Source organism: Heteronotia binoei, chromosome 9 (assembly GCF_032191835.1).
Source record: "Heteronotia binoei isolate CCM8104 ecotype False Entrance Well chromosome 9, APGP_CSIRO_Hbin_v1, whole genome shotgun sequence".
Lineage (NCBI taxonomy): Eukaryota > Metazoa > Chordata > Lepidosauria > Squamata > Gekkonidae > Heteronotia > Heteronotia binoei.
This window is the reverse complement of record NC_083231.1, coordinates 92,448,094-92,592,272: the sequence shown is the minus strand read 5'-3', so window position 1 is coordinate 92,592,272 and position 144,179 is coordinate 92,448,094. Positions and strand designations below refer to the sequence as shown.

Below are 144,179 nucleotides of genomic sequence, written 5' to 3'. Positions count from 1 at the left end.
GATCTGAATTGGGCCCTCTAGAATACAGCCATGATCAGAATCAGGGCCCTGCATACCAGCTATTTATAAGGAGAGGGAAAATCCCACTGGGAGCTGTGTATATGAGGATCCAAGGTACCTGTCTGCTTTGGTTCAGAGTAGGCTGGCAAATACTGCCAGGTATCTTGTGCAGGGATGCTTGTGCTATGCAGGTCAGGCATACTTCCTCATCACAATCATGTATCTTTTGTTACTCACAATTCCTATATGTATCTTTTGCTATTCAGTTATGTTACTGCTTAAACAGGGTATGTAATAGAAAATGTGGTATATTTTGCAGCACGGTATAAAATTATCCTGATTGAACTGCACAAGTTTTGGACCAGCTGTCTAAATCTTTTGGGAATTAGGACTGAAATCTTTGAATATGCTTTGATCAATGTAAGTTTCAAGCAATTAAGATAACAGAGAAATGCTTGAAATTATGCCTTGAATGAAGACCTTGGAACAGAAAGGTACAGAATGCTCCACATTTCTCCTCCCCCCCTTTTAATTTCATTTGCTTAATAATTCTGTTGTAATAACAGCTTCTGCTCATTTATGTGGAACTGATGCAGTGAAGGCAAACACCACAGAACTTTATCAGTTTTGTACATCTAGGATTAATAATCTAGATTTTTAAAAGAGATTGGATTTCAGGTGGCAGCTGAACTGTATCTAGCCCCACCCACCTCACAGGGTGTCTGTTGTGGGGGAGGAAGATAAAGGAGATTGTGAGCCGCTCTGAGACTCTTCGGAGTGGAGGGCGGGATATAAATCCAATATCTTCATCTTCATCTTCTTCTATACCCTGGTTTCACTGAATTAATGGAAATATTGGGGAGGCTTATGAATAGTCACCTAGAACATAATTAGGTATGTGTGCCTGAGAAGCTCATATACCAGAATATCAATGCTAGTGATGCTTCTGAAATTGAAGGGGAGGATGAGTTGTACCGTCTACCTTTACATGAACAAAGCTCAGTCCAATAGTGCCTTTCTTTATGATGTGTTCTGCACAAACTTTGAAGAGCTAGGGAGGTAAAATACATCCTTTTCTGACACCTTTGCCAACTGGAAACCATTCTGTTTCTCTATAGCAAGGTTGGTCAAACTGTGGCTCAGGAGCCACATGTGGCTCTTTCACACATATTGTATGGCTCTTGAAGCCTTCACCGCCCCATCAGCCAGCTTAGAGAAGACATTTTTCTCTTTAAATCACCTCTCCAAGTCAAGTCAGGTGGCAGCTTGGAGAATGCATTTAAAGCTAAAGTTGCTTTCTTTCCACCTCTCTCCCCCCATCTATTTGCCTTCCTTCCTTCCCTCCAACATCTGACATTCCTCTCTTGCAGCTCTCAAATATGCGACCTTCATGTCTTGTGGCTCTCAAGCATTCTGACATTCATGTCTTGTGGCTCTTCGGTTAAGCAAGTTTGGCCACCCCTGCTCTATAGTGTGTCTTAACAGTAGCCTCTTATCTGTGTAAGTAGTACTTCATACAATGAATAGTTTACTTGCAGAAGTTATGACTGTGAGATGTGGTGATGTCCACTTGCTAAAATGGATTTATAATAGGGTTGGAGGACAGACTGATGGAGGACAGCTCTTGCCTTTGAGAACTAGAAGGCAAAGCAGCTTCTAAAAGCTGAGGCACATAATCAGGGTATAAGCCTTTGTAGTGGTTTAGTATATTTTTTATTTGGGATGTGGAAGTGTTCTTTTTTTACTATAGGAAAAAATCCCATACAATATATAGCTTATCCACATGTACAAGAAATTTAGAAATCTCATTAAATAAGAAGTATGAAACAAGTAGTAACATTCAACCTAGCTGTCTTATACTTCCACTGGCAACAATTTCATTCATCTCATTGTCATATTTCGCCCTTGACACAGCTCCTTCATACTGGCGAGTCGGTTTCATTATATAGCTCAAGAGCTTTTTGCGTCCTGTCAAGGCTTTCGTAGGCTTTTAATGGCGTGCAGTGGATTAGGGTCTGTGTCAGCTTTTCTGCACGTAGCCATTTCTGAGCCCTCTGCCTGACACTAGCCATTACATAATCCATGTTTGCTTTAATCAGCCTTTCTCAAGATTACATAACCAGATTTACACACCTTTTGATAACTGGAGGCCAACGGAGCTAAAGATACAAGTTCCTCTTTGCCCAACCAGGCCCTCAAGATTGTTTGCACTTCAAACATAGCCCTGTCTTTAGATTCCAATGTACATTTGTGTTGCAAACTTCTGTTCTGCAAGCCGAGTGACCTCTTTGTCCTCGAGACAGATGTGCTGGAGTTTCAGTCCTTATTAAAGTCTGGGATCTAGAGAGGCTTGGCAGCTCTGTGCTTTTATAGCAGGCTTCCCCCCCACCCTTCTCTTCTTTTCTCCCTGAATACTTAGGCAAGTTTCAAAAACAGCTTGTGATTTGGTAGATAGAAGCTTGGTTTAGGGAGATGCAAAATTTCTGATGCAGATGCTCATATCAAGTTACAGAACTTCCTTATGAGAGTCAGACGCCCCATCTCAGCATTCTTTACTTTGAGTGGCAGCAGCCCTCCAGAATCTCAGGCACAATACCCTACTAGTGCTTTTTTTTGTAGAAAGAGCCCATTAGGAACTCGTTTGCATATTAGGCCACACCCCTGACATCAAGCCAGCTGGAACTGCGTTCCTGTGCATTCCTGCTCAAAAAAAGCCCTTCCTACTCCCCTGGAACCTTTCGTGAGAGATGCATACAAAGCATGTCCTACCCCAAGTCCCCCTGTATTAAGAGCTCCTCAGCTGGCAGAAGCTGCACAGGATTCAGTCCAGCAGTCACAAATCACAGGGAAACTGACATCAAACCTACTATTTATAGTGCAGTCCTATGTGGAACTACTCCAGTCAAAGTCTGTTGAAACCAGTGAGCTTAGACTGGAGTAACTCTACCTGGCTTTGCACTGTCAGCCTCTTACACATGCATAAGGGAGGATTGCTGCTTGTACTGCTCCCTTTTATCCTGGCAGGATACTTAGTGATGGTTCAGCCGTTCGTCTCACCAGAAAAGCAAACTGAGTATGACCCCAAAGAGCAGCCTTTTGGGAAGATCAATGGGCTGCAATTGAAGGGGGAAATCAGGGGAAGCGCCTTTCTGCAGATGGAATCGCCTTCCATTAGTGGATAGGCACAAAATCCAAATACTTTCCTCCACTGTTTATCCCACCGTCATCTGCCACCTTGCTTTTTGTTGTCTATCCTTTGTATTAGGTTACCCACCTCCATGTGGGGCCTGGAGATCTCCTGGCATTACAACTGATCTCCAGTTGGCAGAGATAAGTTCCTCTGCTGAAAATGGCAACTTTGGAGGGTGAACTATATAGTATTCTACCCTGCCGAGGACCCTCCCCTTCCAGACCTCCCACTCAAAAAAAAAAAAAAATTGCCAAGATTTCCCAACCAAGAGCTGGCAACTATCCATTGTAAGCTCCAAAAGGCAGGGACTGGTTTTCTTGTATTCTGATGGCTCAATATGGAAAATAAAGAAGAGGGGAGCCTAAAACCCTTTCTCCCAATGCCTGCAGTCCATGCCTCTACCAACGGAGGTGAGGCAGGTGGTAACCAGAGGCTTTTTCAGTAGTGGCCCCTGATCTTTGCTGTTGACCCTCATGTAAAACTCTCTGGTTTGTCTACTATACTTACAGTGTAGAGTTACAGCCTTGTACATTGGTTGAAGTGAATGAACTTACAAGGGTGCAAATTTGCTTTGGATTGCATTGTGGCTGACCCATTATACTATTCTTTAGGTGCCGGGTCAGGAGACCAGCTATAGCAGGAGACCTCCTGGGAACTGAGCTCATTGCCCACTGGTGCCTGGCTCTGGCAGGAGAAATGGAGGGGCGGGGGAGGAAGAGAGAAACATGTGCCGGCAGTGCATTGGCCCACTTTACATCACTTTCTGTGAAAACAGGAAGTGACATGATAGATGCTCTGGTAGAGGTGGAAAGTGCCATCCAGGCATAGTTGATTTATGGTGACCGTGTAGGGCAGGGGTGTCAGACATACAACCCAGGGATCAAAAAGCCCCTGGAGGGCTCCAATCAGGTCCCTGAGCAACTGGCTGTCATCTGCTTCCTTCTCCCTCTCTCTTGCTTCCTTCTGCATTACATCTTGCTTTATCAGGCTTGCTCAATCATACAGGAGCTACAGAGCAAAGCCTCTATTTTCTCCATTGGCTGAGGCTCCTCCCTTGGGGAGGAAGTGGGGGGAGGCAGAGCTTGCTTTGCCAGACTTTCTCAATCACACAGCAGAGCTAGTGAACCAAGCCTCTCTTCCTTCTGTTGGCTGAGGCTCCTCCCCTCCTGGTCCCCTGGGGAAGGAAAGAAAGAGCCAGAGCTTCCTTTGCTCAGTTTCTTGGATTGCACGGGAGAGATACAAAGAAAATACCTTCTTTGCTATCTGGCATTACATTTTATGACACACAAGGCCCAGCCCAACAAAGTCTCATTTATGTTAGATCTGGCCCTCATAACAAATGAGTTCAACGTCCCTAGATTTTCAAGGGAAGAGACAGACAGTTGTGGTTTGCCGTTGCCTGCTTCTGCGTAGCAACCTTGGACTTCCTTGGTGGTCTCCCATCCAAGTGCTAATCAGGGCTGACTCTGCTTAGCCTCCCCCCTCTGATGAGGGCAGGCGGACACTTTAGCATCTGAGAAATGTTAAAGCATCTAAAGACATCACTTTTGTTTTTTACTGGAACTGATGCCAGTGCGCTTCAATGCTGGCACAAGAGCCCTCTCACACACAGACCCATTCCTCCCCAGGGGTTGCTGCCTGCTGGCTGGCAGCCCTGCATCTTTTGCTCGATTTTTAAATGAATGGTCCCATTTTTAAAAGTTGATTTTATGGCCTACTTCTATCCCAAGGGCTATTTTTTAGCCATCATTTAGACTGCTTAATGCTATTTATATGGCTTGTTTTAATAGTCACACTTTTTTTGGGCCCACAATGGTTTTGTTGTATTTGTTTTTTTCGTCGTGAGCCATTTTGAGCAGGTCTCTGGAGAAGCAGCATATACTTGCTCTAAATAAATTATTCCTGCAATGTGCAGGAATTATGTAAATATGTGCATTTTACATTAATTCCTCTACCATTTAATTTTTTTTGCAGCGTTTATTCCAGTTTTGCTGTTTATGAATAAAGCAAGAGTTAACCCAGGTGGTCTGGAGCCCACTCCCCTGGGCCTCCCTCATATGCTACCGCTCCTTCCGCTTGTGAGATTTCACCAGGTTTTGCCCAAACGCTTTCAAGCATCGTGGCCACATGAGACCACCACAAAGTTAAGGACTTGTGATTCACTTTTTTAAAAAAGGCATGAGTTCTCAAGGGCTGAATCCTGTGTCAAGTACTGCATTCTTTGCTTTTGCGAGATCACAGAATCAACACCATCCTGAATCACTTTACCTCCCATAGCGCTATGCTGGCTCAGTTGAAAGTGGCCATCTTAGGCCTTATTAAACATGACCTTCTAACCAAGAGGTGTTTCCAGTCTGTGCAAAAATCACCATTTATGCGCAGCAACAGTAAATAACCCTCTTAAAATGTCGAACACATGAAGCTGCCTTACATGCTGAGTCATACAATATCACCGGGTTGGGGGGGGGTGTAGAAAAAACCCAGCAGGAACTCATTTGCATATTAGGCCATGCTCCCTGACATAATCATCGTTTCACACCAGGCTTTTTGGTAGAGAACACTCAGCAGGAATTCATTTGCATATTAGGCCACACCCCCAGTGCCAAGCCAGCCGGAACTGCGTTCCTGTGCATTCCTGCTCACCCCCCCCCCCCAATGATTATCTCATATCATATGGTCTGTCATGGTCACTTCTGTCTACTCATAAGAACATAAGAACATAAGAGAAGCCATGTTGGATCAGGCCAACGGCCCATCAAGTCCAACACTCTGTGTCACACAGTGGCAAAAAATGTTATATACACACATACACTGTGGCTAATAGCCACTGATGGACCTGTGCTCCATACACTGTGGCTAATAGCCACTGATGGACCTGTGCTCCATACACTGTGGCTAATAGCCACTGATGGACCTGTGCTCCATATTTTTATCTAAACCCCTCTTGAAGGTGGCTATACTTGTGGCCGCCACCACCTCCTGTGGCAGTGAATTCCACATGTTAATCACCCTTTGGGTGAAGAAGTACTTCCTTTTATCCGTCTTAACCTGTCTGCTCAGCAATTTCATCGAATGCCCACGAGTTCTTGTATTGTGAGAAAGGGAGAAAAGTACTTCTTTCTCTACTTTCTCCATTCCATGCATTATCTTGTAAACCTCTATCATGTCACCCCGCAGTCGACGTTTCTCCAAGCTAAAGAGTCAGACTGGCAGTGGCTCTTGGGGATACATTTAAAATGCAAACTCCAGAAGGGTAGCTGCTTGTCTCTCTTGGAATGAAAGGAAATAATAGGAGAGACTCCAGCCCATGGGCAGAATTATGTTACCCCACTTTAAGAATTAAAAACAAAATAGATTGCCATTTCTAAGGCTCCAATTTGGGGGCAGAGGGAGACGCTTTTTAGCTCTTCTTCCCTGAGCCATTCTCTACCCCCATCACTACTTTCAAGAAGCTTTTAGCCCTGCTAGAGGGCCTGTAGTTACTTTTTAAGTACTATTTACTTCAGTGGGGCTTAAATGTGCTTAGTTTTATCGCATTTGACCTGTGAATATATTTGTAGCCTACTTTTTGACCAATGTTCCCAAAGCTGGAACTGAGGCCTTCAGTGCAGAAGGATCATACCTGAGTAGCAATTTAACTGTGGACTGAGCGTTCATTGACCAGAGCCTAGTTTATTGGTCATATGTCTACTTGGTAAATCTTTTAAGAGGCTTCAAGGCTTTTTGTTCTAATGATGCCTTTCCAGCCAACGAAGATGTGGAGCCACACCATGGAACTTGACAAATCTGAAATACAGGCCCAGGAGGAAAAAGTACTTTTCATTCTTCAATTCAGTCAGGATTAACCTGTTGCCTGGGCAACCGTGCATTGCAGACAGTGCATGCTGCTTGGTTAATGATAGAGTACAAAGAACAAGAGGATAATGAAGATATTTATTTTATGTTTGTTTTCCCCGTGGAAGTCATTAATTTTGGAAAGTTCAGAAATTCAGCCCCCCAAACGGAAAGAATGCCAGTTTCTCTGGCATGAAAATTGCATGTGCAAAGAATTAACTTTAATGTTTACTCAGGTAATCGATCAATGCATTTACTCTGAGGGCATTTTACTAATAGAGCAGAATACTCCCATGAGTGCTCCAGTGCATGAAATATATCCCACTCTTACTGTGGGTAGACAAGCCAGCTGTGAGAGAATATGGGCCTTCCCTTAGGACAATTGTGGTGCTGAAAAGGGGAAGAATAGAATGAGGTATGTGTTGTCAAATAACACTCTCTTCCCCGGTGCTGTTGCAGCTTTAAAAAAAGCATTGTGTGTGTGTGGGGGGGCAGGAACACATCATCCCATACAGTCAGGTCTGACCCTAGACTGTCTAGCACCCTAGGCAAGGCCCTAGACTGTCTAGCACCCAAGACCAAGTCACATGGTGGGCACCCAGTTCGGTGCCTCCAGAAGGTTGGTGCCCTAGGCAATTACCTAGTTTGCTTAATGGCAGGGCCAGCCCTGTATACAATAATGTTACTGATCAGTGTTCCCATACTGCAGCATTCCTGTGGAGCCCTTGAACATCATTCCCTGACTGAACAAAATGGAGGTGTGTCCCTGGAGCAAGCCCGGCAGCAGCACCTGGTTCGGTTAAGTTGGAGGAAGAAGAAGAAGACAGCAGATTTATACCCCACCCTTCTCTCTGAATCAGAGACTCAAAGCGGCTTACAATCTCCTATATTCTCCCCCCACAACAGACATCATGTGAGGTGGGTGGGGCTGAGAGGGCTCTCACAGCAGCTGCCCTTTCAAGGACAACTCCTGCGATAGCTATGGGCCTTCATATCTGAGTAACTTGTCTTGAGCACCTAGAGTTGCCAAGTCTGTGTTGAGAAATTCCCAGAGATTTGAATCAGACCCTGAGGATGGTGGAGTTTAGGTAAAGAAAGGAGATCAGCAGGGATGCAGTCCAGCCTCCAAATCAGCCATTTTTCTACCTTTACCTTTTTAGCATGCTGTGCAATTAAAAACCTCCAGAATCTGTTTGATCACAGTTCATGCTGGGACAGACATGCAACCCCCTCTTCCCATATTATGGACCATGGATCATGGCGGCTGGAAAACCCCACCTCCAAATCTCTGCAAAGCTATCATCATTACACAGCTTGTTTAGACTAACAGCATTCTTGACTTTTGCACTGGTTACTGTGTACACAGTTATTTGTTTTTTGTCTTAAAAGATGTGTGGTGACAATACCTTGTAGTAACTTGCCAGGAAATAGGCGTCCATATCAATTTCATATCCAGTCTATAAACTGCTCAGAACCAGAGGCTGAGCACTTATCAAATTTATATGAATGCCTTATTGCCTTTTGCTGCTGCTGCTTCACTCTAAACCTGACATGCTCTTGGGTTTCCCTGTTGCCTTTGCCCTCCTGGGATACAAGTGCCTATAAATAAACCCCTGACTTCTAGTCAGCTGGGTTGAATTCATGACATTTCCCTGTTCCCACTCTTTCCCGATGCAATCCAAAATAGCATTTGGTGCTTGATCTGGAGGAAAATGTTGGAACTACACCTTTCCTCTTTGGGAATGCACACACTTGGTCTGCCTATGCACAGTCCACTGCTTTCCCGGCCTTTCTGCAGCACAGAGCACTGCAAGGTGCACGGTTGACAGAACTGGCTTTCCTCCATCATGCTTGCAGCAGGCTGGCTGTCATCCAGATCAATACTTGGATGCCTGCTGTGACAGATTGATGGCTGGGGATGGGGAATAACAACCCTTAATGACCACTCTTTGCTAGCCATTTCATTCTTTCTGAGAAAGCGCCTCTGACCCTGAGCATAAACCCAAGGACAGGAGGTGAGAAGGGCCTTGGCAAGAGAAGTGAAATGCAGCCTTCTGGTTCTGGGCCCTGGAGCAAGCATAATCTTCCAGGGTTGCTAGCTTTTCATCTGGGCTCTGCTCCTGTGCCTTCAGTTGCAACTCCTGTTGTGAAACCCATAATGTTTATCTCCATGCTGGGAAAAAACTGTACTTGCTGATCTTTGCAGACAAAGACACTGCTGCAGACTAGGGGCTGACTGCAGTCTAAATTTGCAGCTGAAAGGATGGGCAGATTCTGCTGATTCTCACTCGTGTTGTTTCTCAGGGTTCCCTTATTCTCCAGAATCAGCATGGTGATCATCAGGCTGTAGTGGAGTGGGGAGTCGGGAAGATTGTATCCCATTTGTAGAAAATTAAGTCTGGTGGCAGGAGTATCTCTTCTTTCTGTTTCAGAGAACCACCTGACAAAACAACTGCCCTAGAAGCTCCTCAAACAATTTGGTTTTGCATTGTTGCTTGAATATCAAGAGAGAAAGAGCCTTCCTCACAGAGTCCAGCAAGCTATTCCAAAGCACCATTATGGCTATAGAAGTGGCTCACAGCTGGGCTGTATCAGTCTCTGCCACTCTGCAAGGACCATTCTCTTCTGGGAGTCCATTCCACAACATGGAGGCCATGGTTGGAAAAGAACGAACTCTGGTAGATGTCAAGTAGATGATTGGTCTGTAGGGAAATTCCTGGAGATCTGAGGGTGGAGCCTGGGGAGGGTGGGGTTTAGGAAAGGCAGGGACTCACTTTCTCCAGGAGAACTCATGTCTGTAGTTTGGAGATCAGTTGTAATTATGAGGGATCTCCAGGGCCCACCTGGAGGCTGGCAGCCCTAGTGGGCAACCTAAAGGTAGCTAGAAGACCATAATTAGTGGATCACAGGAACATATGAGGAGACATGGTCCTTCAAATATGTTTGTCCTAGGAGCTTTAACAGTCATAAGCTATAATGGCCAGAAAGTAAATTTGGGGGGAAATTTACTAGGAATTTTAAAATAGGCAAGGTGTGTAGGAAGCCAGCTGCAGTTTCTGGGCTGTCATAAAGGGCATGTTTAAGCAGAGGTTATTTGAACAAAGGGACATACACTAGACACTAATCAAGTTGCCCCATTTTGAATTAACCAAAATTCTTATGTTGCCTTCATGGGCAGCTCTGTATAGAAAAAGTTAAAGTAGCCTAGCCTTGAGATTACTGTAACTATTTCACCATGGCTCTGTTAGCGGGATCCAAAAAGAGAGACAATTTACGTGTTAGATGTAACTGAAAAAAAGAAAGCACCTATGGTTTACCATATACACTTGTTTTTTCTGACAGGAATGGGTTCAACAGATCTTCCCATCTCTTCACTGAATTTGTCATTAATAACCATATGCCATCCAAAACAGGTATCCCAGCTTTCACCAAAACCTCAGCCTTACCATATCACCCCCATGTTATCAGGATTCAGCTTCAGAATGTTCTCCTTCATCCATGGCCATAGCATCTAGACCAGGAATGACCAAACCTGCTTAACGTAAGAGCCACTTAAAATAAATATCAGATGTTTGAGAGCCGCAAGACATGAACATCAGATGTTTGAGAGCTGCAAGACAGGGAGGGAGTGAAGAAAGGTGGAAAGAAAGTGAATAAATGGGGGAGGTGGAAACAAAGCATCTTTAAATGCATTCTCCAAGCTGCCAGCTGACTTGACTTGGAGAAGTGATCTACCTTCTCCAAGCCAGCCAACGGGGCAATGGGGGCTTCAAGAGCCACACAATATGTTTGAAAGAGCCACAGTTTGGCCACCCCTGATCTCAACTAAGAGCTGATCTTTTAAGATGTGGAGGAGGAATCAGGTCTAGTCATACCAGATTGGGTACTGCTGAGGATTATCAAATAGGTCTACAGATATTTATTTTGTTCCAAATGCAGGATCCAGCAAAATATAAGAAATGGAGTGTCTCTGGTGGCTCCTTGAAATTGATCTTGGGGCTTGCCACAGAGAAGGCATTCTCTTGGGTAGATACCACCTTAACTTTAGGCCTGATTAAAATCTTAATTAATATGTATAGTACATAACTGTGCAGGCAACTTACATAAAGATGTAAGACCGTGGGCTGGATCCAACCAGGTTTTCCACTGGTGAAAAAGGGAGCAAAAATCTGTATTGGAAATTATGGGGGCTCCCTATGTCAAACAAGAGAGTTGTAAAAAGGAAGGGAATCCAGCAAGCTTGTATGAAAAAACTGGCTGGGTCCAACCCATTGTTGTTTACATTCATATAGTTTACAGGACATTCTGTATGGGCAAAAAAATTGAAAGAGATCTTTCTCCCCACCCTTGTACACCAATTTTCCTTTTCATACTATTTGTGTTTCCTGTTTCATGGCTGCAAGATTAATTTATCTCTGTGGAGGTAGGACTCCTATGACCTTTCTGTGCTTTCATTTCTCTCTCTTGTTCACCCTTTCCCCTTTGCTTCTATAATGGCCAGAGCTGCAGGTCTGCTTAATGAATGCTGTTTGCTTGCACCTTTAGGGTGCCATAAATGGCTCCTAAATATCCAAATTGTGAGAGCGAGAGAACATTGAGATAAATCACACATCATGGTTGGGAAGTTATTATGGGAGTTATTAGAGTATAATACCATTCAGATCTAAAGTTGAACAGAGTTGTTTTAAGTGTTTCTTCCTTTAGGGGAATAATAAGCCTCTTGAAGTATTGATTTCTGATTTGGGACAGACACAATTCTTGGAAGACAATCACTGAGAAATCTAGCCAAACTGTAATTGTTAGCTTTGGCTGGGGCATTTCTTCTTAATGAAGAGGCCAGTTGCATAGCAGCTGAACATTGCCTGTAGCGTGCACAGAAAGAACGCATTCTCCTCATGCTACCAATGATAAATTAATGTAGTGAGTTTAGTTATTTGTAGCTATCACCTTATACTGTGGTTGTGAATGGAGACGAAGCTTGCCTTGCAGAGATGGAATTTCCTATCAATCTGTCACAGACTGTACTTCTTTCATTTCATAGATTTTTGATGGCCCTGCATGTATTGATGTGCATGTGTGTAGCTGCCAGCTGAGCTGACATTTCATGCAGCTGATGAAATGGTCTGTAGCCCATTGTTCTAAAACCACTTCTCAACTGACAGTAACTTTTTGACCCATTTGCAAAATAATTCCGTACTGTTTTCCCACTTCCAAAAATAGAATGCAGGAATCTCTCACAGATGAACATTCTTTTTTTTTTTTTAATGTTTAGTATTTATGAACATGCCCTGACCTGTATAGCCCATCCCAATCTTGTCAGATTTTGGAAGTTAAGCAGGGCTAGCCCTGGTCAGTATTTGAACAGGAGACCATGAGAGTTGCCGGCTCTGGGTTGGGAAACACCTGGAGTTGTTGTTGTTATTTAGATTTATGAATTGCCGAGTCCCTGCTGTCGCAGGACTCTGGGTGATGTACAACAACACTAAAACATTAGCCAGAGACCAACAATAAACATTAGGAGTACATTTTAAAAGATAGTGATTACAGATACTTGTTAATTATTCTAGTTACAGACTGCCAGCTACTTTGTGGGCAGGCGGGAAGAGGGCAAAGTGAGCATGAAAAACAGTGGAGGGTGCCTGCTGAAATGGAAACTGTCACTGTCTGCAACCAAAGGCCTGACAGTATATCTCTGCCTTGCAGAACTGCATAAGATCCTTCAGGACCCTGATGGTATTTGGCAGAGAGCTCCAACAGGTTGGGGCCAGGACCAAAAAGGCCCTAACCCTAGTTGAGGATAGCCAGATGTCTTTGAGGCTGGGGACCACCAGCAAATTGCTGTCCAAAGAGCGCAGTGCCCTCCCGGGGACATAACAGAGGAGATGATCCTGTAAATACGTTGGTCCCTGACTGCTCAAGGCCTTGTAGGTCAATACCAAAACCTTGAACTTGACTTGGTATTCCACTGGGAGCCAGTGTAGCCAGCACAGCACTGGATGTGTATGCTCTGTCCATGACATTTTGGTGGTGGAACCTGGGAAAGGTGAGGTTTGGGAGAGGAAAGACCTCAGCAGGGCATCATACCACAGAGGCTACCCTCCAAAGCAGCCATTTTCTCTTTATTGTCTGGAAATTGGTTGTAATAGCAGGAGATTTCAAGGCCCCACTTGGAGGTTGGCAACCCAGAGACAACCAAGAAAGTCCAGGGTTGCAACACAGAAGCAGGCAATGGCAAACCACCTCTGTTTGTCTCTTGCCTTGAAAACCCTACAGGGTCGCTGTAAGCGGCCTGCAACTTAATGGCAAAAAAAGTGTGAGCACACAGCACGACTAAGCAACAAGCTGCATAATATGATTATGAAGTACATTGTGCAGAGACAAGCACATATTTGCTGTTGAGCCTCCCAGAGCCTCCTCTACCAGCCCACTCTGTCCTCCATCATTCTGCCCCCTTTACCTTCCTCAGAGAGAGTTGCATGACCCATTTTTGGATCCAAACTCACAGTCTGAAAACCTCTGCTCTAGTCTCTGAAACCTTATGCCACTATAAACCTGTTAGTTTTTAAGGAGCCTCAAGACTCCTTTTTTTTTTTTTAGTTTTGCTGCAGCAAGCTAATCTGCCTCTTGGAATGTATTTCTTTCTGCTGTGAGATTTTCAGTACTCTGGATTGGAGGTCTGTGGAAGATGCACTCAGCTCGAATCCATTTGTGGGAGCCTGAGCTGCAGGTGAAGTTCCAGGATGCATTCAGGTTCCCTGTGTCTCAGGATATGGCTGTTATTATGGGTCAAGTAACAGTGGTGATCCCTATGCAAAGCTCTGTTCTTGCTTCTCTAGCAATGGATCTATGTCTACACAGATGTGCGATGCACGACTCCATGTTCAATTTTGGAGTTACGCACTCATTCAAAATCCTGCGAGTATCAGGGCTTTACAAAAACATTTCTAGCACTTTTGACTATGAACTTAGGACATTTTGGTTGGCTTCATGCACTTCATCATCACAGGTCAAACATTAATCTGGTTGTAGGGAATAGCAGTGGTTTCTGCTTTGACTCACGGTCAGCCTCATGCAAAACTTTTTGGACTCTGTGTTTCGGGACACTTTTTATACATGAATCTGTCCTCATACAAATCTGCACACAGCCAAAAGACACTGCAGGGAGCTTGGATGTTGCCTGCCTCTATTTCAGTGAAAAGGTTCCTTGTCCTCTTCAGCCTCTGCCTTGATGATCAGGCTATCCTTGGGATCTCATTTCACATGTTTGTGCAATGTGGCAGCTGTTTAGCAACTGGCAGCAACACTAACGCAGGTTCACAGGAGGGGGAAGCAGGAAAGAACGCTCACCAGTTGGAAGTGCAAAGCGGACCGTATGAGCAGAGAATATGTGATTTCCACACCTGGAACTGGGCCAAAGGAGGTTTGGATAACAGCTCTATTTTTACAAACAGGGACATGTGATCTTCATCATTTGAGGCTGAAATTGACCTTCAACAGATCAATCTTGGTGTCATTCTGAAGACCAAAATCAAGCCTAGAAAGAGCAAATAGACTTCCTCACCATTTAGAGATGGACACTGTGTGAGCTCCTCCAATATATTAGCAAGAACACTGATGAACTCAATTGTGGAAGAGATATAATGATTACAAGGATGGAGTTATACAGAGGACATTCTTCACAAAACAGTGCACGTGTGGGTGCATGTGTGCAAATCATAGCTTCAAAGAAAAAAATGTAAAATAAATCCTACATGATTTTTGTGCCTGACTTTGAATTGGGTTGATGGGTCTCCACTGGCAGGGAGCACAGGGCTAGGGTTGCCAGATCTAGGTTGGGAAACTACAGGAGATTTGGGGATGGAGACTGGGGAGGACAGGGATCCAGTGGGGTACAATGCCATAGAGTTCACCTTCTGAAGCATCCATTTTCTCCAGGGGAACTGATCTCTCTAATCTGGAGATGAGCTGTATTTCTGGGGAATTCCCAAGTCCCCCCAAAGTGTCCCTACTTTGGATTTTGGTCAGTATCATTCAAACAAGCAATTCCACATAGCATACAGTTTTTCTTTCTTCTTCAGGGGATGGGCATTCACCTGAATACCTGAGACAGGAATGTATCTCATCAAGAAGGTGTTTGCTCACAAAAGCACACACCACAATATATTGATTAGTCTTTAAGTTACCACCAGATTCCTAGCTGCCATTTAGGATTAGGGAATAGTGTCAAATACATGCATGCAATTTTCTTGTACTCGAAGAATCCAAGATGTTGGACTGATCAGATGTTGCCAAGAGCTGCTTCTCATCTTACAAGTGTACCTCTCGGGATAGTCCAGTTTATACCCTATGATACACCTGGGGCTTTGCACATGTTAAACACATGCTCTTCTGATCAACTGTGTGTCTCCCTCAGCCCAGGAAGAGCCCAGGCCATGGACTAATTATAGATCTTTACTGTGCAAAATGTTTTTCACAAATTGGATTAGATCTTGCCAATCATTTCTGTGCATGCTGTATGTGTGTGTAGGGGATGATTTTTCACCAAATCCCCATCCCGTGGCAGACATCTGACTCCCCACTCATGCAGTTCCTGAGGGAGTCCCAAGAAGCAGTGTATTCGGGGCATTTTGGACTACTGGGAGGGGGAAGCAGAGAAGTCAGGCTTCGAAATCCTTCCATCAGCAGAAATTTTTGGCAGGATCCCAGCCAGTCTCTGATTGCAATCCTTCAAACAAATTTATAAACCAGAGGAGTGTTATCTCCATATTGCAAATGGGAGAAAATGCCAAGTGGAAGTTCCTCCAAGTGAGCTCATGGTAGAGACAATATTCTGATTGATAAGAGCCCAGGCTCTCAGCCACTGCAGAACACGAGTTCTGTGCAGACTTCCTGCTGCCTCTCACATGTGGAAAGAGTGTGTGTTCGACCATTTGAGCTAGTTCCACTCTCTAATTTTAGCTGTAATGGAAGATGGTCTCTTGGTTCTTGGATCTCTGAAAGCAGCATTATAAAGTTACCACCAAGATGTATGTCTATAGTTGGGAGAACCAGTTCAAGATGGCTCCCAGCCCAGCTCCCACAGCTGGCAGCTCAAAGAGGAGCTATTAGCATACAGGAAAGCAATAAAAAGATGTGACATTGACATTCAACAGTCAAGCATAAACCCTCCCAAAGCAGAACAGACACATTTTTTTTTGTCTTTAGCCCAAACCACTATTGTAACAATACAACAGCCCACAAAGTCTTTTTAACCTGAGGCAGTAAATAAGTAAATAAGTAATGGCATGGCTGTACCCACCACATACAGCAATTCCTTCAAACCACCTTCAGCTGTTTAGGGGGAAACACTTCCAGATGACACTAAACAGGCATGCTTGGTTTGGGCTATGCAGCTGGATTATCTTTTCCCCTTGGCATGGAATAAATGAATGCAAAATCATCCAGGGTAAACATTCCCTCTTCACATGGGCACAGGGAGTTGCAAGACCACCCCCAGCTCCTGTTGGGCTAGTGCCTCTGCTCCAAGTCAAGGAAAAAGGCTCGACGTTCCTCCTCATTAGATGAGTATTATTTCTCATCTTCTAAGGCAGTGTGGGTGGGAAATTGGACAGTTTCCTTTCCTGCACTCCTCCTTTTCTCAGGATGTTTGTCCAGGACCACAGTGGCTTTCTGCCAAATTGAGGGGTCCATTCAGGTCCAGTGCTGGATTCCTCAGAACATGTCCTTCTCTGACCTTTTCTCCCAAGGCTCAGTTGTTGGTGTCCAGTTCTATCCTGAAGACTCAGTCCTTGTACAAGTTCCCATGAGTTGTTCTCCTCAGATGACTCTTCAGAAAACAAGGTTATTCCTGGCTTTCTGTCAGATGACACAACAAGGTGACTGCCAAAGCAAAATTCATTGGAACTATTAGTGATTCCAGGAGACAGATAAAAATCCAACCCAAACACTTTTCCCTCAATGTCTCGATAACATTATATAGCTATACAAAGTGTGGATTGTATATCAGCCAGCTTTGCTGTCTGTCTGTCTGTCTCAGTGTATCTTACACAATGCTATGCAATCAGAAGATTTATTTTGGGTCCCTTTCTTTATTTGTACAGGGACCATATTTTTCAAGATTGTAAAAGTGAAAATGGGCTAGAACAATGACTGGAATTTTGAGGAAGAAAAGAGTAGGATGTGCTAAAGATATTTAAGAACAATTTTGCGGAATGAGAATCATGCAATGGTACATTTTTGTGACCCATTTCCAGTCAACCTCACTCTACATTTAAAAACAACAACTCTAAAACAACAGGTTCTAAAATAATCGAGAACATTTGGTTTTGAGGCATCACAGCAAAGCAAGTGGGGCTTGACCAGCTGTCACACAAAATCCCAATTTATTTCAGGGGGCAAATGCTCTATGACAGGGGTGGCCAACGGTAGTTCGTCAGATGTTTTTTGCCTACAACTCCCATCAGCCCCGGCCAGCATGGCCAATGGCTGGGGCTGATGGGAGTTGTAGGCAAAAAACATCTGGAGAGCTACCATTGGCCACCCCTGCTCTATGAAAACCAGAACTTGCAGTTACAAAACTATCAAGGTGAACATGTTTAAGTCCAGGCAGGAATAATGTGATCCCAAACCCCACAAACATTCACCTCCAATGGCCAGTTTTGAGTAGTACATTTGTAACACCCCAGGTGGTCCTACAGGGCTTGAATAGCATTGAGGTGCTCCTGACAGCCTAGTTGGAAGAAAATATGGCAGGACTGGAAGGAACACCAGGATGCTGGTGGGAGGCCAGGGCCAGCACGATCACAAGATGGCCTGAGGAGGAGGCAAATAGGCTATGGAATGGAGACAGGCAACACTGGGCCCAAGAAGGAGGAGGCTGGTCCAGGCTCAGGTGATGTGACCTGCCAGATGACCTGGGGTGGCCTGCAGGCCATTAGAGGACATCAGGGGCCAAGAGCAGCACAGGAGGGCAACCATGCCCTGATGCCCCTATCTGACAGTCCAGGCATCCTGAGTGGAAAGAGGGAGATTGGAACAGGCCCTGGGAAGAAGGCTGAAGGTCAATGGAGGGCCTCAGAGGCCAACAGCACCTAATAAGATAGGCTAGCAAAAGGGCTGTGGCCCCAAAGGCAACCCTTAAGCAGGCAGTGAAGGGGATGGAGCTAAGGCCTACTGGGAACTGGTGGGCATCGCAGTGTGAAGAGAACACATGCAGCACCAGCAACATGTGCAGAGGCTGGTTTGAGGCCACAGGTGACAGTATATATATATATTTTTTAAAAAAGACCAGAACTCTCAGTTCTGTAGCATCCTTTAATAACCAAAATGACTATGTAAGATGATGAAAATGGTTCCATGTTCCAAGGAATATTTGAAGTATCAACCTTTCATTATGTGTTCCAGATACTTTAAAAAAGAGAGAGAGAAAAATATTTGGTTATAAATTGTACTGTTTGTCAAACCTTAGAACCCAAACTATCTTTTTTCATAACCCTTTTCAGTTTATCAGTGCAATCCTCCAAAGTCCAATTGACTTTCATGCTCTTAGAACAGCATAACTGCTTAGGATGCCTGCCACAAGCAGGGGACCAGGGAGGGCCTTCTACTGGCTGCCACCACTCTGGTAAGGGTCTGTCTGAGAGGGCCTAGAGCACCCCCTCACCCCTGAGTCTTCCTTCTTAACTGTGACTGAAGAGATGTGAGGACTCAGGCAGTATGACAACAAAACATTATTGTTAGTGCTCAAAACAAACAAGTTATTTTAATTATTAATGCAACAGTAAAAGTGGAAAAACAGTAAAAGATGGTGCAAACAATTAAAAACCCTGTTGTGACTAGCTATATGTTCCCTTCTTCTAATGGCAACAGACTCACCACTCCTTGGGTGAGGGAACCCTCCTGCTGTAGCCTTTTCAGAGAGAACCCTCCTGCCTGCAGCCTCTTCAGAGAGAACGCTTCCCTTTCTAGCTAGTCCTTTTATTGTTTCCTCCCAAGTCCCATCCTGCTGGTCTCCACCAGGCCAGTTTTCCCTCCTAAACTTCTGCCCACCCAATTTTAGGGACAGAAGGGATCCTGGGAAATGTAGACCCTGTAGCTACTCTAATACAGGCTTCCCTGGAGCCTGTAAGCCACAGTAGGCCTAGGATCATGACAATGCCACTGAATACCTGGTAACTTTTCAATGCCATGTCTGAATGTTCCATTTATGACGATCACAGATTTCCCTTCTGTTATCAAATGATTACAACAAAACACTGAAAAGCATGGCAGCAACAATCCAGTTATGGTCGTCATGATGAAAACCCATGGACAGTACAGAACAACACAGGAAGCTGCCTTGTACTGAGTCAGGGCAGCAGTCCATCAAGGTCAGTATTGCCTACTCAGACTGGTAGCAGCTCTCCAGAGTCTCAGGCAGAGGTCTTTCACATCATCTATTGCCTGAGCAGTCCCACTAGGGACATGAGAGATTGAACCTTGGACCTTCTGCATGCCAAACAGACTACCACTGAGCTGCTGGACTGTCCCAAAGTCAATTGTGACTTACTCAAGGGCCATTCCTTTCAATAGGATTTCGGTCTGCTTTACATATTACAGCATTGGTCAACTTTCATCCAATCTTTTACAAAAAGTACAATGGGTTTTTTTTGTTTTGTTTCTTTGTCTCCCTTTTGCCACCTGATCTGGACAGAATAATATGCAAACTTCCCCTTACTGTATACTTTAATTGGCTTAATTTTACACAATTTAATAGACATTAAGGCAAACCAGTTTGTAATGATGCTACTGTAGCAGGTGTGTGTTATTTTTTTAATGGGATGCAATACTTGTCAACAGCCAGATGTTGCTTTGCTTGCTAATTCTCTTCCTCATTTTCATGGAGGAACATCGGCCCAGAGCAAGTAATTTCAGTTTCAGATTCTAAGCCCTGACAGATTTATCTGTACTGCGAACTCCCAGATCGATTTGTTTTTCTCTGATGAAAGCCAACATGATCCAGAGAATACAGTGTTAGGCTTGGCTCTGGGAAGCTTTGGTTCAAGTCCCAGGTTAGCAGTGGATTCACTCCCCTCCATTGCCATTCTGTAAAATGAGCAGGTAGATAGTCAACCTCATCAGGTTGTTGTGAAGCTGAACAAAGTGAGGCAATTTTTCTCTTTGCCTTGACTCATAAGAATTGGTGCTGTCTTTAGGATGCTCCTAGCGTTGCACCACTGAGAGTTATGGGCATGCAAATGATGGTGAAAGTAGATGGGTGGGGACACATAGTCGGAGGGAAGGAGGTTTTAATGTAAATGTAATGTAATGTAACATTTTATTTATATCCCGCCCTCCCCCGCCGAAGCAGGCTCAGGGCGGCTAACAGCATTTCAAGTAAACAATACAGTATTAAAAACATTAAATTCACATTAAAATTCATATTAAAATCAATCAATAATTAATTTAGCTATGCAGCTCACAAGGACTTTGTGGCCTGGAACAGTTTTCAGAGATGTCCATGGAGTAAACATGTCAATGTAGTAAACACTAACCATAGATGGACATTAACAAAATTTTCTTCCTGCATAAGTTTCTAAGGACTAGACCTCACTTCTTCAGATGCAAGGAAGAAGTGGATTTTTGCATCCATGAAAGTTTATGCTGGAAGAAAATGTTGTTATCAAAGATTTCAGGTTTTCACGGCTGGTAACATCATTAGGGTTTGTAGAATCTTTCGGGCTCAAGTGCCGTGTTCTACTGGAGAAAGTTTTTCTTCCACGAAACGTCTGGAAGAAAAACTTTCTCCAGTAGAACAGGGTACTTGAGCCCGAAAGATTCTACAAACCCTAATAAAAATGTTGTTAATCTGTAAAATGCCCTAAACCTCCTGGTTCTTTGTTGATGCTCCTTTGTTGTTAATCTTGGCTTGATTTGAATGAGAAAGCTGAATTTTAACATGAAAGAAGGAACAAGAGAAGGTACAGAAAATGTTAAACCCAGGGGAGTGGGGATGGTGTTCCATATATATGTGAAATTGCAGCATTGAAACCTATCTGGCTAGAGCAGCATAGAAGGAATTGTCAGGTGTGCATTAGCGTGAAACATTGTTTATCCTTACAATTTTTTCCGGAGGGATAACTATACTAGTCTATTGCAGCAACAATGAAACTAGAGGCTTAGGGCGCTTTACAGATTAACAACATTTTCTTCCAGCATAAACGTTCATGGATGCAAGGAAAAAGTCCAGTTCTTCCTTGCATCTGAAGAAATGAGGTCTAGTCCATAGAAACGTACACTGGAAGAAAATTTTGTTAATGTCCATCTATGGTTAGTGTTTACTACATTGACATGTTGTAGTCGCTCATGTTTCAGTTTAATTTTCAAGTGTCCTGCCAAAGAGCCTGCCTCCCCCCAGAACCTTCCAACCACCTGCTACAACATGTGTCTCTTATTGCTGAAATCCACTGCACTATTTTTATCATGCTGTAGCTTGGGTAAAAAACACTGCTCGGTGTTTCTGAGTTGGCTTGTGGCTGGCCTGTGGCTTGCAGTGTAGTCCTCTTCAGGGTTGCACCTCTTTAAATTGGGCTCAATGGAATGGTGTCTCTCTCTTTAGGATAACATTGGCAGGGACAAAAAAAAAACCTGGATTGGTTGAACTGGAAGAAGACAAAAGCTCCCTATTTTATGTAACCTGTTAATTGTTAAAATCTTATATGGGAGCAAGCAAAAATTCACCCACACATTGAGGTTGCTTTGGCACTGTTTATGCCTGAAAATAAAATTTGAGGGATGTTGGGGGAGAAAAGAGGGAAGAGTAGGGGTAGTGGTGGTGGAAAGTGTCATCAAGTCACAACCGATTTATGGTGACCCTGTACGGTTTTCAAGGCAGAGGTGGTTTGCCATTGCCTGTCTCTGCATAGCAACCCTGGACTTCCTTGGTGGTAGGGTTGCCAAGTCCAATTCAAGAAATATCTGGGGACTTTGGGGGTGGAGCCAGGAGACTTTGGGGGGTGGAGCCAGGAGACATTAGGGGTGGAGCCAAGATCAAGGCTGTGACAAGCATCATTGAACTCCAAAGGGCGTTCTGGCCCTCACATTTAAAGGGATGGCACACCTTTTCAATGCCTTCCTTCCATAGGAAATAGTGAAGGATAGGGGCACCTTCTTTTGGGGCTCATAGAGTTGGACCCCCTGGTCCAACCTTTTTGAAACTTGGGGAGTATTTTGGGGAGAGGCACTAGCTGCTATACGGAAAATTTTGTGCCTCCACCTCAAACGACAGCCCCCCCAGAGCCCCAGATACTTGCAGATCAATTCTCCATGATTTTCTATGGGAATAAATCTCCATAGGGAATAACAGAGTTCCCAGCAGACATTTCCCTCCCCTCCCCCCGCTTTCTGACGACCCTGAAACGGGGGGAGGGCCTCCAAACCGGGGGATCCCCTGCCCCCACCTGGGGATTGGCAACCCTACTTGGTGGTCTTGCATCCAAGGGCTGACCAGGGCTGATTCTGCTTCGCTTGCATCAAGGTCAGGGCAGAGGGAAGAGTAGTGTAGATTAACTTCCCTTTTCAAAATCAGGATCTATTATAAGAGAATACAAAACACCAGGTCTTACTCCATTTTCATTAGGATGCAGGCAGCTTTACACACCTCTGTCACCCTGTGATTCTGCAAGGGACATGCTGCTGATTCACACATTACAACATTCACATGACAGACATGCCCATGGATTTCTGAGCTAGGAGCTCAGTTCCCAGTCATGCAGAGGTAGGGCTGCCTGGTGTCCCATTCCACCCAAAGACTAATGCTCAGCCAGTCCTCCACTGCTGCTTGGTAGGGTCGCAGAGGAAAAGATTCAGGGTGGGGAGGGAATAGACATTGTTCTGAAGCTACGGTGTCTCTTCTAGAGTGAACCTGAAAGTGATGTCATCACATGGAAGTTTTCCTTGAGGATTCCACCAGAACTCTATAGTCAAATCATCCCCAAAAACTCCTGTCCCCAAAGTCTCTTGCTGGGCTGGCATGCATGAGGCCTTGTCAGACTCTGTTAGAAGAACAGACTGGTGATGTCTCTTGCTCAGTCCTCCAAGACTACAAACATGCTAGATAGGTTCATATCAGTCTCTCTCCTGTCTGCTTCTGCTTTCACTCACCCTCTCTAACCTGTAGAATGTATCTCAGGGAACTTCCTTCCTTGTTCTCCTCCTCTTCCTTCTTCTTCTTCCCTGCATGCATCAGGAGGAACAGCATAGTGTCTCTCCTTCTGAACTGAACTTAGCAGATGGCCTACTACTACAATCCAAAGCCATCCAGTTAGCTAAAGTACTTTAGACATTCTTTCTCTCCATGGCCATTATATGTTATGTTTTCTTTTAAATAAATCCACCAATATTGGCTTCTTAACTTAAAGCAAAGGCTCTCTGTGCAGTTTGTGAGATAGTGTGGTAACCATTAGACTAGGCAACGCTGCTGTGCTGAAGCTCAGACAGAGCACTCTGCTAAGTGAAGGTAAGGATGGCTGCCTGACCAGTCCAGCCATCCTAAACCAGACCCAACATGGCCTAATATGCAATTGAGCTCCTGCTGGGCTTTTTCTACCAAAAAAACCCTGTGCAAAATAATGGTGACATCAGAGGTGTGTGGCCTAATATGCAAATGAGTTCCTGATGGGCTTTTTCTTCAAAAAAGCCCCGCCACTAGGCTTGCCAATCCCCAGGTCCCAGCGGGGGTTCTTCCACTTTCCCAGACTCCTTCCCACCCCCAGTCAGCTGGCCAGCGGGGGGAAGCCTCGCCCCCAGAGGACCATGTGCCTTTGGAGGCTTCAGTCTCCAGTTGAAAGGCTTCCTCTTGGGATGGTGTGTCTGTGTTACTTTGAAGAAGTTGGCAGCAACTCGAGAGTAGAGACGCCAATCCATCACTTTAGAGTCACCAGAAATGGGGTGGGGGGGAGGGAAACATCTGCTGAGCACTTCATTATTCCCTTTGTGGTGATTGATTCTCATAGGGTATAATGGGGAATTGATCTGGAGGTTTCAGGTGCTCTGGGGGAGCTGTTTTTTGAGGTAGAGGCACCAAATTTTCAGTATAGTATCTAGTGCCTCTCCCCAAAGTACCCTCCAAGTTTCAAAACAATTGGATCAGGGGGTCCAATTCTATGAGCTCCAAAAGAAGGTGCCCCTATCCTTCATTATTTCCTATGGAAGGAAGACATTTAAATGTGCTGTCCCTTTAAATGTGATGGCCAGAACTCCCTTGGAGTTCAATTATGCTTGTCACACCCTTGTTCCTGGCTCCACCCCCAAAGTCCCCAGATATTTCTTGAACTGGACTTGGCAACCCTACCCGCTACTAATGATGATAGCACCTTCCCTTGAAAATCCTGATTATTTAAGGCATGCATGGAAGAAAATAAACTGACTCCACAACTGTTAAATCAAGAGGGAGGGTAGATGTGCGGAAGAACAGTGCCCATCTTACTTCCAATGATTGTAGATCTAGATCGACTGCCAGGGAAATCAGAAGTAAGCTGAGCACAAGGAAAAGCCCTCAGTGAGAAAGGAGGGCTACATGTGAATACACAAGTAAATCTTGCGTGCTGCTTTTGAGAAAGCCAAGGTCTTCCATCAAGGCAGTCGACTAGTTGGTTTTCTCCCCTCAGAAAACCACTTAGCAAGGGCATCTTCTCTTTCAGTAGGAGATAAACATTACATTTGTTTGTTTTATATATTAGAAGTATTGAATGATTACTTTGAAGCCAGTTTGGCAAAACACCAGGGCAACTGTCTGCAAGTGTGACTTGAGGCAACGTTAACAGGTGGGAGACAACTTCCAGTAGACTTCTGTCAGTATAAAATTGTTGCAGCTGAAATTAGGATCCTTTATTCGGGACATGAAGATTCTGACTGATCCTATCCACGTCATTGCCTTCTTAGAAGTATTATGTTGTTAATGGAGCAGCTCTCTTTCCTTCCCTTTCTTCCACATGGACTCCTTTTCTTACAGGTATAATTTTTTGAAAAAATATTTGTATTTAGCATACACAGGACTCAAAGCAGCTTACAAATGCCAAAGGCACAGAACATTTGTAGTGCATCTGCAGCATAGCGTAACAATCATTCTTTCCCCTCTCCCAGACCCTGTAGTTCTACAAGGGCAGGCAGGGCTATCTAACAGAGTTCTTAGCACCATTGCATAAACTACAACATCCAGAAGTTTTTGTGGGAAGCCGCAGCCAATAAAAGGTTATGAAACCAATTGATGTCAGACAATTGAAGAAGAGAAGGTTTTTATACCCCAAGCTTTGAGACTCCACCTTAAGGAGTCTCAAAGCGTGTTACAATCACCTTCCCTTCCTGTCCTTCTGAGGTAGGCGGGGCTGAGAGAGTTCAAAGAGAACTGTGGCTGGCCAGGGTCACCCAGCTGGCTTCATGTGGAGGAGGAGTGGGGAATCAAACCCAGTTCTCCAGATAAGAGTCCGCTGCTCTTAACCCACTACGCCATGCTGGCTTTTGTGAAAGGGTAGGTCTGCCCCTAACATAGCAAAAGAGGCTATCACTGTGTTTCTTGTGGGAGTTTTTTTCCTTTTTTGATCTGCTGCTTAGCTATGTCAGATGACATCAGGCTAATGGCAAAAAAGTTTTGACTGAAATAAGATATAAGCTTTTCTCTGAGAAAACCTTTAATTGGGGTATTAAACACTGTCAGATCATGTATATAGCTAGATCTTCTCTAAATCTAGAGACAGTGATTGATAGATATGCATATGTAAATATCTGTTTGTTTGTGTGTGTGTGTGTGGAACAATTTTCAGTGGCAGAGTGCACAAAATAAAAAATAATTGCTGGTGTACATATGTTTATCTGCAGCTTTGAATGAATGTATGAGTATTATCGTAATCATATCAAATTACTTAAAAGTGTTTTGCCCAAATTTTCTCAACAATACTTAACACCCCTATAAAGTAGGCTAATAATATCAACCTTAAATGACGGACAGGAAGCAAGGGCCGAGGCAGAAAGTCAGGGATTTGTCTAACACCATTCAGGAATTTCATGGTTAAACTGAGACTTGGATACCTGTCAGCCCATGCTAGACTTGCTCTCTCTGCCACACAACTGTGCTCATCTTTGCAGTGACTCTTTGCCAGCATCTCCAGGCTGCAGCTGGCTGAGAAACAGCTGTGTCATCAACAAAGCCGTTTCTTCTAAATCAACCACCAAGGCTGAAGTTTGAAAAACTTAATTGAAAATTTCTTTCACACAACAATCAATAGTTCCACATTCCCAAAGTTGTTGCAAAGATAAATCATTTGCTGGTCCATCTTTTATGATGGTCATGGTGCAGGATTTTGTTTTGTTTTTAAACAAATATATATTTTGCAGCCTCTCATGTTCCTGGATGTGTCCTCAATCAGACAACAAGAACTTAGGAAAAGAGCAGAGACAATTCCTTTAAAATCTCTCTCTCTCTGCTATGCATATTGAGAGCTGAACTGTTGTAGATAAAGTGTGGGACAAGGATCTTGGAAGACCCAGGTCTGAATCCCCACTTCTACCATAGAAGCTTGCTGAGTAACTTTGGGCCCATCACAAACCTGACCTACCACACAAGGTTGTTGTGAGAAAATGGAGGAAGTTCTAAACCACTTTCAGCCCCAACAGGGAAGAAAAGTGGTATATAATTAAACACAGACCTTGTACAGCTTTTCAGTTGCTGCTTCTTGTTATAGATCAGACAGTGAGGCAGATCAGACAGGGGAGCAGCAGGGCTTAATGTTGTGGCTGTGTGTTTGGTGACACCTGAGACACATCTACTACCCTTCAAAACTGTCTTGTGGATGCACCCTGAGAGTAAACAAGTAACATGGTACAGGCATAGTTGCTGAATTCTATCAAAACATAAATTTGAGTGGAATCGGTAGCTCTGCTTTTGGAGAATACTTTCCCAAGATTACACTGAGCAATACAAAAAGTTGGGGGGAAATCTGCTGTTCTATTAACAAAGAAAACTCTGTCATCTTGCAGTATCATACATAAGAGCAGGGCTTTTTTGGTAGATAGTCCAGCAGGAACTTATTTGCATATTAAGACACCCCCCCCCCGATGTCACCATTGTTCCACACAGGGCCTTTTTGTAGAAAAAGCCCAGCAGGAACTCTTTTGCATATTAGGCCACATCCCCTATGCCAAGCCAGCTGGAACTGCGTTCCTGTGCATTCCTACTCCAAAAAAAAACAAAAACCCCTGCACAGGAGTCTAGTGTTGCCAGGTCTCTGTTGGAAAATATCTGGAGACTTTGGGGGTGGGTCCAGTTTGGGGAGGAGAGGGGAGGGGCCTCAGCATCGTATAATGCTGTAGCGTCCACCCTTCAAAGCAGGGAAGCTGATCTCTGCCAGAGATCAGTTGTCAAAACGGAAGTTCTCCAGGCCCCAAGAGCCATTGTATTTACATACTCTTAAGACTACAAAACCCATGATGCTGGGTCTATGATGCAATAGGACTATAAACAAACAGGCAGAAAACAGCTTGAACATATACAGCTGCAGGAAGGGGACTGTCCAAAATTTGAAAGCGTAGGTGAGGTCTCAAATGGGTTTCAGAACAGATCTAACAGAAAGTAAATTTTTCTTACACCTTGGGGTTAACCAACTTCTGCTGGTTAGCTTGTTTGTTAGAAAGTTTGTGCCGTCTTCTCCATATGAATACTGCAGTGAACTTTTTTTTTTTTGCCCTTCACTCTCACATTTACATGCTGCTAGAAGTATGTGCCTGAAACTTTGTTCTCTGAGGTAAGAGAAGAAGCAAAACCTTTACATTTCTCCTTCATGGACTGGGATTCATGTGTCCTCTAGACAACTGCTAATGTTATTCTTCCCTGTATCACTTAGATCCTTGACTGCAGAAAAACTTCCCTTAGTGATATTACAGCTCCCATTTCTTCCTCTACATTCTGCAGAACCTGAGAAGCACAGGTGAATTTAAACCTCCACAGTGTTCAATTCCTTTACGCTGCCGATCCATTAACTCTCTGGTGCAATCCATCAGATATGCTGTTTGTGTATATTCTAGAATAATTAATGCAGCTTCAAAAGCACAGGGAAACAGCCAATTTGCACATCAGACTGGGCTATGCAAAAGCAGAATGCATTTGCATAATGGCTACTGCTTGGCTAAATTTAACATTGGCTCTGAATACCAACAGCACACTAATGATCACATTCCTGAAGCTGCTGCTGAAAACAGAATGGATCAGGCCTCTCATTTTCACATAAAGGAAGACACTAGGACAAACCATGAGGGCATACAAACAGTTTCTTCCTTTGCCAGGCACTTTTCACTTGGAAAATATAAATATTTTTGAAAACAGTGGTCCATCAAGAGCAGAACCTGTTCAAGGTCAGGATTTAACATAGTTTTTAGAACTCTGTGCATTGGGTCCTGGACAAACTAATATCAGATAAGTGTAGTAAGAAGCAATGTTCCCTCTAAGCTGCAGTCTTGTGAGCAAAAATTCTACTTTGTGAGCTTCTGGAATTAAGGTTGTGAGATACTGGCATTAAAGTTGTGAGCTACTGCATAAATTAGTGTGCTCTGGGGTCATCCTTCCTGAGCTAAGACAAAAATGTGTGACCTGGAGGCTAAGAATCTGTGAGCTAGCTTACACTAACTCAGCTTAGGGGGAACACTGGTAAGAAGTGTTCCTCCACTCAGGTGGCCTGCCTGATATTGGCCAGAGCCTGGGTCTTTTCCATTGTGGCTCCTACTCTATGGTAGAGGCTGCCTGAAGATAGGAGGGGAGCTTAAGGAGGTCAGGTTGCCTTCTACCAGTCCTGCCTGCCCTCATTCAGTTGAATTGGATGACTACCCTTGCTAAAGACTTTCAGGGGTTAAAAACCCATGAGAGGAAAGTGTTCCTTTCATAGTATGTTTGCTTGAAACAAACCTCAATGAGTTCAGTGGAGCTTTGTGTTCAGCATTGCAGCTTTATTTTTATGAGAAGGGATGGCTGTCACTCTGGACTTTGGTATAGCTTGAATGCTTGCCTAATGATCTTTCATTATTGGACGGTAGCAAGGAACGGTAGCACAGGAATGCAGTTCCGGCTGGCTTTGCATTAGGGGGTGTGGCCTAATATGCAAATGAGTTCCTGCTGGGCCTTTTTCTACAAAAAAGCCCTAGTGTCCAGGATGGCTCAGTTAGCCCAGACAATTTCTGCAATAGTGAAATTCCCTGCATTGGCATTTAAAAACTGCATTATGTGAAATTTTCCACAGTAGATTTTTCCTCACTGGACATGAACCCAAAGTTTTCTCCTTCTTACTCTGTGTTTTTGGAATCCCCAGTTTTAGCGAGTTTAGAAAATGTGGGGTAAGAAAACTTCAAGTTTGTGCCTGATGAGGAAAAATCTACTGCGGAAAATTTCACATAACGTGTAATTTTAAAAAGTCAATGTGGGGAATTTCACTACTGCGGAAAGTCTTGTCAGATCTTGTAAGCTAAGCAGGGTTGGCCATGTTTAGTACTTGGATAGGAGACCACCAAGGAAGTCCAGGGTTGCTACTCAGAGGAAGGCAATGGCAAACCCCCTCTGAATGTCTCTTGCCTTGAAAACCCTACAGGGTCGCCATACTTCAGCTGCAATTTGACAACCATACAAATACACACAATAATTACTGGTAAGGAAGAGAATGACTTCAGGACACTGCAGTTCATTGGGCAAGAAAGCCTAATAGGGGTTTGATCATAATTCTACTGGGGCAAAGGGGGTAAATGCATAATTGCGGCCCTTAGATTGTTTAAGGCTAAATCCTCCTGCCAGCTAACATTTGGTGCCCCAATCAACATCACTACAAATTACGAAAAACTGGAGAGTGTTCAATCCAAATTTTTAACAGTTCTTCAGGTACCCAAGGAGAGCCAGTTTGGTGTAGTGGTTAAGTGTGCGGACTCTTATCTGGGAGAACCGGGTTTGATTCCCCACTCCTCCACTTGCACATGCTGGAATGGCCTTGGGTCAGCCATAGCTCTGGCAGAGGGTGTCCTTGAAAGGGCAGCTGCTGTGAGAGCCCTCTCCAGCCCCACCCACCTCACAGGGTGTCTGTTGTGGGGGAGGAAGGTAAAGGAGATTGTGAGCCGCTCTGAGACTCTTCGGAGTGGAGGGCGGGATATACATCCTATATCATCATCATTCCGAATGCATTAATTAGAATAGAAACTGGCATGATTACAGTAGAAGCGATGCTTTGGATTTTGGCCAGCCAGTTCTGGTTGAAACTTATGTTTTTTCCTAAGGGCTTGATCAGTTTAATTCTGCAAGATACCTTGGTCCCAGGATGGATTAGGGCCATAGAGGACAGAAGTCATTATTACAGCCTTTCCAAACAATATCTCAGTTCTCTCACTTATGATAATGCTAGGGAAATAGTGAAACAGAAAATATTGGACGTTGTCAGACAAAACAAAACCTCAATAGCACAACCAAATGGCGAGCTCTGACAGAACCAATCAACAGGGTGACCCCGAAGCCCTACCTATACCGCATAACAAACAATGAATACAGGAGAACGTTTACTCTTGAGGTGGGACGTTCTCCCTTCAGTGGTGGTGGAGGGGAGATACAAAAAGGTGCTGTTCCAAGAACGATTACGTATGTCCCTGCTGCTGCAATGATGGTATCAAATCTCTAGTCCATGTCATATTTGACTGTGAGGCTTATATTGATCATCAAGAAGTACTTCCATTTTCCACGGCCATACCTTTTACCAGTAGCCAAAAATTGCAACGCCTTAAGAATCGTCTTGATTATAAGAACCCTGAGGTTACATACAAATTAGCAAAATTTGGCTGGCTTGCCACAAGAATAAGGAAAACTCTAACGATTCAGTCAGGAAATGGCTAAACACCTTTGCCAATCTGTTGGCTACAACTGCCATGCTTTGTTATATTTGTAGTTTTATAACAGTATTTTATACCATTTATGTATGATTTTATGGACAATCAGTTTTAATTTTGTATTATTTTACTGCTTTAAATGCTGGCTTAGGCAGTGAATAAATAATTTATTTATTAAGGGAAGAGGCAAAGAGGTCTAGACAGGGTTTTTAGTTTATCCTTGGTTTTAACACTAATTTTACGTCTTCAGTGTCAGTGTCTTAAAGTCTGTATTTGTATGCTATGTATATTTTAGGTGGTATCATATTTTAGCGTATAATAATTATTGTATATTTATATCACTTTTTATTGGTTATGAATTGGACTTTTATGAATTGTTTGCTGGTCTATGACCGTTATAAATAAATAAATAAATAAAAATGTAGCCATAACAGGGATTTGGTGCTTGTAGAAAGTTTTAAATGGGTAAATCAATTTTCCCCATTACTTCCAGGGTCAAAAGAACTCCAGTTTCTTGGAAGGGTTAAAAAACCCCACCCTAACAGCATAGTACAGAAGTTCTCAGCCTTCTTGAAACTGTGAGCACTTTGGAATTTGGGGCTCTTGAAGCTCCTCCTGTGCCTGTGAAATAAGGGGCTGTCCTTTGATTTGGGGAAGAGATGCTCCAGAGAACACATCAGCAGAGTGCCTATGGGCACCATGTTGGGGACACGGGTAAATCATTTTGAATGCTGCTGGTGAAAAGAAGACTGTCCTAGAGCCCCTCCAGTTTTTTGTTTTTTTTAACAAACTGAGGACCATACTAACAGCAAATCCATCACCGAGGGACAAGGTTAGTCCAGCCTCCTTTTATATTGCTGGAGAAAGCAAGCACAGAAAGCAGCGAGACTCCAGAAGGTCTGGGCTTTCAGCACACATATCTTTCTCTGGATTACATGCCTTATCTGTCCATTGTCTTTGATAGTTCATTTAAAAAGAATCTACACACTTCTCCAGCATCATGCTACATGCTTCTCCAGCGTCACCTCTGACTTCATTAGGACAAATATATAAATGTGGGGTATAATTTTTGTAAATAAATAAAAATAAATACATATTGTGTGTGGGGGAAAGGGGTCTTGTTTATATTGCTGTTAGGAAGCAGGAGCACCCCAGAATAATATCCAACTCAAGTTACCAGAACAAAACGACAGGTCAGAGAGCATGCCTACTGTGACATCTAGTGTTAAGCAGGAACACCATCAGGTTGATCCACCAATCCTCCCAATTTTCAATGAAAACTAGGCTGCTACCACATAGCCTGATCTTGTCAGATCTCAGAAACTAAATAGGGTCAGCCCTGGTTAGTATTTGAATGGGAGACCACTCAGGAAGTCCAGAGGCACTATGAAGAAGAAGAAGATATTGGATTTATATCCTGCCCTCCACTCTGAATCTCAGAGCGGCTCACAATCTCCTTTATCTTCCCCCCACAACAGACACCCTGTAAGGTGGGTGGGGCTGGAGAGGGCTCTCACAGCAGCTGCCCTTTCAAGGACAGCTCTGTGATAGCTATGGCTGACCCAAGGCCATTCCAGCAGGTGCAAGTGGAGGAGTGGGGAATTAAACCCAGTTCTCCCAGATAAGAATCCACACACTTAACCACTACACCAACTGGCTCTATGTAGGAGGAGGCAATGGCAAACCATCTCTGAATGTCTCTTGCCTTGAAAAGTTGGCTGTGACTTGATGGTACTCAGCTGTTTTGCTCCACTGGGGGTCTTACATGGAAGTTGGCTTACATTGAATCATACTGTCGGTCCATCAAGGTCAGTATTGTCTACTCAACCTGGCATCAGCTTTTCAGAGTCTTAGGAAGAAGTCTTTCACATCACCTACAGCCTGGTCTTTTAAAGTGGAGATGCTGAGGATTGAACCTGGGACCTTCTGCATGCAAAGCTCAGGCTTTTGCACTGAGCCACAGCCCCTCCAAAACAGGAGCAGCCTTTCCCTAAAAACCTACAGAGCATTTTCACACATTCATGCACTTTCTGGCTTCCTTCTGCTTTGCTATTTCCTTGACCTGCTTTAAGGTGATCTTTTTTGAAAGACTGTAGTCAAATCATATTTGCCTCAGCAGGGGTGGGAAGGTACACTCCGCACCCGCACCCCCCGCCAACATTTTCCTTACCTCAGTCCTCTATGGCTGCCAGTCCCACATCAGTAATTGACATAGTGGTATAGCAACATGTCAATTTCCAGATTTCTTTAAGCCTAAAAAAGCCCTCCTTTGGCATGTAGGGAATAAAGCGTGGGTAAAATGACACTTCATGGTCACTTCATTGTGATTGCCAATGCCTATGTGTTTACAGCAGCAACAAGAGCCATACAGAAAACACAGGCCGTTTTCGCACTAGCGTTTACTCTGGCGTAGCACCCCATTTACCTCTGGATCTTTTCCTGGTGGAACATCCCTAGTGACTTTTTTTTTTACCAGTCATTGATGGGAAGATTAACCAATATCAACACTAGCTTTATGCCGTAATCATTTATCTAGTATGACTGAACTGTATGCATTTACCAATGAAAGGGGGAAGATAAACTAGAAAATATGTTTTAAGGTCATTATCAAACATATTTGGTTGACAATATAACCAAACGAAGCCTTAATTCATGATTGGAATTGCCATTAGGCTTTTTAGAGGGTAAGGAATGGATGTTTGGGGCTGGTGGCTACGATCTGGGTCTGCCAAGAAAGAGAGTGAAAGGGAGAACCAGAGCCACACGTATTCTGTAATTCACTTGTGGTTTTGCATTGAAAGAATGCAAAGGCAGTTATGGCTGCAGCAGGGGGAAATAAGAATGTGAGAGACCTCAGTGAGCAATTGAGCAGAAAGCAATACATTCTACTGCAGTGTGTCACTATGGTTCTTTTTAAAAAATCGCCTGCATACTTTATATATCTTGCACGTCAGAAATGTTTTTATTGCAGAGGTTCTGCATATCTGTGACAAGCAGGGCAACTTGCCCCCCTGCCCAATACTATGCAAATCTACCACGAAGTAGGCTTGCTTAAGCAAACATTTAACAAGACTTAGTAATTTTGCATTTTCCTCTTTCAGCACCACTAATGTGGATTTTATCAATTTTATTTATATACTCATATCTTGGCTCAACAGCATGAATTTGTCGGCTCTGTGGTACATCTACCAAGGTGCGAGGCTGCTATGGAGGACAAATTAATGCTTTGGGAAAGCGGTTAATTTTGTTCTTCTAAGAGACATGCGCCACATCACGTATTTGGACCAGAGGAAACGTGTGCAAAACTGGAATTCTAATTTTTGTTTAGTTTCTGGGGAGAGATTTTTGTGGGGCTTCTTTTCCAGAGAAAAACAATTGGTTCAGGTCATATGCAAAACATTTGGAGAATAATGTGGCCTTATGTTGCAGTCCTACTAGTGTTTATCTTCACTACCAGAGACAAAGCCTGGAAAATGCAAAATAATAAAAAGAATGCCTCTGAGCATGTGCAGAGGACTTTTCTGAAGGTTTTGTCCAGATTTTAGAGGTGATGGGGTCTTGGGTAGAAGCAATGTAATCTGAATGGGATAGCCATACACATTCTTTCAGTTGCCAATTGGACAGAGCAAATGCAAAACAAGCCCCATGTTTTAGCACAAGAAAAAACATGGTTTGTGCATCCAGGAAACTGGTTTTCCCATGGTGAGAAAGTGAAATTCACATCATTTTAATCTAGTCTCCCTGATGGTCTCTCAAGGGACAGAAGTAAACTGGGTTAGGGATTCCATAAATACTGAGACCCAGGTAGGGATGCCAGCTTCCTGGAGGGGCCTGGAGATCTCTTGGTATCACAACTGATCTGCAGACGGAAGATAGCAGTAACCCTGGAGAAAATGGCTGCTTTGGTGGATCAGCTCTATGGACTCATGCCCTGCTGAGGTGCTTCCTCTACCCAGGTACTGCCCTCCCCAGGTTCCACCTCAAAATCTCCAGGAATTTCCCAGCCTGAAGTTGAGGTGACATGGCAGGGGCATGGAGCTTGGAGGGTTTTTTTTTTTTTTAACCCCTTTTGGGTTCTGGCATCTGCCAAATGTTACAGGCATTGAGCACAGGCTAGGCAAAGGATGCCTTCAGAGAAGCCTGAGATGTGACATAGAATTCTGTGTCTCTTTCCAACATTCCTATTGGGATTCAATGTGATTACAAGTATGCTAAATCTAGTGATTCTATCAATAAGCCAGTTATAAAATATGATAACATTTGAACAATAGCAATGGTTGAATCTAACAACAAAAGATTTCTAGTAAAATAAAGTCATTCAGTCAATCGGCAAGTGGGTTACAAAATATGATAATAATGTTTGAGTCGCTCAGTGAAAATGTCTAGTAAGACAATGCAGTTTGCCTGGGACTGACAAAGTGGGGAAAGCTGCACTATTCCTAACAGAGGTCACCTCCCAAGATTATCCATTGCATTACAGCTCACAGGTCTACCCTATGAAGGCTCTCCTGAACATTTTGGGAAATGACAGAAACATGGCAGCTTTCCTAATAGCCTCAGGCAGACAGTTCCATAACGTGGGAGCTACCATAATAATGCACATGAATGAGTGGCTGCTTATTTTTTTTTCCTTTTTACAGGCTTGCTCGTTCAGAAGGCTTTGCTCAAATGAGAAGAGTTGTTACAGTGGAACAAAACAGGTAAGGTGGCCCTACAGGTATGTGGGCCCAGTGCCATTAGGGGCTTTGTAGGTGATAGCTGGAACCTTGAATAGAGCCCTGTGCCTGATTGGTAAGCAATGAATAGTCTGCAGAGTGGTATGCAGATTCTGCTTAGCACTATTGTAGCTGGGCAGAGGCGTTCTGTGGGATTCTGTCCCAAGCAGTACCAACTGGAGTATCTTCAGTTTTTAAGGGCAGACCCATGTAGAGTTCTAGATCAAATCAAGCCTGAAGTCTGCCTAGAAGTTAAAAGGACTAAACTGAGGCTATCATACTTTGGTCACATCTTCCCGGAACATGTGTCACTGGAAAAGACAATAATGCCAGGAAAAGTTGAAGGCAGTGGGAAAAGAGGAAGAACCAACATGAGATGGATCGACTCACTCAAGGAAGCCATGGCCCTCATTTTGCAAGACCTGAGCAAGGCTGTGAATTATAGAATGTTTTGGAGGTCATTAATATGCATTGTTGCTGTAAGCTAGTAGTGATTTGACAGCAGTTAACACACACAGTCTCAAAGTAACCATAGCATGGATCCGCATGATCAGATCACCGGAAGCCAAGCCGGGAAGAGAATGCCCTTTTTTTGCAGCTGCATCAGCTTGATTCAGCAATAAAGCTGGATCCAGAATCACCCTAGGCTTTTAACAGTATCAGCAAGAGACAATGTAACTGGGGAGACCCACACCCTTCAGAACCTCAGCCTCTCAATTGGCATTACCTCCATCTTGTCAGGATTCAGTTTTGGCTTGATTATCCTTAGCTGTTCAACTATAAGTCAAGCGTTGGTTCAGAGTCTCTATAGCATCACCAGGTGATTTGTATAAAGAAATGTAGAGTTGGATTTCATCAACATATTCCCTAATCCAAAACCAATTTCACCCAAGGGCTTCACATAGAGTTTGCATAGCATGAGGACAGTAATGAACCTTGTGGAACTACACAAAGCAGGTCCCACATTGTAGAAAAAGCAACCTTGTGAGCCCTGTCCATATGGTACAATTGAAACCAATCCAAAGCACATCCCTTAATTCCTACTTCTCCCCACAAATGTCTTGACAGAGTGGTGTCAAAGGCTGCTGCTAAGTCTAGTAAAAGCAGCAGAGAGGCAGAGCCTTTGCCTACATTTAGATGGAGGTCATCTGCTAGGGCTACCAGTGCCCTCTCCATCCCATACAGCCTGGCCTAAAACTGTTCTCAAAGCTTTTGTGCTCATAGTCATCCCCTGTTGGAATGTTTCCAACAGAAAAAGGGAAACATAAGGGTTTCAGGCTACCATTACATACTTTGTAATGCCCCTGAAGATCATCTGACCCCAAGGAATGCTCATACAAGACAACACTGAAGTTTGTTGCACAACTAGAGAACTTAGTTTGATGAAAATGGATGTGAATGGATTCCATAATACTGAGCAAATCATGAAACATAAGAACCCTGCTGGATCAGACCAACTTGTGCTATCTCCAGCTCTTTCCCTGGAAGGTCTCTATAATATAGTGGGTTCAAAATATCGAGGAGACAAGATAACAGTGATAACAGCTCTTTATTAGGGGCAGCATGGTATATGGCTGCACTAACAAGACTGGCAACCGGCCAACGGGGCCCTAACTATATACAACTATGGGTTCCCGTGCTAGCAGGTTATTGGTCTATTCAAACTGGCCGGAGCCCTGATTGGTGCAGGGCAGCAGGCATCAGGATCCTGCTGCCTATTGTCCCTTGTTCCCCAAACTCCATTCTTCCAGCTCCAATGAGTTAAATAGGAATACCCAGATACTTGACACAATTCTACATATATAACAGTCTCCAAGCAGGGCACATAGGGCTAAGTCTCTCACTGTTGTTTTTCCTCAGCAACTGTTGTATGCTGCCTCTGAACACTGAGGTTCCATGTAGTTATCATGGTTAATAACCACTGACAGATCTTTCATCCATGTATTTGTCTTATCTTCCTTTAAGGCGATCTTAAGAACATATGTTAGCACCCTAAACAGCACAGGCTAGCTGGAGCTTGTTAGGGCCTGGAAGCAAACCATGGTCTGTATGTGGATGAGAGACCACCAAGGAAAGTTATGCAGAGGAAGGCAATGACAAACCACCTCTTTTTATCTCTTGTTTTGAAAACCGCATGAGGGGGTCTCTGTGAGCTGATTGCAGCTTGATGGCACCTGGTTATATTTTATTAGTAACATATGACAGTGTAAGAGCATAGAACTTAAATAATATCATAAAATGATCTTGCAAAGAGGAAATACTGGAAACTTTTCAGGTTGAATGACAGGAGTCAATGAAAATTGTAAAAAGGTTGCCACAATGTTTGTGGTAATATTTGGATATGACAGAAGACCTATAGGATTTGACCCAAACAGAGACGTTTACTTAGCCTCCTTGTTTCCCTTCTTCTGTACAATCCTTTAAATAAAGGTTGGTTTCTGTTGAGATGATCTCTTCAAATCTGAGTGGAAAATTATTTCATTTTGCGTCCTTGATGCTTAAGCTATACAACCAATTTAGCTGGGGAAAATGACAAATATAAAACTATAGGATTACCTTCAAGCATTTGTAGATTGCTACATCCATGCCCCTTATGTGCGATCTGTAAGAAGCTCAGTGGCAACTAAGCTGAAAGCAACAAAGGAATTTCCAGTACAATAAATCTTCCTCTTTTCTTGGTTTGGAGGGTGCTGATGCCATATTGACTGATTTTAAAGTCAGGGGACTTAACCTTTCCCAGAATGACAAGAAGAAGTCCTAACTAGTTCTGCTTCTTGTACAACTAGTGTACCTATGTCAAACATGGATCCGCATTTCAGCAAGAGGATCCAGATTTAAAATTCCAAAACCGACGGGAATTTCCATTTGAAATGTCAGAGTTCAAAAGGTTCAAAAGATTATATAAATACGTGCATTTGGGAATAATTCAGACCCTCACCTAACATGTAACCTAGTCAGTGCTGCTAAATCACCCATCAGGGCTTACGTATCTGAGTATGGTACTGAACTTGCTTCTCTGGGTGCAAGTTACAGGGTTCTGTAAAGCATCCTTTTGCACTGGTGATATATCTCCTTTGTCCAAGTTTGCTAACTGAAGCAGCAGCATCATTAAAGGTTTAAACTAGCTTGCAAAGCAGATTAACTGGCCATGGTATTTTTGTGACGTCATTGAGCTCTATGGTGGGCTTTCCATGAAAAGCTTTGGAGTAAGTGTGGAATATGGGACCTTGTCTGTTTTCTGACATAGATAAAAGAGTGCTGATTACTACACCATTGGCCCATTTGACCTGGCTTCCAATGAATTTAAATATGTAATTATGTTTTATATGTTTTATTGGTTTTAAATAGAAGCAATGTGATGTTGTGAGCCGCCAAGTCCGCTTGCGGAGAGGGCGGGATATAAGCTTAATGTAATAAATAAATAAATAATATTGGCTTAATTGAAGCTTCTGGTTTTTACCTTAAAAACTGTTAACGGACTGAGAAACACTTTCTCCCTTATGTGCTCATTCACTGCACCTAAAGAGCAGGTGATGAAGTTCCGCTTAGGGTTGCCAATCCCCAGGTGGGGGCAAGGGATCCCTCAGCTCGGAGGCCCTCCCCCCACTTCAGGGTCATCAGAAAGTGTGTGGGGGGGAGGGAAATGTCTGTTGGGCACTCCATTATTCCCTATGGAGACCAATTCTCATAGGAAATAATGGAGAATTGATCCATGGATATCTGAGGATCTGGGGGGCCTGTTTTGCAGCATAGCATCCAATGCCTCTCCTCAAAAAACCCTCCAAGTTTCAAAAAGATTGGACCAGGGGGTCCAATTCTATGAGCTCCAAAAGAAGGTGCCCCTATCCTTCATTATTTCCAATGGAGGGAAGGCATTTAAAAGGTGTGTGGTCCCTTTAAATACGATAGCCAGAACTCCCTTTGGAGTTCAATTATGCTTGTCGCAACCTTTCTTCTGGCTCCACCCCCAAAGTCTCCTGGCTCCACCCCTGAAGTCCCTAAATATTTCTTGAATTGGACTTGGCAACCCTAGTCCTGCTGTGTTTTTTCCCTCGTTATGTGTAAGAGAAAGCCAGCAGGGGATTCTTCATGGTGGCAACATCTGTTTTGAATTCTCTACCAAGGAGATTTGGTTAGCTTCTTCCAAAGACAGATAGATCTAAGAGTCCCTCTGTGTATTCATAATGCTGACAAATTTGTTTCTTGTTTCCACCCAATTTTTCAATAGACCACAAAGGCAAGTTTGACAAACTTAGATTTTGAAAAATGGCAAAAAAAATCACTTCTATTAGTTGTTGTAGATTTTCAGGGCTGCATGGCTGTGGTCTTCGCATTGTGACAAGCACACTCATTGTTAAGATCACAGTCCAGTGGGAATTTCTCTTGCACCAGCCTTGTTGAAATGAAGAATGACTACAAAAGTGTAGGATGGTGCTCTTTACATTAATGGCTCTTGTGCAGGAGAACTTGTTTCCAAGCTACAGATTTATCTAAAAGAACAGGAGTTTCCCACTGGTGCATATTAATGCATTTAATCATCACAAAGCATTGACTGCATTCACTCAATGTAAGGTGTTGCGTGGAACTACCAGAGGTTCAAGCTGGGTTTCGGAGACGTAGAGGAACTAGAGATCAAATTGTCAACGTTTGCTGGATTATGGAGAAAGCACGGGAGTATCAGAAAAATGTCTATTTCTGCTTCATTGACTATGCTAAAACCCTTGATTGTGTGGATCACAACAAACTGTAGCAAGTCCTTAAAGAGAGTACCAAGCCACCTCACATGTCTCCTGAGAAACCTGTATAAGGGTCAAGAAGCAACGGTCAGAATGGGATAATGAACAACTGATTGGTTTAGAATAGGAAAAGGAGTTCGACAAGGATGTATATTGTCACCCTGCTTATTTAATTTATATGCAGAGTACATCATGCGGAATGCTGGCCTGGATGAAGCACAAACCGGAATTAAGATTGCCAGGAAAAACATCAACAATCTCAGATATGCAGATGACACTACTCTAATGGCAGAAAGTGAGGAGGACCTAAAGAACCTCTTGTTGAGGGTGAAAGAGGAGAGTACAAAAATAGGCTTGAAACTCAACATCAAAAAAACTAAGATCATGGTATCCAGCCCCATCGCACCTTGGCAAATAGAAGGAGAAGACATGGAAGTCATGACAGCCTTCACATTTCTGGGATCCAAGATCACTGCAGATGGTGACTGTAGCTATGAAATTAAAAGACGTTTGCCCCTTGGGAGGACAGCTATGGCGAACCTAGGCAGCATAATAAAAGGTAGAGACATCACCCTGCCAACAAAAGTCTGTATAGTCCAAGTGATGGTATTCCCAGTAATAATGTCTGGCTGTGAGAGCTGGACCATAAGGAAGGCTGAGCGCAGAAGAATAGATGCTTTTGAGCTGTGGTGCTGGAGAAGAATCTTGAGAGTCCCTTGGACTGCAAGAAGATCCAATCAATCAGTCCTAAGGGAAATCAACTCAGACTGTTCCCTGGAAAGTCAGATGCTGAAGCTGAAGCTCAAATACTTTGGCCACCAAATGAGAAAGGAGCACTCACTGGAGAAGATCCTGATGCTGGGAAAGACAAAAGGCAAAAGAAGAAGGGGACAGCAAGAGATGAGATGCCTGGACAGCGTTACTGATGTAACTAACATGAATTTGAGCAGACTTCGGAGAATGGTGGAAGACAGGAGGGACTTGGGTGACTTTGTCCACGGGGTCGCAAAGAGTCAGACTTGACTGTGTGACTGAACAACAACATGGTGCAATAGAGGAGGAATATCCTCTCCCGTGCCATTTCCCCAGTCAAAATTGTACCACATCCCTGACATTTGCCCCAGAAGAAAACCAAGGGCTGATTTACTTTTTAGATGGAAAGTCACTATAAGGTTACTCTTCCTTCCAAGTATTCAGTTACAAGACCATCAAATCCAATAAGAATCTCTTGAGAATATCTTAACTTCAGACATAAATGTGTGAATCAGCTGAAACAGATCCTTTAAATCATGGGCACGTGAAGTTTATTGTCAAACCTACATATATCACTATTTTTTCCTAGCATTTATCACATCATTGAGCCCAGCTATCTGTACTAAAAATATTCGTTTGAGGAAACAAATCCCCAATGTTGATCTCATCCCTGTATTGTTACAGAATGCCAACCCCATGTCATCAAAGGAAGGATTAGCTTCCTTAAGTCTATTGAAGAGATTGTTGCTTGCAACCGTTGAAACGTTTATGGTATTAGTTGAAACACTAGGGCTGAACTCAAAACAACAAATACAGTTTGATGCCAAGGTAACCTAAATTCTATAATTAATAAAGTGTCACTTCTACAGACATATACAGAGAAGTAAGACCCATTGAATAGTTGGGCTTTCACCTAGGCAAACATACATAGGATTGGGCTGTAAATTATGCTTTCAGTAACTGTATCTGGCATATTTAATACTGCTTCTATTGACTGTAGGAAGGAACAGTGAAGAGCAAGGACCCATCTGCTGACCTTTGGAATATCTGCTGAGTTTTCATCTGTTAGTAACACTTCGCCAGGCATTGTTTTGTGAGTTAGAGTTAATTATAGGAACAAAGGCAGGGGGAGGGACTCAGGGGAAAAAGTCTAGGTCCTCTGGTCACTTGTCCCCCGGAAGCTGGTTAAGTAATCTGATTTTTAGCAGGATATTTGACATGTGTTTCAGTAGCATGAGGGGGCCCTGGAGTGAATCTGTGATTGGGGGCCCTTGATGGTACTTGGTGGCTCTGTAAATAGATTAATCAAATAAGGTTGCTTTATGTCTGCTTCATCATGCATTTGCTTTCAGGTTCAATTTAATATGTTGTCTTTAATTTTAAAATACCCTTTCAGCCTGGGGCTCAACTATTTGAAGGACTGTGGACTGGATCCTAGCGTTTTGCTCCATTGGCACCTATCCAGATGCATCCATGGAAGGTACTTTGGTCCACCAATGCCTACAATGTAGGCATCGGTGGACAAAAACATTAAGATCCAGCCCACTCTTTCTCCATATATGGCCACTCTCCACTTTAGGCTGGAAGAGCAGAGCTCATTGGGGGTCCCATCAACCCCTAGAATGAGAACAATGGGGGCTAATATATTCTCTGGCAGTTCTGATTCATGGCCATGTGTGTGGTTGAGCAGCTGCAGTCTGTGGTACAAAACTCTTTACTGGAAGTCCAAGAAAACATGTTAATGTCTTATTCCCTTTACAGGAGAAATTTTTTTAATGTGCAAAACCATTGCTCAAATATTCAATGCTTTTTGCATTAGTAAGGTGTGAAAATTTCACTGTTTTTACATAGTTGGAAAGCAATAAATATACAGTATACTATACACCAGTTAAACCACAGACAAATAAGGAAAGAGGATTTCCAGTGGAAAACAGCAGGCATAGACAAGAGAGGGAGGCAGTTTCAGAGTAACATGTTATACAGCAGTTAAATGTGCATATTCTATTTGTCTGTTGGTCCACACTGTTCCAGGGGGAAATTCTGCTTTGGTGAGTGAATCCAGCAAGAAACCATGAAATAAGAATTCTTCACACCTGAAATGCACCAAGGTTGACAGTTATTTTTCTTCATAGGATCATTCTGACTCAACTATATGAAGGTTACCTAAGTTGATTTTAGGCTGGCAAAATAAAAAGTGCCTCATTATCGAGCAGCAGGAATAATCAGGAGGGCTTGTAAGTGGCAAATTCTGCTTCAAAATCTCCTCATCCTTTCTTAGGTTCAACTGAAATATCATGCTGTAAGCAAAAGACCAAGGCTGCTCTATCACATTCATTATCATTGCATTTGTATTTGACCCTTTCTCTAAGGAGCTTAGAGAAACACACATAGTTTACCTCCATCTTCCTGTCACAACACCACACTGGAATGTAGGTTAGGCTGACAGAGTGTGACTGAAACTGACATCATCTTGTGAATTTTGTGGCACAGTGGAAGTCTGAACCTGTGTCTCCCAGACCTAGAATATCCATTTTACTACATGAGTACCTTCCGGCCATCCCAGTGTGCCTTCTAACTCTGGGGTACAGAATAGCGCTGAATTACAGAATACATAGGTCCAGGGCCCCGTCCCTGTCTTCTGCTGTAACAGTCACATATGACTTTTGGGTTTCCTCTGTTCTTGTGGACATTGTGCCTGATTTGGATTGGGGCTCTGATAGCCATAGAGAAGAGGCTTCAGTCTTCCCTCACCCAACCTGCAATTGTATCCAGGATGTGCTGTTGTACCACTGGGGAAACACACATGTACACTCATTGCATCTCCCCAGGATCATTTCAGAACATTGGAGTCAACAGCAGTTCACTGGCCTTGGTACACCATCATGAGGGTAAAGGATTGACAACTGCTGCTTACTCAACATCATGTCTGTAATCAAATTAGTACTGTAGTGGACAGAGTGGTCCAAAGGGTGCCTTCTTGGGAATAGGGACTGCATTGCCTTGAACCTCTGTAATCCCACATTCAGCACTGCACATACTATGCCTGCCTGGGCAGTTTGTTGTGTATACTGTCATTTAATTTTTGTCTAGTCCTACTGCACTGTCATTGTCAGTCAATTTTGTATTCTTAACTGTGCTACTATGTTCCACCAGATGTCCTACACAGTATAATTACTTCTTTACTCTAGCTGTACTCTGTAATCCACCTTGAGTCTCAGTGAGAAAGGCGAGCTATAAATAAGCTAAATAAAGAAATAAGTTAACTACCCAGCCAGGAGATAAGAACAGGAATGAAACTAACCACCATTTAGTTCTATACAAGTAAGTCATTTTGAGAGGCAAGTGGATAGAAATGTACAGCTCTGTTATGGATGCTGGTTGAGTGGCAGCAACAAAAACTACTGAATGACAATACAGGTAAGAGAGAAATTAGCGGTGCAATCCTAAATCAAGTCATGCCCTTCTAGGTCCACTGATGTTAATGGACTTGAAAAGATATAACTGCTTAGGAGGGGACTGTAATCCAGCTTTCAATAAACTGAAGGAAAACACTGAACTCACACATTTGTTGTCCAAATATGAAGAGGATTCATCATGCTGCCGAGTTTTATTCTTCCCCTGAGAAGAGTGTTCTCCTATGAAAAGGAAGATATGAGTAAATTAATCTCACCTGGAAACATAATAAAACCAATGTTTACTGTAGCAGCCATTGGCCATTGCATTGGGATGACAGCTACAATATAAATATACATCCGGACACATGTATCCCAAAGATGATGGGCATGGCACACAGCCACAAAATAAAATCAAGTACAATACTTAAAAAACAACAACAACCCAGCCCCCACAAACAAAAACAAAACAAAACTCCTTCCCCAGGAATGCTCCACATTTTCTACATAACAGTATATTGGGAAATTGCAACATTTTTTCCTATTGGATTCTAACTTTGTACTAGTTTGCATGTTTAACCACTGCCCACCAGCTATATGTAGCACTGCTCATTGTAACCCATTTCATCATCTGATGAAGTGTGCTTTTAGCACATGAAAGCTTACATTCTGAATCTTAAAAGATACTACTGGTCTTAAAGATACTACTGGACTACATCTTTTTTCTCCTGGAAGAAACTTACAGTGCAATCCCAAACAGAGTACAGTTTTCTAAGTCTATGAAGGTCAACAACATTAGAAAAGTGGACCTCTATTTAAATAAGCAGGGTGACAATATACATCCTTGTCAAACTCCTTTTCCTATTCTAAACCAATCAGTTGTTCCATATCCCATTCTGACAGCTGCTTGTTGATCCTTATACAGGTTTTTTAGGAGACATGTGAAGTGGTCTGGTACTCTCTTTAAGGACTTGCCACAGTTTGTTGTGATCCACACAATCAAAGACTTTAGCATAGTCAATGAAGCAGAAATAGATGTTTTTCTGATACTCCTGTGCTTTCTCCATAATCCATCGAATGTTGGGCAATTTGATCTCTAGTTCCTCTACCTCTCCAAAACCCAGCTTGAACTTCTGATAGTTCCCAGTCTACATACTGCTGAAGCCTAGAATCTTTAACATGACCTTAACGCTTGTAGGATCTTTAACGTGACCTTGCTGGCGTGTGAAATGAGTGCAATGGTGCAATAGTTTGAACATTCCTTGGTATTACCCTTCTTTGGGATTGGAATATAAACTGATCTTTTCCAATCCTGTGGCCACTGTTGTGTTTTCCAAATTTGTTGACATAATGTGTGCATCACTTTAACAGCATCATCTTTTAGGACTCTGAATAGCTCAATTGGGATACCAACATCTCTACTTGCTTTGTTGTTAGTAATGCTTTCTAAAGCCCATTTGACTTCACACTCCAGGATGTCTGGCTCAAGGTCAGCGATTTCACTGTCATGGTTGTCCAGGACATTGAGATCCTTCTTGTATAATTCTTCTGTGTATTCTTGCCACCTCTTCCTGATCTCTTCTGCTTCTGTTAGGTCCCTTTATCATGGCCATCTTTGCATGAAACGTTCCCTTGATTTCTCCAGTTTTCTTGAATAGATCTCTTGTCTTTCCCATTCTATTATTTTCCTCTATTGCTTTGCATTGTTCCTTCAGGAAGGCCTCCTAATCTCTCCTTGCTGTTCTCTGGAAATCTGCATTCAGTTGGGTGAATCTTTCCTTTTCACCTTTGCCTTTCACTTTCCTTCTTTCCTCAGCTATTTGTAAAGCCTCATCAGACAGCCACTTTGCGTTCTTGCATTTCTTTTTTGGGGGGGATGGTGCTGATTGCTGCCTTCTGTACAATGTCACGACCTCCGTCCATAGATCTTCAGGCACTTCGTGGCGGCTTTAAAGTGCAGGTTGTTGGAAGAGGGTGTTCGCTATGACCAGCTTGTTCTCTTGACAAAACTCTATTAGCCTATTAGCCTTTGCCCGGCTTCATTTTGTTCTCCAAGGCCAAACTTGTCAGTTGTTCCTGTCACCTTTTGACTTCCTACTTCGGCATTCCAGTCCCCTATGATGAAGAGGACATCTTTTTTTGGTGTTAATTCTAGAAGGTATTGTAGATCTTCATAGAACTGGTCCAATTCAGCCTCTTCTGCATCAGTGGTTGGGGCATAGACTTGGATTACTGTGAATGGTTCGCCTTTGATACGGACTGAGATCATTCTGTCATTTTTGAGATTGTATCCCATTACTGCCTTCCTCACTCTCTTGTTAACTATAAAGGCCACACCATTTCTTCTACGTGACTCAGACACAATAATAGATGTAGTGATCCTCTGAGTTAAATTCACCCATTCCCGTCCATTTTAGTTCACTGATTCCCAAGATGTCGATGTTCAGTCTTGCCATCTCTTGTTTGACCACATCTAGCTTACCTTGATTCATAGATCTTACATTCCAAGTTCTGATGCAGTATTATTCTTTGGAGCAACAGACTATTCTTTCACCATCAGACACATCCACAGCTGAGCGTAGCTGAGGTAGGGTTTAATTATGTCTCCCATCCAAATACTATCAATGGCCAATCTTGCTCAGGCTTCTAAATTATGACAAGCTCAGGCTAGTGTCAGCTATCCATACTGGGCCATGGAACTGCTGCAATATACTTGGTTGTTCTCCACATTTTAATGCATTCTTCCCTTCAGTTGGATTCACTTGTCTTGTTTTCTGTCCACACCCCACCCCATACCTTGATAAGCTAGCCTCATTTCTTTCAGAATGTGACTAATTGTATGAAAAAGAAATATCCTGGCAAAAATTGGCAGTAGAAAAACCCTGGACTTTGGGGCTTTTCCAGTGAAAAATGGAATATTTTACAAAACTTGAAAGGTAAAAGTGGATTTTATACTTATGGAAATGTGTGCTAGCTGAAAATGTATTAAACTTTGGAATTCCACCACAAAACTGTATTAAATATGAATCGAATTAACTGGAGTGTGAGAGGGAAGAGAAAAATAATGTTCCTCAAGTGGTTATGACTCAGACAGCTTCCAAATATAGTACACGTACAACATTGTTCAGTAAAGAGATTATCAAGCATTTGCTTGGCAAAAAGAGGGCTTATAGCCAGGGCTGGAGATTTAGAAGCACCCAGAGGCAATGCTTTCTCCATTTTCTTAAAAAAAACCCAAAACAAAACAGAGAATGTGATCGTCCTATTGCTGCAAGTTAGAAATCACTGCTGGCTAACAGGCACATTTTAATAACCCTACCTCAGTGGCTTCCAAACTGTGTTCCATCAAACCTTGTGGTCTAGGGAACACTTAGCAAGAGTCTTCAACAAGAAAATCAGTAATGGAAAACAAGTTGCCCTAAAGGGCAGCTTGATTAGTTTAATTATGTATTTAATTGTGTACATTTATATTTTGTCAGTCATCTTGGGCATTGTGGGAAGTTAGGATATAAATACATTAAAATACATGAATAAATAAATTATCACATAGGAAAGGTGACCATTTCACCAATCTGTTTGCAGTCTGGCAGGTGGAATTCCCTGCATGAAGGGCACAGTACCTGAACATATCATCCCAAGTGGGCAGAAAACAACAACAACACAGTTACAACCAAAAATGCGATTTTCTACTGAAACCAACAGAAAGGAATACTAGAATCTTTTCATTTCATTTTATTCGATTTATATCCCGCCCTCCCCACCGAGGCGGTTCAGAATAAAGAAAAGGAATATGGGTAACAACAAGAATTAAGAAAATTTGTAAAATGTTCTTGGGACAAAATGAAATGGAAACAACAAATAAAAAGCTGTGCCAGTCCTATCTCCCACCCAACATGGACACACATGGCTGTGAAGGGAGCTTCTTGCCCTTAACCCATTCTTCTTCACTGCCATCAGGAACCCAGCCTTGTGGAGTGCTGCAGTTCAGTGGGATCCTAAGCGGAGCCACACCCTTCTAAGCAAGCACATTGACTTCCAGTGGAAAAAGAGGAATATACTTCTGGTTGAATAGCCCAGACTAGTTTAAGCTTCTCAGATCTTGGAAGCTAAGCAGGGTTGACCTTGGTTAGCATTTGGATGAGAGAAGAAGATATTGGATTTATATCCCACCCTTCACTCTGAATCTCAGAGCAGCTCACAATCTCCTTTATCTTCCTCCCCAACAACAAGCACTCTTTGAGGTAGGTGGGGCTGAGAGAGCTCTTACAGAAGCTGCCCTTTCAAGGACAGCTCCTACGAGAGCTATGGATGACCCAAGGCTATTCCAGCAGCTGCAAGGGAAGGAGTGAGGAATCAAACCTGGTTCTCCCAGATAAGAGTCCATGTACTTAACCACTACACCAAACTGGCCACCAAGAAATTCCAGGGTTGCTTGCTACACAGAGGCAGGCAATGGCAAACCAACTCTGCTTATCTCTTACCTTAAAAACCCCATGTCGGGTGGTCATGAGTGGGTTGCAACTCAGCAGCATTTAGGTAATTATTATTATTAATAATTCTTCTTAAAGCATATTTATTAAGCCTATCTGTATCAGTCCCATGGGATTTTTTTTAGAACTGTGCATAATACTTTGAGCAGACTTCGGAGGATGGTGGAAGACAGGAGGGCCTGGCGTGACTTTGTTCATGGGGTCGCAAAGATTCAGACTCGATTGTGCGACTGAACAACAACAACATAATACTTGTTTATTATGACAGCTTTAACCTCTTCTGACACATGGATTTTTTTACATCCCTGCTTTCCTTAAAGGCTAAAGGCACAATTCAGTACATTCGAGTCCCACTACTTTGAGTGGGAAAGCCCTGATCCAGCGCAGGCAAGCGTGATCTTGGAAACTAAGCAGGGTTGACTGCAGTTAGTACCTGGATGGGAGACTGTCCTTGAAATACCAAGTCAGGAGGCAGGGCAGGCTTATTCAGCCGCCTCCCTGAATATCCTCCAGGTTCCCAATAGGTTGACATGACTTCCAGTTGTGTGCGCACACACACATATACACAGAGGGGGAAAAAATACAAAAATACCCACCCCCCAAATTTGAGTGGAAAGATTTTACCAAGGGCTTGCTTCTCCCACTGAAATCAAATAAGCACTTAACTTGGGACCAGTTTTTGTATTTCTAGTGACATCACTTCTTAATATCTAGAGATCTGTTGCTCTGACTTGTACAGCCCAGGCTAGCCCAACCTTGTCAGATCTTGGAAGCTAAGCAGGATCAGGCCTGGCAAGCATTTGGATAGGAGACCACCAAGGAAGCCCAGGGTTGTGTTACAGAGGTAGACAATAGCAAAACCACCTCTGAAGTCACTTGCCTTGAAAACCCCAAGGGGCCACTATACGTCAGCTGTGACGTTCCACCACCACACCACAGCCAATCTATCGGTGTTGATTTCACACAGGCCAGACCTGACATTTAATTTCTAATTAAAACTCTGTTTTAAAAAGCATTCTCTTCATTGCTTTCCAGGTCCCAACTTAATCAGTGATGATCAAGCATAAAGGAAACCAACTTACCAGACTCTGGAGAAGTTGTCTTAACAGAAATTAATTTCACATTCTCTTTATCTAATGAAGTGCTGTTGGGAAACATTTAAGTAGGCAATTAGCATTGCAAGGAAAAAAGTAGTATATTTCTGAAACTGGATTCAGTGTGATTGGTTGTCACCATGAATCAATGAATATTTACTTATTATTTATCTATTCAGCAAAACCTGTGCCTCTCCAGAGACTTCCCCAAGGCAGCTCACAAGCCAAAACAATGATAAAATTATAAAAACAAAATAAATTATCAATATTAAAAACAAGCCAGGGGCATAAAACAACTTTGAGCAGTTTAAAATGATATCCTTAAAACAGACCTTGGGCTAGAATTGGATAACAAAACCAGCTAAAAACATAGAAACCTCAGTTAAAAGTCTGGGTAAAAAAAATGTTCTGACTCGGTGCCTAAAAAATACTGAGGTAAATTCCAGGCAAGCCTCAAGGGAGATGGCATTCCAAAGGCAAGAGGTTACTACTGAAAAGCCACTTTTTAGTCCCCAGTGACCTCACTTCCACAGGCAGGAGCACAGAGAACAGGGCTTGGGAAGATGATCTTAAATGGCAAATTGGACAACTAAATCCCACTCAGAAGTATGTTCCACCAGCAGAGGCACTTTCTCAGGACATTCTTCCAAACATCTTGCATCACGGGAAAGTTCCTTCCATTGGAGGGAGGTGTTTCTACTACCAAAGCAAATTTGTAGGATCCAGCCTATAGAGTCCAATGGGGTTTATTATAGTCCTAGATAAGACTGCAGCCTGTGGTGTTTTGTATGTTGTCTGCCTGCAGAGAGTAGGGGCAGTAAGCGTCAAAAACAGATTTTTTTGGAAAATCCACAACTGCATAGCCTGATTTTTAAAAAACTCAAAACTACAGCAGTGGATTATGATTTTAGGAGTATAGCACAACATGGACACTTTCATGCTTAACTTTAAATTTTTTAGTAACCACCGAAACTACCAACAAGATCCAGAGAAAACTTTCAAATCTGGGAAGAAGATAATGTCTGGGTTGATTCGGGGCCAAAGAGGATTTAATAAACCAGGTGAAACTGAAAGCACTCTATCTCTGATGAATTGTGGTCTTGCAAATGGCTATAAAGTTACCATAAGACAACTACTTAAATTCAGTAAATAATAGCAATGAAGTGTGTGCCAGCAGCAGGGTGGAGCCATAGCCATGTTTTGCATGCAGAAGGTCCAAGTGGTTCAGTCTCCAGCATCTCCAGTTGAAAGTGCTGGGCAATATGTTATGGGAAAGACCGCTACCTGAGGCCCTGGAGAGCCGTTGGCAGTTAGAATAGACAATGGACCTTGAAAGATCAGTCGTCTGAATCAGAATAAGACAGCTTCATATGTTCATGAAGAAATTATGTCTAGTCCTTCCTTTGCTCTGTGTTTACTCTGTCCCCTCATAGCCTCTTGAACACACACATGAAGCTGCCTTATACTGAATCAGACCCTTGGTTTATCAAGGTCAGTACTGCCTACTCAGACTGACAGCAGCTATCCAAGGTCTCAGGCAGAAGTCTTTCATATCACCTACTGCCAGATCCCTTTACATGGAGATTATGGGAATTGAACCTGGAACCTTCTGCATGCAAAGCAGAAGCTCTTCCACTGGGGTACAGCCCCTCCCTCACTGGTATTATCTAGGCAATGGAAACCAAACCATACCAATATAGCATAAGGTCTGAGCCCCACAATAATGGTGGTTGGATTAGATAAGAGAATGGGAAAGAGTTTTAATTCCCACTTCCTCAAAAATATTGTCAAAAGCTGATCATAGCAATTGTGAAGACTCCCCTCCCAACAGAACTCCTCTACTTTCTCAGATCATAATCACCTCTTGTCCTTGCAACTGCTTGACAAAATATTCCGAGGGGATCCAGTCTCCTAAACTGCAACTATTTGAGCATGTCAATGTATTTTTAGGGCTCAAATCTGTGTATTTTCCAGGTGGATATTGTAATGTTACCTTGCCAACAGCAGGAGGCATTGTGTACAGAAGTAGGCAACCAGCTATGCAAGTGCTGTTACGATAGTGCTTATTTTAGTCTGATCATAAAATGGAAGCCTTGAGAGTTCCTCCAAACACTTAATGTTGGGATATTCCTCCAAACAGCCTCCAAACACTTAACCCTGGGATATTCTACAAAACAATAAAAGATTCCAAGCCGGACATACTCATATGGGGGAGGACACTGTTTCCAAATGGGTGCTCCTTGCAGACACAAAGATGGTTCCTCTTGGGATGTCCATCTCCTACTCTACTGAAGTAGAAGAAATCATAGAATGGTTCTTTGATTTGGAGAAGAAGCAAGTGAGCAACAGGAAACACACTGTGAGATACAATGGCACCCATGGGCATCGTGGTGGGCATTGCTGCTCTGTCTTGATCATGCCAACAATAAAACTGTTACTTGGCATTAATTGTGGACTGGTCTATTTCTTGAGAAATACACAAAACACGTAACTGATGAGGCAATGTAGGATCGGGCAGCTGAAGCAGCACTGAACCAGAAATGCAGACGATTTTGCTATTAGCAGAGTCCCTCTGTTTGATCTAATACCATTGTTCTTTTCAGCAAAGAATACCATTGTTCTTTTCAGCAACTGAGCACTTAGAGAGTTCACTGTTATAACATTATAACACATTTGCCTTAGCATGATGGAACAAGAAAGGTAGAAAAACAACTTACTGTTCAGTTTCATTCTCTTGTCTCTCTGGAAGGAGAAGGAAATTCACATTATCTCAAGATCCCTTCTCTGGATGGCTAATAATTCAGGGCAAAAGGGTTCTAACCAAGACTCCCTGACTTGCTAGACTTTTACTTGAAAGACAAAGGGTTTTAGTTTACATAAAGCAGTCGTGATGTGAACATTCTCCAGTTTCCGGCATAGGTACTGAAGTGCTTGTCTGTGTTCATAGAGAAGAACCATCCAGAGCAAAAAGAACTAGAGTCAAATACTGCTTTTCTCCTAAAGACCTAGAATTGCTTCAGGTAATTTAGCTGATGGCTGAAGAACCTGACTGCCTAAGTAATCTTCTCATGTGAGTAAGGATGCAGACATCTGTGGTAAAGCTACAGAAAAGACTTTCATGACTATCCCTATATCTACTGAGCAATGGCTAGTTCCCATGTAGATAAGCAAGTTCACACTCCCCGGTGATTTAGGGTTCTGCAAACCCCATGTTGAAAGAAAAATAATTTAAAATAGTTCATTTATTTATTCAGGATATTTCTATGCAGTAGTGTCACTAGGTGACTTTGGTGGGATTTCTGGGGGTGGGTGGGGACATTGCATGATGTCCCAGTGTGATGACATCACCCAGAAGTGACATCATACTGCCAGGGACTTTGTGCTAGGGACACTCTGGTGTTTGGGCAATCAATATGGCCTCAAAACCACAGAGTATACCCAAATACCAGAGTGTCCCTCTGTGTGATGTTCCCAACATGCTGATGTCACTTCTGGGTGATGTCATCATGATGGTGATATTTGTGGCATCCCTGTTTGGGGGTGGGACTTCCTCTGCTGGTTAACTGGCTGGCAGCAGGCTGAAGCCCCCAAAACTGGGGATTTCCCCTGTGCCACTGGGGGAATAGCAACCCTATGCAGTCTCTTCAGAGACTTGCTTTAATTAAAGTTTTTTTAAAAAAAAAATATGGGTATAAACTTCTTTAAAATTAATCACAACCACAAAATTAATCACATGCACAGAGGTTGTAGTTCTCCTGGAATCTGGGTGGCATTTTAGATTGCTGTAGTGCACTGGTCCAAAATGTTAGTTTGTGGTGGCCATAAATGGGAGGAGAAAATGAAAAGGAGATGTGAACTGGAGCCAGAGGAATGGGGGAGGGGGAGCCGAGTACTGGGCAGAGACAAGCCAGAGGGGGAGGCAAGCCAGAGCCAAGGGTCCCATGGGTCCCTTCTTGTCCTAATGGGTTCTTTTTTGTTTCTCTATCTAATAGTAAGCTGGCTTGCCCCATGCAAATAACAAAAGCAGCAATAATGGGGGCTAACCAAAGATAAACTAGAAGTTTCTACATAAAATTGAAAATTGAAATAGTCAGAGAACATTCCAGAAATGCAAAAGATACTTGATTTAACCCCCCCCCCCCACTGAGTACTGAATACAGACCTGGAGTTGTCTTCCAGCAGATTCTGTACAAAGCCACCAGAGTGCCTACTGAGATGGTTATTACTAGCAAAGCAATGATGACAGGCAAAACAATACCTGCAACATGCAACAGAAAAAATTGCTTTTTAATCAATGTTGGTCCCCAACCACATTTTTTTTTTTAAACGATAAGCTATACAAAATAGTTCATTGTTCATGGCTTTGAGGAGGGGCCAGGCCTTGGAGGTAAAGCAAATGCTTTGATCACTGATCAAAACTCTGGCACCTCCAATGAAAAGGTAGCTGGCGCCTCCCTCCTCAGGACTCTGGAGAGTTCATGCACAGCAGAGTGCTTGGTAGCCAGATGCACCAATGATCTCATCTGGTATAAGGCAGTTTCCTTCCTTTGGCTTTTCTCTAACTTGCTAGGTTTTTCTAAGCCCATACATATCCCCTAGGTGGCAGGCTTACAGCCTTTATGACAGAAGATAACTGGTCTTTCTCCTCATCTATACCTTGCAGCTCATGCAGTAAATATCTTTGTGCAAAGCCTGCATCTGTACTCACACCATCAGGCCTTAAGGTTTACTAATACCTTTTCCACAAGGATTCAGAACAGCAAAATTATAAGAAACGCCATTATCACAGAGTCCTGTGTATAAAAAGTGTGTATAAACATTCTGTCCTGTTATGCTATTTTGCTTGCTCTGCTAGAACTGCTGCTTTCTGAATGAAACCTCATTTCCTCTAGCCCTGTTCACCATTGCACACATGCACATCTTGCAGGTAAATCTAAGAAAAAGACAACACATATTCACTTTACAAATGAAAATATCTACTATTTACATATTTATAACCCTGCCTTTCCTTGTGGTTCTCAAGGTGGCTTGAACTAGTGACCAGTAGGTGGATATATATGGGGTTTAACATATATGATGAGCTATACATGTGTTCAACATGACACCCAATGCATGTGTAAGTCTACATATGCATAAAGGAAATTCAGTTGCACACAGATTATACGTGTGTCCATAGTGATTTGTGACAAGAAAGTAAAAGGACCACACCAGTCACAGGAGATAAAAAATAAAGCCAAGGCTGATGGTGCAAAATCAGGTAACATTATATTGTATTAGTTAAAATTCCCAGAAATTCTCTATGCCAGGGGTGGCCAACGGTAGCTCTCCAGATGATTTTTGCCTACAACTCCCATCAGCCCCAGCCATGGGCCATGCTGGCTGGGGCAGATGGGAGTTGTAGGCAAAAACATCTGGAGAGTTACTGTTGGCCACCCCTGCAGCCTATGCATTTTGCCAACAGACTTTGTCAAGGGGATCTGTTTGTCTTGCAGCAGTGCTTCAAAAAGTGCAAACAGTAAAATATAATTTTACCCGATTTTTCACCATCGGCCTTATTTTTCTCCTCCATGATTTAAGGACAGGATTTGTGTGCTGTCTGAAAATACCTTGATATTTCTAAAAATCAGAAGTTGCAGGAGGTTTACCAAGTATCAACTTTATAGCTTGGGCAGAAATACTTGGATTAGTTTGTGTGCCTCTGCTAAGTGATAACACTTTGTATGCCTCTGCTAAGGTTACCAAGAAACCAACAGGAGACCAGGCAGATGAGAACAGTCAGGGCTGCCATCAACAATGGTGTGACATCACTTCTGGGGAAAACCTGAAAGTGATGTCATGCCTGCCTGGAAATCACCAGAAACTCTTTGCTAAAATCATATGTATGTACTTTTTCACATACATAATTTATTTCCCTTTTGAAATAAATTCACTACAAAAAACACCTCTCCCTACAATGTAGACACACTGTGTTTTGTTACTGTGCACTACACTGAGCAGGCAGCACCTACATACTAGCAGTTAAGGGTACCATTCTCAACACAAGGCCTAGAGTCCTCCCAGAAACACAACCAATCCCCAGGCTATCAAGATCAGTTCCCCTTTAGGAGACAGCTGCATCACATTCTTGCTGAGCTTCCTCTGCCCTCCTCAGGTACTGTCTCCAAATCCCCAGGAATTTCCTCACCCAGTTGGCAACCATAGTTACAACAGTTTGTAGCTAACACCAGTAGGCTATACATCCCAAAAATGTTGCCTTGAATGCTTTTTTTATTTGTAAAAGGAGGACTGAAGAAGGTGAGTTTTTGGGGGGCTGGTACTGTTTTCTCCACCTTTTGTAAGGGTGTTGTGGTCCAGGCTTCTAACACTTATATTGGATTGGTCCAAGTGGGCAGCTGTGTTGGTCTGAAGCAGTAGAACAAAGCTTTCTATATTGCATTGACCTTCTTGCTCATGAACAAATGTGAAGTTCAAAGGTGAAAGCACTGCAGGGGGGGTGTTTCAGGGTTGATTGTCTCCTCTCCTTCTTTCAGCTCAGACAAGACAGGAGGATTGTTTTTGGTTCCTGGCTCGCCAAGGATGGAGATAAGGCTGACAGTTCCAGTTAGTCACCTCCCTTAAAGCTGAACTGTTTCTTCCCACAAAAGGGACTAAGGGGGAATTGGGTAGGAGGAGGAACCAAGTTTACTCACTGGTGTAAGAGGGAGTATCCAGCACATGATCTTTGTTTCCAGAGACACTTCCTAGGAAAGAAAATTACCATTCAAATTAAGTATCTGCAGGTCATTAGCAAGGTGCTTTGCTCTTTAAAAAGAAAAGATAACAAGTCCTCAAGCACAACCTCAGCCAGCTTTTTCCTCTACTGTTGCTTGTGATCTAAAGAGGAATAATAATATAGATCAGATGAGATGAGTTCTTTGGAGTCTATGTATATAATAAAATCCCTTACTCAGAAAGGTTATGCTCGTGCCCCTTAGGGGAGGTTGAGTCTGCAGAGCATATGTTTTTTAGCTTTCCTTTCTATAGGGAGGTTTGTCCTAGAATTATTTCCTTTACTTGAGATGATCCCTGGTCACATAAACACAAACAAAGCAAGGCTTCAGAGGTTTTTAGCCGATAAAAATTCTAAGATCACATGTCAAGTTGCTAAATTCTGTGCATTTTCTTAAATTATGGAAATTGCACTTTAAAAGTTCTTAAATTTGAATTTCTATTGCTGTATTTTATGTGTGATTAAATTGTATGCTGGTCTTAAGACTGGAATGAATGAACAAACGAATGAATGAAGAGTCTATGTAAATTTCACATGGGCAGTGAATAGACCAGGAGTAGACCCAATTGGCAAAAAAAAAAAAAAAATACAAATGAAAAATTGCAACGTCTGATCATGAAGATGCCAGTGTGCCACCAAACTCATGGAGGGTTGTATTTGGCCAGACATACTTGGACTGTACTAGTAACTGTGCAAGTCCAGGAGGCAATGAAAACCCTACTCAGGTCACCATAAATCAATTGTAATTAGTCTGCACTTTACACACTCACAGTCAATGATTAACTGCATTGCAAGACTTTTATCAGTCCAGAAAACCACAGGAATAGACTATGATTACTTATTGTTATTGTTTTCTGGCTCTTCCTAATCATTATCCTTTGAAGACTATGGGTCGTTTTCGCACTTAGCGTTTGCTCCCCTTATTCCACGGCGCAATTATGTCCGGCTCATTTTCCTCGTTTTCGCACATGGACTCATTTGTGGAGTCGCTTTCCATGAAGCCCCGGCTCAAATCGTTTTCCCACTGGCATCGACTTGAGTTTGATGCCCTGTCAATCATTTTTTTTTAAGCGCAAGTCTGGTTGCGTAAGGACGTAATAACGTAACATTGAGCAGTCACAGCTGTTCCTTCCCCTTCTTTTCGTGGACAAACCGCATCACGTGTGCTGCTTCTGCTTATGGATTGGCTGCAGCTGTAGTATCCTCCACAGCCCTTTATGTATTAACAGAAGCATTCACAGTGGAGAATCCTAGCACTAGATTCCCCCCCCAAATTCTGAAGTTGCGAAATATCGCAATAACGAAGAGAGAGAAATCGAGGGGTTTGTGTGTGTGTGTGTGTGTGTGTGTGGCAGCTTCTTCCTTTCCCAGCCTCGCTCCCTCCCGGGTGGCGAAGCTGGGATTTCCTCCACGCTCTTCCCCCTCCCTGGCTGGCGCTTGCAACGGGGACCTGACTGATTCCTGCCGCCAGAGCTCCCCCCCCCGCCCATTCTCTCCTTCCCCTTCTGTGGCGTGTGTGAAGAGCGAGCTCGCGTCTATTTTCTAACCGAGCGGAATGTAGCCAGGGAGAAGAATGCAGGACTCCAACTTCCCATTTTATACATGGCGATTTTGTGCAGGTCCAGAAATCCTGGTGGCACAGCTGAGGGAGGCATTGCCTTTTTAAAACACACACACATGAACGCTTTGGCCCGCGCCAGCACTAGATTTCCCCCCCCCCAACAATGTATAATGTAGTTGCGAGATAACGCAACAGCGAAATAACGCAACTAAAGTCAATAATAATAATAAAAAATTCTAACGAAACCAATTGAAGTGGCAATTGAGGCTATTCCAGGAGGGTTTTTTTTTTCTATTTGTTAATTTCGAAACATCGCTATTACGCAAGAAATATGAAGTTTAAAAAAAAATGGCCGTGTGGGCACTTTTGGGAAGCGCCGTGAACGGCTGATGATTGGCCAAGGGGGTGGATGGGGTGGGAGGACGGAAAGGGAGAGGGTGACGCCCACAAAGCAGTCGATCCGGCGTGGATGGATTTCCCACAGCAAACTCCGAGGAGTGGATCCGGTGTGGATCCGGAGGTTTTCAAAAACTCCGGAAGCATGTTGAAAAACATACTCCGGCGTGAAACCCCTGAAGCGCTGGAGCAAACCGCAGCGCCGGACCAACAGGTGCGAAAACCAGGAAAAGATCCGGAGGTAAATGGGGTGCTACGCCAGAGTAAACGCTAGTGCGAAAACGCTCTATGAGTTTGTGGAGCAACAGGCCTGTTAAGAACAATCTCTAGTATGTATGGCACAGAGTCCCATAAGGGTCAGGCCCCTCCCCCGAATATCTACAGGAAATCTGTCGTGAGAGATCATTTCAGAGACTGGAAACAGGTGTTGCCAACATGAAGGTGACATGAAGTTCTATTTCCCCCAAGTCAAGTCGGACTTTGGAGACTGTGAACAAAGTAAAGGGATGGAGGAAGGTCAATAAACTGAAGCTCAGTTCAGGGAATAAGGAGCCACATTGTTCTGGAGGGGGCTGTTAAAGAGATGAAACAACAACAGCAGCAGCAGCATTTGCACAGCTATTCAAATGTAATTTCGCATCCTGCCTTCTGGCACTCTGAGCCTGTAATCAGTGAGGCAGTCAAGAACAAACAAGCATGAGCCCAATTCCTCTCAAACCATGGCTACTATTTGGCTAGAAGACAAGGATCTCTGCCTTCACTCACCTGTACTGTCAGGCTCAGTCTGTGATGTATTTTTAGGTGTGTTTTCTGGGCGTGTTTGATGCCCTGTTACATTGCCAGTTACGGTAGTGTTTGGATCTGCAAAGAAATAAAAACTCTCATTTGAATGCATATGAAACATGAATACCAGACCAAGCACCCCCCCCCCCAAAAAAAACTCCTAGCAAAACCTTTCCAAAACCAACAAATATGCTTCCATATTCCCATAAGTCACTTCCATATGGTCATTCTCAACACCCAACTCCATGGAGTCTACTTTTGTCACATAGATCCTCCAGACCATGCGCCATATCCACACCAACAACAGATACCTCCAGGAACATCTGCCACTGCCACGGAAACATCCCATGTGTTCTGGAATATCCCTGATGTTAAATTGCATCAGGATTTATTGCAGGGTTCAGTGAGTCAACGCAGAAATAACTCCCAATGGGAGTAAGATAACGTCAGTCTTAACTGTACTGTTACACTTCTTCCTTCTAGAGTTTGTCACACAGATTTTTAGGATGCAAAAAGCCATTGGTGAAACTTTTTCTGGTAGAGGAGAGTCTCTAGAACTATTCTTTTTGGGTTTTGCCACGAACCACACCTCTAATATGAACAGTCATCTGTTCAGTAAGACCTTCTGTTGGAGGTGCTAAGGCATTTCCCACACCAGCTGAAATGCCTTGTGTGGTCACACAAGATACAACTTTCTTGGTAACCTCACTAAAAGTATGGAGGTTTGCTTTCTCTCTTCTTTCCTGGCCTTTAGATGCCAAGCGAGGCAGTGTTGCATCATTTGCTGTGTGATCTGCACTCTGGAAACAAGTCTTTGTTGCTAATTTGATGCATTTGGGTTTTGTTGTTTGCCATTATTCGTTTATCATGCAATTATTATTTGCTGTTATTTATTTGCTGTGCTCGAGTGTGTTTTGTTATTGTATGCTCCTTTTAATTCTCCTACTATGATGTTTGTGTAAGGCAAATTAGGCAAACTGCAGGGGGAGTATTTAAACAGTAAATCCTGCAACATGAATCTGAAGTGGCACAGCCCTGCAAGACCTATGCCATGCAATTCTGCCAGTCATGGGTGTAAACCACAGAAGAGAACAAATATGTTGGCCTTGTCTACATTAAGAATGCCTCTGTTTTGTTTTGCATAGAAGAAAACACAGAGAGAGACAAATTTATTCAGGTACTCAGGCAGCATCACAAATGAATACCTGGGAGGATCTTTGATCAGTTTGAATTCCTAGAGCAGAAATGCAGGCAGATTATTTTGAAGCTACCCTTTTCTTCTTTAAATGCCCCGGGGCAAAAATAGTGTATTCTAAATAGTAACCCGAGGCCATTTTGCAGCTTCAAGAGAGCAAGCAAACAGAAAAGATCTCCTGAAATAAAAGTGTTTAGGGAAGGGGAAAAAAAAGAACAGCAGAAACCGTATGGCCCAGTCACTGATCCATGATTACAAAAGCATTAAAAAGTTACATCAGTATAAGCTAACTGCTGCAGGAAACACAGCTTTCAAGAAAACTTGAATGGACCTAGACCTTAAACCAGCAACGGCATGATTAATATTAAACAGGGTTTGCACCCTTCCCCCTGCTAAACCATAGCCCTTCATCAGTTCTAGAAGATTTTAAAACAAACATACAAAAAATAATTCAGAGGTCTTCGACATCCATTTTAATTAGTGGACATAGGGATGGAGATGGCATATTATTTTTAAAAAATTCAGAAGGCCTCCTGGGTAAACATAAACATTCTCTGTGCACTTAGTGGGATTTTCCTGGATTGTAGCATCCCCTGGTATATTACCATGCACCAGTTACTTTCCCCAGACAGCCTTAAGAAGAGCCTTATTGGACCAGACCAGTGGTCTATCTAGTCCAGCATCCTGGCTCACACAGAGACCAACCAGTTCTTCTGGAGAGTCAACAACAGGGCATAAAATAGGTTGCTAGCCTCTAGGTGGGACCTGGAGATCTCCTGCTTTTACAACTGATCTCCAGCTGACAGAGATCAGCTCCTCAGGAGAAAATGGCTGCTTTGAAGGGTGGACTCCCCTCCCCAAACCCTGCCCTCTCCCAGAACCACCCCCATAGTCTCCAGGTATTTTCCAACCCAGACCTGGCAACCCAGGGGCTGAGGCCTTCCCCTGATGTTGCCTCCTGGATCTGGGGTTCAGAGGTTTAGTGCCTCTGAATATGGAGGTCTCCCTCAATCACCACGACTAGTAGCCACTGATAGGCCTATCCTCCATGAATCTATCTAATCCCCCTTTCAAAGCTATTTATTCCTGTGGCCATCACTACATCCTCATTCTGTTTTCTGACAGTATCCTTGCCTACACAGGCTTTATTCATAGTAGGTCCATTTCTTCAGAAACGCCTATCAGCATAAGCATGGGGGTACCTTCACTTGCTGTATTAAGGAAAGCAAGTAAGAATACTTTATTCTATGGAGTGTTTGGTGGAGAGTAAACTGAGTAAACTGTTAACTAGCTGCTGGACTCTTATGTTTTTATGTCCTTACAGCTTTTGCTGCAAAAACCAAATCACTAATATTAAATAGCTTAATATTATGTCTAAGATCTGAGTCACAGCAGAAGGAAATTAAAAAAGCAAAAATGCACTGCTGTGCATTTAAGCTTCTGACACAAGGGGCTGCTCAGGTGTCGAGTCCGGTCAGTGCAATGACGCATATGGTGCCTCCTCTCACTACCAGAGGTGCATCAGGTATCACATACCAGCAAAAAGTTGAAGCAGAAAATACTGCCCCATTGGAGGGCCAGCATTCTACAGTGGAACCCTTTGCATGCTCTCCTAGAGCATGCTGGGATATGCCTCCATTGACATCTCCCTGCAGCCTTTCATCAGGTCTATTATTCAGCCAGATGCAGCAAAAGAGACCTCTGCCCAAGTCAGCAGCAGGGGACCTGAGGCTGCCACAAAGCATCGCGGCATGCCGTCCTTGTTTAATGGGCCAGTCGTCAACCCCTGATTATGAATTAGAGCATCAAGACGATGTCTTACCGATGGTTGTTGGAGTCAGCTTGGATGCTGCCATCTCAGGATGCAGTGGAAGTGAATGGGTAGCCCCTGCTGATATTTTGACAAGATAAATGACAGCCTGTTAACTGCTGTGCTCAAAACATATTTTGTCAAAGGAATAATCAGTAGGCAAGCAGGAGGGAGCCAGAGTCATTCACCAGAGCTGCTGTCTGAACATCCTCTGGTCCCAGCCATTTTTTTTGAAAGGGGGGGGAGATGAACTCATTTTGCTGCAAGCACACTGTAAAATTAAGCACCTTCACTGAATATCTGAATACAGAAGCAAGGCAAGAACGTCTTTCCCCGAAGCATTAGAGAGACCGCAAAAGAGCCCATTGTTGAAGAATGCATGGAACGAGAAGTAGCACAGTAGTGATTTGAAATTCAGATGATCAGAGATTTTTTTGAATACCTGTTATCACACATCTGCTGCAGCCAAATTTGAAAATCTGTCTTCCAGTGACTGGCTCAGATGCATCTTTGGGGAATTCATGAGAAAAGTCATGCTCATTTCCTTTCTTCCAATACATGTGGAAGCCAGGAAAGTAATGGGCTGTAGCTTAGAGGAAGAGACTGCTCTGCATGCAGAAAGTCCCTGGTTCAATTCACAGCATCTCCAGTTAAAAGGACCAGGTAAGGTGATGTGAAAGACCTCAGCATTAACTCTGAAGAGCCCCTTCTAGTCTAGTAGACAACACTGACCTTGAGGGGCCAAGGGACTGATTCAGTATAAAGTACATGTAGTTTCAAGTGTGTGTGAAGTAGTAGTGGCTGAGGAAGGAAGTGTGTCACCTGCCCGACATGTTGCAGTCATTACTGAAGTGATCAGGCACAAAAAGCAGCCATGCTGCAGCTGTTCGCAGGAAACAGAGTTTAGGATGAAGTTGGACACATACTTCCTTAAGAGTTAGCCCCACCACATTCATGGGACTTGTCCCTAAGTCAACAGGTAAAGAATCTTGGGATTTGTCCCTAAGTTAACAGGCCAAAGATCACAGCCCTTTTTCTAGTTTTTTTCCTAAAACTGAAACTTGTCTATGGGTGCAGACAGTTTTTAAAAATATCTTCATAGCTCTGGAAATTAACAAACTCAGGGCTTTTTTTGGGCAGGAACGCACAGGGACGCAGCTCTGGCTGGCTTGGTGCCAGGAGGTGTGGCCTAATATGTAAATGAGTTCCTGCTGGGCTTTCCCTACAAAAAATCCTATGTAAAATAATAGTGATATCAAGGGGCATGGCCTAATATGCAAATGAGTTCCTGCTGGGCTTTTTCTAAAAAAAAAAAAGCCCTGAACAAACTGTTCCTAGGATGAGTGCTGGAAAAATGTTCTGCAGGGATTTAGTGCAGTACAGCTTGAATGGGGAAGATCCTAGCTCTGGGGATAGCTATTGGCTAGTGCCTGTAAGCATGAGCCCCTCCTTCCCTTGGGGTGGTGTTCTGAGACCAACTGGGCTCCCCTATATTCTTAAATTCATTTCCTCAAAGTTGCTGTGTGCCACAGCTGCATGGCTGCTGGGAAGGAAAATCAGGTCTGAGGATTGAGAACCTGAATCCAACTCTTTTTTAAAACCATGTTTAATTTGCCTCTTAGTCTGGCACTCCAACCAATGCACAATTTACATTCCCCCTGAACATACATACCTGGCCCTTGAGTGGCTCGCCTGTCCTCTACCAAGACAAGGGCCTTCTCTGTGGTGGCCCGTTCTGATAGAATGCTCTGTCAGAAAACACGTGCTCTGCAGTACCTTGTTAGCTTCCATAGGGCTTGGAAGACAGAGTTCTTCCAACAGGCTTTTAATTAGTCATTGTATATATATTTTGCAATTCTTGTATTGTTTCCACCAGATTTTATTACTATTGGATGCAGCCATGTTCAACAGGAGATTTAGACACTTAGTTTTAAATTGTGTTACATATTTACTATTATTTTGCAACTTTACTGAACTGTATTTTACTTTTATGTAAGCCACCTCAACCCTTGCTTGTCATGGGAGTGGTAGGGTATACATTTGATAGAAAAATAAAGTTATATGTAAGTGTCATGACTTAGATGCACAAGTTCATTCAGATAATCAAAGACTGACTTAAGGGAAAGGCACAGAGCTGTCCCTTATATTGAGCAGAATTTTTTTTAAGATAGCTGCCCTTTTGATTGGCTGAGAGATTCAGTGGAGGAGGGGGAAATGTTCTGTGTTGTTTAAAGAGGACACTGTGCGTGCACAGCTTTGTAAGGGCTTTTTCCGTATGTATAACAAGAGGTGACAGCAGCCACTGAAATAGGACCAGGGAAGGGAAAAGCTGTCAAATCTCAGTTCTGGGGATGGGTTCATTTTCTGAAATGTTTATCACAGGTTCTTATTTGGAGGGGTGTTTGAGAAGTTTGAGGTTAGCATTTGAGGAGTCTGAAATCCCCTGCTGGGAAGCATCTGGAAGAAAGCCTTCACAAAGAGATAAAAACTGGAAACTATGCACTCCATCACTGAGTCTTGGCTTCTCTCTACTTTAAATTAATCCATTTCTTTCAATGGTGCATGCAGGCTAGCCCTATCCAGATGTATGCAGAACTAAGTCCCATCTAACTTTGCATTCAGTTGCACCTCAGCCATGACTGAGTTTCATGGGATTATGTCCATTTTTTAAAAAGAGTAACAAGAATACTCAAGATAAGTCACAAATATTGGATTTTGCGAACTATGTCACAAAAAGTCTGCTTCACCATAAACAAAATTTATGCAACTTAAATACATGATTAACTACAAGGAAGATCACTAAAAAGAAAGGAGTAACTGTGCGTGTGGTGGGGCATGTGTGCCTGTTCATCAGGATCTGTTTTAAATGCAGGTTGGAAAGCCAGTGTACTGTAGTGGTCGAAGTGTTCACTAGGATCTGGGAAACTCAGGTTCAAATCCCCACCCTTCCATGGAAGTTTGCTGGGTGACCTTGGGTCAGTCACATATTCTCAGCCTAACCTACCTCACAGGGTTGCTGTGAAGAAAAAAACAGAATAGAATACAATGATATAAGCTGTTTTGGTTTCCCATAAAGTAAATAAATCAACAAGAGCCTACAGGATCATTCTGTAGCATCAGTAAAGCTGTGTGAAATGTTTTTCTTTCTTTCTTTCTTTCTTTCTTTCTTTCTTTCTTTCTTTCTTTCTTTCTTTCTTTCTTTCTTTCTTTCTTTCTTTCTTTCTTTCTTTCTTTCTTTCTTTCTTTCTTTCTTTCTTTCTTTCTTTCTTTCTTTCTTTCTTTCTCTCTCTTCTTTGCAAAAAAGAAAAGATCACCTTTCAATAATGTACTTGAGATAGCTACATTTGCAATTCTTCTGTGTGCTGTCAGTTCTATTTCTTTTCTCTTTTTTTTAAAAAAAAGTCTGCAGAATTCAGTAGCAATGGCCTCATGTGCTGTAGTGGCATTCGAGATCCATTAAAGAAAAAATCTACACTTATCCAGCAGGTTGACAGAAGCCACATTTTGAGTCTTTGAGACTGAAATAGAAATAGCCCTTTGTAGATGGCTGAAATTTTCTATGCCTTGATCTGGGTGGCCCAGGCTAATGTGAAGTCCAGGAGGCAGGTAATAGCAAACCACTTTTGTTCATCTCTTGACTTGAAAGCCCTGTGCTGCTGACATAAGTTGGCTGCAATTTGACTGCACTGTCCATCACTGACGTCTTATATTCTCTTTGACTACAGAATTTTATATAGAATGAGAGGTAGATCCTAAGCTATTGAACAGGATCCAGGTGGTGTTATTCTGTTTAAGTGGGAATGCTGTATTTTAATCACAAGACTGGTATATATGCAAGGCATCAGCAAGTGCCAACTCTTTCACAGTGAGAGCCATTTGGATTGCCGTTATGATAGTACTAGGTAATGGACTTCAGAGTTAACATGCCTGACTGACAAGCAGGGCTGCCTCTGCCTCTAGGCAAATTAGGTAATTGCCTAGGGCGCTGGCATTCTGGGGCACGAATTGGGCTTTTCATTTTCCCCACAATTCATTTGTTTTTGAAAATTGGTTATCACTCCAGAGGCGGGGGGGTGGTATCAGAAGTTAGCCTTCCTAGGGTACCAGACAGTCTAGGGCTGGCCCTGCTGACAAGCATATCTTGATTAAATGCATCCCCTTGATGACATGCAAGGAGAGCTCATGAATGGATCACCATGGATCACCTTTTGAAAGTTTCTCACAAGCACAGAGTACCATGCTGACCAGTAGCCATTTGATTTCTGCAGTTTGCAGCTACATTTGCCCAGTTCAAGCGCAAAACTGTCTCGCTTACCAATGGCACTTTGCCTCAGTGTCATTGAACTGACCAACTTGTACACAGCATGGAGCCACTTGCTTTTTGTTTTCTCTTTGCACCTGCACAGATAGATGCTTTCGCTAAATGAGACTGCCATCTGATCAAATGCATTTCTTGTATTTGTTTGGTTTTGCACCTGTATCATTAGCATTTGAGAAGTAATGACAAGTATTAGCTAGCTTCACGAGTGGACAATGAGATCCAAACTGCTGGAAGTGAAAGACAGTGCAGTCTGTCTATTTACACCAAGTACTGTAGAGGGGGAAGGACAGCTAGCAAGGTGGACTGGTCAAATCTTTCTGCCTGCTTTCCTCTTCTGTTGTGACCTCTTTGTTCTCACATTGCTATTCTTAGGGTCTTTGGGCTTCCTCCCTTTCTTTGTGCTCTCCCTCCAACTTCCAAGTTCCAAGCAGTCAACAAGTGTTCTCTGAATCTCTCTCTATCACCCAGTTAGAAAGAATGTCTACCATGCCTCTCCTATGACACTATGGATTTCTTTACCAATACAGAATATATTTTCCTTTCTTAAAGCAACAAGCCTTACATGGACTTTATTCTAAAGCAGCCTCCCATCTTCTGCTTGTATGCAGCCAGATTCAGCTAGTACAAATGAAACATTTTGGTATGAATCGGGTCTGGGGAAACATGTACAGTGGAGCAAATAGAACCATCCCAGGGTCATTTTGTATTGGGAAAACAGCATGGGAGGGGGAATGCTGAAATTCAGTCTCCCCACCCCATACACATTATGGTCCTGATCCAAATCAGGTGTGCTTGACAACAGCTTGCGGCAGGTCATGTCCAGAGTCAGGTGGAGAGAACCACCCAACTAGTGCAAAAACATCTTGTCAACTTTGGCCCTGAGACACTGTAGGAGTAAGTCTCAGCTTCAAAATCTCAAAAGGATTTAATTTTTTTCTACTATGGGTTGGATGCAACCTGCTTTTCAACTTGAGGGCGGCAGAGGCAGGGTTTCACTTTGACCACCAAAAGGCTATGCTATGGATCATGGAATCTACATGAACAAAAGCCCTGTGGGAATGGAGGGCTATAGTACTCAATGACATTCATTGACAAGCTGACTGAATCCAACACAAGGTGTCCTTTAAAAAATTGGAGGCAGCATAAGTGGCAGATGGGTGGCCAGGAAGGGTGGTGAGAGAGTCTGATCAAGTGAGAGAACAGTGTACTCATGCAAATGGATGTATCCAAATTCACTTGGATGCATCCAAAGAGTTTCCTGAGTAAATGGCTCCTTGCTCAAAACCTACCAGTAGGCAATTGAACAGATCTAGTGACTCTATGACTTGTATTTCCAGTTACTCATCCAACTCTCCCCATTAAAAAAAATCTTTTAGATCTATTATAACTAATTGCAGATTACTTGCTGACAACAGCATTTGTTAGTTCATGTAACTCATTATGTTAAAAATGCCTCTTAACAGTGTTCAGAGGGTAGGGAAGTCCTCTTACTTTTATTGATTTATTTATTAGATTTTTTTTTTAGTCACTGCTAACCCTAATGGTCTTGTAGCAACTTACAACATTAAAATCAACAAGGTATAAACTACATAAAACAAATAACAGATATAAAATATTTAAACTATTAAAATATATGGCTATTACCACATCACTGATAAAAACAGCCCAAACATGGTTACTTTGACTTGGAAAATTTCATCTCTGAAGAAGCATACTGACTATATTTTACAACTTAAAGGATTTTAACCCCCCCCCCCCCCGCAACCAAGTTTAGTTTATAGTGAACTTTACAATAAAACACAGAAATGTGATACTTACTTATAGAGCTGTTGTTGCTTGTAGTTGCTAATACCATTACAACAGTGGCTGTTGTTTGGGATGCTTTAGTCTCAATAGAAGATGATACAGAAGGATTTCTGAAAAAAGAAACTGAAAACACATAGCTTATTAGACTCTTTCCCTCTCCACATCAATGTAATCTGCTACTCTATGGCCGTTTTCCCACTCACGTTTTACTGGCGCCACGACCATCCTGACGCCGGCGAATCTGCCTGGATTTCGCATCAGAAGCTCCGGCGCTCCCAGAAGCGCCGGCTACTTCCGTCGCTAAGCCAGCGCAAACGGAAATCGCAAAGATGCAGGAAAACGTTTGCGCTGGCTTAGCGACGGAAAGCGCCGGCGCTTCTGTTGCGAAATCCATGCAGATTCGCCGGCGTCAGGATGGTCGTGGCGCCAGTAAAACGTGAGTGGGAAAACGGCCTATGATTCCATTTTGGTTTCTCCCTAAAATCACATCTGCCTTACATTTAGCATTATTTTAGCTTCTTGGTATACATCCCCTAAGTGTGTCCCTATGGCATTGTAAATAGATTGGATCCTGTGGAAATCTCATGGAAAGCATTGGTGGAAATCCATCTTCCCTTTCCCCTAGCACCCTGCCACCTGTCCTGAAAAGCCTCACTGAGGCTTGGGAGATCCTTATGATCAAAATGCACCATGGTATAAAGGGCCACAGTAATAAGGGGACAACAAATGATACGGTTTCCTCTCCCCTACTCCAAGCAGACAACAAGAAGGAGGAGATGACATCTTTGCCCGATGTCTTTGTAACACTTCCTTTATTTTCCTGCAACTAAACATAAGGGCATTGCTGGATAAAGCCTAATGTATATCCATATAATTAACTAGTGGAACACAATTTCACAGGATGTAGTGATGACCTCTAAGTCTGTTTCCTGTTTTTATTTATTAAATTCAGTTTCTAGACTGACTTCCCTTGTGAGAGGGGACATACATCATTTCATAACTAAGAGCAATAAATACATTAGTTAATCTAATTAGATGTCACTAAACTTCAGTTGTGCCATTGCCTCATAGGGAAGACAGAGGAGAAGAGTATTAGTCAGGCAAAAGACAGACAAAAAGACACGAGTGCCAGTCAGATAGAAACCATCACTGTTCTCAACCAAACACAGTGACCAACCAGATACCTTGGAAGCCCACAGTACAAAGGCCAAAGCCTGCCTGTTTTGCTGCCCATCCAGTACCTAGCATTCAGAGGTGTTCTAGTTCTGAACATGGACCTCCCATTGGCTAATAGACATTGATGAACCTACCCTTCATGATCAACAACAACAAAATTTTATTTATATCCCGCCCTCCCCGCCGGAGCAGGCTCAGGGCGGCTAACAACACAATTCAAGTTTAGCTATACAGATAGATGGACCTATCATCTCCTTTTAAAGTTATCTAACCCAGAGGTCATCACTACATCCCGTGGGACTGCATTCCACTAGTTATGGTTCTGTGAAGTACTTTCTTTTGTCTGTTCTGATTATGGTGTCAAGATCAACCAGACCACATCAGAGAGCAAAAAAACAGGAAATCCTGTACCCTTAGATACTTCAGCCTTGACTCTTCATAGCTTTTCTCCCAGTCTGCCTGCCATTTCTTTAGCAGTCCTCATGGGTAAATCAGTTCTTTGCATGTACAGTTTCTCTGCTATTTTCCTTCATCTGAAGGGGTGTCACCTTCTCCAGGCTCTGATGGGTATCTCATTCCCAGCTATCAGCAGACCATCTCCAAACTATTAGCTGCCATTGATGAAACATCAGCTGACTATCCCGTTCAATTAGGCAGCAATCCATCTTCTACAAGAATGGCTGGCCAGCAGCCTGAACAGAATTCTCGTTCCATTATACGTTTACAAAACGCATTAAAAAAATTCAAATCTTTGTATCATCTAAAGCAAACTAGAAAGCAGCTAATGAAACTATCACATAAAACAATTCAGAAAACAAACTAGCTATTGAGGCTGCAGTTTTAACTGGAAGACAGATGAGAAGGGAGATCTGGATGGGTTTCTGAACCCATTTCCATTTGTGGAGCTTTCTGTTTTCACTGAAAATTCATTTAATGTATTTAAAATATTTACAACCTGTTTTTCTTCCAGTTGATGGGTCCCAACCTGTTTTTGCCCCCTTGATGAAACAAAGCGTCTATCTGGACTAAGGATTCCCCCCTTTGATAGAAAAAAAAAATACTAGAAGTAGGATTGCCAAGAGGCCTGGAAAACATGTTCTGACACTTTAACAAAGGCTTAATAGGATGCGACTTACCAGGTAATTTAATTTACTTCCATGCCACGAAAAGCTTTTCCTGTGTATTCCCACACATTAACCTCAATGCAGAACTTTTTCTCCAGGCCAGTTGGCAACCATAATTAGAAGCTGAATACGAAACTATTTCAGTCCATAAATTAGAGCTGTAATCCACAGCACATTGCTTACTTGGTTCTCATAGCCTACCACTGTGCTTCCTGGTGCCCACTCTGGGCCCTGGGGAAACATCCAAAGATTCTTGAATGGAGCAGAAAAACAAACAAACAAGGAGCTTCTGACCACCATTTGATTGACTAGCAAAGCCATCATCTTGGGCAGCTGCGTCATAGCCATGTGTGCTCAGACAGACACAGACTTTCTTATGTCTTTAGGCTTGGCACCTCACGCTGACACATAGGGAGAAAATCCTCCCCATTCTGGCCCCCCCCCCAAAAAAAAACCCCTGAAACCAAACAGCAAAGCAAAAAGCTGATCCTGCCCACAACGGCAGCCATTTTATTACTGAATGGTAGCTAGCACTGCCAACTTCAGCTTGGTCAGTTCTTGGACATTTGAGGCTGGTGCTTGGGGTACTACTGCAAGTTTATATCTTTTAACCTCGTTTGAAGAACAGTGGGACTGGAGGAGGGGAGGGAGATAAGTGGTGCTGCAATGCAATAAAGTCTGCCTTTCAAAGTAGCCATTTCTTCTAAAACTGGAGATCAGTTATAATTGTGGAAGAACTCCAGGCCCCACCTGGTTGTTCATAACTGAGAAGCCCTTTTATGGTGTTGTTCACTACTCTTTCTCAAAATTCCAGAAGTGTCCAGGAGCTGAACAATATAAGGAACCCATCAGTTATAACAATATAACCATCAAAATCTGCATAACATTCCTGTGTAGGGTTGCCAATCCCCAGGTGGGGGCAGGGGATCCCCTGGTTTGGAGACCCTCCCCCCACTTCAGGGTCGTCAGAAAGCGGGGGGAGGGGAGGGAAATGTCTGCTGGAAACTCTGTTATTCCCTATGGAGATTAATTCCTATAGAAAATCATGGAGAATTGATCCGCAGGTATCTGGGGCTCAGGGGGGGGGCTGTTTTTTGGGATAGAGGCACCAAATTTTAAGTTTAGCATCTAGTGCCTCTCCCCAATATACCCCCTAAGTTTCAAAAAGATTGGAGCAGGGGGTCCAATTCTATGAGCCCCAAAAGAAGGTGCCTCTATCCTTCATTATTTCTTATGGAAGGAAGGAATTGAAAAGGTGTGCCATCCCTTTAAATGTGATGGCCAGAACTCCCTTTGGAGTTCAATTATGCTTGTCACAGCCTTGATCTTGGCTCCACCCTTAATGTCCCTGGCTCCACCCCCAAAGTCTCCTGGCTCCACCCCCAAAGTCCCCAGATGTTTCTTGAATTGGACTTGGTAACCCTATTCCTGTGGATTATAGTGTACCTGTGTGAACAATATAAAACTGAGTACTTGAACACAGGAAGTACTTAAGCACAATTTTGATGGCAGTCATTCCTTCTCTAGAATGAATTATCTACTTGCCATTTTGTTTTTTTAGAGTAACGAGCAACCTTCAAATTCAATTCACCTAATAAAGAAAGATGATGTTTTAGACTACAGGTATTAACACTGATAGTTAAAAGTCAGTGATGGCTCATGCTGTGAGTTGTGGGTGAGGCCACAACTGCTGAACAGCAGTAAAGAGGAGGAGACCCCATGTCCATACTGATGGGTATTGCTTCGCTTGGTAAGAACAGAAGAGTGTAGTGAGGAGACGGTTGGGGTTGCACTTAGTAGGTGAATGATGTCATTGCCCCTTAATGGATGTGGCTGACTTTAAAGCATGCCACTTTTACGATGCTTGACATTCATGATTAGGATTGCTAGGTCCAGGGCTTTTTTCTGTAGCAGGAACTCCCTTGCATATTAGGCCACACACCCCTGATGTAGTCAATCCTCCAAGAGCTTACAGGGCTCTTAGTACAGGGCCTACTGTAAGCTCCAGGAGAACTGGCTACATCAGGGGTGTGTGGCCTAATATGCAAAGGAGTTCCTGCTACAAAAAAAGCCCTGGCTAGGTCTGTGTTGGAAAATACCTGAAGACTTTGGGGGTGGAGCTGGGAGAGGGCAGGGTTTGGGGAGGGAGGAGCCTCAGCATAATACCATGCCATAGAGTCAAAGCAACCATTTTTTCCAGGGAAGCTGATCCTGCCAGCTGGAGAGCAATCGTAACAGCAGGAGATCTCCAGGTTCCACCTGGAGGCTGGCAAACCTATCCACACTATGGACTTGCATGGCCTGGGAATCCTACACTTCCCAAGACCTTCATTGTGCCTGACACACTGCCATTTCAGCCTCTCAGGTGTAAGAGCAGAAAGGGTGTCAAGGAATAATATTTTAGGGAAATTGTTCTGAAGCAGTCAAACATCATGAGCTGAACAATCTGTATTCCAAACCTGGTATTGGCGAATTTTGGAAAACTGCCATTTAAATCTACCCTGACTTAAAGTTTATATTGGCAGGAAACCTTATTGAAAGTATCTGCCATAACACTTTATATGCTCAACTTCTGGCTACTGCCTGGGAGAGGGACTGCATAGCAGACTTTAAAATCTTAAGGCTAAAATCCAGTCTTAGTTGTTATCTGGAGAAGAAATAGGAGGCTAATTTCACACTTCCAGTTTTCAAATATGAACACATTTCGGAGAGATTTTACTGAATTTCTCTCAAAACATTCAGTCTCCTTCTAAGAGGACCCTATAATAGAAAATAGACTTTCTGGACTGCTTATTTACTTACTGAGGCCAACTCACAACATGGAAACTAGGTTGAAGGATATAAAAATTCAAAATAACCTAGTGGCAGGAAGCTTTTCACCATGGCTAAACGCATTTAAACAAAGACACGGTTGGTACAAAAATTTACTGATTTTGGGAAGCTCACATAAGTTATTTCATTTACAAAACTTGTACCCACCTCCTGAAGGCTACTGAGGCAACTAACAGTTAAAACAAACATTATAAAAACATCATTAAAACAATCTATGTACATCCATAGAAAAACGGTATTTTCCCATCCTGCTCCTAGTGTGGGAATGCTAGATTTTTTTTTAAAGTTCACCTGTGGGAAGAAATTAGTGGCAGAAGCAAACAAATGAATGTTTCCGGTAAGAAAGATCCACAGTTTTTATACTGTATTAAGAAGATGTATTAATACAGCACCATTAAATGTTTTAAATAATTTAAATATGTAATTATGTTTTATTGGTTTTTAATGGAAGTAATGTGATGTTGTGAGCTGCCCTGAGTCCACTTGCAGAGAGGGCGGGATATAAGCTTAACGTAATAAATAAATAAATAAGATCCTCTCCTAGGTTGCCATCTACTGAATCTAAGAGGACAGGGGCATCCAAAGCACAGCCTCAGAAGATTCCAGTCCAGTCCTTGAGAGAAGTTGGAAAATTCAATAGGATAACATTTTCAGTTCTGGGGAAACTGAGGATTTTCCTCATTATCTGTTGAAACACAGTCTATATCATTCAACTGAGGCTCTGATGCTTCCCTTTCGTTTGGAAATACCATTTTGAGCAACTGCACCTGTGAGATCTGTTTTCTGTTAGACAGTACCAGTGAAAGTGTTACTGAAAGACAGCTGGATTTGTTCAATACAGCATATGAGCTTCACCAAGAACTATTTTGGAAAGCAATGCAACACCATGTGCTGCAGAGCAGGTAATTTATTTCAATACAATACTGTGTTGAATACAATACAATACATTTCTTCTGAAATGTTGTACCTAGTTGTCAGGACAAAAAAATCCATCAGTTTTTCCTTTCTTTTCCTTGTTTCCTTCCTTGCTAGTCACAGATTGACCTCTAAGTGACCTGGACATTTTCTAATTGTGTGGTGCCTTAGAAGGTTGCCCAGAGCCAGCTTGGTGTAGTGGTTAAGAGCAGCAGACTCTAATCTGGAGAACCAGATGTGATCCCTCACTCCATCACATGCAGCCAGCTGGATGAGCTTTGGTCAGGGACTGTTCTCACAGAGCTGTTCTCTCAAAAGCAGATCTCTCAGAGCTCTCTCAGCCCCACCTATCTCACAGGCTAACTGTTGTAGGGGGAGGAAGGAAAGGAGATTGTAAACCACTCTGAAACTCTTGGTGAAGGGCAGGGTATGCATCCAACTCTTCTTCCTCTTCCGTGTGTGGCCCAAGCTCCTCCTTGCAAAATGGGCTGCTCTTTGAGTGGCAGAGGTGGTGACACCACAGCTGCATCTGGACTGCTACCTTCACAATGAAAAGACTTTGGCTGCCATCTCTTCTCTGTCTCGGTCTTGTATCCCAGAATTACTACAGCTCTCCAAATTACAGAGATCAGTTCCCCTGGAGAAAATGGCTTCTTTGAAGGGTGGACTGCTGCTGTGCATGGCATTATACCCTGCTGATGTCCCTCCACTCCCAAAACCCTGCCTACCCGATGCTTTACCTCAAAATATCCAGGAATTTCTCAGCCTGAAGGCAGCAACCCTGCAAGGATGCAGTGGGTCCTACCATACTCATATTCAGGCCTGGCACGTCCATTGAGCCGGAGTAGGCAGCTGCCTGGAGCACGGAGCTGGGGAAAGGGCAGTGGTTTGGCCCTCCCTCCCACCTGTGCTTCTAAGCAGACTGAAATAGTCCGCTTAGAAGCAACAGCGAGGTTCCCGGTGTCAGCGTGTGTGCTGCTGCTGCCCACTGTTGCTCTGTCTCTCATGTCACAGATGCGAGGCAGAGCAATGGTGGGCAGCAGTGGTGTACATGCTGACACCAGGAATCTCTCTGCAGCTGTGCTTACCCTTGCTGGTGCTGGCGTTGGGATAGCAGTGGTGTCTTGCCTGGGGCACTGGCCTCGGGGCGGCATCTTAGCACTGCTGCTGTTCATACTTGGACCACGGTCTTCATGATGAGGAGGCAGTAGGGAAAAATGGCATGTGGGCTGCCACCTCTTTTCCTCAGTAACCACTGCCTCAGCACTGACTCTCTCAGCTACCAGAACAGGCCTGGCAGGACTGGTCAAAAATGGCATCATATGAAGTGCCAGTGCTTCATTATATAATGAGGACAGAAAATGATGTGGGCTTTTTTCCAAAGTTGTTTTAACTTTCCATCCCGCTCCTAGTGGGCCAACCAATAGTCATCACTAAGAATTAAGCTTATTGCTGACTGATAGCTTATTATGCCAAGCAATACAGTTATCGCTGCAAGAATAAATATCATAAACATCAGCATTCTCATGCTTTGGGTTTTGTTTGAGTCCTTTCCTTACACTGAATCAGACCATCAATCCATCTAGTTCAGTCCTGTCTACTCAAACTGGCAGCAGCTCTCCAGGGTCTCAACTAGCAGTCTTTCACATAACCTGGTCCTTTTTAAAATGGATATGCCAGGGATGGAACCTGGGGCCTTCTGAATGCAAAGCAGAGGCTTTCCCACTAAGCCATAGCCCTGCTTTGTGTACTGCTTACAGAATGAGGCAGAAAATAAAACAGGCTTTAGCACATCTGTGAATAATGTGGTAAAGTCACCACCAATGCTCCCTCTAAGCTATGGAGTCTTGTAAGCAAAAATTCAACTTTGAGCAACTGCCATCAAAAGTTGTGAATGAGCAATTTGGCTGCTGCATAAATTAGTTTGCTCTGGGGCCATACTTCCTGAGTTAAGACAAAAATGTGTGACTGTGAGCCAACTCACACTAACTCACCTTAGGTGCAACACTGGTCACCACAAAGTAATCTTTCTTTGCCATCTATGCATTATCAAGTGGCCTATGAATTTGCTTCCATGTGATAAAATTTCTGGTGAGCATCCACGATTTGTGGAGAGAGATTCAGCTGCCACTTCTGCTGCAACCTCATGCCTCCTAAAATTTTGTTTCTGGGGATCAGCAGACCCTCAGGAATAATTCAGGGAACACATTGTGAGTCTGATGAGGGAGGGTAGGATTGGCATAATCACTCTTCCGCAAATTCTGTTGGAGGAACTGGATGGCTGGAGACATCACCATTCATTCACATGATAATCAACTATTCATTTTTGAAACGTTTCCAGGATGTAACACAGTGATTTTTTCCATATCAAAAACCAGGGTGTGGGTTTGAAATATCAGCTACCAGGGAAGCCACCCACACCTTTTGTCCTCCTTTCTGTCACTTAAGTTTTCAGTAGCTTAGGGCTTCTCTGTATAAAGCAGGCATAATAACATTAATACTCACTTACTTTGCAGGGGAGTTGGGAAGATGAATTAGTAAATGCCGCCAAAGCATTTTTGAAAATGAAAAAGTGTTAACCTTTATTAGAGGGAGGCTCTTCTAAGGGACAATTCAGCTTCACTCCTAGACTGCAGCAGAGAATTAATCACTTTGAGAAGAGTAAATGGCCCTCTGAGGAAATCATTCCAAACGTGATTTGCTCCATTATTGCTGTGCTGGTTTTGATGTCAGCACATACTTTTTTCTTTAGACAGTAAGGGAATGCAAGCTGAAGCTCCTACTGTAGCAGCAGTAACTACAAAGAATTCAGAGGGAAAGACAATACAGAAAGGAGAAGTAAAATGACTGAGGTGATGGAGTACTTGTCTTAAACTGACCAGTTTAAGATGTTGTCAACTTTAGCTTAGAAAAGTTGCTCCTTCCTTCCTTGTCAACTTGTCAAGGAACCCCAATCTGAAGGTCACTAAAAAAGAAGCCCTAAGGACAGCTTACTTACCTTTCTCAGCAACACACAGCTCAGGAAACCACTGAGTGTGTTAGGCTACGCTTGTGAACCAGCAATGAGCCCCAATATAGGGATATGCTAAATGTATTAATAAAAGTCCAATCCAGACCACATCAATCAGAAATACAGTGAATTCTGTATTAAAACAGAATTGTTTCTGATTCAATTGTTTCTGACATTTTGGAGCAGTAGGAAACCTTAGGCATATCCTGTTACTCTGCTATACTTTACTTTTTCTAAGGTACCATGCCAAAGCACGTCTTTTAATCAGATTTTTAATATGGGGTTTTCTCTTACCAGCTTTTAAGTGGCTTGCTTCCGTTTCATGGAGAATTTTTATATGCTATGTCCAGTGGTTTATTTGTAATTACTTGTTTATATATTGTGATCTTGCTTAAATTGTGAGCTGCCTCAAACAGGACTCTGAGGAGCCAGCACAGAAATATCCTAAATAAATATTTTTTTTCATAAGCAATGAGAGGTAGGAGAGACTGAAAAGATAAGCAGCAAGGGAGCAGATGTGTGTGCAATAGAAATATTCAACATTTGCAGAACAGTCAGCTAATCTCTCTACTGAGCAGACTTGTCCCAATGGGCATTTCTGTGCACAGCATTTCGACTTTCTGCCAGTCAGTGAAGTGTCTCTGTAGCTTTGCTGGGCACAGGTCCTAATTTTACATGGCTTTCATTCTCTGCTGCAACATCAGCAAGGACAAAGCTTTCACTTTAAATCCCTAAATGGTTTGGGACCAAGGTATCTGAAGAATTGTTTGGTTCTAGATAATCATGCAGATTTCTTATGATCTTCAGTGCAGACAACGGACCAAAGGCTGCTTTGCTTACACATACTGGTAGGCAGGCAGACTGGGCAGATGGAGGAGGAAGAGAGAGATAAGTATGGATGCAGCAAAAGACACAGGCTTTGTAGCCATCTACACACACATATCCATGATAGTCAACAGACTGGGGGAGAGCGGGACTGAAGGTTTCACCCCCCACAGTTGTAAAGGGCCATTCTCATACAAACATAATGGCCATAAGCACAGATGACTTTAAAATGGCTTAGGCAAATTCATGAAGGAGATACATCCAGAGCCTACAAGCTAAGACTCTCATATTCAGAGGCATTGTTTTTAACCCTGTCTTTCCAATAAAATGCCCCACCTGTCTAAAAATCACAAAACAAAAACATAATAAAATGACACAAAAACCCTAATCCCAAAAAATATTAAATAAAACAGCAAGCAGCACAATAAATAAAACTATATCAGCCAAAAAATTTTCTTGTCAACTTCTAAACTTAGAGCAACCAGCATGATGAACTAGAATCAGATACAAACTGGAAGCTGATCAAATGCTTTCAACATGAGGATTTTAGATCAGCTGAACCCTCTGAGAGGTCTTGAAAAGAAGCTCCACGCAGAGAGAGTTACACTACTTCAAAGTGAGCAGCACATGGATAACCATGGTCCATGACTACATCATTGCGCTCCACAGAAATGCTTTTAACCACCAACTGAAAGAGATCAATAACAATGGATGGCTATCCCCATAACTTAGAGATTCCCCCAGATGCATATGAGTGCCATCCACTAGAGAAAGCTTGAGTAGACTTACTATTGATACTTTACTGTCACAGATACAGCATTTTAAGTGGAAGAATCCAACAAATTTAAGCCATGAATTTTGATGGAAATTATTAACTATAATCCACTGATAACAAGTAAATCAAACAGGGTTATTGCATACCATGTTGAAGGGCCAAGGTTTGCCTAAAAATTAGGTAATCAAAATTCCCTTCTCAAGCACATGACTTTATGGTCACAGGAGCATGGTGGCTGAAATGTAAGGTTAAACCCCCCCCCCCCACAATTGATTTCATTATTAAAAATAACTTAATCATTTTGAGGGGAAGAAAGTTCAGATATGTTGACTCAGTGTTTCTTGGGAAACAGTTTCAGCCATAGAGCAATAAGTTCCACATTTTGAATAAATGTTGCCCTATACAATATTCCAAATGTACCATTCTAAATTTTCTTACTTAAGCTACTGACCGTCCTCTTTCTTCATGTATTAAAAGACGAAGAGAGTGGTAACATTATATGACATTTCTGTGTCTTCATTATTTAATATAGTAACCCTGCTCTACTTTCCCTTCATGTGAGAGTTCATCCAGGAATTAACTATTTTACTGACCTCACAATAGCCTCCAATCAATTTGTACTGTATTTGAGATGGCTATCTGATTTTAACCTTGTATTATTGACTGTCTGATTTTAACCTTATATTATTGACTGAAAGAACTTCTTTCACAACAGCCAGCAGTATGCTGTTTTGTTCTGTTTAGTAACTAGGTGGCTGGGAAGGGAGTCATGAGCAGATGGTCTGGTGGTGCGCAAGAGGGGGGACCAAAAACTGGAAGCAGCCCATCAGATTGTGCTGTGCAGGGTAACCATATCTTGCAGAAAGGCACTTGCCCTGCAGCAGGGGTACACACTTCAAACAGTTACACAGGCCATAATGGATTATGACTGGAGCTTTAAATGGCTGACCTGCAACATCATTTGGCTGTGTCCCATGATGTCATCATCTGGTTCCATTACATAACTGTGAGTTGAAAGGTTTCTCATCTGGGACAGGAAAAGCCTTTGTTGCATCCCAGGACAAGAGAGGCCTAGTACAGCAGCAGGACAAAATTGGTGGAGAAAAGCGATGTAACTGGAAATGACATGATGTGTCACTGTGATGTCACATCCAATTAAGTGACTGGAAGTGTCACAGCAGATACCATAGATGATGTTGTGAACATTGGGTTCTGACTCCTTGATGAATTTCTCACCAGGCCCCAGCAGGGATTTAGGGAGATGGTTCCTCAGATAGGGAATATTCAGATCCTTCCCTCTCCGTGGAAATTGCTGCTGGGTCCTGATGAGAAGCTGGGGGGGGGGGTTCTCAGAATACAGACTGCCTCCCCATGGAAACAGCTCACCATAGTCCTGTCCACAAGTTATAATGAACACATGTTCAGTTTGTGTACAGCGTGCACTTGATTTTTCTTTATACGTGTGCTGAGTAGTTCTCAAGTCTCATTTGATGCATTTACAACTGAATGTGTGACTGATCTATACATTTCTCTAGGGCCCCAGGTTCATTTGTGAATGAACACACCCTGGCTCTTTCTTACAGACATATGTGCAGGATGTACATGAAGTCACTGTTACGTGTGAACAGGGTATGCATCCCTGCAGGGACACAGCAGGAAATCTGTTGGGCAACCTTGGGTGGGAAGGGAGCTGGGGGTCAGCATTCTGATCCCTACATCCCAAGAATGCTGTTGCAATGTCCCAGATGAAGCTCAGAGAGTGGAGAAGGTCAGAATTGACTCCCACCTGAAAACATAGGCCATACAATAAGAATCCACTGGGCTTCTTGTGGCCAATGGGCCATATATAGTACAATCCTGCCCAGCAGAAACGAACATGACAAGGGCATGAGAAAAGGTCAAAATTAATCCAAATCTAAAGGCACTCCTGCTTGTATAGACATGATCCTCACTCTAATTTCCTCATGCTTCTCATTCCAAAAATCCAGCTCAGAAGAGATTTCTTGTATTAAATTGTAGACCAAATGTTAATTTTGACTTGAAAGGAAGTCCTTGAAGAAGATTTATTGGAAGAAAATGGAATGGAAACATACAGCAAAGAGATTTAATGCAATCAGTAGACCCTTAAGGCATTGAGGTAAGCTAAAAACGCCATATACTGTACATTATTACAATCGCTTATCACTACTTTGAAATTCCAGAGAAGTATAAAGTTGAGACCTTACCTGCGCTTGTTGAAGCTGTGCTTGTTGTCACTGATGATCCTGTGGATTGTGTACAGATAACATTAAGTATTCGATCATTTTATATTGCAGTTCAAGTTAATATGTCAATACAAGAGTAAAAAGCTAGGGACTAACTGAAGCCAAGCTTTGCTTTAGTAGAACTTCAGATTTGATTTTTATTACACCTTACTTGCATGTTATAACATTTTATCTTGTGAGGTAAGCTAGTCTGAGAGATACTGACTGGTAAGATATGTGTGTGTGTGTCAGGCCTAGGTATCCCATCATGAATACGTGAAGCTGCTTATGACCAAGACCAATTTCCCACTCACCTTACGCTGCTCTCACATTCCTCTTCTCAGCTGCGCTTCTGTCCAATTTCACACTATCTTCCCCGGGGTTGCAACTAGCATCGCCTTTTTCTGTGGCAAACAGAAACCTCTAAAAACCAGTTTCTGTTTGCCATGCGAAAAAGGTGATGCTAGTTGCAGCCCCGAGCAGATAGTGTGAAATCAGACGGAAGCCCCACTGAGAAGATGAATGTGAGAGCGGCATAAGGGGAGTGGGAAATCAGTCCAAGTCAGGTAATTGATGATCTATCAGCATCAGTACTATCTGTTCTGAAGAGCAGGGGCTCAGCAGGATCTCAGTCTTTCATTAAGGTCGCCAGGTAGTGTTTGGGAGAGCTGTAGACAAAGATATGGCAGAGAGCAACTCTGACTGCTGTGTCATGTCACTTCTGGTAAACTGCCCCCCCCACACACACACAGATGTGACAAAAGATAGCTCTAGAAATTGCTGGGAACTCTATGGTAAAACCACAGAGGTTCAATGCCAGAATTTAACTTTGAAACAAAGAAACTGTTAACGGTATGCCTTTGACACAGACACACACGGTACTTTCCCCAGGCCACTGAAAAAAAGGGTTTCCAAGTCCAAGGACACCAGTTCCCAATAGCCTGAACATTTGGCAGCTTTCATTTTATAAATTAGGTGCTAGTGCTGTAGGCCTAATGCACATACAGTCATCACGTGATAGCTGCAATTAGTGTCAAATGTTGACTTCCATGAATGAAGGCACCACTGGGGTGAAAAAACACCATAGACCTAGGTTTCATCTACGTGATTTTGTCAGCGGAGGCAATTTGTAAATGCAGTTTACAAAGGAATGAATGGAAGATCAAGCAATGCATATATTCATGCATTAAATGGTGTCCCCTTGATCATAGTCTCAAGAGTATTTGTGACAAAAAAACACTCAGTTCACAGTTCAGAGTCCAAGAGGAAATCCCAGTTATAGGGATAGAATTCATAACCTAAAGATATTCCCTTATATTTAACAATGTTGGGGAACTGGTATGGTCTTGCTTCAAGACCTTAATTCTGTTACAAGCCAAGATAACTGTTTTGGCTGCAATGTTTCAAAAAAAAATTTTTGAGCGAGGTGGAGGCTTTCCTGGGAGTAAGGCCCATTAGAGTAACATGGGACATACTTAAGAGTTGCCAATCCCCAGGTGAGGGCAGGCTCTCCCCCTGCTTCAGGGTCATCAGAAAGCAGGGGCGGTCTACTGAGCACTCCATTATTCCCTATGGAAACTGATTCCCACAGGGTATCATTGAGAATTAATCTGTGGATATCCAGGGCTCTGTGTTTTGAGGTAGAGGCACCAGATTTGCAGCATAGCATCCAGTGCCTCTCCCCAAAATACCCTCCATGTTTCAAAAAGATTGGACTGGGGGGTCCAAATCTATGAGCCCCCAAAGAAGGTGCCACTACCCTCCATTATTTCCAGTGAAGGGAAGGCATTTTAAAAGTGTCTGGCCCTTTAAATGTGATGGCCAGAACTCCCTTTCGAGTTAAATGATGCTCATCACAACCTTGCTCCTGGCTCCACCCCCAATGTCTCCTGGCTCCACCCTCAAAATCCTCAAATATTTATTGAATTGGACTTGGCAACCCTAGCCATACTCCTGAGCAAAGGAATCAAGATACCCAGGATGAAGGACATGCAGAAAATGAGCGACTGATTCTCTCCCAGACATGAGAGGTGATTTAAAACAGGTTCTGTCATAACATAGCTCCTCTTTATAGACAGGTCGGGCTGCTTTATAATTAATTAAGTGTAATACATTTTGTTGAAAATTTTCTGAGTGCTGTTGAGTTGTTCATTTATAAAATGTTTTTAATTGTATTTTATTGTTCTATTTTATGTTGTACTCCGCCCTGAGCCATACGGGGAATGGGCGGAATAGAAATATACTAAATAAATAAATAAGTCTTTAAATTACCCTTGGAGTTTGGCTGCAATGGACTAACAGGACACCCCCCCCCAACCCCCCCTCCCTAATTGTAAATTTCACAGGCATTCTGAACACAGTCTTCAGATTATGCCAGTAGGCTTGCACAAAAGGTGTTAATCTAGGGTTAACTGCCAGGTGGGGTAGGGTTGCCACTTGCCAGGGCTTCTGGTGGAGGCAGGGATCCCCTGCCATAGATCAGCTGGGGGACTTTCCAGGAGAAAGAGGGAGGCCCAGGCTATGTCACTGGTGATGCTGCAATGGCACCTCCAGTATGAACTAGAAGTGACATGATCATGTTGGCAATGTACAGGAAGCCATTTTTACCAGAGTTCTGCCCAAATACCAGAGCATCACTGCAATATCACCATGTGATTATATCACTTCCAGTACAAGCCAGAAGTGACATAGCTAGGTCCAGGGCTTTTTTTATAAGATAAGATAAGATAAATTTATTTTTATATCCCGCCCTCCCCCGCCAAAGGCGGGCTCAGGGCGGCTCACAGACATGGAACACCATGATATAAATAAAATACAATATAAAACAAACAGTTTTAAAATACAATTCAGTTACAATTCAATTACATAGTTAATTAAATGGATAAAACAGGTGCTATAAAGTGCTATAGATCACAATCATGCACAAGATGGCTGGATGGCTACAGATCTGTTTAGCCAGGTTCTGTCCCAAAAGCAAGCTGAAACAGAGAGGTTTTGCAAGCCCTGCGGAACTGGTTCAGGTCCCGCAGGGCTCGCACCATCTCTGGAAGTTGATTCCACCATCGAGGGGCCATTGCTGAAAAGGCTTGCTCTCTGGTTGTCTTCAGTCTAGCCTCTCTTGGCCCAGGGATTTTTAAGAGGTTTTGAGAGCTAGATCTCAGTGCTCTCTGGGGAACATATGGGGAGAGGCGGTCCCTAAGGTAGGCAGGTCCTCGGCCATATAGGGCTTTAAAGGTAATAACCAGCACCTTATAGCGAACACGGTAAACAACCGGCAGCCAGTGCAGGTCCCGCAGCCCAGGCTGCACGTGTTCCCATCGAGGTAGTCCCAGCAGCAGCCTGGCCGCCGCGTTCTGCACTACCTGAAGTTTCCGTGTTCGGCATAAGGGCAGCCCCATGTAGAGGGCATTGCAGTAGTCTAGTCTCGAGGTGACCGCTGCGTGGATCACAGTTGCTAGGTCGCTGCGTTCCAAGAAGGGAGCCAACTGCCTCGCCCTCTTGAGGTGGAAGAAGGCGGATCTAGCAGTGGCAGCTATCTGGGCCTCCATTGATAAGGAGGATTCCAGTAGCACTCCCAGGCTCTTGACCCTGCGCACTGGTATCAGTGGCGCACTGTCAAAAGCTGGTAAGGTGATCTCCCCTCCTGGTCCGCCCCGGCCCACGCAAAGGACCTCAGTCTTCGCCGGATTCAACTTCAGCCCACTCATTGTAGAAAAAGCCCAGCAGGTACTCATTTGCATATTAGGCCACACCCTCTTACATCACAATTGTCTCACACAGTACTTTTTTGTAGAAAAAGCCCATCAATTTACATATTAGGCCACACCCCCTTATGCCAAGCCATTCCTGTGTATTCCTGCTCAAAAAAAGCCCTGGCCATGTCACTTGCGGCATTGCCTGAGACTCCCGTCAGCTCCTTGTAAGTCCCCCCTTGCCCCACCAGTTGCTATGAGGGAATCTGGCAACCCTAAAGTGGGGCATGGATATTTCTTAGGGTTGCCAACTCCAGATTGGTTTATAATCTTCTATTTCTTAGGGTTGCCAACTCCAGATTGGCTTATAATCTTCTATATCTTCTCCCCCCACAACAGACACCCTATGAGGTTGGTGGAGCTGAGAGGGCTCTCACAGCAGCTGCCCTTTCAAGGACAATTATGATAGCTATGGCTGACCCAAGGCCATTCCAGCAGGTGCATGTGAAGGAGTGGGGAATCAAACCAGGTTCTCCCAGATAAGAGTCAGCACACTTAACCACTACACCAACCTGGGCCAGTTACACACTCTCAGCCTAGCCTACCTCACAGAATTGTTGAAAGGATAAAATGGAAGCAAGGAAAAGGAAGGCAAGCCACTTTGGGTTCCCACTGGGGACAAAGGTGGAATATAAATAAATAAATACATTTCTACAGTCACATCTTGAATATATGATTGCCACAAGGCAAGTTCTATATTCGAAAGGCAGTACAGAATCTGTTCTTTTTTTTCTCTGCCATAACAACATTAAAGAAAAAGTCCGTCTGTGAAGACTGTGGCAATATCTATTTTTGATCATTTGAGAAGGAAGTATTTTTTAAAAAAAGAACACATCTACCACCACTATGGTCTAGATGGCCCTTGACTGTTGTTCTGTCGCTGTGTTCTTTTCAATGATGCATTGCTTCAGTAATTAATCAAGTCATCTGCTCAGCCTTCTGACGCTGGGATTCAACCGCAGGAAACATTTTTTTTCTGAGCTTCACGTCAGGAGACGCAAATTTATGGCAGTACATGGCAGCAGGGGAAGGAGTTATTTTTCTAGAACAAAGCCACCCCAATTGATGGGCCTGTTCTCAAAAGATGATTAAAAATAAGATGATGGAGGGTTATGCCTTACCAGAAGGTGCTTGCGTCGGGGTGGATGTTGTAGTAGTACCAACAGATTCCTGTACTGAAGCAAAAAAGGAAAGGAAAGGAAAAAAAACATGACAACAGTATGAATGTTAACCATTGTTCTGAACCAATCTCTGTCAAAGGAATAATTAGCGCTCAAACTGAGGGAATGGAAAGGAAGCAGGAACCATTCTGCACAGCAGCTGCTTGAACAGTTGGTAATACATCCCTTTGATGGTTTATTGATTAACCTTTTCTATTATAAACTGCCAATTGTTTAGCGGTTTTGTGGTACCAGGGAATACTGCAGTCATGACTGGGAGCCTGCTGCCCCCTTATCTATCTAAAAATATTTCAGGTAACCTGTTCAAAGCATATTTTCAAACCTTTGATCTTTTGCATCATATTCTTATTAAAATGTGGACAGTTACTGGTTACATTTGTTGATGTGGCTTACAGAAGCAGCGCTGCTTGAAAAGTATACGTTTTTACTCCTTTTTCTTTTCGCACCATATGAGAATTTGTTCAGCTTCTCATTGACTTGAAGTTAGCTGTGAGCCCCTGGGGTGAATGCAGTGCAGGAGAAAGCAACACAGGTGATCAAGAAAGAAGGCTGAAATAAATATGGAAGAGGCTGTTGCACAGAGCATGCAAGCTGAAAGTCTGCAAGGAATACAAAGAATTGGGAAATATCCCACAGCGTCAAATCTGCCCTTTTACAATACTGTGAGCTCATAGATCCTTTAGAAGTCTAATTTTCCCTCCCATCTCTGCTTCCCCTCCACCCCCTTGATGTTCAACTGCTCTCAACATTCCATGTCTTGTGGAGGGCAGTGAGTGCGCTCAGTTCTCATCTGGATTCCCCTCAACTTAAAAAAAAAAGTATAAAGCCACAGGCAAAATCCCTTACCTCAAGTATGCAAAGACTGTTACATTTGTACAGCCCCACCTTCAATGAGCAAGTTTGCCTTGAAGAGCTACAGACAGTTATAGATTCCAGGGGCTAGTTGGAACAGTTAGTTGAATCACAATGAAGTGGTGTCAAAAGGTCTGGTTAGCTGTCTGACATGTGGGCCTGGGGTTGCCAACCTCCAGGTGAAACTAAGAAATCTCCTGGCATTAAAGTGATCTCCAGGCAACAGAGATCAGTTCCCCCTGGAGAAAACTGCTGCTTTGGAGGGTGGACTCCATGGCATTATACCCAACTGGCATGCCACCCATCCCCAAACTCTTTGGTTCCCAGGCTCTACCTCCCAAATCTCCAGCTCAGAATTGGTAGCCCTAGTAGGGGCTGCTTATGCACTGCAAACCATTTAAGAATGTGAGAACCTGCTGGATCCATTTTTACTCCAGCATCCTGTTTTCCACAGTGACCAATCAGATCTTCCAGAAGGCCCACAAGTAGTAGTGCAGAAGACAACACCTCACCCTGTTGATACTCCCTCCCAGCAACTTGCATCCGGAGATACAGGGCTTCTGAAAACAGAGGTTCCATTAAGCCTGTCCTTCATGAATCCACTTTTAAAGCCATCTAAACCAGTGGGTATCACTACTGTGGTGTAAAGTTTGCCAGCTCCAAACTGGGAGATAATGGAGATTTTGGGAGTGGAGCCTGATGAGAGAGGGGTTTGGCTAAGGAGGGACCCACCTCAGTGGGGTAGAATGTCATAGACTCCACCTTCCAAAGCTATCATTTGCTGTAGGTGAACTGATCTCTGTAACCTGATGCTCAAGAGATTTCCAGTTACCATCTGTAGTTTGGAAACTTTAACATGGAACAGTCTGCTTCCCTCCTCTGATATTTGTGTGAATTGGTTTAGTCTCATAAGGCCCTGCTGGATTCTGTTGGTTGGTTTAGAAATGTAGATTGCATAAGCTCCCTTCTCCTCAACCCAGTTACTCCCATCCCTGTATCTTCTTGCCAATAAACAGATGTGTTGAACCCACCTGTCTCTGCTGTCTGAACCTACAAGCAGGAACCTCAGTACCCTATTCCTGACCTGCAAGCAAAAGAAGACAACATATGGTTTCAGCTGTGACCCCATTGTGTTTTTGGGTCCCCAGGACAAAAAGACGATTCCTGATTATCAGGACTTTTTTTGTAGAAAAAGCCCTGCAGGAACTCATTTGCATTTTAAGCCACACCCCTTGACATCACCATTGTTTCACACAGGACTTTTGTGTAGGAAAAGCCCCAAAGGACTCATTTGCATATTAGGCCACACACCCTGATGCCAAGCCAGCTGGAACTGCATTCCTCTGTGTTCTTGCTCAAAAAAAGCACTGTTAATTATACTGTCTATTCAATAATGAAAAGATTTCAAGCCTCCATCAAATTTATCCTTTGTGAGGAATTTAGGGGTGAAATGAAAGCAATGGAAAGAGAAATTAAAACTGTACTGAGCAGTCACAAAGGCGGAAGAAGAGTCTGAGGATTATAAAATTGCAGTCTTGCTTCACTGCATAGGAGAAAAAGCCCTTGAGATTTATCATAATATGCAATGGGTGTTTGCAGAACCTGACAATAAAACTTTAACAGAGGATTTAACAGCCTTCAAATCTTACTGTGAACCCAGGAAAAATCCTGTGTATGAGAGATACCATTTCTGGCAATTACAATATAATGAGGCTGTAGTTGCCAGCTCTGGGGTGGGAGATTTGGGTGAAGCCTGGAATTGCAAGCAGGGCATAATACCATCAATTCCAACCCGTGGAGCTGTCATTTTCTCCTGAGGATAATTTCACCAGTATGTTTCACACCTAAGAGCTAGTCCAGTTGGACCCATAGAGATAATTACATTAATTTCTTGTAGAGCTGCCATTTTCTCCAGGGAATAATTCCACCAGTATATGTTTGGAACCCTAGAGCTGGTCCAGTTGGACCCTTAAAGGCAATCTTTTCCAAGCTTATTGGAAAAGTTCTGGCATGCCTATAAAGAATGCTCCTACAACTTCCAAATATGACTTCTAGATTGTTTACATTATGGCCAAGGATGTTTGTGAATTCCACAAATTAATTGTGTGCATCTATGGTAATACAGTAAACAATACGTTACTTGTATGCCATAATCACTTGCTTGCCATGATGGAGTTAGGAGTTCATTTATGGAAAATGTGTTAAACGTGACAATGACTTTTTCTATGGCATGTTCAGTGTTAAACTCATATATGAGTTTGCATTTATTTCCACCAATTTTCCCCTCAGGACTTGGGAAAGACCTAAAGAAAGGAGCTGGCACTCAGCAGAAGTGAGTACCAATACAAAAAAACCCAAGTATGATTGTGTGTGGTTTAGTTCACAACTTAACTAGGCCATATTCTCTCTGTTACCACAGATCTTTGACTTTTTTCAGAACTGTGGAGAAAATTACCCAGTTGAGACAGCCACTGCGCTCATATAGCTCTCTTTCCTATGGGGAGCCTGTTGTGTCCACTGGCACTCCACCAATCACATATCTTCACCAAAACCATACCAAATGCTCATATAATTTTAACAACTTGATACTAATCTAGATAGGATTTACTCCTAATGTGCCAAGGGGGGGGGGGTATATCACAACAGAAACATAGTGAGGAAAGCAGATTACACATCTTTTCAGGATTTCCATTATATTATGCTAGTAATATAGTACTGAAATATAGAGTCAGGAAAACTCATGCAGTTCTTCCATTTCTGAATGGTATTACTTCAGCCTGCAAACAGGGGATCAAAAGTTTGAATGTTCCCTTACATATTCTGGATAGGGTTGCCAGGCCTCTGCCAGTCTGCCCACAACTCTGATTCCTAAACTCCATAACCATAACAAGTGTTATGTCTAGCAAAAAATCAATCACATTCACCTAGTGATAGTGTTGCCACCTTGGTGTTGGAAAATACCTGGAGACTTTGGGGGTGGATCCGGGAGAGGTCAGGGTTTGGGGAGGGGAGGGGCCTCAGCAGAGTACAATGCTATAGATCAAAATAGCCATTTTCTCCAGGGGAACAGATCTCTGCCTGCTGGAGATCAGTTGCAGAAGTGGGAGATTTCCAGATCCCACCTGGAGGCTGGCAACTCTTCTAGTGACCATGTAGCATGGCTCTTACCTTACTGATATTGAGAAATGTACCATTAACCTTTTACCTATCTGTTCATGCCATTTTCCATCACTTCCAGCCAATAATTTTGGATGCATAGAGCTGGCAGATTAGACTACTACTTTTGAGGAGCAACAGACAGCATAGTTATTGTTTTCAAAACAAAAATGTTCTTATTCTAAAAAGGGGGCCTTATTTATATTGACTATAATATCACAAATTAAAAAGCCTATTTTTCAAAATATTCCCTTGTATCACCCAGCTGGAGTATCTTCCAGAAATGATACAAGAACTTTCAGGGCTTTCAATGGATTACAAACTTCAGGATCTCTTATGGGAAAAGAGATTATTTGGGCAGTTCAGTGTGCTGCATTTAAATTGTAATGTTTAAATTATGAATTGTAAACTGCCATGAGTCATGAAGAAAGGCAGAACAAAAGGTATTTTAATAATAATTCTTATTTGGGCAAATGTTTTGTCTCTGGAAATAACAACTGTGCACATGAATGTCTGAGTCGGAGAACAGAGTTTGGCAACAAAGAGTTTTCAGATGTTTCATGCCTTAAATTTTTGTGGAGAGGCAGAGTGTGAAAAATCTAAAAATAACTCTTTTCTTGAAAACTTCCAAGAAAAGAGATTCCACAATCACACAGCTACCAGGATTACATTGAGGTAGGGTTGCCAGCCTCCAGGTGGGGCCTGGAGATCTCCCACTTTTACAACTGATCTCCAGCTGGCAGAGATCAGCTCCCCTGGAGAAAATGGCTGCTTTGAAGGGTGACTATGGCATTGTACCATGCTGAGGCCACTCCCTTCCCCAAACTCTGCCCTCTCCTGGTTACACCCTCAGTCTCCAGGTATTTTCCAACACAGACCTGGCAACCCTATATAAAGGTCAGATGAACTGGTTTCTGCTGGTGCAAGAGAGTGGTGGTGGTGGTGGTGGAGCTTTGAAGCCCCTAAAAGCTCAAAAGCATATAGGGGAGGGAGTCTAGTAGGGGCCTGGAGACCTGTTGGAATGACAAATGATCCCCAGACTGCAGACATCAGGTCATCCTGAGAAAATGACACCTTTGATGGCCAGACTTTACTGCATTGTACCCTGTTGAGGTCTCTTCCCTCCCCAAAACCTGCCCTCCCCAGGCTCCATCCCCAAATCTCCTGGAATTTCCCTGTGTGAAGGTGGGAACTGTAGATTGCAGAGATGAAAGAATTGGGTGGGATCTCTTGTTCCTCTTGCATCAGTAGAAAAGCTGCTGGATCCTACTCATTGCAGCTACACCAGCAGGAGAGAATATGGGTCACAACAAATAAATGTTAAGGAGATACTTGGTTTGCAGAGATAAGAATTGTTGTCTTTTGAGATGCTTCCTTTTTAAAAAACAAACAAACCAATAACAGGAACTGGGTGGTGTCCATAATTGGGCTGTTCCCCCCCCCCCCAGATTTGCACCTACAAACAGACACAGATAACATGGCTGCGCAGCAAAACACACTTGCTCTCTCTTCTGCCCCCACCCATGTGTGTGTAGTTGGGCTAAGTAGAATTTCTTTCCAGTAAATATACTTAAGTGCTCCTGTTCACTGCCCATTGACTCTGCTCTGAAAGGGGTCAATCCGCTATGAAAAGCTTAATTATATGGCAGTTATTATAGTGTGAAAAGCAAATTATAGTAGATAACCCAGACACAGGAAAAGTCTATTGGCAGTGAAGATTGGTCTGAAAATATGAGGGCAATGTGAAATGTAAATTGCAGTCCTTAACTGAAGACTGTATAGAGCAGTAGTAGCTGGGATGTTTGAGAATGCTGCAATCGGAGAAAAAGATGTCACTTTATTGTCATTGAACAAGTACACAGGTTGGTGAGTACCTACAGAATGAATGAGTTTAACCAACAGAGGTACAAAAGAGAGCTTTTGACATGAACCTATGATCGTAGGCCTTCAACTACAGCTCTGCTCTGTGTGCCCACATTTACAGAAGTAAAATGGGTGGACATATTGTTACAAGACAGCCTCCATTTTGATCTGTCTTGCTCTTCAACCCCACCATCTTGAGCCTAGCAAGACATAGGCTCTGAACATCTCTTGCATGTCATAGCAGGTCAGTGTTAAGCAGTGTTAAGTAGGGATTTTTCACAACAAAATGCTGAAGGAGTAGGACCAAGTACAGTCTCATCACAATAACTGGAGCTGAACAGGTTGTCTTCAGTGTGAAGTATTTGGCCATCAAATCATGAACATATGAAGCTGCCTTATACTGAATCAGATCCTCGGTCCATCAAAGTCAGTATTGTCTACTCAGACTGGTAGCGACTCTCCAGGGTCTCAAGTGGAGGTTTTTCATGTCTACTTGCTTGGACCCTTTTTAGTTGGAGATGCCAGGGATTGAACCTGGGACCTTCTGCTTACCGAGCAGATGCTCTACACTGAGCCACCGTCCCTCCCCTCAGGGTTCCTCAGCATTTAATCAGTATGCCTTCAGTCACAATAAAAAGCTAGTATTTCCACAAGAAGAGTGTTCCTTCCTTAGAGCATCACACGCAATTTATGGTTGCCAACATCCAGGTGGGACCTGGAGATCTCCCAGAATTTATATCCCGCCACTCGTGGGAAGGGAGGGATATAAATTCTAAATAAATAAATAAATAAATAAAATAAAACTGTGCATGTGCCTTTGTGAACAGATGTAGGAATTCCTGTTGGGAGTCTTTGGACTTTTCACAATTTTGGAAAGGTAGGCTTCTTGAAAAAGTAATTTACATGCAAAATGTGGTTTATCAGCTGGTGAACATGTAGAAGAATTCTACTTTTGGGACCGACTTCTGTTGGAGGAGGACTCCATTTATGAACATTGAGCAATTTGTGCACTTACAAAAACAGATAGAAATATTGAGCACTTCTTGCCATTTTAGAGACTGTGAATTATTTGAGTCCATTCTCCTTTTGGAATTTCTCTTGATCAGGGCTTTTTTTAATACCAAGAACTCCTTTGCATATTAGGCCACACACCCTGATGTAGCCAATCCTTCTGGATCTAACAGTAGGCCCTGTACTAAGAATCCTGTAAGTTCTTGGATGATTGACTAAATCAGGGGTCTGTGGACAATTATGCAAAGGAGTTCTTGCTACAAAAAAAGCCCTGCTTGACTATACTGTATCAATATGTTTTTGACTATCTGACAGTTTGTTTCTTCACATATGAAAAAAAGATATTCTGAGACAATAGAAAGAGACTCTATGTTACACATTTTCATTGCTTTTGTTGATTTTGTTGCACAGTTGTTTACTTTGTTACTGTGTTGTTCTGTGCTGCCAGTTAATTTTTGCCTTTCCCCTGAGAAAATGGCTGCTTTGAAGGGTGGACTCTATGGCATTGTACCATGCTGAGGCCCCTCCCCTCCCAAAACCCCTCCATCTCCTGGATCCACTCTCAAAGTCTCCAGGTATTTTCCAACACATCTGGCAACTCTAGGGAAATGGAGCTGGGGGGAATGGTTTATTTATGATAGTTTTATTATCTGAATGTATCTAGTTAATATTTTGTTTATTCATACTGTGTTTTGTGCCTTGATGTATAGTGGAAGCTGGGATATAAAAGCTTGGGCATAAAAGTTATCATGGGGGTACACATAACAGTTTGGAAATCCTGTCCTGCAAAACCTCCCATTTCAGAATTCTATAAATACTCAGGGGCATGAGCAACCTATTTTCTTTCTCCCAGCCATTTTTTTCTGACTCTCAGCTTCATTCTCAACATTCCATCCCTTCTGAATCCTATTTAGTTCTCATCAGATAATTGTTTTTGAAGTTTTTTTTCTATTTCAGCTAATTTACAAATGCATATTATTCTGCATACTAGGAAAGCATGTTGAAACCCTTACCTTTTCAGTAGGTGGTCTGGGTCGAATGCTTTCATTATCAGAATGAGTGCTGGACACTTTATTATTTAAATAACAAGAAATGCTGTGGGGGGGGGGCAGGGGGGAGGATGAGGATTCATGGGAAAGGAGAAGACATTGAGAATCGCCTATCTGCAAAATCTTCCCCCTAATAAATCAGAGGCTTGAGTGCTGCAGGATGATTTCCCATCTGTCCTTTCCTTTTACTGACACTTAGCTGCTCTCAATATTCCATTCTACAGCATACTCAGTTTTAATCAAAGAAGATTTCTAGCCTCCTCTCCCCCCAACCATACCTTAACTGTGTATCTGGACAGGCAGAATGTCTAGTCCCAGGGCCTTTGCTGGTTGTCAGGTCCATAAATTAATATGAGGGCAAGTTTTAATGTTTCCTTAAATCTACTGCTGATTAATCACACATTAATTGAATAAGAATTTCTGCTGTATTTACAAATCTAACTCATCTTCATGTTATTCACATTTAGGATGGCTTATTTTCCTTTATGGCTGTCTCACGAAAGATGACAAAATTAGAACACTAGAGATTTCAGTGGTTTTTACTATAATCCTTTTGGACTAGGGCTGCCAATCCCCAGGTGCAGGCAGGGGATCCCCTGGTTTGTAGGCCCTCCCCCCACTTCAGAGTTATCAGAAAGCAGGGTGGGGGTGGTTTGAATGCCTGCTGGGCACTCCATTATACCCTATGGAGAATGGTTCCCATAGGGTATAATGGATAATTGATCCGTGAGTATTTGGGGCTTGGGGGGGGCTGTTTTTTGAGGTAGAGGACACCAAAATTTCAGCATAGCATCTGGTGCCTCTCCTCAAAACACCCCCTCCTCCCAAGTTTCAAAAAGATTGGACCAAGGGGTCCAATTCTACGAGCTGTAAAAGAAGGTACCCCAACCTTCATTATTTCCAATGTAGGAAAAGCATTTAAAAGGTGTGCAGTCCCTTTAAACTTGATGGCCAGAACTCCCTTTGGAGTTCCATCGTGCTTGTCACAACCTGGATCCTGGTTCCACCCTCAAAGTCTCCTGGCTCCACCCCAAAATACCCAGATATTTACTGCATCAGACCCGGTAACCCTATTTTGGGCCAATTGAATTAATATATATTTGCATGACAGCTACAACTGATTATCTGCATGAACTGGAAATATGACTTCTGCTTCTTCTGAAGCATAATTGTATAAAATTATGCATGGTGTGCAGAGGTACCTGATCAATAGATTCAAGGCAGACAAAACAAAGTGTCTTTTTTCCAAAGGACACATGGAACTCACTTCCACAGGATGTGGCTATAACTGCTAGCTTAGATGGCTTTAAGGTAGAATTCAACAATTTTGTGGCTATGTATCAGTGGTGCAATTGAGAGGTATATCTTTTCAAAAAATATGTGAAAGAAAAGGTCTTCTCTGGAAGTAACAGCCCTTTCCCACATTTCATAGCACGAGAAAGTACTTAGAGGCAGGGCTTTTTGGTAGAAAAAGCCCAGCAGGAACTAATTTGCTTATTAGGCCACATCCCCTGATATCAGCATAGCTTCACATAGGGTTTTTTGTAAGAAAAGCCCAGTGGGAACTCATTTGCCTATTAGGCCACAACCCTGACACCAAGCCAGCCGGAACTGTGTTCCTGCTCAAAAAAAGCACTTAGGGGCACTTCCCTTTTTCACGTGCCGACAGGAAATGTGGGACCAGGATGGCCCATGTGATACCCATGTCCTGTAGCCCAAGAATGAGTTTGCACAGAAAATCTGGTATAAATCAGGTCAGGCATGTGGGCAACTCAAAGTCATTTGTGTGGGGAACCCCCCCCCCCAGGTGTGAGCCAAATAGTGGCTACTAGCACTTCACATGATGGCTAACTGGTTAATATTTCTGCAGATGTGTATTAAAATCTGTGTATTAAAATCAGGAATTTTATCATGCAAACAGGTCCTGTGAGTGTGGGAAAAAAATCAGAAATGAGGTTATAACTCCAGCCGGGGGGGAAGGGGGGAGGCTCTTCTTGACTTCATGCCAGAGAGGAATTGGAATTCTGAACTTGAATCAAATCATAGCTGAAGTTGTTTTTGCATTATTCAGGTGTTGCTCACTTGACCTCAGTGAGTAATAGCAGCTAGAGGAACGTGAGGAAGCCATGTACAGCACAAAAGGGGTCACTGCAGCTGCTCTCATAATGCGCTTATTTTTAGAATATCCTGTTATCTTTTTTGTACACTTGCTGCAGCCGCCCCTAAATACACCACTGGGCTCCTGATGCAGCTCTGGTAGTGATAGTGTTGGGAATTAGCAACTTTCCGTGGGAATGCGGCTAATCATTTCCTCAAGAGCTGTAAATCCAGTTCAACGTTGTCCTGATCAGTATTTTCCCTAGTTATTTAGTTAATGCTGTAGGATGTGTAAGGTTGCCAACCTCCAGGTGGGGCCCAAAGACCTACTATTACAGTTGATCTCCAGAGATCAGTTCCTGTGGAGAAAATGGCTCCTCTGGAGGATGGACTCTATGGCATTGTACTCTCCTGAGGTTCCCCCCCTCCCCAAACCCCTCCAGGCCCCACCCCTAAAATCTCCAGGTATTTCCCCACCCAGAGCTGGCAACCTTAAGATTAGGGTCACAAGCCACTGGCTGACAGCTGGCAGGAGAGGGAGGGGGCAGGGATGGGGGCAGGGGGAGATCCTAGAGCGTAACACTGATGTGATGACTTCATTTCTGGGTTTATGTCAGAAGGGACATTGTGCCATTAGTGCAACAACTCCCCCCCCCCACTCCCCCAGTTTTCAATCATCTCCCTGCTGAGTGGTGATGGGAGCAGCAGGCAGATGGCAGGAGGTCTCTTCCCACAGCAGGAGACCAGGCCGACCTACCGTAGATGCAGTACATTTTGATATGTTCAGAAAACATACAAGAAGAACACTGCAAATCGAGAAGAAAGCATAAATAGGTGGCTGGCAAATCAAATCAAATCAAGAATGTTGGCTACAGATGGAAAAGGAAGACTATTCTTGGGGAAAGCACCTGTTAGACAGTTTGGCCCGAGGGTCCAAAGCTCCAGTGTCCCTGCTGCCTTGCTGGCAAACAAAAGGAAGGAGGAGGAAAGAGGATTTCACTTGGGCATCCACACTGGGAGCAAGATGAAAGCATTGGCAGCTTCTCATGGTCCCTTAAAGTGCAAAACCAACCCTGAGTGCCTTATAAAATAATCTGGAGTACTGGTATTTGGCAAGGGTGCCATGGATTGCTTGCAAATGGATCAAATAAGCAATAAAAGGATCTTACTTCAGCATGCCATAGTGTCTTAGAGACAGAGTGCTGTGACCATATGGCTGCTGCACAGATTATGGAGCTAGTGTATGTGAAGGGGACAGGAAGTCTTAGAGACATTTCTGTCAGCTAAGTGAGATCTGGGCTGAGCATCCCTTCTCTCCTCTGTTGCAGGCATTTCAGCCTCAACATGCCCAGAGAGGTGTTTTTAGAAAGGGGGAGCAGGTGGGGCTTTTTGCCCAGCAAGGCTGGGCTGGCTACTTGAAATTTAATCGGCTGTGCAGATTTATAAAAACGCTTGAACAGCAGCTACCACCACAGCACAAGGATCTGCGCTGTGTGACTGAAGGTAAGCTGCAGCACCTGTTTTTGTGGCTGGCTCCACCTCCTGGGGCAGCCATTTTGCGTCTGTGCCCATCATGCTGTGTAAGAATTCCAAAGGCGCCCAAAGGCTTTAAAAGGTTTGGAATCCCTAGAATAAATCAGTACACAAAATAAGAAGTGCTTTGTGTATTCCAAATGGTGCATAACTACTGAGAATGACTGGTAGTTATTCTTATAAGAAATGTGGCTTATAGGAAATGCCATTCTATGTTACTTTAAGTCCCTACCAAGGAAAGATACAACAATCAGACTTAAAATCCAAGCCAGGATCTTTGCTTTTCTTTTGCCACACAGAATAGCCTCATACAAGACTGTTATAGTTACCAGTGCTTGGCCTTATATTTGGGGCTGTCCTTACCCTAAAACAACTTATGTTCTATTTTTAAAATATCCTAAGAGCAGAGGGAGTGGGAGTTGCTTCATTCTGGAATGACTCAAGCTTGCCTTGTTCCATTTACCAGCACTGTAGCAAGCATTCAACTGATGCAGTTTCCTCTCCTCCCAGTGTTGCAGCAAAGATCAAAATTATACTGTCTGCATAACCTCTTCTGCTGCTACAACTATAGAAAATGGAAAGGAATCTTCCCAGCTGTCCACCACATGACCAGTCTTGACCACTTTGCCACTTTGCTTCTCTGATTTCCCTCAAAGCCAAATTTAGAGAGGTAATCATCAGAGGCAAAGTGATCATTAGAAGCCGTGAAGTGGATTGAAGGTTGACAGAACAGGAGATGCCTGAAAGTGGTGCCAGTTTGAGGGGGAAGCTGCTGTGGGAGAGTTTGAAGGGGAAGCCGCTGCGGGAGAGTTTGAAGGGGAAGCCGCTGCGGGAGAGTCGGAAGCTGGCAAAGCATGAAAGTTGGAAATGAAAGAAGTGTAGGAGGAAGACAAAAGCAGAGAACAGGCAGGCTGGGTCTATGGAGTGTACTCACAGTACACCTGCTGCAGACAACAGTTGTAGCCCTATGCATGTTGACTTGGAAGTAAGCCCAGCTACTTACTTCTGAATAACCACGCACAGCTTTCTAAAAACCCAGCTCTGCTGCAGGCATCCTTTCATGAAAGAGGACCAAGGACTGGGGAATTGTCTTGCAGATCAACGCAGCTCTGAATTTCCTAGGCCAGAGGGAGGGAAGGAGACCAATATAAACCAGAGGCAGTTTGATTCTCCCCAAGGTGGCTTCTTTGGGCAGTATTTTCTCAACTGGATGGCTCAAGATAGACCAATCTTGTCAGATCTTGGAAGCTAAGCAAAGCAAGATCAGCCCTGGTTAGTATGTGGATGGGAAACCACCAAGGAACTGAGGGTCATGACACAGAAATAGGCAATGGCAAACCACCTCTGAACATCTCTTGCCTTGAAAACCATAAGTCAACTACGACATGGTGGCACTTTCCACCCTCACCATCTTACTGAACCTCGACTGAAGACCTAGAGCCCCTGCCATATTGTCAGAAAGCAACATAAAAGCATAGATACTTGCTGTGACACTGTATAATGAAAAAGGCTTAAATGAGATCTCTGCAGTGACCACCAGCCTGCCTTAGAGGCTTCTAAGTCCCAGTATTAGAATTGGGAATTAATTAGCACTTTGCATGACTATCATGAAGGCAGAAAGACTAACCAAGTTAGATGTTGGGCCACATCTCCATATGTTTACACAGGGACATGAAATTGCTCCAGTCACCAAAAGAGGATGGGGTGGGGTCTGACTTTACTAGTAAACGAAGCACAGAGTTGAGAGGTGCAGACCCTTGACCCTGATAGCTTAGTTCCCTGCAGCGTCTCTTTTTATTTTTTTATTTACTTTCCATTTATATCCCGCCCATTCCGAATGGACTCAGGGCGGCTAACAATCATATAAAAAACAACATCTCAATTTCAAATATAAAACAATAAGACAGTCAATTATAATTTAAAACAATTTAAATCAAAGTATTGGTGCTATACAGAAAAGCATTATCAAATGCTTTTCTTTGCTGCTGAACTTTGCCAAGGAAAGCAACCTCAGCTGTATGAAGAGCACTTGGGCAGAGACTGGAGAGAGAAGTGAGCACTGGAGATGGTTACAGTTTTGTAGTATTTTCTTTTTTAAGCACAGAGACACTCTTTGTGATGATAGGTCCCATTTATCACCCCAAAAGACTATACTGGAGATCACAGGACCAGGCTGGACAAAAAAGCTGTGACAGTGATTGTAGCAAAGAGGAGATTTGGGGATAGACTTAGCAAGCAAAGTTGCTGGATCCAGTTAGCAATTAATTCTGGTTACATGAAAGGTTGCCAATCTCCAGGTAGACTCTGGAGATCTCCCAATATCACAACAGATCCCCAGACTATAGAGATCAATTTCTCTGGAGAAAATGGCTGCCTTGGAGGATGGACTTGATGGCATTATACTCTGCTGAGGTCCCTCTCCTGCACAAACTCCACCCTCCCCACCCTTCCAGTGAACTGATCTCTGTCCACTCTCCCCACCCACAAGTCTCCAGGTATTTCTCAACCCAGAATTGCAACCTGAGGAGACATGTGACAGATGAATTCAGGCCTGTGATCTACCTGGAGTTTAATCCACATTTAGAACCCCAGTTTGTGGGAGGAGAATGAATTTATTTATTTATTTTATTGGATTTATAATCCGCCCTCCCCACCGAAGCAGGCTCAGGGCAGCTCCAATGAACCCACATGCCTGCATTTGTATATCACAACTAACCGGAATTAGTTTCTAACTGGGATTCTGCCATCTTCTGGGCATGGAACAGGGGTCACTGGGTATGTGTGTGTGTGGGAGGTATTTGTGAATTTCCTGCACCATGCAGGGGTTGGACTAAATGCCCCTTGAGGTCCCTTCCAACTCTATGGTTCTATAAGGTAGAGAGGAGGGAGAAAGGGAGGAGGCACATGAGAGTCTGATGGCAAGCTGAGTTCATGATTATCCTGGTTTAATGCTGGTTCAAGGTGATGTCTGAATGCACCCTATAGGAAGCACTAGTGCCTGTTCTATTCATATCTTCCATTCTTATGGGTGCTTCCCTTTGTCTTTGGGGGCTTCCTTCTGGGACTCTTCCTTTCCCAAAGCTAAGACTCAGAGAAGTAAAGGAACAAGTGTAGGCAATTTTATCACGGGGTCACAAGAGAACTATTATTTAGAATAACTGGGTGACTTTTTCAAAAAAATACAGGAATATCACCAAAATACCTATGCAGTAGTTCCAACCTAGGGTTGCCAACTCTGGGCTGGAAAACCCCTGGAGGTTTTAGGAGTGGAGCGTGGGGCGGGCAGGGTATAATGCCTTAGAGTCCATCATCCCGAGCAGCCATTTTTTTCCAGTGAATTGATCTTTGTCATCTGGAGACCAGCTGAAATTCTGAGACACAGGGCTTTTTTTGTAGCAGGAACTCATATTAGGCTACACTCCCCTGATGTAGCCAATCCTTCAAGAGCTTATAGTAGGCCTTGTAAGAAGAGCCCTGTAAGCTCTTGGTGGATTGGCTACATCAGAGGGGTGTACCTAATATGCAAAGGAGTTCCTGCTACAAAAAAGCCCTGCTGAGACATATTCAAGATTCACCTGGAGGCTGGCAACCAGAAACTGCATCATCCTGTGCTAGGTAAAATAGCTACATCCCCATTTATTTAAGGGATTTCGACAATGCTGTGGACAATAATTTACAGGATAAAAAACCTCCCATCCTTTAGAGAACTGGTTGTTTTGCCTAAGTAGGCCAGGTCACTTTCATCTGTAATTTACGAAAAATATGAGTGATTCTACTGGGTCAACACAAATAGGATTAGGGTAATTGTGTGAATAGTTCTGATTAATCATAGCAAATCTCAAATACTGAAATACTGGATAATTTGTAAAGTAGTTTTAATATCACTCTGATACTGAGTATAAAAAGATAGGTGACAGTGATTTCTAAAGCCCTGGGGTATTATGTACATAATTTAAACATCTTTATATACAATAGTCAATCTCTTACATTCTGTTACATTATTACAACATGGTACTCTGTGGAACAACCTTCCCTGCAGAAAAGGGAAAAATATGAAATTCTAGAGAAGAATAAAATACTCAAACAGGTAGACTTTGACCGTTTTCGCACACAGCTAACCTCGCAGTCACAATCCTGTTCCCTCCACAGCGTCCGGTCGGATTTCGCACCATCTGCGCCGGAGTTACAGGAAGTGCCGTGGCTTTTGCATAGCAAACGCAAACCGCTAAAACCCAGTTTACGGTTGCTATGCAGAAGCTGCGGCACTTCCTGTAACTCCGGCGCAGATGGTGGGAAATCTGACCAGATGCTGCAGAGGGAACAGGATTGTCACTGCGAGGTAAACTGTGTGTGAAAACGGTATTTATCTCTTCACGGTTGTCTAGCAGAATATTGATGCTCACCATCTCTGTTCAGTCATTACAATTTTGACAGTCTAACTGTGGCATGGCTGCCATTTTGTGTAGTCAGGCAACATGCTTATTTCCCAGTTTTGATACACATGACCAGAAACCCTAATTTTCAAGGGTATCTTTTCACATGTACCTGGAATAAAAAAACAAACAGGTTGCTCTAGTCACACAAAATGGCAACTGCATGTATTAAGAAAATTATAGGTAACTTGCTCACTCATAACATAAAGTTGGAGTGAGACATTGTAATGGATGGTTAGGGCTACTTAGCCTTGTGCAATGTGGTAGGGATCCCAGCAGCCAGACTGTTATCTTAACAGCACTCTGTTTTCACAGAAAACCTTGCAGATTTAACTCTGTGCTTCATGGGTTCCATCTAGATGGCAGTACCACCTGTCCCAAGTATAGTCATTTGATCCTAATTGCTAACTCCTGTCCATCTGGCAGGAATTCACAGCAGAGCTTGCAAAGCAGAGCTTGCTCTTCAGCAAAACAGCTCATCACTTGAGTGAGGATGTCATGGTGGTGGAAAGTGCCATCAAGTTGCAGCCAACTTATGGTGACCTTGTCGGGTTTTCAAGGCAAGAGACTTTCAGAGGTGGTTTGCCATTGCCTGTCTCTGTGTCACAATCCTGGACTTCCTTGGTAGTGTCCCATCCAAATACTAACCAGAGCCAACACTATTTAGCTTCTGAGATCTGATAACACTGTAGGGATACCAGGCTCCAAAGAGGGTCTGGAGAATCTCCAGGAATTATAGCTCATGTCCAGACTAGAATAATAAAACCACAGAGTTAGATGGGTCCTCCAGGGGCATCAAGTCCAATCCTCTGCACAATGCAGGAAATTCACAAGTACCCCACCCCCACACACCCCAGTGAAATCTGCTCCATGCCCAGAAGATGGAGGGTAACCTCTCCAGGATCCCTGGCCAAAGTGGTCTGGAGAAAAATTGCTGCCTGACCCCAAAGTGGCAAACAGCAATTCCCTGAACATGTACAAAGGGGCCATGAGAACTAAGCACTGATGCAACCCTTCCTTGTCTCCTTCGCATGATCTGCCTAAGTTCACAGAAACAGCATTGTTGTCAGATGGCTATCTAGCCTCTGTATGAAAACCACCAAAGAAGGAGAGCCCTCCACCTTCTGAGGAAGCCTGTTCCACTGAGGAACTGCTCTAACAGTCAATAAGTTCTTCTTAATGTTTAGCTGAAAACACTTTTGATTTAATTTCAGCCCGTTGTTCTGGTCTGACCTTCTGCAGCAACAGAAAACAACTCCACACCATCCTCTATATGATAACCCTTCAAGTACTTGTTTATCATATCACCTCTTGACCATCTCTTCTTCAGGCTACACATACCCAGCTCTTTCAACCTTCCCTCATAGGACTTGGTCTTCAGACCCCTCACCATCTTTGTTGCTCTCCTGTAGACATGAATGCTTTGGAGGGTGGACTCTATGGTATTGTACCCCTCTGGCATTGTACCCTGTCCTCCCCAGGCTCCACCCCCAAGTCTCCAGGAATTTTCCAACCTGAAGCTGGCAACCCTAGACCAGAGCTAGCTATTTTGGGCTATCCAGGTTAGGGCTGGGTGAGGATACTGGCTGGAAAATGCCTTCTTTCTTTCTCCCTCTTGTCAGCTTTTGATTATTAATCCAGTTTTGCATTTGGGTTAGATCATTTTAGATACATCTCTCCAGGCCAGACTAGACATTACAGAGGCCATGGTTCCAACCTGTAGCTGCTGACACCATTTCAGTGAAGAATTTGGTCATTTAAAAATGTTGCACAGGCTCACAGCATGGTGGAATTTGGTAATCTTATCCTCCCCATGCCTTTGCTAAAACAACCCTGGGGTTGCAGCACTTTTAAATGGCTAAATTCTTCTCCAAAATGGCACCAGCAACCCAACCATAGGCCTAGTTTGGCTCTCAGTCTAATTGTACCTCACAGGAATGTCATGAGGTGAAAGTGCTACTTTGAATTCCTTGAAAGGCAGAGCTTATATTGAGAAGGTCAAATAGGATCCAGATTGAAGTATTTACTCACCAGCAGACAAGAATAAGGAAACAAAGCCCAGCGTAGAGTTGCCAGATCTGTGTTGGAAAATACCTGGAGATTTTGGCAGTGGAGCCTGAGGAGGGGAGGGGTCTCAGCATGGTACAGTGCAATAAAGTCCACCCTTCAAAGCAGCCATTTTCTCCAGGGATGCTGATCTCTGCCAGCTGCCAGGTCCAGTTCAAGAAATATCTGGGGACTTTGGGGGTGGAGTCAGGAACAAGGTTGTGACAAGCATAACTGAACTCCAAAAGGAGTTCTGGGCACCACTTTTAAAGGCACCGCACACCTTTTAAATACCTTCCCTCCACTGGAAATAAGAAAGGATAGGGGCACCTTCTTTTCGGGCTCATAGAATTGGACCCCCTAGTCCAATCTTTGTGAAACTTGGAAGGTGTTTTGAGGAGAGGTACTGGATGTTATGCTGGAAATGTGGTACACCTACCTAAAAAAACAGCCCCCCCAGAGCCCCAGATACCCATAGATCGATTCTCCATTATACTCTATGGCAGGGGTGGCCAACGGTAGCTCTCCAGATATTTTTTACATACAACTCCCATCAGCCCCAGCCATTGGCCATGCTGGCTATGGCTGATGGGAGTTGTAGGCAAAAAAACATCTGGAGAGCTACCATTGGCCACCCCTGCTCTATGGGTATTGGTCTCCATAGGGAATAATGGAGTGCCCAGCAGACATTTCCTTTCCCCACCCCACTTTCCAATGACCCTGAAGTGGGGTGAGGGCATCCAAACCAGAGGATCCCCTCCCCCAACTGGGGATTGGCAACCCTACCACCTAGGGGCTGGCAACCCTAAGTCCCAGTAACAAACTACCATAGAAACAATATTTAGCAGGTACAGAGATTTTCATTTGCTGCTTCATGTCAGGTTCTGTACATTGAGGCACCTATCCAACACTGGCATTAGAAAGGAAGTAGAACAGAGTGTAGTGTATTTCCCAGCCTTCATCCACTGGCATATCCTCCAATGCCAAATGGGCCATCTTCTAGCAACCATACCCTTTTGCAATTGACACCAGCAAGACATTATGGAGACATTTCGGCAGAACAAAGATATTCCCCCTTCCCTTTAAATACACCATTCTTTTCAGTTTCAGCTAACACACACCCAAGAGCAGGACTCTGACCATTGTTGTTAACCCTTCTTGTATTGTCTTTCTTTGCCTACCCCCTTCCCTTCAGCTGACACATGAAAGAGCATCCCAATGGCACTAACACAAATAAGATGTTAAATATTTGTTTAAAAAAGGGTGGTTTGCCATTTGTACCTGTGCAGAAATGAGTAGGTGAGCATTCCTTTACCCTGATTCAGTGAATGGAATAATCATGCATTCAGCAACATGGGATCAAAATCTACAAATAAACAAAGAATGCATGTCCACAAATTCCATGAGCTGTCCTCATAATTCAGCTCTTGCAGTCTACATAAACATAGGTAATAGGCCCAGTAGACTGATGGGCATAGAATGTGTCCACACTTTCCATGTACTGCTATAGTGGTCTTCATCACGGAATCAGTTTGCAACATTCTGTCAGTGTCACTAGGTAGAAAACTCACTGGGTAACACAACACTGGGCCTATCGATTCTCTCTCAACCTAACCTACCTTTCACGGTTGCTATGAAGACAGAGTGAAGGAGAAGAAGGCCATGCATCCTGTCGTGAGCTGCTTGGAAGTAAAAGTGTGATCAGGGCTCTCCCTAGACTGTCCAGCACCCTAGGCAAGGCTAACTTCTGGCAACCCCCCCCCCCCGACACACACACACTGATAACATCACCGAGTCATGGGGAGGGGCGCTTAATTTGGCACCCCCCAGAAGGCTTGTGCCCTAGGCAATTGCCTAGTTTGCCTAGTGGCAGGGCCAGCCCTGAGTGCAATAAAAATATAATCTCTCTACTAAAAAATGTGCCTGCCCCTGTTTTAGTCATGACAGCTATCCACATAAAAACCCTGGGCATTTCCCTAGTGGGCAGCAAAAAATGACAATGTAAATTAACCAAGAACCCCCAAGTACCTAGAAGACATAACAGTGAAGCCAGCTGAGAATCACAGGAGAGGAAATTAGTCTGCTAAAGCCTCTGAGATTTGAACATATGAACATATATGAACATATGAAGCTGCCTTATACTGAATCAGACCCTCGGTCCATCAAAGTCAGTATTGTCTTCTCAGACTGGCAGCGGCTCTCCAGGGTCTCAAGCTGAGGTTTTTCACACCTACTTGCCTGGACCCTTTTCAGTTGGAGATGCCGGGGATTAAACCTGGGACCTTCTGCTTACCAAGCAGATGCTCTACCACTGAGCCACCATCCCTCCCTTGGGTGGGGAGATATGGGGAGAAAGAATGTGTTTTCCTAATTGCTACTCTTCCCATGATTCTTCACAGTCTTTGTAGGTATATTTATTTATTAATTAAAACATTTATACTCTTGCTTTCCTCATAGTTCTCCACTTGTGGCTGGGGGAGGGAAGACCTGGCAATCCTAGATTCTAGGAAGGTAGCAGATCCTTGTGCCTGTATACCCACAAACATACAGGTGATAGCAATAGTATTTACAAAACAATTGCCTTGAATTATATTCTGCTATTTCTCATTGGCAGCTGTACAAAAGCAGATGCCAAAAAACTCATTTCCTTTTGCAAAAATGGAACCACCCATTCTCAGTGGCTAACCCAAGGCAGCTTCCTGAGCTCAAGGCCATTTTTGTGTGGGAAATGAATCTAAATCAAGGTATTGTTCATGTTATGTTTGATGATTTATGTAAATCTCTATGTGTAGCAGTCAAGAGTTTTGCACACATCCAATTACTTTCTGGAAGAACAAAGAAACAACACTAAAAGGTGGTGGTGTGCATCCTTATGCTATGTTGCTTTCTCACAATTGGGGCACAAAGTGGCGTTTGCCTCTAGTAATCCTTTTTCCATTTTGCTGCTCAGAAGTCATGTAATTCATTCACAGTTTAAGAATGGCAGCAAGGTTCCTTAGTCTAACATTTTCAGACAATATAAGTGGGCCTCTCCAACCTGGACTTTCAGGCTTCATGCTGACAAGGACATGGGTTTAAAAGCAGATCTTTTGGCAGCAAGGCTATTAATGCCAGTCTCTGATGCCACCTTTTTAACAGCAGAGAGCCTGAACAATAACACAGGCGATGCCATACCAGATTTCCTCTTTATTTTCCTTTAGTTCCTAACAAGTAGCTCAAGACAAAAAAAAAAAAATGCTTTGCAATATATACTCGAGATGACACAATCCTTTTTAAAAACAGGCATTCTGATTCATACTCATTTCATCCACAGCCTATTATGATTCTCACGAAAGAGTCTAGGCTATTATGCATTGTTTTTTAAAAAAACCTAGCAGATGTAACTCTTTTTTCACAATTAAAAAGTTCTGGATTTCCAGTGGAATTCTTTCCCAACTGCATCAAAGTATCCCGAAAGATTCTACAAACCCTGTATCAAAGTACATTTCCAGTTGCTCTCTGTCTACCGGTCTAAATCACATTCCAGATTTGGCTAACCCCGGTTATACTGTAGCAGGTTTGGAGATTATTCTGTTCATCTGTTGCCTATAATAAATATTTCAAAGATTGGAATGTTCTGTGGGCTGTTTGTTGTAATAAAGTTTTTTTCCTTTCATGTCTTTATATTTAAAAATAAAACCAATGCATTAATGCAATATATAAAATTGCTCACTACGTTTAATTTAAGGTTAGCATGAAATTATGCCGGCAACTATAATGATAATAATAATACGGTTTGGATTTATAATCCACCCTTTGCTCGGAGTTTCAGAGCAGTTGACAATCTCCTTCCCTTCCTGTCCCCACAACAGACACCCTGTGAAGTAAATGGAGCTGAGAGAGCTCTGAGAGAGCAGCTCTGAGAGAATTGTGGGCTGACCCAAGGTCAACCAGCGACTAATGTGGAGGACTGGGGAATCAAACCCAGTTCTCCAGATTAGAGTCCACTGCTCTTAACCACTACACCAAACTGGCTCTGAGTGACATGATACTGTCCTTCCTTCTCCTAGGTTGCAACACCCAATATTTTGGGAGAGCTGGATTAATTTCTATGGGTGCTTAATGTGTGGAGTATCCTAATTTTGATAGGATTAGTCTATGCCCAGTATATACACCATAAAGTAACAATCAGAGATCTTTTTGAGCTGATTTTCCCCATTCTAACTTGTTAACATTCAGCGTATCCAGAAAAGTTTCCCTCCAACAAAGAACCAGTTTTATGTGAAAACACTGAAGTCGATTTTGTAAATTAATTATCTAGTGTCCTCCTCATTCACTTCCAGACACGAAATCACTCAGCCCCCATGCACAAGTGAAAGAAACGACAAACAACAGCAGACCAGCGAGGAAGCGGCAGTTATATCAGGGAAAGCATTTTACTACCCAGAAATCCCTATTACAAGGAAACTTCCTGCCCGCTCTGAGTGTTCCATCAAGAAAGCCAAAAGAACAGCAAAGAGGAAATGTCACCTTACCAGTAGTGCTCCACAAGCTGAACACAGCCAGAGAGAAGAAAGCTGTTCCAAAGAGCTTCATAGTTGTTCTCCGTCTTGCAGGTATTCCCTTGCAGAGACAGCAGGCCCCAAACTCTCTCGCTGTGAGACAGGGCCTTAATTAGTAAGTGGAAAAGGTGTGCAGAGAGGCTATGAACAGACTGCCCATTCCTGCTCATTTGGGGGACCTTGATAAAGAACAGGAGGAAACACGACAGACTCCCTCTGGGAGTTCAGAGCAGAGGAGATTTATTGTTTCAGCCCTTTAACAGGAACTCCTTTTCTTTGGCAGGCAACTGTGTTTTTGTTACCACTTTATTTTGTTCTTCTTTGCCCTCAGAGGTCAGGAAAGGTTCTGAAGAGAGCATAGCTTTCTTTAGAAAAGGATTATCTTCACTTTTCCCCCCATATTTTTGATGAAAAACATGCGGTGGAATCCTTTATATTTAGAGAGGAGAAATGTGTATTGATAGCAGCTTGCAGTTGCAACTATCACAATCATAAACTACAACAGCTATTTCTAAATTATAATTAGCAATATCTTCTAAATAGTAAAATTGATGTTTCTATATAATGAGAAATTTCATTAAAGCTACTACTACTACTACTACTAATAAACTTTTATTTGTATCCCGCCCTCCCCACCGAAGCAGGCTCAGGGCGGCTAACAAGGCATGGTATCCCATGATTTACATAAAACAATTTTAAAATACAGTTGATACATACATTAAAAACGGTTACATAAAAAGTTAAAACTACAATAAATTAAGGTGCTATGTTCAGTAGATATGTTTCGATGGCTGGATATCGTTTTCAGGGCTCCTTATATACTTGCATAAAGAGGGTGGTTTTGCAAGCCCTGCAGAACTGACTAAAGTCCCGCAGGGCTTGCACTTCCTCCGGTAATTGATTCCACAAGTGGGGGGCCATTACGGAGAAGGCCTGCTCTCTTGTTACTTTCAGTTTGGCCTCCTTTGGTCCAGGGATCCTTAAAAGGCCTTGGGAGCTAGATCTTAGTGCTCTCTGGGGAACATGTGGGGAGAGGCGGTCCCTAAGGTAGACAGGGCCTCGGCCTGTCTGACACCTTTGGCTTCCCTTGACACATCGGCAATACATTTTTAAGGTGGAAATTCCAGATTTCCTTCGAATGGTGCTTTGAAGCAAATTTTGAGGGAAACTCTATAAACGTCTTCAATATGCTTTACAATATTTCTCATTAATCTTAATAATGCCCACTGTAAACCAGGTGGAAATACAGTAACTTTTCCAAGACCTGCCAGAGCAGGAAGTGGGGAGGTGGGACTTATCTGAGGAAGCTGGTAAACAAAGGCTAATCCTCAGGGAATGGCACTTGAAGAAAGTTGGGAGGCTTAAAATAAATACGCAGCCAAATTTACTCTGAAGGTACAGTTAGTATGGAAATGTCAACTCCAGGTAACTTTTACTTATCTTTATGCAGACAACTAAAAGATGCCAGTTTTAAAAAATATTCCCTAGCTTTAAATTCACTTAGGGTGTGTGGAGAAACGCCATTTTAGTCAGTGGTGGTGCTTCATTTGGCAGGGGTCAGTAAATCCCTCAGCAGGCTCAATAGGGAGCTGACGGGACCGGGTCTGAAGGCAGAATCGGGCCGGTTCCGTCACAGGGTGGATTAAAACAAATGAAACAATAAACATACTCAAATTATAGAAAAATAAAAAATCAACAAAAACAGGAATAAGTAATAATAAAACCCCTCAAGGCCTTCAAAATATAAATTTTAAATCTTAAAACAACAACAATCCAAAGCCCTGTTTCCAGAACTCTAGCAGCACTAAAAAAACAAAGATAAAATTAATATAGCTAGTCCTGAACATAGGTCCAGAATAAAGATTAAAAAATGTACACAACAGAGCCATAAGCAGAGAAAGGGGATTTTTCTGAAAACCTAGACCAGCCCTTTGGTTTGCAGAAAATTGTAGAGAAAGAAAAGGGTGTGTGTGGAGGGGGAGGGGAGAGGTTAACCTCCCCAAAGAGATAATACATGTAAAGTTTATGAAAAACCTCAGAAAATCATGGTTAGCATTATGGAGTTGCTCCCTAGCAGCTCCACCAGAATGGGTGTCTTTCAGCATGGATGGCAAAGGCTGAAATGTGAGAAGGAAGCAAAGATAGTGTGAGGTGTATGTGTGTGTGGCAGAATGGTGAGGAAGCAGAGAAATGTGGAGTGAAAAGTGACAGGGGGTAGGAAGGGGTGGTAAAAAGTAGCAAGGAGTGGAAAGGGGGAACAAAAAGGAGCGAGGGACAAAAAAAGGGGGAGCAAAGCAGAATGAAGAGACAGAAAGGGAAGCAAAAAGTGGTGATGGAGCAAAAGGGAACAAAGAATGGGAAGGGGAGGTAAAGTGTGGCAAAAGGAGTGGCAAGGGGGTAAAAGTGGCAAAGAGGTGGAGGGGGTAGTGTTGCCAATCTCCAGTTGGGGGCAGGAGAACTCCCTTCAGAGTTCCATCATGCTTGTCAAAACTTGCTCCTGGCTCCACCCCCAAGGTCACCAGATATTTCCTGAGTTGGATGTGGCAACCCTAGGAAAAGGGAAAACTTAAAATGGCAAGGGGCAGCAAAAGGGGGAGTGAAAAGCAGTGAGGAGCAGATGGGATTTCCCTCCCCTGTGAATGTCATCAGTCCCTGCTTTTAAATCTTACAGGAGTTAGCTGGGAGTTTATCTAAAACAGGGATGTCAAACTCATTTGTCATGAGGACAGGATCTGACATAAATGAGACCAGGCCATGTCGGGTTGGGCCTAGCTATGTCGGGCTGGGCCATGTGTGTACCTATTTAAGATTAGGTAGCAGAGATATAAACTTTATAAAGGACACAGAGGCTGTTAACAGACAGGAATTTTGGAGCAGATGGGAGGTGTCCCAAATCGGGACAGCTCAAAAAGAGCCATTCTGAAGCCTCCATATACTCCCCTGCAAGCTGTCCGCATCCGATCCATGGGGTGACATGGCATGTTCAGATGGTTGTTGCGCACCATTCACGTCCCTATACATTTTCAATAGCCACATGCATGTGCATGCGTGCAAATGTGTGCATGTGTGCACGAGCTCATACACACTGAACAGTTTTAACTTAAAAAAAACCAGATGTGACTTGGGGTGGCTTGGTGGTTTCACACCGCCAAGGTGCCTTACTTGCGCCCTTCCGCTTCCATACACCAAGGAAGTGACTGGCGTTTGGCTCAAAGATTTGTTACCACTTAGAAGAAGAAGAAGAATTGCAGATTTATACCCCGCCCTTCTCTCTGAATCAGAGACTCAGAGTGGCTTACAATCTCCTATAACTTCTCCCCCCACAACAGACACCCTATGGGGTGGGTGGGGCTGAGAGGCCTCTCACAGCAGCTGCTCTTTAAAGAACAACTCCTGCAATAGCTATGACTAACCCAAGGCCATTCCAGCAGCTGTAAGTGGAGGAGTGGGGAAACAAACCCGGTTCTCCCAGATAAGAGTCGATGCACTTAACCACTACACAAAACTGGCTCTCTTTGGAAGTGATAGCTTTTTCAGTTGCACTGCATAGGCCGGAGGACAGGGTGAGTATGGGACAAGGACGGGCAGCAGATATTTGTGTGTGGAAGGATTTTTTGAGTTGATTTCCGGGGCATCTCTGAGTCGGCCCAAACTGCCGGTCTGTAATCACTCAGACAAACACAATTAAATATATATATTTTAAAGAACTTAAAAACATGCTTAAATGTAAGCACTTGTTGGTCTTAAAGGTGCTTTCTTTGTATTTTTCCCATGGAATCAAAAGAAATGGGCAAAGGAAGCTGTGGCTCTTTCCTTCCTTCTCCAGGGGACTGGGGTGGGAAGGAGCCTCAGCCAATAAAAGGAAGAGAGGCTTGGCTCAATAGCTCTGCTGTGCAATTGAGAGAGCCTGGAAAAACAAGCTCTCCCTCCCCCCCCTTCTCCCCAAGGAAGGAGCCTCAGCCAATGGAGAAAATAGAGGTTTTACTCTGAAGCTCCTGTGCCATTGAGCAAGCCTTGCAAAGTAAGCTCTTATGCAGAAGGAAGCAAGATAAAGTGAGAAAGAAGCAGATGACAGCCAGTTGCTCGGGGGCCCGATAGGAGCTGAATTGGGCCCCTGGACTGCACGTTTCATACCCCTGATCTAAAACATACCTAATAAACTGATTGGGAACAGATTTGGAGTTCAACAGATTATACCTCTGGAATATTCCCGATACATTTACAAACAACTAAACTTTTGATTAAATGGTACTTACCACCTCTCACTCTCCACAGAATTGATCCCACACTTTTACCAAATTGTTATAAACAATGTGGGCAGCCAGCTAATTTTTTTCACTGCTTGTGGCTTGGGTTAAAGTTTTTGAGAAAATTAAAGAAATTTTATTAGTTGAAGTTCCTCTAACACCAAAAACTATGCTTTTGAACTTCTGGGAAACGAAAAGTTCTGAAGAACAAAAAAAAAAGAAATAACTTTAATATTATTCGCAATCACTAAATTGCTAATTGCTCTGAAATGGAAGGATAACAAAATACCAACTATCTACCTCTGGTTAAGAAAAATTTGGGACTACTTTATTTTACGTTAATTAGCCTTTTCTGTATCAAATAGTTCTCCGTTGCGATATGATAAAAAAGCAGTAAGACCATGGTATCCAGTAATTAGTTATTTGTTACAGAGTACTTTATTACCAAACAATCCTATATATCATAAGTTGATTTATTTGAAATTTTAATTATATATGTATTGGCTAACTTGTACAATTAAGTTGTAAACAATCTGTGAAATAGCATTTCTTGTTACAGTTTTGATATTAAATATTTGTTTATTTCTATAATTTTGAAAAATCTAATAAATTTTAAATTAAAAAACACCCAACAATCCTCTGTACCTATCTGCTGCCTGGTACATGTCAATCGCACCCTTTCTCCAAGGAGCTCAAGGTGGCATGCATAGATATATTCTCACAAAACCCTGTCAAGTAAGTTAGGATGAGAATGTGTAACTGGCTGAAAGTTGCACAGTCAATTTCACTGCAGACTGGAGATCTGAACCAAATCCTAGTCAAACATTAATGAGTGTACTGCACTGACAGCACATCATAAATTCAGGTTAGAACTGTGAGTAAACTATCTTCCGATGAATTTGTATATCATGATTTGTTTTCTAGTAGAAAACTCTATTTAAACTTCGAACAGTTGGTGTACCGCAACACAAAACTTGATTTGAATTAATTTTTTTGGTCACCTGTGGTTCCATACCGAAATTATTCCTCTTGCCTTTGAGTGTCACTAATGCAAATCCCCTGTCATGAAACACACTGCCTTAAGTTTTGTCGTTGCTGTTAATAGAAGCAAAATGAAGCCTTTTGTAATTGATTAAAAAATAAGATCTTTCCTTGGTTGATAGTCCATATCCAGCTTGAGACGAGATGAGCAGAGGCATCATTTGTACTGTATAGTTCATCAAAAATAAATCCTGATGTGTTTGCAGTGGGAAGGCCAATGCAGAAAAAGTTGCTAGGTTGCTGACAAGTTAGATGGCACACTAATGGGATTGGGAGTCTGGAGGCAAGACATGGGGGAATTAGAAAGAGGGGGCTCTCGGCTCTAGTGAATAATTGTGTCATAGAAAAGCTCCTTGTATGTGTTTATGAGCCCGGCATCCTGCTCTAGCCTAATTAAATGAGAAACAGTGAGTCAGTCTCCTTGGCATCTCTTGATATTTGAAATGCATGTACTGATTTTACCCCTGGCTGTCTTGCAGGAAGCAAAACAGAAGCCATGTGTTAGGGCCAAGCCTTAATTTTCCAAAAGACTGAGGAAGCTTAACCACTGTCTATTGGAGCACAAATTGCATCTCGATCCAAATGCTGTATAATATGAAAACTGCATTGAGATTGGAGAGGAGATCATAGGGTGGATGGGGAGATTTCCTACTCTCAGCAATGGTTAAGAACATAAGAAGAGCCTTGTCAGCTGAGGCATGTGGGGGCAACCCATGTGCCTCAGGAAAGCTGACAATCAAGGCATGACAGCAATGCCTCTCTTGTGCTGTTTGCCCTCCAGCATCTGCTATATGGAGGCTGTTCCATTTAGTCATCATGGCTGTCTAGAGATCTATTTGTCGTGATTTTGAGATGAATTTGGAAGTGGAACTTTGTTCACTCCCTTGCAAGCTGTTAGTCCACCTATCCAACAGAGGGCGGTGCAAGAAATGTCTTATTTGACTTGTATAGAAAATGGGCAATGCAGCTCCAGATTATAAACCGGAGACTCAAGGAAGGATTCAAACAGCAGCTCGAGTATTCTGCAGTCTGAGTCATTAAGACTAAGCCTCTTTGCTCTTAGAACAGCCCAAGCACTACTAAAACATGGTGTCAGAAATGAAAGGGCTTTTCCTGAATATAAGCTGAAGCAGCATTGCTTTCAGAGGGAACAAAGAGATCAAAGGTATAAAAAGCACAGTACCATTTTCAGAGCTGTGATGGTAGCTTGTTTTCAGGGACACAGACAACAGAAGCAATCTTCAGGTTTGTTAGGTAAAGGGAATTAAAAACAAAGATACAGCAAACCAGAACAGTTTGAGGACAGCTGTCAGCTAAGGATGTGCAGGTGAAACACTGCACTGTTTGGAAACATGGTGAATTCTCTGAATTTGCAGGAAAATTCTAAAAATCAGAAGCAAGCAAAAGCTTGGTGATGGTTATTTTGGCACCTTGCTTTCTTGTTTCAATTTCTTGGGCAACTTTAGGTAGAAAGGTGCATAGTCAGTAAGGAGTAAAGATGTGTATGCAACAGATGAATCAGCATCAATAGAGTTGTTTCTAACAAGGAAATCATCCAGACAGAATTATCAACCGGTGTGTTTGTACTGTGCTTTTCAACCAGCTCAGTCCTTCATGAAATGTCTTCCTTAGGCTGCTACCTGCTGTGTTTTCCCATCTAGTAAATATGGGCTTTGGAAGATGGGAGATGACTTGTTCAACCCAAGATGGCAGTAAACTTTGTAAGGAAGATATAATAGTTCTATTGTTTGTCCTCTGTTCCTGACAAAGTTTTTAAAAATGTAGAGGAGATTAACCCTTGGACACATATGCCTGAATTCTAGCCATTGGGGTTCCAAATGCATAGACACCTTATTAGTTTCCACCATTGGACTAGGGACTCCATGTATCAAGCCAGGCAAGGATGAAATTGTTTCAAGGGCTGGAGCACAGCAAGGTAAGCTGTTTTCAAATGAGTGAGTTCTCCTGGGGTCATCCTGCTGCAATCAAGAAGACAGGTTTGGTTCTTTGCTTTGGGAAGGAAGGAAATAGCTACCAGGAAGTATATCAGTGGGACACGAGATCACTGATGAATGAGGCGAATGGAAAAGGGGTTTTTTATTTCATTTATATCCCACTTTTCTGTCATAAAATAGACCCCTTAACACATACAAGTTGTACACATTAAAACTCAAAAAATGCCTTATAATAACATCATAAAGCCAATATCATAAAAATAACATTCAAGCCAATGCCCAATTAAGATCATAATCAATATAGGATTTGAATTTGGGTCACCCAAATCATACTACTTTGCTTCTCCCTGATGGTGTCAGGGCCTGATCCTAGATGGCCCAGGCTAGCCTGATATTTGGGGTAGCCAACTCCAAGGGGATGGCTGGAGATCTCCTAAGATTACAACTGATCTTCCGGTGACACAGATCCATTCATCGGGAGAAAATGGCTGCTTTGGAAGGTGAACGCTATGGCATTATACACCATTGAAGTCCACTCCCTCCCCTCCCCAAGCCCTGCCCTCCTCAGGCTCCACCACCAAAATCTCCAGGTATTTCACAACCCAGAGCTGGCAACCCTATGTAATTTTGTCAGATCACAGAAGCTAAGGAGGGTTGACCTTGGTTAGTACTTGTATGGGAGACTACCAGGAAAGTACAGGGTTATTACACAGAGGGAAGCAATGGCAAACCAACTCTGACTCTTGCCTTGAAAACTTATAAGATCCCGATGGTTCCAGGAAGCTGAAGCTGAATTCCTTTCTTGTCTCTTCAAAATGGTTTGAGGTATAGATAGAGCTGAGGGACTGGAAGAATATGTGTGTGTAATATGAAACTTTAATGTTCTTAACATGGCAAAAAAAGAGATGGAGATGGTCCTGCTGGCACTGCAATGGCAAGCCATTGGCAGCAACTGCCCCATGCCCGGTGTTGGTGCAAATCAGCCCCAAGCAGGGCTTTTTTTCTCAGCAGGAACACACAGGAAAGCAGTTGTGGCCAGCTTGGTGTCAGGGTGTGTGGCATAATATGCAAATGAGTTCCTGCTGGACCTTTCTACAAAAAACCCACAAAAAAACACTGGCACCAAGTATCTGATAGCACAGGACTGGCCAAACTTGCTTAACATTACTGCCACATAGAATAAATGTCAGATGTTTTAGAGCCTCAAACCATGAACAAATATTACACATGTCTTTATTAACACTCTTAATACTTTCTTTACACAGAAAGATAAAATACATATGTATGCACTTTACAACATGACCATGCTAGAAAGAAGCTTTTTTTAAAAAAAAAAACACCCTAAAGCTGGGAATAACAGTCCCCATAAAACTAGCATAGGGAAAGGTTAGGGAATTATTTTTTTGCACCAGTGGGAGAAGGAACACACATGTACCATATAAATCATTAGGCATCTCTCTTTGCCTTGATGCCAAGGTTAGTAAATACAGCTCCTACAAGAGCTGTGAAACTAAGGGGGAATCCTGCACTGCCCTCTTTAATTCCATCCCTCCTTCCAGAGACTCCCTTGGTTCTTGCACTCTTTCCCCTCTCCAGGTCTCTGGGTAACCTCTATGATGGAGAAGAGCTTGCCAGCCTGCCTGTTTCCTCCTCCTTCCACACTTCACACACAGTGGAAATAGTTGCCTACCTATGGATCAGTACTCACAAGCTGACTGAGGCCCCAATGCTAAGCACATTTATTTTAGACTAAGCCTGCAGTTAAGTTCCTCCTTGACCTCCAGAAGCTGCACAATATGTGTGAAAGAACTGCATGTGGCTCCCGAGCCATAGTTTGGTCACCCCGGTGATAGCAATTGTCCACAGCATTGCTTGTTGTGTTCAGAAATATACACCAAGCACTTCAGCTGCCTGCTGATCTGCCTCCTTATGGATATCTCACCTCCCATTCCCCCAGTTGTCTGTGTTTCTACTTTCCAATTTATATAAGACATATAAAACAGGATGAAATATTTTCCACACCATGGAAAGCTATCAATTGTGGCAGTAAAGTAACTGGCTGAAAATAAAAAGCATTCAGGGCAACTTGCTGAAAGCCAATATTTCAAATTATCCAGAGAAGGCTTGAAAGTATAGACAATTTTTCACACATGTACACTTCTAGCCATTTATTACAGCACTGGACATTTTGTCGCAACAGTATATTCTGGAATACACTCATCTGTTCTTACAGTGTTTCCAATGGACCAGGGTTAAAAGGGAACATTGGAAACTGAGCTACAGGGCGACCCCACCCTCCACAAAACAAAATAAAACCTTGACCAGTTTCAGATGGATACTTACTTCATTTGGGAATATGCTACAGAAATAGGAATTGATTGTACATAACCCAGAAACAGATCAATACTTTAACTTGTCCACTGCACGCAGTAAATCACTGACATATGTAAGAAATCATCACTGTGGCATGTTCTGTCCACCTTGTATATTGTTCTGATCACTAATGCCCATCTGTCAGCAGAGAACACTGGTCGTTTACAGAGGAAGCTTTCATTGTTTTGCTTTAGATTAGCAATGGCTTATTCCCTAAACTCAATGGGATGAATTCTCCCTGACTAAACTGTTTGGGGACTTGACTCTCTTCAGCCACCATGACCTAGGCCTGCCAGTCCCCAGGTCCCAGCAGGGGTTCTTCCACTTTCCCAGGCTCCTTCCTGCCCCAGCCAGCTGGCCGGCGGGGGAAAGCCCTGCCCCCACAGCCACCATGTGACTTTCCACCTCTGGAGGCTTCAGTCTCCGATTGGAAAGGCTTCCTCTTGGGATGGTGTGTCTGTGTTACTTTGAAGAAGTTGGCAACAAGTGGTGAGTAGAGATGCCAATCCCTCACTTCAGAGTCGCCAGAAATGGCGGGGGTGGGGGGGTGGGGAGGGAAATGTCTGCTGGGCACTTCATCATTCCTTATGTGGAGATCGATTCTCATAGGATATAATGGGGAATTGATCTGGAGGTATCAGGGGCTCTGGGGGGGCTGTTTTTTGAGGTAGAGGCACTGATTTTCAGTATAGCATCTAGTGCCTCTCCCCAAAATACCCCCCCAAGTTTCAAAATGATTGGACTAGGGGATCCAATTCTATGAGCCCCAAAAGAAGGTGCCCCTATCCTTCATTATTTCCTATGGAAGGAAGGCATTTAAAAAGGTGTGCTATCTCTTTAAATGTGATGCCCAGAACTCCCTTGGAGTTCAATTATACTTGTCACACCCTTGCTCCTGGCTCTGCCCCCAAGGTCTCCTGGCTCCACCCCCAAAGTTCCCAGATATTTCTTGAATTGGACTTGGCAACCCTACCATGGCTCCATGACTCCAAAGGTTGAGGGTTGAGGCTGGGTGAGTGGGCATCAATGTGGCAGATGAGGTTCAATGTGGCCAAGTGCAAAGTAGTGAACATTGGGGTCAGGAATCCCAGCTACAAATACAAGTTAATGGGGTGTGAACTGGCTGCGACCTGGATGGCCCAGACCACCTCTGAACATCTCTTTCCTTGAAAACCCTACAGGGTTGTCATAAGTTGGCTGTGATCTGATGAAATTTTCCTCCACCACCATTTGCGACTTCTTTGTTAATCCACTTGCCACCATTTTTTTTATTCAATAGATTTTGTTGAGTCAGTTTATCAGTCTGTGTTGAGTGTCAGAAAGAGCCACATGACTAACTCTGTCCACTTGGGTTGTGCCATTTCTATGCAGTCTGCAGCCATGTGGATCAACCCACAAGGAAGCCACTCTTGTACTTTTCTGGCCATGTGAGAGGGGGCCCAGAACAAGTCTTTACAGAGGTTATACTCTTGTAGACTGTATCCATTGTGGCTTGCTAATATTCATTGCCTGTCAGCACTATGAACAGTGGTTAGAAACCTCTTGTTTATGAAGACGGGAACACTCTGAGGCACAGCAACGTTAATCACATCGAAATATTGGAGTCTTAATTACTCTGAATTTACTGCACATTGTTTTAGCAAAAAAATTAAACAATTTTCCTCTGCAACCTGCAATCTTGCCTGGCTTTTAGAAACTAGGCATTATTGTGCTCTGAAAAGGCAGATAATTTAATCTATTCAGGTAAATGTGATAAGAGTACATTACAGACCTGAGCTTATCATGTGTTATTACAAGAGCTGGGGAAGCTTCCATAATAGCGTGTCAAGCTCCTGCCTTAACAAAGGACAGATGGATGACCAAAAGCAAAATTGAATGCTGCAAAAAAGCAGAGCCAGCAAATAAGTGGTTTTGATGTCAGTGGAATGAACTGCGTCACACATTCCATTTCTCCTACTGGAGTGAATATTAAAAAGAATTGGATCTAATTGCAAGGTCAAGATATTTGTTCTCTAAGTGAGATCAGATGAGATGTACAATTTAGTGAAAGAAATATATAATGTCATCTGAAGCAGCAGGCCTGTAGCCACGGGGTGTGTGTGTGTGTGTGTGGCCTGTGGGGATCTTGCCCCCTGACTTCTAGGTGGGGGGCCCAACTTAGGGCCCCCAACTTGTGGCCTACCCTCCCTGTCATCCCTGTGGCCTCTGCCACAGCCTCCTCCCTCCCTAGCAATTTAAATCACATAGGGGAAAGGAAAGGTCCCCTGCGCAAGCACCAGTCGTTTCCGACTCTGGGGTGACGTTGCTTTCACAGTGTTTTCACGGCAGACTTTTAACGGGGTGGTTTGCCATTGCCTTCCCCAGTCATCTACACTTTCCCCCCAGCAAGCTGGGTACTCATTTTACTGACCTCGGAAGGATGGAAGGCTGAGTCAACCTGGAGCCGGCTACCTGAACCAGCTTCTGCTGGGATCGAACTCAGGTCGTGAGCAGAGCTTAGGACTGTACTACTTCAGCTTTAACACCACGGGGCTCACATAGGAGGGGTGTGCTAAAGCAGCCCCTGCCTCCCCTGCCATTTAAAGGGCCTGCCAACCAGCTGATCAGTGGGCTATTTAAATCACACAGGGAGGCTGGCTGCTGTCCCTCCCACGTGATTTGAATTGCTCAGAAGGCAGAGGGCTGCTACAAATGCAGGCAGGAGGGAAGGCTGGGGCTCGGGTTGTCTCCCTGCTTCTTACAGCCAGCCAGAGAGCTCTCTGGCTGGCTGCAAGAAACAGGAAGACCTAGCCTGCTGCCCTGTCTCTCTCTCTCTCTCCTCTTGCTTGCAAGGCAGGAGCGGAGAAAGAGAGGTGAAGGGTCTGGCTGCTTCTCACAGCTGGCTGGAGATGTCTCTGGCTGGCTGTGAGAAACAGGAAGACCAGGCTTACCAGCCCCACCTCTCTCTTTCCTCTTGCTTGCAGAACAGGAAGGGAGAAAGATAAGGGAAGGTTCTCCCTGTTTCTTGCAGGGATGGATTCTATTATTATTAATCCTATTGATCTTTCATAGACTTCAGGACAGGGTTGCCAGGTCCAACTCAGGAAATATCTGGGGATTTTGGAGGTGGAGCCAGGAGGCTTTCCCATTCCAAATAAATCATAAAAATAAAGTAGTGCAGTTCCCTGAATACAGTCTTCATTTTCTCCTCTTTTTTTGCCTCAAAAGGTTTCCCAGCAGTTGCACTTCCACTGAATGAAAGTGAACACACAAACACACTCACAAAGCAACCAAAAGAACACTTTGCAAGCCCACACTTTTGTGATCTCACTGGGGCAATTTACTTACAGGAGTTCCTGGATGTAGCAGTCTGCAGTATTTTAACCAACTTTTTCAGACTAACACAGGAAAATGAAAGTACTGAGCAGAGCAGTCTAGGGGGTGGAGTTTTTCTCCATCCCATAATCAGGTTCTAGTTAACTCTTTAGTATTCCTTTTACTAAGCAAATGACTTCTGAAAGGAATGGAAAACAGAGGGACTGAGCTCTCTCTCTCCCTCTTTCACACACTCACCTACCTGCTTCTCTCTCCCCCCCCCAGCTTTAGTCTAGCTGAGATTTAAAGGCACATACTCACCTTCTAAAACAATAAGCAGTCTGCAGATTTCTAAACCTGCCAAGATGGAAAGGCACATCATGACTGTTGGAGCAGGGCTTCCCCCTGTTGGCCAGCTGGCTTACAGTGGGGAGGAGCCTGCAAAACCAGGGGATCCCCCGCTGGGACCTGGGGACTGGCAAACCTAGTCCAGGAATTTCAATATACTCCTAAATGTTTATCAGTTGTAGAGAGCCAGATGAGAGTTGCCAGCCGCCACATGGAGTCTGGAATCTGGAATTCCAACTGGTCTCCAGATGACAGAGACCAGTTCTCCTGCACAAAATGGCAACCTTGGAAGGTGGTGTCTATGGCATTGTACCGCTATGTGCCCCCTCCCCTAACCTCATTCACCTGGGGATCTACCTCCCCCCCCCCCAAAAAAAATCAGGAATTTCCCAACTCAGAACTGTCAACCTTGCTTACAACTGATCTTGATTATAGAGACTAGTTCCCCTGGAGAAAATGGCTGCTTCAAAGGGCAGACTCTATGGTATTGTACCCTGCTGAGTTCCCTCCTCTTCCCAAACCCTTTCCTCTCAGGCTCCACCCCCAAATTCTAGAGGTGATTCCCAATTTAGGGCTGGCTCCCTTAAACCAGACTAGGATTGCTAAATCCAGGCTGGGAAATTCCAGATATTCTGCGGTGGAATTTGGGGAGGAGGGGGTTTGGAGACAGGAGGGACCTCAAAGGGAAATAATGCGATAGAGTCTACCATTTAAGGCAGCCATTTTCTCCAGAGGAACTGACGTCTCTAGTATGTATATCAACTGTAACTTCAGGAGATCTCTAGGCCACACTTTGAGGTCGGTAACCCTAGGCCAGATCTTAGCTTTGGATCTGCTTAATTTAAATTGCTTAAGTCCATCATAGGAGAATGGCAGCTTAAAAAGGAATAAAAAAGAATTTAAAAATAGAACTGCATCTTGTAACTTCAGACTATCTGCACCAGAGATATAAAGTTTATAAAGGACACTGGCAAACCTAATTGACAATATTTTATACTCAAAATACAAACATGCTTAAGACATTAACACTCTTACAGTATTTCCTTACAGTATCTCCCTGATGCCCACACTTTCACTTCTGTCATCTGGCACTTTCACTTCTGTCATCCCAGTGAATTAGCACTGGGACAGTAAACAGGGACATAACACACAACTTCTGTCATCTGGCAATAAAGATAATAATCAGTTGCTTGCTGGACAGCTAAAAGCCCTGGATGGACCAGTTCAGGCCCAAAGGCTGTATGTTTGACATCCTTGATCTACACCAAAGGAGCATTCTTATATACAGACCCAAAGATTTGCACAGTATGCATATTTCTGATATGGTCATTTCTCTATTAGTTAAAGGACTTCCAAAACAGATGTTGACTTAGTTTTGTTCTCACATCTGTGTCAGAATACATGTATCACATCCCATCTAGGCTTGACTTCCCATTTTAATGCATGTATTTCTCTAGTTAAAATACTCAGTCCTCCAAGAGCTTACAGGTCTCTTATTACAGGGCCTACTGTAAGCTCTTGGAGGACTGGCTACATCAGGGGTGTGTGGCCTAATATGCAAAGGAGCTCCTGCTACAAAAAAAGCCCTGCTCACAAGCTAGGCATATCTGAGACCAACCTGCTCCCCATTTCTGGTGGGCTGTTCTCTTCTTCTGGTGACCAACCAGATGATTGACCTCCAGATGTTACTTGCAGAACTAATTCTAATGTCAGAAGAGAGTGAAAGAAAGGCAGAGATTTCACGGTAGCATCGTGATTAGCAAGTCAATAAGTGAGAGAGATTAAAGTGTGGGAAGAATGTTGAAATTTGAACATAGCTATATGAATCCATTTTCTCATTTAGGTAGACTGCATTTCTTTGCCATCTCTCCAAGCAAGCAGGGTAACAGTTTACCCCCCGGCAAAACAGATTATGTTTATTTGCAAGCTCAAAAGTGCTGTTTCCATAATGAAACAAAAAAAGACCCAAACATTATAAAACAAGCTTGCTGATTGCATTTTTGTCCATAAAAGTTGGCTGCAAGGAGTATATTAGTATGCAAATAAGTGCAAATCACAGTGCAAGTGGAATACCAGGGTTACAAAAGCAAACCAAAGGAGATGAAAAGATGATTCAAAAAGCTGCATCTCACCTAGCAAAAACCTCATTTTACCAGCTCTGCCATTTGTTTTGAAAACAACACATTACAAAAACTTCAGAGGAAATTTAATTTAAAAACCCAGGAGGACTTGGTTTGTAGCTTTGTCACTTACAGGTAGCTTTCTCCTGATGGTGTGAAAACACTTGATTAAACTGCTACAATGACTTCTTGAACACTGTCCAAATTAGCTTTTTTCCTATTCAGAGAAGAATAGGTTTTTTTTTTATTAGACCCTGCAGCTTCCCACTTAATAAATGGCCATTTTAACTGTAAAGTGCTTTATTTTGTTTCTTGAGGAAAGCACTGTGATATGAAGATTAAATATTTCATTCTTGCACTCTTTGTTGTAAACCCCCCCCCCAACAAATAAAAAGCCCTGCCTCAGCACACTTGATTAGAAGTAAGACCCACAAATTTAATAAACATCCATGTAAGTGTGCTTAAAATGACCATATATAAACACACAATGGATAATTCTGCATAAATACCTGTTTTAAAGAGTATGCCTAGCATTTGGTTGTTTATTAGTCTGAGTATGAGCAAGGCAGTGAACAAGGCAAACCTGTATAAGTACATGACATTAAACCAGTATCATAGTGTAGGGAACTCCTCCCTCTGCTGAAGGAAATGGATTTATTTATTTACTTACTTCATTTCTGCCCTGCCTTACTCTCCAGCAGGGATGCAATGTGGCAACAATTAGCTTCTTTTGCATGCACACTCAGTGTATTGCCTCGCCTAGCATGGGACTCAGCTGCACCAGGTCCTGCCTTCTGAGGGGCGCAGTTGGGATGGGTGCTGCTGTCTGCCTCATCCTGTGCGGGACTCAGCTTTAAGTGTTGCCATCTGCATCACCTTGCATGGGGCTTCACTGGGCTGTGTGGCAGTGTCTGGCTTGCCCTATGTGGGGGTTGGCCAGACCAGGTGCCAGTGTCTGTTTTGTCTTGAGCAGGCTGAGCCAGGTGTTGCCACTTCCCCATTTCACATCTTGTGCAGGGGCCAGCAGGGCAGGCTCTGTCTCCCCTGCCTTACCTCAGGCTGGCTGGGCCCTGCCTCTCCCATCTTGTGCAAAGCTTGGATGGGTCGGGTGTGTGCAGTGGCAGAGGCCAGGGTGTCAGCTTGCCTGATGGCAAGTGGGCCCTGTGGGCCCCTGATGAAGTCGGCCCCCTTAAACATGAGACAATATGTTAAAAATGTTAATGACCTTTTAGTAGCTTGAAAACATAACAGACGTTCCAGTATTATTACTGTAATGCAACTAAAAATTATGTTGCATTTAGGGTTGCCAGCCTCCAGGTGGGGCCTGGGGATCTCCCACTTTTACAACTGATCTTCAGCTGTCAGAGATCAGCTCCCCTGGAGAATATGCAATCTGTATTATACATTTAGTACTGTATATTGCCAGTAATATGTACAATATATATACACTGTAATTACTAAAAATATATATTTATTTTGCAAAAGTTTTAATTGTACCTTTTCCCACTTATGTATTTTTTGAAAATGTTATTTATTTCTTGCAAAAATGAAATGATACCCTTAGGTGTGGATGAGCCCCCTATGTCTCCTGGCAACCAATATTTTTAGACCCAGTCTGCCGCTGGGTGTATGTGAGGATTGGCTGGCCCAAGTGGGGGGCAGGTCATCAGCTCACCTGGAGGTATCCAATTTTTTTCAGTGGCCATTCTCTCCTGCCCGTTTTTCTCCAATTTGTAGAAAAATCTCCTTTCAGTTTGGTGTAGTGGTTAAGTGTGTGGACTCTTATCTGGGAGAACCGGGTTTGATTCCCCACTCCTCCACTTGCACCTGCTGGAATGGCCTTGGGTCAGCCATAGCTCTGGCAGAGGTTGTCCTTGAAAGAGCAGCTTCTGGGAGAGCACTCTCAGCCTCACCCACCTTACAGGGGGTCTGTTGTGGCGGAGGAAGATAAAGGAGATTGTGAGCCACTATGAGACTCTGAGAGTGGAGGGTGGGATATAAATCCAGTGTTTTATACCACACCTGTAACTACCCGAAGGAGTCTCAGACAGCTTGCAATCTCCTTCCCTTCCTGTCCCCACAACAGATACCTTGTGAAGTACGTGGGGTTTAGAGAGCTCTGAGAGAACCGTGACTGGCCCAAGGTAACCCAGCTGGCTGCAGAGGAGTGGGAAATCAAACCCAGTTCTCCAGATTAGAGAACTGCTGTTCTTAACCACTACACCAGACTGAATCCTTTATGATAAAAACAGGGGATTCAAGTTCAGATTTTCATCAGTCAGATATTCAGTTCACATCTCAGTTACATAGATAAAGAATGTTATGTTTAAAGAATGTTTAAAGAATACCCCCCCCCCCCAAAAAAAACCTGATACACTTCCTGCACACTAAGGTGGTTTATCTACAGTATGGTAAAAATACTTCGTATCTCCTTGGAAGAATGCATGTAGTAGTAGTAGTAGTAGTAGTAGTTGAAATCACTGTTCATGGATTGTAGCCCTGAGCTATTCAGATCACTAGAACAGAGGAAAATGAGAGAAAATCCGATAGAATGCTATACCCTATATTCCATCCATTCCATAAATAATATTTCTTTAGCATGTAACCTGCCCTCATCTCAGCATCAGCTTCAAGAATGCTGTGCCTTGGTTTCTGTGCAGGGACATAGTTCTGTACTGTGAAATTATGTAACTTGCAAATGAAAGTGTTCCAGTGAGTCATTCAGGAATCTCCTTATCCAATAACAGGAAGAATAATACATTCCTTTAAGGGGGGGAGGTAATCCCTTCACGGACCAGTGCCAAAGTTTATAGTTCCCTTTAAAATTTTATCATTTAATTCACATCTCACGCTTCCTTTATTATATACAAATAGCAATTCCAGCCCAAATTCAGTACAGTTAAGAGCTAAACCAGACAATACAGTGGGAGATCTGTGAATAGATCAGCCATAGGGAGGACAGATCTGTGTCAGGATTAAGGCATGGGGGTGAGGGGTTTTTTAAAGTGCTTTTTCCTGACAGCTTGTATCTTCCTGCTATCTCATGGGAAACTTACTAGTATGTTTGAACACAGAAATTGCCTTAAACTGAATCAGACTCTTGATCTCTCAAGGTCACTATTGTCTACACTAAGGCACTAAGATGCAGCTCTCCAACATCTCATCGCATACTAACCAATCCTTTTTTGAGACTGAACCTGGCTCCTTCTGCACACAAAAGCAGATAGGAGACGGGCAGCCCAATCCAGAGAACTGCTGTGTAGCTGCGCTCAAGTGCAGAACTAGCATCGGTGGCCACAGTTGGCTCCAAAGGGGAGACGGCATGCCACGCCACGCTTGGAGGGGAAAGAGTGGCCCGACAAGTGAGAGAGAACTCGTTACCATAGTGATTCCGCCCAGGCGCACGCCATTGGCCCACTGCCAAGGTGGGGGTGGGGGAGGCACAGGCTCACACGGGACCACGGGATTGGCCAGCCCATTGCACGTGACTGGGCGAGGGGGTGGAAAGCCCATGCCTGAGAGGCCATCAATGCCCCCACTCCCTCCCGCTGTCAGAGACTCTGCCAATGGCAGGCAGGCAGGCAGAGGCATGCATAGACAAGCAGGAAGTCCCAAGTGCAGAGGAGTTTGCTGTCCTAGACAGCGGCTGGAATATGTGTCTGAGAGCAGCCAGACCAAGTCCAAAAGACACCACACCACCACCCGGAGCCTCCCCCCTGGTGTTGCCCTGCTGCCGCCCCTGCTATGTGCAAGGAACACCTCCCATGGGGGCCGCAGAACTCAGAGTGTGAGCCGCTGGGCATGCATCCACTTTAGCAAACCCCCCCCCCCCACTTTAGTGCCCTGCGCACAGCAGCCCTGTGCGGTTGGGTAGGCCATCAACCCAAGCAGGCTGAGGGGTGGCCCCCCCTCCCCTGTCCAGCCACGCGGGGGGGGGGGGGCAGCGTGGCAGCTCATAGCTAATTCTCCCCCCAGAACCAAGTCTGTCCACCCTCCCAGACATTCCCTTGGAAAGGCCACTGACAGAGGGGGGGGGGTTGCCCCGGGAACGTGCAGCAGATGCCAAGCAGGAGAGATAACAGAGGGCACAGCTCAGACTTTATTTTTCCGGAACAGAGTGCAACAGTTTCCCTGGTGCGCGCTGGTCAGTCTTGCCATGAGCGGCAGGCAGAAACAGCTGAGGGAGTGGTGGAGCAACACACACAGAAGCCTCTGTGTTGGAGTCCCACCTGCAAAACAGAGACAGAGATCAAGAGCACCTGCAGGGGTGGCAGCTGGAAGAGCAGGCTGCATTTCAGCCTGGTGCTCTCTTAAAGGGACAGTCTCTGACTCACCTCCCTGCATCGGGGCAGCTGCCACTCCCCCCCCCCCCAATGCCCTTCCAGGGGTTGGGAATGCGGCAGAGGGCAGACCAAGGGAAGAGGGCAGGCAGCAGCACAGGGGAGCAGGCTCAGCCAATGCCACCTGCTGGAGCCAACTGCCTGGTTCAAGTGCCAAGGACACTTGCATGCCAAGCAGCCGAGAGCGAGGGGAGGGGGAGGATAGTGGGGGTGCACAGTGAAACTTACCCAGCCATGGGCGACAGTCTTCGCTTGCATGCAGAGCCTCCACGAGCCCGGAACCTGTGGAGACCTGGAAACAAGAGCCGTTAGCCCCAGGGGAGAGACCTCGCTCTCCCCCGCGCAAGCCAAAGATACTGTCAAAGCTACGGTGCAGTGCAAAATCCATCACCAGTGTGCCTGCCTGTCCCTCGCTCTAAGTCCATATGGCAGGGAGCTCGCTGGCAGAACTTCCCACCATGCGCTCCTTTCTCTAACAACTGAATTGTATGAGGCAGAGTGGAAGTATTTCTAAGGGGAGGGGCGTGATTGGGCACCGGGGAGGGGGCTCGTCAGGCTGAGGCACGAGGGGATTGGTGAGGCAATCACGCCGCTCGCTAAGGGTTTGCGAGCTTCTGCAGTGGTGGAGGCGACCTTTGTTTTTGGCTTCAGTGAGTGCCTATGGGACACGTCGCTGTTTTTGCAGGCATAACATTGTGCCTCTTGGGGGGGCATGTCATGGCCCAAACTGCTCAGGAAGCCGCCTAAGCCTGGCCATGCCCCCAACTCCACCCCCTCCTCCGCCTGAGCACCCCGCTCCTCCTCTCTTCCGCCCATGTTCGGGCGCAGCCTTCAGGCACCACTGCTCTCGGGCGGAGTGGCGCTGGGGTGGCCCCTTGCCCACGTAACTCCCCTCCACTGTGGCGGTGCCGGTCGCACGTTGGCACAAATGCTTCTGGCACCCACGTAGCGGTAAGTCTGCTCCCAGAGCACTTTCAGACCCCCCCCCCTCTGGATTATGCTGTCAAATACCCCACCTTATGACCTAAATCTGACCCCCTTCCCTCTGCTGCATCTGTTATTTGTCATTTTAATGTTTAGTAAGTTTATTTTTGTCTACTTTCCCCCCAATGTGTACCTGTGACAGGTTGTTTTCTGTCAACTGAGAGGACCCACATAACCTGTGATGTGAGTGATGTGAGAAGAACTAGGTTTGTTTTAAAACAAAAACCATAGCCCCCAAATTCCTCCAAGATCCCCCAAATCTGGTGTCAGCCCAGTAACACACTATCAAAACCCTGTGCTGTAGAGGACACAGCAGAGTTCATAGGACTTTGCTACTTCTAGCTATAAACATTGGTGTTTGAGAAAGGCTCTGTGCTCTCTGACCCAAAGTTCCCTTTCAGAATTGTCGCTTTCTCATTAACCAACATGTGTGGTTGTCTTTGAAATAGCTCAGCCAGAGGAACAAATAGGCTAGTGCAGGTTTGGGTAGAATATGAGCAAAGTCAGATATCACCAAAAAGGAATAGAGGGGGAAAAAAAACCAATGGAATGGAATTTGATTTCAGTCACTGTACATAAGAGAGGTTTAAAAATAGAGCTCCAGCTCCACAAAAATTGCTAGGGGGCTTTTTGGAGCTTCTGGTTCTGTGCATCAATTACTAAACAGAGAAGTTGGTGAAACCTTTATGAAGACAGGCAGGAGAGCTGAGGGCAGTAAAGCTGCTATGATTTACTGATTCACTTCATTCCTACCTGTAGAGATCACTCTTAGTGCCTAACATTGCAGGCACAGAAATACTTTCAGGACAGAAGCCTAAATCATTGTCAGGTGTGCACATTCACTTAGATTGTCTATGGCCAGGGCTTTTTTGTAGAAAAAGCCCAGCAGGGACTCCTTTGCATATTAGGCCACACCCCCTGACCCCAAGCCAGCCAGAACTGCGTTCCTGCTTAAAAAAAAGCCCTGATTATGGTCAAAACAATTTCTGAATATGTAAATGCTTGCCTTTTTAGAAAGATGAGGAATAAGGTTTACAATCCTTTGTCTGCCTACTTGAGACAAGAGATGTAAGGAGGAGGAAAAGATCCCTTGGGCTGGCTCCAACCAGCTTTTCCGCCAGTGAAAAAGTGAGAAGAGGATTCCCCTTGACCACCAAAAGATGATGCTCTAGTTTTTGGGCAAAACTCGATGTTTTTTTGATTTGTTAATGATTTTTTATTTATTTTTTATTTCTATCCCACTCTTCCTGAAAGGGGGGTTAGGGCAGGTTACACCATTGAAGACTAACAATAAAAAACAATTATAATACTATAAAAAAATCATTCACCCTTAAAAACAAGATGACATTCTGAAAAATCATTTCACAGTGTTCTGACACAATGTAACTGAAGAGAATAAAATTCATAGCTCTCAGACAGATCCAGAGCAGGCATTGTAGTCCACTGCAATGCAGCAGATTCCAAGAGATTTAGCAGGAGGAGCCAGGTGGTATTCCACATTCACTGCCTCACCCAAACACTTGGTGGAATAACTCAGTTTTACTGGTCCTGATCACTCTTGGGAACTGATTCCACCAGGTTGGGGCCAGGGCCAAGAACACCCTGGCCCTGGTTAAGGCTAGCCTTCAAAAACATAGAGTTTGCCCAAAAACTAGAGTGTCACACCCCAATTGATGGCAACTTGATGGTGTAATTCATGTTGTTAGCCGCCCTGAGCCTGCTCTGGTGGGGAGGGCGGGATATAAATAAAAATTGTTGTTGTTGTTGTAATTTCTGGGTGATGTTATCATGTTGGGGACATTGCCCGGTGATGTCCCTGTTTGAGTGTGGGACAGATCAAAGCCCTGAAAAGTGAGGGAACCCCTACTGGGGCCTGGGGGTTGGGAACTCTAGTGGAAGCCCATACAGAACAGATCCCAGGTCAGATTTTCCACTCACCAGTAGCACTGATTAAGCTTCAGTATATTAGCCTGCATTTATTCCACAACTGTCTCCAGGCACCAGCTCAGGGTTTCTATGGCCAGAAGGGTGCGATAAAGCAGAGTGTCAGCTATGACAACTCAGCCCAAATCTATGGATGAAAATCTCCAGATGTTTCATGTAGATGTTGGAAAAGCATAAGGGATATGATGGAGCCTTGAGGATCTCACAGACCAAAGGCCATGGGACTGAGTAGCAGTTCCCAGCACAACCTTCTGAAACCTACCTTTCAGGTAGGGCTGGAATGACTGTGAAATTATTCCTCCAGGTCCCAGATGAGAAAGGCAGTCCAGAAGGATACCATGTCTGACAGTATCAAAAGCAACAGAGAGATCCAAGAGAATCAACATAATTGCACTCTGTCTGTCTCCTGGAACAGGTCACTTACCAGGATGACCAAAGCTGATTCAATCCCACAACCAGGCCTGAAATCAAAATTCAATGAGATTGATAAAATACTGGCCAAATCCAATCCTTGATAGGGCTGAGGACATGACACAGAGAGTACTTAATGTGAGTGGAAGGCACTTATACCTAACTCCAACCACTTTCATCATGATTTAAGTCTGGCTACATTAGTCATTAAAGAAAATAATACGAACAAAAATCTAGTTGCACCATTAAGACTATTTTTTTTTCCCGTTACAAAACATGAACTTCCTTAGGCTACTGTATCAGACCTTCCCACTGCACCTTATGAAGTAGGTAACCACTTCAATAAATAACAATATTAGTCTTGAATATTCTTAATTTTGGTTTGGATCCTCCAGTTCTGTTCCACAAATGGCAGCACTTTCTCTTGTGTCATGAGAAGACTCCTTTTAGTGGAAGCAAGTGCTGATAGAAAAAATGGAACTGTGGTTTTACTAGCTCCTTATTTCCAGTCAGTTTGTTACTCTGAGCTTTTCCAGATAGTCCAAAGCCTGGAATTAATCCATAGCACTTTACTCACAGAAGCCTACATACTACTCTGAGAAATAGCCTGGGATGCTCAATACAGATGCTTGCCTCAATAAAATTGGAAGATTATGTCTCAAAATAACAATCCTGAGTTGACAACTAATCCCCAAATACAATATTGTTTTCTTCTTTTTCCTCCAGACAGCTCTTTTAAAAAACTGATTCTTTTGGGGGGGGGTGTAGGTAGAAAAAATTACTGGCATCTTACAGTATGAAAATATTTATTTTGAAATATACAGGAAATGAAGGAGTGGAAGGAAACACATCAACAGCTACAAAGAGAATGCCCCAAGGTAGAATTAATGCCATTTCTAGAGCAACACGTTCTTTGCTCTGAGGCTATGAGGCAGAGGCTATGCGGCTGTAAAGTGTAACCATGGTTTGATGCTACATCAATGAGCTGTGAGCTCACAGACTTCCTTTCTTGCATCAATGAGTTGCTTTCCATTTTGGCAAGTCATTGACTGCATTTGAAAGACTAAAGCGATCATGACACTGAAAGACAAAAGAGATCATGAAGGTAGAGAGCCAGAAGAGTGTGGGAGAATATATTACATAGCATGCTGAATACCAGACAGAAGGTAGGGATGCATGCTCAGTGCAATGAGCTCCTGGGTCTTCATGACCATGTGTGAACCCTTGAGGTTATGTTTGCTATCCTGAAGAAGCTAAGAGGGGCTGAGAGGCAGGTTTTTTGTTTTTAGCAGGAATGTAGTTCTGGCTTGCTTGGCATCAGGGAGTGTGGCCTAATATGCAAATAAATTCCTGCTGGACCTTTTCTATTAAAAAAAGTCCTGCTAAGAGGTGTGTGTACAAGATCTCAGGCAATGTGCTAGCTGCATCACACTGTCATGGTGACTGCTCATCTCCTGACAAGTAGGAGAAAGCCTTGGGGCTGAAGAGTGTCAGGTTTGGGGGCAGGGAAAATGATCCCTTGGAAGGGACCCATTTCCTAAATGGAGAACCAATATCCTTTGCACTAAGGATGGTGGGAGGGGAACTCTTGGGAGACTGGATTCTTAGAACCAAAGAATGTGATTCAATTATGGGTATTTTGACTGCACGGTGACTTGCCTGCCTGGGGCAAACAGTTTGGACATCATGTGCTGTGTTGATGGGCTGGTAAGAAGTGTGGGGCAGAACTCAGTAGGCATGGCCCATGCTAGTGCCAACAATACTGGGGACTTCAATCATGCTGTCGTGAAAGGGAAAAAATAGGCAAATTAAAATCCAGGATCATCAAAATTGTATTATCAGAAATTCTGCCTGCAAAGACCTCAATACATAGATAAGACAATAAGGTTTAGATTTGTTAGACACTGGGGATACTTTGGGACAAGCTGCCCTATGGAAAAGAAACAAGCTCCACTTGAATGAACTGAAATGGAACCTGACTGTTAGTATTTAAATACCAAAAAGGTAGCAGAGCAACTTTGAAAGGAAGCCCTGGGGAAAGCTGACAGGAGCTGAAGAGCAGTGGTTGGGATGACTCATCCCTGAAAGATGATGACTTATTTGATGCAGATAATCCAGATGGGCTGGCCTGAAATTAGACTGAGAGAGTATGGTTGCAGGTTTAAAGACACTTACCTGACAGTAAGTCCAATTGAATAGCATTGAAATTACTTCTGAGTAGACCTGTTCAAGAAATGACAGCCATCAAAAGAGCCATGAGGGTTATCTTGAAATAGATGAGAAATAAAGGTGAAAAACAGAGAAGCAAGTTGCATAATAATGAGAAGGGGTATTTTTGTAGAAAAAGCCCAGAAGGGACTCTTTTACATATTAGACTCCCCCCCCCCCCGGACATCACCATTGTTTTACACAGGGCTTTTTGTAGAAAAAGCCCATCAGGAACACATTTGCATATTAGGCCACACACCCTGATACCAAGCCAGCTGGATCTGCATTCCTGTGTGTTCCTGCTCATAAGAACATAAGAGAAGCCATGTTAAATCAGGCCAATGGCCCATCCAGTCCAACACTCTGTGTCACACAGTGGCCAAAAATTTATATATATATACACACACTGTGGCTAATAGCCACTGATGGGCCTCTGCTCCATATTTTTATCTAACCCCCTCTTGAAGCTGGCTATGCTTGTAGCCGCCACCACCTCCTGTGGCAGTGAATTCCACATGTTAATCACCCTTTGGGTGAAGAAGTACCTCCTTTTATCCATTCTAACCCGACTGCTCAGCAATTTCATTGAATGCCCATGAGTTCTTGTATTGTAAGAAAGGGAGAAAAGTACTTCTTTCTCTACCTTCTCCATCCCATGCATAATCTTGTAAGCCTCTATCATGTCACCCCGCAGTCGATGTTTCTCCAAGCTAAAGAGCCTCAAGCGTTTTAACCTTTCTTCATAGGGAAAGTGTTCCAAACCTTTAATCATTCTAGTTGCCCTTTTCTGGACTTTCTCCAATGCTATAATATCCTTTTTGAGGTGCGGCGACCAGAACTGTACACAGTACTCCAAATGAGACCGCACCATCGATTTATACAGGGGCATTATGATACTGGCTGAATTGTTTTCAATTCCCTTCCTAATAATTCCCAGCATGGCGTTGGCCTTTTTTATTGCAAACGCACACTGTCTTGACATTTTCAGTGAGTTATCTACCACGACCCCAAGATCTCTCTCTTGGTCAGTCTCTGCCAGTTCACACCCCATCAACTTGTATTTGGGATTGTAGCTGGGATTCTTGGCCCCAATGTGCATTACTTTGCACTTGGCCACATTCAACCGCATCTGCCACGTTGATGCCCACTCACCCAGCCTCAACAGATCCCTTTGGAGTTCCTCACAATCCTCTCTGGTTCTCACCACCTTGAACAATTTAGTGTCATCCACAAACTTGGCCACTTCACTGCTCACTCCCAACTCTAAATCATTTATGAACAAGTTAAAGAGCATGGGACCCAGTACCGAGCCCTGCGGCACCCCACTGCTTACCGTCCTCCACTGCGAAGAATGCCCATTTATACTCACTCTCCATGACTCTCAAGCTTTCTAAGGAGCCTTTGATGAAGAACTTTATCAAAAGCTTTCTGGAAGTCAAGGTAAACAACATCTATCGGGTCTCCTTTGTCGACATGTTTGTTCACCCCCTCAAAGAAATGTAACAGGTTAGTGAGGCAAGATCTTCCCTTACAGAACTTATGCTGAGTCTTCCTCAATAACCCGTGTTCATCAATGTGCCTACTCATTCTGTCCTTGATAATGCTTTCTACCAACTTTCCTGGTATTGAAGTCAGACTGACTGGCCTGTAATTTCCCGGATCTCCTCTGGAACCCTTTTTAAAGATGGGAGTGACATTTGCTACCTTCCAGTCCTCAGGAACGGAGGCAGATTTCAATGAAAGATTACAGATTTTTGTTGCTCAAAAAAAGCCCTGATAATTAGTAACTTCAACTACCCTCACATTAACTGGGTAAATGGGTGCTCAAGTCATGTGAAAAAGACAAAATGGAGCCAGTTAGAAGAGGAGGAAGAAGAGATTGGATTTATACCCTGCCCTTCACTACCCAAAGTCTCAGAGCAGTTTACAATCTCCTTTCCCTTCTCCTCCCCTCAACAGACACCCTGTGAGGTAGGTGGAGCTGAGAGAGCTCTAACGGAAACTGCTCTTGAGAGGAGCAGCTCTGCAAGAACTTGTGACTGACTCAAGGTCACATCAGCATGTGTATGTGGGGGAGTGGATAATTAAACCTGGTTCTCCCAGATAACAGTTTGCACACTTAACCGCTACACCAAACTGGTTAGGAGGTGATTTTGAAAGTGCTCAGTACCTAACACCTTGACCCGGATGGCCTAGGCTAGCTTGATTGCATCAGACCTCAGAAGCTCAACAGGGTTGGTCCTTGTTGGTGCTTGGATCAGAGGCCACTAAGGAATGCCAGGGTCAGTAAGCAGAGGCAGGCAATGGCAAACTGCCTCCGAACAACTCTTGCCTTGAAAACCCCATGAAGGGTCACCATAAGTCAGCTGCAACTTGATGGCTCTTGCCTCCGCCACCAGTACTTGGTGTAAGGTGTAAGTGTTGGTGCACCAACTGGGAACAGTGATCACTGTTGCTATTCAATTCAGAATTGATGTCCCCCACATCCACATTTTATTTCAGAAGAGGAAACTACTCAGTATCAAGGGGATGAGTCAACAATACTGGTAAAAATAAACCCCTATAAGTGAGTACTGACTACCAGAAACAAAGTGGCCAAAGTGGTACCTCTCATCTTCTGCTTCAAGTCCCCCAAGAGGGAAGGTACTATTAAAGAATTGTTACTCCCACTCCTGATTGCAGTATATTGAACCTATGTCTTGTTGAAATGTTTGTCAGCACAAGCAGGTATCAAGGATAGTGGATTGTTTTCCTGTGAATCTGACTCAAGAGGGGTTGCTGTTGGAGCCTTTTTTTCTTTAGCAGGGAACATTGTGAAGTTTATCTTCTTTTTTCAAGTTGTATATTTTGGGGGTGGTAATGTCAGCAGAAGTCTCTGTTTCCAGCAGTGGCAGTTTGGGGAAGTGATGTCACTTCCTGCTTCCGGCAGGTGGCGCACGGGAACGATGTCACCGGAAGTGATGTCACTTCCTGCTTCCAGCAGGTGGCGCGGGGGAGATGATGTCACAGGAAGTGATGTCACTTCCTGCTTCCGGCAGGTGGTGCGGGGGAAATGATGTCACAGGAAGTGATGTCACTTCCTGCTTCCGGCAGGTGGCGCGGGGGAAATGATGTCACAGGAAGTGATGTCACTTCCGGCAGGCGGCGCGGGGGAAATGATGTCACAGGAAGTGATGCCACTTCCTGCTTCCGGCGGTGGCATGACGTCACCGGAAGTGACGTCGCCGGAAGTGACATCACTTCCTTTTTCCGGCGGCACGCGCACACACCCCTACCTTCCCCCCCCCAAGGTGTCCCTGGCTGGCCTTCAGACATTATGGCCACCCTAAACCTATCTCTTTAACAGATAGGCTTAGGCCCTAAGTGTTATCACTTCACATGAATAGTTGTGTCTTCTGGAATATGCTAGTTATAACTGGGTTGTTGGTAGTTAGGACTCCAGCCCTTGTTAAGTCTAAGCTATTTCTTGCTTTGCTGTGCTGTACATTAAAGGAGATTTTGACGCCAATCTCCCTGCTGCGTCTCTCTTATTTTAGGGTAGACTGTTTACCCACCTCCACAATGAGTACACTTTACGGAGGATGGAGCCAAATACTACAGATCAATGAGATGCTGAAAGGCTAATGTCTCTCTAGGATGCCAGGAAATATTTTAAATCCACAATAATTGATGTTCAGAGAACACGTATACCCCAGATTAGGAAGTATCCCTATCATCAAACCTAAGAGAATGCCACTGTGGCTAACAAGCAGAGCCAAAGAAGCTGTAAAGGGCAAGATGGTTTCCTTTAAGAGGTGGATATTTTGATCTGGCTCTGGCAAAACAAATATAATTGGCAATAAGGTCATTGTCAGAGAGTAGGAGGAAATACAGGACATAGGAGGAATATATTGCTAAAAACAATGAGCCAAAACAGTAAGAATTTCTTTAAATACATTAGAAGCAGGAAGTGGCAAGGGAGGCATCAGGGCCCTTGGAGGATGAAGAGATGAAAGCAGTGATTGGGAGCCTGTAGAAAAACTGAATAAATACTCTGCATCACTTCCCACTATGGAAAGTATGGGGAAGTTGTCCAAAATAGAGCCTTTTCCAGAAAAGGGAGTGTGTGTGTGTGTGGGGGGGGGGGAACCCTTCAGTAACAAGAAATACAGAAAAATGCACAAGCTGCCAGGTCTAGATTGCATTCAGTTATAGATTCTTAAGGAAGTCAAATATAAAACTGTTCACCTCTGCAACATTGTTATAATCCGGTAGCAAGTATTCTGTCAGTTTTTGAAAAGGATATCAGAGGAGAACTTGGAAATTACCCCTCTGCTCTGGCTAAACTGGATACTGTTATTAAATTCAGACATTATTAAGACTATAGAGAACTGGGTCTACTGCAGAATGAGCATGGCTTATGTATTGAGTCCTATATTACGCATATTTTTTGGAGTTTTTTGAGAGGATTTACAAACATTATATACTTGGACTTCAAAAACTCTTTTGGGGGGTGTTTTTGTATTTTTTTAATGTGCATATGTGTGTGCATGTACACCTGGAAGTAATAGCAACCTCTGGTGACTGACTCCTACTGGAGGCATGGCAGATATTTCGAGGCGACTGAGCTGCATGGTGTGGCCATATTGGGGATACTGTGTAGTTCTGGTTGCTGTACCTCAAAAAGATTTAGAGGAAAGATTACCAATGAAGGACATGATCAAGATTTATAAAATTATGCACGGAGTAGTGAAAGCTGATAGAAAGGACTTTTTTTCCTCTCATAATACTGGACCTTGTAGATGCACACAGAATTTGATGAGCAATAAATTCAGGCCAGAAAAAAACAAGTATGTCTTCACTCAAAGAGTAATTAATTTGTGGAATTAACTGCCAAATAATGTAGCAAGGGCCAATAGTTTAGAAGTCTTAAAAAGGGGATTAGACACATTTATCGAGGCTAGCTCCATCAGTGGCCATTAGCCATGCTGATTAAATGGGTCCTTGCCTGCAGGAGCAGATGTGGGAGGGGGGGCACAAGGAGAGTCTTTGGTTTCCCTGCCGTGGTTATAAGACATTTGAGTACATCTGTTAGCCAGTGTATGAAACAGAATGTTGAATGGATACACCCTGATCTGATTCAGGATGGCTGAATTTACTCTTTTTTTTTGCTATTTATGAATCACATGGATACATGAAATTGTCTCATACTAATCTATGGCCTTCATCCAGCTAGGTCTGCAATTCCCTTCACTGATTGGCAGCAACTGTTCTAGGCTCAAGTCATGTCACTTGAAATCTAGCTGGAAGTAGGGGTGTGTGTGTGTGTGTGTGTGAGAGAGAGAGAGAGAGAGAGAGAGAGAGAGAGAGAGAGAGAACTAGCTTATGGGTGCCACATCACTCCTATGTAATGAGGAATCATTTGATCTTATACACTCATTTAACCTTACACAATTCCACACTCCCATTGAAGCACTACACACACAAATACATTCCAAATTCTCTGAGTAAATGATCCAATTTTTCCCTTCCTTAAGTTTTGACCAGACAAAAACATGTGATATCTCTCCTGCACTTTTAATTTCCAGCTTCCCAGCATTTTTTACATTGGAAGTGAGACGAGTAAATAGGTGGACCATAAACAATGATCTGTGTTTCCATATTTACTTAGAAATGTTATGCTTGGCAATGAATATTTCCACTGGCTGATGGTTTATTTCCTGCTAATGTAGTTCGGTGGTTAATACAGACTTGTTCATGAAACTATGATTCTGTGAACTCCTAGGCATAGTGTGAATGGTTGTGCTTCAAGTTTAAGCAGAGTATTGGCAGAAGGCAGCTGACGGGAATGAGAGGCCTAATCTACACATGTAATAGAATCATAGAGTTGGAAGGGACCTCCAGGGTTATCTAGTTCAACCCCCTGCACAATGCAGGAAACTCTCAAATACCTCCCTCTAAATTCACAGGATCTTCATTGCTGTCAGATGGCCATCTAACCTCTGTTTAAAAACCTCCAAGGAAGGAGAGCCCACCACCTCCAGAGGAAGCCTGTTCCATTGAGAAATCGCTCTAACGATCAGGAAGTTCTTCCTAATGTTGAGCCAGAAACTCTTTTGATTTAATTTCAACCCATTAGTTCTGGTCCTACCTTCTGGGGCCACAGAAAACAATTCCACACCCTCTTCTATATGACAGCCCTTCAAGTACTTGAAGATGGTGATCATATCACCTCTCAGCCGCCTCTTCTCCAGGCTAAACATGCCCAGCTCCTTCAACCTTTCTTCATAGGACTTGGTCTCCAGACCCCTCACCATCTTCGTCGCCCTCCTCTGGACCCGTTCCCCCTTGTCTATATCCTTCTTAAAATGTGGTGCCCAAAACTGAACACAATACTCCAGGTGAGGTTTTACCAGAGCAGAGTAAAGCAATACCATCACATCACATGATCTGGACACTATATTTCTGTTGATACAACCCAAAATTGCATTTGCCTTTTTAGTCCACACTGTTGACTCATGTTCAGCGTATGATCCACTAAGACTCCTAGATGCTTTTCGCACAGACTACTGCTAAGACAAGTCTTCCCCATCCGATAAGTATGCATTGGATTTTTCCTACCTAAATGCAGAACTTTACATTTATCCCTGTTAAAATTCATTTTATTGGCTTTAGCCCAGTTTTCCAGCCTGTCAAGGTCATCCTGTATCCTGTTTATGTCTTCTATTTGCAACCCCTCCCAATTTAGTATCATCTGCAAACTTAGGTTAGGGTTAGGGTTCTATAGGGTTAGGGTTCCTCTATTCCTTTATCCAAATCATTTATAAAGATGTTGAACAAAACAGGGTCCAGGACAGATCCTTGAGGCACTTCACTTGTCACTCCTCTCCAAGAGGATGAGGAACCATTCACAAGCACTCTTTGGGTGCGATCTGTCAACCAGTTGCAGATCCACCTAACTGTAGCAGGATCCAAACCACATTTTACCAACTTGACAACAAGGATAGTATGTGGAACCTTATCAAAAGCCTTACTGAAATCAAGATAAATTATGTCTACAGCATTCCCCTGATCCAGCAAGGTAGTCACTTTCTCAAAAAAAGAGATCCGGTTAGACTTACATGACTTGTTCTTGAGAAACCCATGCTGGCTCTGAGTAATCACAGCCATCCTTTCTAAATGTTCCAGGACCGACTGTTTGATGATTTGTTCTAAAACTTTTTCAGGGATAGATGTCAAGCCGATGGGTTGGTAGTTACCTGGATCCTCCTTTTTCTCCTTCTTGAAGATGGGGACAACATTCGCCCACCTCCAATCTTCCGGCACCTCTCCTGTTCTCCAAGAATTCTCAAAAATAATAGCCAGAGGCTCAGAAATTACATCTGCAAGCTCTTTTAGAACCCTTGGATGCAGTTCATCTGGCCCTGAGGACTTAGTTCCATTTAAAGAAACTAGGTATTTATGTACTACCCCTATGCTGATGCTGGGTTGGAACTTCATACCCTCATTATATGTTCTTTTTTTTTGCCATGTTGAGCACCGTTTCCCTCAGAAGAGAAGACTGAGGAAAAGTAGGAATTGAGCAGTTCTGCCCTCTCTTCATTACCTGTTACAATTTCACTTTCTTGCCCTCGCAATGGGCCTACCATGTCCTTGCTCTTTTCCTTACTCTAAACATAAGAAAAGAACCCTTTTTTGTTGTTTTTAGCATCTTTGGCCAGCCTGAGCTCATACTGAGCTTTAGCTTTCCTATCTTTTTCTCTGCAAGCACTGGTGATTTGTTTATATTCATCCTTGGTTATAAGGCCCTCCTTCCAATTCCTAAAGGAGTCTTTTTTATTTCTCAAGTCTTTAGAGAGCTGCTTATGGAGCCAACTCAGCTTCTTTAGGCTTCTTCCATTTTTTCTTCTCATAGGAATTGTCTGTGATTGAGCTTTCAGTATTTTGCGTTTAAGATACTCCCACCCCTCCTGAACCCCCTTCTTCTTAAGTATTTCTGACCATGGGATTTTACCCAGCATCGTTCTAAGTTTGTCAAAGTTTGCCTTTCTGAAGTCCAACCAATAAGTCTGAATACGTATAGCTTTTCCCTTCACTAAAATGGTAAATTCCAAAATCACATGATCACTACTGTCATGGTTTTGGTTTATAGGATAATCTTGCTTTTTTTTTTTTTTAACAAACTGCTTCTATTCTTTTTTTCTTTTTTTTAAGAAAATGAGGATTATTTTAGGCAGCTAAAAGTTTTATACTGCTTCTGTGTTCTATCTGGGTTTTATCATTGATTTTACTGAAAATTTATATACTTGATTTATCAAATTTTACTTGGTAAGCTGCCTTGACCAGGTACATAGAGATCTGGCATACAAATTTTCTAATTAAATAAATGATTTTCCCAGTCATTCAAAGCTAATTAAAAAAAAATACGTCACCTTCCTTTTACACTGCAAAAAGTTGTCATTTGAACACAACTGCACTTTAATGCCTAAATACTGTTATTGTACCACTACAATTCTGCCTAAAAACATGTACTCTTTTGTTTATAAAATTAAATCACAATTACATGAAAAAGAAAAAAAAGTGTTCTTAATTATTATTGTTATAAATGTCAAATATCATATTAATCTATTTTATAGATTACTTCTAATCTTCAGATATAAAATTTGGCTGCCGGTTTTGAATTAACTTATTTTGAAAATACCACTTTTCTCCCATAGACGTTTATACGTTGTAAACTTGTCTGTAAGCATAATGAACCAAAATGTTTGCAACCCAGTATGCATACTGTAGGCAATTTTGGTAGTCTAGTGTTGTGCCCTATATAATCATCTAGCTGCTATAATCAAGAAATTATTATGCTTCCTTTCCACACCATTGTGCACATAACCCAAAAGGACCAGCAATGGATCATAACAATTCCATTTAACAACTTGAAAATATCTTACCAATATCTTTTTATATCAGAGTAGTCCTGATAGATGAAGAAATGAGCCAACCTGTTTATTCTACCTCAAGCAGAGATCACAAACAGTGGCTTGAACCCAGCACAAGCTCCATCCCCCCCCACCCCCCCTTCTGGCATTCTACAAACTATGTAAAAATTAATTGTTCATGAAGACATTTTTCTAAAGGCAATAAACTGTATTATAATGCCATAATTCAAGAAGGTGTTTTACTAAGGGGGCAGAACAGGCCCATAGCTATGAGGGGGCCTGTGGGGGCACAGCCCCCTGACTGCTAGGCAAGGCCCCCTGATTTGGGGCCCCAACCAGCCTCCAGTGCCTCAGCTGCATCCTTCTCCATTCTGCTGTCATCATACACCATTGATTCTGCTTGCTTAGGGGTGGGGGTGATTAAACACAGTTGCTTCTGCCTCCTTAGGGGCTGGAAGAAATCTCTGACCCCTCAGCAAGCAGAAACAACAGGCACTTTCAGCACCCAGGACTGAAAGTTAAGCTCCGCCTTGGGCTGACATTGGGCAAGAGGGCGCCTGCAAGAAGAGGCTGTTCTGGCCCTCAAGTGGGGTGGTGGGGGTTGGGAGTGGATGGCTCCATTGCAGGCTTTCTCTACCAGACAGGGCAGGGTAGGGTAGGCTGGTGCACACAAGTGGAGGTCCCAGCTGCACTCCGGGACTGGGGATCAGGGGAGAGGTGATGTTCACCTGCAGGGGTTTTCTGACCTGGTCTTGCTGGCCACCCGAGTGAGGGTGAGAGCTGAGCTTGGGCAGCCTCAGCTCACCTCCCGACAGGAAGAAATACAAATCAGAGGTCTTGTAGACCCAGGAGTCAGTTGTGACTTG

At 43.4% G+C, this 144,179-nt stretch overlaps 1 protein-coding gene across 2 annotated transcripts; it reads right to left on the bottom strand.

Annotated features, from left to right (window-relative positions):
* Positions 1–42,841: 42,841 nt before the first annotated feature.
* EMCN (endomucin) lies at positions 42,842–109,386 on the bottom strand. 2 transcript variants are annotated; one of them, XM_060247341.1, is made up of 12 exons: positions 109,110–109,386; positions 86,496–86,549; positions 81,605–81,643; positions 68,735–68,845; positions 62,608–62,676; positions 59,573–59,668; positions 56,771–56,821; positions 54,244–54,339; positions 52,799–52,823; positions 50,070–50,131; positions 44,667–44,740; positions 42,842–43,198 (listed from the first exon to the last, which is right to left on the bottom strand). In XM_060247341.1, the coding sequence occupies exons 1-12, from the start codon at positions 109,168–109,170 to the stop codon at positions 43,193–43,195; spliced, it is 744 nt and encodes a 247-aa protein (XP_060103324.1). In that variant the 5' UTR covers positions 109,171–109,386; the 3' UTR covers positions 42,842–43,192. The 2 variants fall into 2 exon arrangements, with proteins under 2 accessions (XP_060103324.1, XP_060103325.1); XM_060247342.1 differs by lacking the exon at positions 62,608–62,676 and having other exon boundaries at positions 109,110–109,348.
* Between the last annotated feature and the right edge of the window lie 34,793 nt (positions 109,387–144,179).

What these genes read in the sequence shown, in the direction of transcription:
- EMCN (XM_060247341.1), bottom strand. Translation starts at nt 109,170, where the DNA reads ATGAAGCTCTTTGGAACAGCTTTCTTCTCTCTGGCTGTGTTCAGCTTG. An exon ending in CACAGCTTCAACAAGCGCAG is followed by an intron (nt 68,846 to 81,604) that starts GTAAGGTCTCAA and finishes ATGTGTTTTCAG; the next exon opens with TTTCTTTTTTCAGAAATCCT. An exon ending in GCTGACTCCAACAACCATCG is followed by an intron (nt 59,669 to 62,607) that starts GTAAGACATCGT and finishes ATTTCTTTGCAG; the next exon opens with ATCCAAACACTACCGTAACT.